Genomic DNA, 130,331 nt, shown 5'->3' with positions numbered 1-130,331 from the left:
TCGTTGGGGTCCCAAGGTGCAAATATGGCAGGGAGCCGCTGGACTCAAGCGGCACAAAATAGACAAAAGCCCTATGTCCAGCAGTGGACGTCTATCGGTTGATATGATCATGATGATGAAATATAAAGAAAAAACTGTACCACATTATTCATCATCATCCTATATATATAACCGGTAGAGTCCACTGTTGAACATAGATCACATATAAGTAATATCTAGTAGTAGTAGTAGTATTACTTAGTACTGTTACTATACTATTTACGAATATATTTACTAAACTATTTGTTCACAACGATATAAAATGGCACATAGCAATTACTACCTCTCAAAGTCGAAAATCTTTGCTGGATATTTTCAATCAGGCATTCTATTTTCTTTTAAATAATCGGTATACTACGTACTTTGTGCTTTGACTTTTAGCGTCATGCATTTCATACATAGTTTAATACATAATATATATCTATCTTTAAAAGGCTATGATTTATTTTACAACAATATTGGGACTACTTTTAAAACGGTACTTGTGAATCGTTTTCATACAACCACGGACATTGGTAAAAATAATTGTTGGGTCTCAGCATCCTACATATATTGTATGATATAGGATGCTTAGAACCAGCAATAAATGCGGCGGGAGAATCAATTCAAATAATTGCAGTCGTTTCATGCAGCAAAAATAAATATTCGAATTTGGTACTTTATTTGTTTAGCTGATTTTCTAAATTATTCTAGAAAATTTCTAAATACAGACATTCATATTTTATCTTCTCTCACTGATGTAGAAAATTGAAATATTTTATATATTTAATAAAATATTGCGTGTAGACCGCAAAGAAAAGGGGCTGGCAATATTTTTCTATCATTAAGATAGAAAAATGATTGTGTTTACCAAAAAAAATACATAAGGTTCACAAACAAAAGCTCTTCTATCTCTTCCATTTTAATATTTTTTTTAGGTATACTAAAGTAGTTTATTTTTAATTTGTACTTCTTTCACGCGGCAACGGAGCATCGAATTGACAATACGTGATATTTTAAACAGTATGGTTATACCTATACTACATAGTGTAAGAGCCGGAGAGAAATGAGCTTTGCCGCAATATAATTGCTAAAAAGTTCATAGGTACAAAAAAAACTTATTTAATAAATAAGATAACAAGAAAACAACTTAAACAATAAAATTTATTAACTTATCAGTCCATGACGATTGGCGAGTGGTCATGCTTTGGGTATACAACCTTTTTTTCTATATTTTCAGGTCTCTTTTTTAGTGGTCCATGTTTCCAGTTAGCCGGGTAGCCATACTTGTCCACGTCATCCCACCATTGCTGTTTGCCAGAGCCCCATATTAAATAGATTATATTCGTGCCTATTAATACACCGAACATAGTCCAAAATGCATTCCGCCATTGCTTGAGGGTTTGCTGAAAAGAATAATTATGTAACAACTTCAATTTTTCAAACTTGGCGCAGGGTAAGCATTATGTTTTTTGAAATTGGAGAGCATGGTCGTTGACCCTGGTCTGGTCTTATGGGAAGCTTGTGTCGTGGCTAGTTACCACCCAGTTGCCAAGCGATTCAGCGTTCTGGTAGAAATGCCGCGTAGAATGCAAGTCGATTGAGGGTATGAATCGGGAAATGAAGGTAACGACTAATAATTGGGGTGTATCTTTGCGTCTTTCGAGTCCATACGGGACTGAAATGTATCGAAAATGCACCCGTCTTTATATCAAAATACCCACCCACACATATAATTTTAAGTATTCAATGGAAACTATTTATTGATTTAAAAAAAATATCAGCATATTTGTTAAAATGCTAATAAATTTAATAAAATATCTGGCATAAATCAAATTGTAGTTTTAATATTAACCTACTTTGTAAAATTACTGTAACAATTATTATGCTAAGCATTATGGAGAAGTAAAATTTTAATCTCATGTGTCCAGAGTCAATCAACCATCACTTCCCAAATTTCGTTTACGTTTTTAAACGAAATTACCATTACCACGAATATAATTGTTAGCTTCTATCGAAAACTGTCTAGTATATCTACTTCTGCCGAACTAAAAGACTCAAGCAAGTAATTATCGAAGTTAAAAAAATAGCTAATCAAACCCATCAGTTCATTACACGTTGTGATAAAAAATCTTTTTTTCTCTACATCTGTAGGAAATTGAATTAATTTTACGCTTGACTTGTCTTATTTTCACCATTAACCAAACGAGGTTCATTCAACCGTTAAGTCTCGGGTTTCCTAACTTATTAGAAAAAGCATAGTAGGTAGGTATTTTCCCATTATATCTCCGGAAGTTGCGATACACGAAGCACAAAAGGAATATGATATAAGAAGCCTTTGAAACAACAGTGTTTTGTCCCGCTCTGACATTTGAAAAGTGCTCTCAGTTGAAGTGTGACAAAACGTGTATGTAATTTAAAAGACCACAGACATCTCTGACATTTCGATTAGACCTGCTTCCATGAATACTTAACAGTGTTTTATTACTTTATATATGTAATGTTAGCTATCTCCGAAGGGTATATAACAGTTTTAACCTATTTTCCTTACTCGTTCAGAATTTCAAAATCCGCAATGGATAATTTAATTTAGGGTCCCAATTACTTAAACATTCATGGTATTCAAAAAAACCTTCACAACGTTCAGAAATTGAACTGAATGGGTTTCCATTAAGAATGCAAAAAGATCTGAATGGAACGGAATTCGTTTTTAAAATTCAAATAGTCGTGCGGCTTTAGTCGTACACAATTCAATAAAAGTTTCTGTTAAACGTCAATTTAATATCAATGAATTAGTGTAAAAATGAAAATTAGTGACATACTTATTTGGATTCATCGGATATAATGAACAAATTTTAATGTACCTAGTAGGTATATTTAAATAGGTGCTATATTTACTGCATAACCACATGTTTTTGAATTAAAACGAATCTATAGGTAATTATAAATTACAGCTGCAGCATTAATACAACGAAATGGGTGTATCCCACCATACCGATATAAATTGAAATTTGGATTGACAAAATTATAGAACATAACATTTTTAACGGTTTATAAAAAAGTTGTTGGGTATGAAAGTTCATTTCTTAGAGGAACAGTGCAGCTGAACGAGTTGACGAGGTAGGTCAGATTATATTGTGTAGGATAACGGAATTAAGTTAGTATGGAGCTTAGCAGAAATTACGTTTGGAGGAAATATGTTTTTTTTAATAATTAAATGCATCTTAAATGGCCTGAGGGCTTTAGTTAAAATATATAATTTTGAAATGAAATGGGTCATTAGCTGTTTTTCAAAGTGTCTCATTGTAATATGGACCTTTGAAAAGTAGGCCTAAACTGCAAATGAATCCATTACCGGCCCACTAAAGAGCACGGGTTTGAAGTACGGACGGCGCCGTTACGGCTACGACTCCGGCCTCCCAGAGTGAGAAGGGTTTTAGGCCGTAGTCCACCATGCTTGCCAAATGTTGATTGGTGGACTGGATAACATCAGTGGTATGAGATTGACAAAGCACTCAAGCCGCGATTGCGAGAGGCATGCAGGTTTAAATTTAGAAGGTTGCAAAATGTTTAAATGCGTTTTAAAATGTTAGTATGATGTATCGTGCGTTTAACATCAGAAGCTGTATGCGGACAAACTCGCGGAGGTCTGCTAGTGTCTACTCAAGAAATACTTACACCTGGTGTCAAAAGTCCGACCATATACGGCGTAATCATCCCTGATACAGCTGCTAATCCATTAACAAACGCAGAACATGTTCCTGCGTAGTTAGGGGCAATGTCCATAGCATTGATCTTCACACTGCTGTAGAACCCAGCCATGAAGGTCATTGATGCAATGAAATATCCTACAGCCTTCGCGCGATCGCAGCCAGAATATGAAGCCAGAATAATAAATATTGCGGGTATTGTTGATGCTGAGGAAACAAATTCTTCCGTGAGCGTGATAAAATCAAATGCATATTTTGTAAGACATAAAATGGAGTACATTTTTTAAAATGAATGTATAGCTATACTTACATACAGTAGTATAGATTTTTCTTCCTGTTGTAATACTGTGCCACTTTCTTCTTATGCATAGGTCGCATAAGCCAGCAAAGATAAATGAAAATATATACATAGAAATGTATGGAAGGGCTGACATTAATCCAGTTTCCTTAATATTAAACTTGAGAACATCGGAGAAATATTTGGGAAGATCAGTTATCATCGTAAAGTACCCCCAGTCATGACCTACCTGTAAAGAGAAATGAAAACAATCAAGGATGAATTGAATCACTCATGTCGCTTGTACAGGATTCAGCAACGAATAAAATAGAAGCAAAATTTAATTTATACTAAAATAAATGATGTTACATTTGCATTTTATATAGGTATGGTTCTCTCCTCGAGTATCTTCTAAAATAAAAAATTAGGGCAGCTCTCCCTAAAAAGCTTAAAAACGTGAAATTGGTAGCTATGGAGGATATCACCTCTAACTTTTCAGTTGTAACCATGCTAATTCTTTATTGTATCTATTTCTTACTATCATAAGAGTCACGAAAATGTATTTACTTCTCAACAAAAGAAAGATAAAAGGTTGATTTGGTGTCTATGGAAACTCTACGGTCACCCATAAAATAACGGGACGAACACTCATGGTTCTGGGCATAATCACAAGCCTTAAGCCTCCGACGTCAGAACTTGGCAATTCATACTTACAGCAGCTATAACAAGTACCCACAGTTGTGGTGAACGTAGCATTGCTTTAAATGGCACAGGATCTAATTTCTTATGCAAGCCCGAGGCAGTTATATTAGCATTCAAGTAATCTCGCTCTTCATCAGATATAAAAGGATGAGAGTTCGGTGTACTGTAGCAGAGAAGTGTCTGAAATTATAATTAAATACACGGTAGTTCTTCTTTACAGTAGATCATTTACATTATTATTTAATATTAGCTGTCTATTACAATTAGCTATTCTTTTCTTAGACTGTTAGGAAATGTTGCTTACCGTTAACAATCCCCGTACCTCGGAGAGATCTTTTAGTAGTCGATTTATTAATTACTATTATTATTATAAATAAAAATTTATTTTTCCTAACATGTAATAATAATCGGTAAAGCCCATCAACCTGCATTGGAGCAGTATGCTTTAAGGCGCTCTCTCCAGAGAGCGAGTGGGTGAGAAAATACACTGTAGCTACTATTTGAGACAGTGTATAAAAATAACTAGTACCTTGGTAACGCTTTTAATTATACTAATTTATAATGTAAATAATTTAACTGGTTGGTTTAAATACTTACAAAAAACAGAAACCATAGCACCCCGAGGCTTCCAAATACATAAAATACGTTGGCCCAGTCACCGCCGTTCGCTAAGAGCACTCCCGAAATATATGGACCAGCAATATTGCCTATTTGCGCCCCTCCGAATATCATAGCCCCAAAACGAGACCGTTCTGCCGGTGGAACCCATCGAGCCATTAGTAAAACAAATGCTGGTGTGACTGGTCCCTGAAACAATTCAAATGTTATGAAATTAAGCTTAATTTGCTATACTCCACGAACAAACTCAATATTGGATAGAAGCAGGCGTTACTTTGCGGAAATCCATGATATTCAATATATTCCATTCCATTATATCCAAACTCAATGTAAAAAAATATCTAAATTCTTTATTATTTTCTAATTGAGACGAAGAGTTTTGAAAAAAAAATTGCAGCACACAGCTGCCCGTCTGTCTGTCTGTCTGGCTATCATTATTTATTATAATGGTAGATTATAAGAATTTAAGCGATGGTGTGTTCATTGTACAAACATACTCGTGGATAACGCAAGACAGGTTTTTTGGCTTCTTTTTGCCCAGATCCTACGTTATATCGTGAGGTCGGTACAACATGTCATCTACAAACTCATAGACAAACTTTTTGATGTGGTTTGGTATGTTTTTTTATGAAATATATACTTGGAATGCATGTGTATTGCCAAGAAATTCACATTTCCACTATTAATGCGATAAAAGATGTTACAATCTATATCAGAAAGACTAACAATACTAAGATTAATAATTTAGTTATATTAACGTGATAAAATTATAGCGTACCCTCAGCAACAATTTAAGTTTATCGTAATATTGTTGAAATTACAATAAACGTGATGACAATAGGCGACCCATACAATAGTAGCTTGGGGTTTTAGGGAAATAGTTTTGAATAAACACAAACTTAGTCAATTTCACAGTTCAGAAGATTTATATAAGGACCCCTTGTCCTGTACAAAAGCTTTCGAAGAAATGTAAAATTAAATTTTAGACGCGACGTAGGTATAATAAATAAATAGCAAAATATATTTGAAACTATGCTTCAGAATTTTTGTTTGCATAAACTTAAATTAGTGAACAACCTGGTAAACATGCAGTATAATATGATAAACTACATCGAGGGAACTTTTTAATAAACCTACTGAAGTAGGAACTATTTTACTAGTAGTAAGTAACTATACATTTTTATTTAATTCGCTTACCTCGCCAAGACCACAAATTACCCTCATAATGAAAAGCCCCACAGCACCCCCGATTCCAACTGCAAATGGTGTCAGAGCTGTAGAAACAGAAGTGCAGAGTAAGCTCAGACCAAGCGTCCATTTTCCTCCGAACTTTTCAGCCAGTAGTCCACCAGGTAGATGCGTGACCACATATCCGTAGTAAAACGCACTGAGTAGTAAACCTTGAGTGCTTTCGTCCCAGTCGTATTTTTCATGACCCTGTAAAAAATAAGCTCTAGTATCTGTCGATAGACCATCCTGTCAATAATCGTCGTGAAGTAGTTGGAGATAAAGTAAAAAAAAAAGACTTTCAGTTTAGATCAGAGTTTGAAGGCATTTTAATGCAACGCATACAAACAGAAATTTATCACAAGTATTGAAAAATCAAAGCGAAAAATTCCACACAGTGAAAATTAACATAGTGATAAATGAACCTTCGAAACTTTAAGATCTATGAATCCTGCCCTAAATCCTAAGTGCTAGTTTCTAGCTTCATGCTCGAGGTGGTGTTAAGTATCCATATAAACCCATAACTCCATTTCTACGGAAAACTGTTGGTGCCACTTCTTATGTTCCGAAATTTTGCGTGAATACTTCTTCGCGCAAATTTGGCCGGTCCATAATAATTATATTATGAGACTGTTGTAAAAATTTTTATAAGTGTTAGTAAACCTAATAGGTAAAATAAAATATATTAAGTAATTAAACAGTCTTGATTACCTGTGGACTGTTTTTTATCGGTCATATACATAGAATGTTTATGATTTTAATCCATAGAGCGTCGCATTATCCATACTTCAGATAATACTGGTTACAGTCAGATATATTTTGCAGGCTGATTGGCGCAGTGAACCGCAACGCTGCTTTCTGAGTCCAAGGCCGTTGGTTCGATTCCCACTACTGGTTAATGTTCGGTGTTTATATTTATTTTATAAGTATTTATGTATATTATTCATAAAAATATTCATGAGTCATAATAATACTCATAACACATGCTACGCTTAATTCGGGGATAGATAGCGATGTGTGTATTGTGGTAGTATATTTATTTATTTATATTTCTTTGGGATAAAGATAGCCCGCGATTTATTTCTTAAGCTACCTTCTGTTGTGCCTTCAGACAATTAAACCCATAGTATATCAGAGGTATATAAATAGGATTACTGGAAGTTGTACTCGTTTTATTAAAAAATACCCGTAGAAGAATAAATATTTACTAATACTATGTATGTTTAGTATAAGAGCTTTTCGCTCGCAATCATAGAGTCGTTTTCGAGTATCGAAACACTCACGTCACAGCAAAGTGGACATGGTAGATTCTGTAATCCAAATTTTTATTTTACAACCATAGAATTAAGAACATCGAGAAAACTTATACACTACTAATATTGAAGCATCAAAAACCACTCCACTTTAGCAGTATTTCTTAAACAGGCGTTAGTTACTCAATTCATTTAGAGTTGACTGTAATTATTTTACATCTAATGTTCTAAAAGTTTACCATAAAATGGGAAAAATGGGAAAGTTTATAAGCTAGCAACATTCCGCAGGTGTGAAGTAAGACGTGCTCGGGGCGTTTTCTCTGTTTTTGGACACAATGCATTGCATGTAATAATGGCTGAATGAGAATTCTGCACGTTCGTAATTCTGTGATTACAACAGCACTTGCTTTAGTATTGTGGACAAATTTAATATTAAAATCAAGATGTATCTCTATAATTATCTATCGAAATATTCGACGTGCAAGATTTTCTATAGGCGAAACCTACCTTTGGATCATACACATCCTATTCTAATACGGTAGGTACGGATCTTTGAAGGGCTGTACCCTGTACTGTTTTATAATAATTAATGTACCGTAGTTTTTAGCGTCTTGCGATATCTCCCAATCAATGATGGTTGATTATTTAGATCGTGGCAACTTGTAGCGACAGTATCTTACCTCAAAAATTACAGAAGAATTAGAAGTAGAAGAAGTGCTTGCGTCAGAAGGGCATGTTTCACCAACTATGTGTGCCTCAGAAGTTACTTTCTTCACCATTGTTACGATTGTCACGCTTAGACATACGCGCATCGTAAATGAGTTTGCCAACGCAAACAGTCCAAGCAAGCCGAAAACATAGCGCTGTGGTATGAATATCACTAAAAGTAAGAATGGAAACCATTAAAACATTTATGATAAAATATTCCAAACTTCATCACTATTCTTAGTCGATCTCCCTGGTGCATTAGTAAGCGCTGTGCCATTTCTGAGTTTTCTCTGATCTCTTCTAAAGGATTAGACTTCGGCCGTGGCCAGTTACCGACAAAGACATGCCGGATTTAACGTTCCAGTACGATTTCGCGTAGAAACCAAATAGTGACAAATAATATTGCAATTTTCAATAATATTGAAAATTTAATTGACTGTACTAAAGGTTAGGCTTAGGCGTAATAAATAACCGGTTAATTTATTTAATTAACGAATTACTTTTTCTTATCCTACTTTTCGACTATCATTATAAAAATAGTTGAATTTTTGGTTTATTTTTATCGCTTTACAACATAAGCATTCAAAACATTAGTCGGGAGTTGGTGTTCAGAACACGAGAATAGTCCACGTGGCCGAAATGGCGGGAAGAGCTTTCTTAAAAAAAATCAAAAATATTTATTTCGTTTCGTACAGTTAAACAATACTACATCGAAATTTGGGCCAGTTTACTAATTTGCTAGTATTACTACAAGCATTTGTGGCAGGTGGCCCCTATACCTACATTATATTCATTGAATTCTAAACAAACAATATAAATAAAGGTAAATAATTTTTATTAGCGGTGAAAGCTATAACTTTTCTAAGTTGTGGGCCTTTTAAGTAATTAAATATTACTAGCTTCAACGCTTAGCTGAGAGTTCTACATAATGTTCTTAAAGTTGTATGGACTTCACCAATCCCCACTGTGCCAGCGTGGTGGACTACGACCTTAACGCTCTTTCATTGTGAGAGGGTAACCGCACCCTGTAGTGGGCCGATAATGGGTTGGTATGATGATGAGGGTGATATTCATAGTGAAAAGTGAATCTTACCTCTGTTTAGTATTCGACGCCATCCGGTTAGTGACATTATTTATTCTAAGTACGTAATTTTAACTTTAACAATAATTATTTCGCATCATCAAAAATTTAACACATTAGAAAACACTCGTCAATTAAATACCACCGCAAACTCAACAGTTACCTACTACTCAAAATACTCGATACGTTACATTAAAACTGTTTTATCAATTTTATGTTCAACCCACTTTCCAACTGTCGTTCTTTTGTCTAAAACCCATTGAGTGTATTGAAGTGCGCTGAAACAATAAACGAGCCAGAGATGACATTATCAGTGATACGGAGAACAATCTCACGTTCATTCCGACAAAACACTGAATCTGATAACAACACTTTTGGTTTTAACAACAAAAAATAAGAAAAAAATAATAATGTGACCACTCATTTATTGGTAACTCCGCGGAAAACATTACTCTTCAAAATCAAAACATTACTTTTCAATATTGTTACAAAACGTTGTACGAATACTTTTAAATTATAGAGTACCTAATTCTGTACTTATAATAAACAATTATTTTGGCGTATACAAATAAAGTGTATAAATAAATAGAATAAACAACAATTAAATCAGGTGGAAACTGGCTGTCCTTTGTAGGAATTTCCAAATTAAATAAATAAATATATTACTACAATACACACATCGCCATCTAGCCCCAAAGTAAACGTAGCTTGTGTTGTGGGTACTAAGATGACTGATGAATATTTTTATGAATAATATACATAAATACTTATAATATTCAGATTAACACCCTGAAAAACACTATTGTATGTTCATCATACAAACATTTTCCAGTTGCGGGAATCGAACTCAGAAAGCAGGGTCGCCGCCACTGCGTCAGTCTGCCGTCAAAATTACCTAGCCTTGTTTTGCTTGTGTCCAGTGGCTTTATGCTCGGTTGATGTTATCTGCCCACCATGGTGAACTAAGGCAATTATTACCCACGCTGCTTTTCGCGGTACGGTGTAGCCATTCCAGCACTTTTGAGCCCCAACATTTAGTAACCCCTAGTCATTTGCCCCACACCGTTAATTGCTACAACTATTCCGTTTATCTATGTATCTCTCGTTTACATACGGATCTTCTCATTTCATATTTGACCACGTAGAGATATCCCAAACATAAACAGCCCAGTGACTTGGAGCATTTTATACGTCTGCTAGATAGCAACAAAATTTAGGAGCAATCATAAGTCATCTTTGGCATTATGCACTGTTCAACATTTTGCTCAAGCACTGCAGGATATGAAAGTTATCACGACGTTGCAACGTTCTCATATTAATGCTTGGGTCCAGCTATTGAAACGGCCAGCAGAGGTCATTATTTATTGTATTTAGGTCTCAATTATAAAGACTGCATCATCGACAAATCGTAGTTGGCTGATATACTGGCTGTTGCCAAATCAGTTCTAATCCGGAAGCTTAAAGAAAACGGTAAAAAGTATTGAGGCATATAAATAAATAAATAAATATACTACGAGAATACACACATCGCCACCTAGCCCCAAAGTAAGCGTAGCTTGTGTTATGGGTACTAAGATGACTGATGAATATTTTTATGAATTATATATACATAAATACTTAGAAAATACATATAAACACCCAGACACTGAAAAACACTTAATGCTCATCACACAAACATTTTCCAGTTGTGGGAATCGAACCCACGGCCTTGGACTCAGAAAGCAGGGTCGCTGCCCACTGCGCCAGTCGGCCGTCATATAAAAAACTCATATCGCAATCACAGTACGATAAAAATATAATAGCAATGATTAAAGTCAGAAATCATTGCCAATAACTTTTAATAAGGCACTTTTAAGTATTTTGTAACGACTCACTCTAATGTGCACAGTGTACTAATAAAATCTATTAACTACACAATCACCATTAAAAACAGTATAACCCGTTAAATCAATGATTAAAAGTAGCTAATCTTAAGTACCTACTGAACGGATTGCTTTAAAGTATTCTCTAGAAAATAGAACGTCTCGTCATTATAATTTTATTGTTTATTCAAATTCCTATAAATGATTTATTTTTCCCTCAAAACTTTTTTTTACATCTTCAAGCACTGTCTTCAAGTAATGGTTTTCACAAAAGTTTATTCTTGTGGAAGTTGCAGCTCATAAAGTTATTTTTAACGAATGTCTTTTGTACGCTCTGAGGGTTTTGTACCTATCATTTCATGTTTGCAGTTTGTCGTCGTTATAGTCAGTCAGACATTGAGGCGCTTTGAATCCACCGCATACATACGGGTACGCCCCACCAGGTACATTAGACTCAAACATAATCCTGTGATCGTCGACCAAATACTCAAACAAAATACTACTACCTATTACTAATCTAAAATGCAAAATGAAAAAGTAGTTAAAAATAAACAAATGAAGAACCCAAACATACAGTACAAAATAGATATTTAGAACAAAACAAACAAACGAAAGAAAGAGCTAAAATAAAAGAAATGGATAGAGGATAAAGAAAAAGTTTGAAATTGCTCTTTGGTTGCTAAACAAGCTCTATTGAATCTACAACTCCATTTCTTCTATATTCTTAAAAAACATGTACTAGAAAAGTAGAAATGCAGTATGATCTACAAGAAAGCATAAATAGAGTAGGTACCTGCAGGGCTAACACAGGCAGAAGACAAAAATGTTATCCCCCGATAATATCAGAATATAATCGGAGGGGATATCATTTTTGTCTCCTGGCTGTGCTAGACCTGCTGCCCATGCTAGCCGAGCAGGGAGTTTAAGCAAAAAAAATATTCTATTCATAATCAAAACTCAAATCAAATAGATGTCATTCAATATTAAAAGATAAACTAAATCAATTCCAACAAAAAAGCAATTATTAATTAGTTATCAAATCATTAATTTTCAATAATATTTGGCAAATTGTCTGGTTTAGGGTAGTGATCCGCCAACATGTTTCCAGTTCTGGGTAAGCATACCTGTCTTTGTTATCCCACCACTGCTTTGATGTTCGTCAGATTCCCCCAATCCCGATATTAAATTATTTAAGTTGTGCTTACTAATTACACTACGAAAATTGACAAAATTGCTTTAATAGTTTGCTAAGAAAACTATTATATCACTGTTATTAAAATTCTAAACACTAATTAACTGGCTCGCCCTGTCTAATACCATCACCATCATAATAATCATATCAGACTAGTTTAATCCCACTAATATATAGGCTTCTTTGTTCATAGAAGACCAGATAATATAGAGACCTGTTCCATTATGCTACTGCAGGTTGCTGGGCTTAGGCTTTCTATTTGACACTTAGGTAATGACTGATTTGCAGTTGTTCAAATTATTGATGTAGTATTAAAAAAATAAACTGTTACGAATGTAACTAAGTTATCAGTTTTTATTTTTATTCCCGTTGGATTAATGTTACGCATGGCTTATTTTTCTTCCACCTTTGACCAAACGTCGCCAATTCAACCGAGGCGCTTTGACTTAATTATCGAAAGTATAAGAAAAAACCTAGTACAAGAATTTGCCCACTTTTTACACTGGACCTGCGTAACACGAATCACTAGAGGCACATAATATATATCAATACTTTCGTAGTATAAGTATAGATCAATCGCGGTAAAATGGTAAATTGGGTTGTAGGCTAGTTTAATAAAATAATAGATTAGTAAAGCAAATATCTATCTATCTATTTAATTTTTTTAATTTAGTTATATTTATTTTAATTTGTCACTTCATATATTTTGTCGCATTACCTTTATTTGTTTGTCATTCAGATTATCTAGAAGAAAGCAAGGGTATTAAAATAGTAGGTATAACACGTACGTAGTTATTGTACTCACGTGAATCCTATTACAAAATACCTTATTAAATTTTTGCATTCTGGAAATATTAAAAAAATAATCACAGTTATGTTCTATTATAATCTTTTTTTGCATACGTTTGTAAGTCGCTCTTGTATCTGAGCAAAAGAAAGCGACGAAGCGAAGAAGATCGACGTACATGAAGTGTAAACTTTAATATTTTGCAACTTTAATATTTGCGAAGAGAACTATGTTATTCTAGTACTATTTGTGTATTTTCGTGAAAGATGAATAGCAATCGAGCCCAATCTTATACATATTGTCGCGTAATGCTAATTCTAAAGCGAATCGTGTCGGCCAATCCATAAAATCTGGAATACATACTGATCGTTTCCGTTTTTTGTATGTTTTCTGGCACCAGAATATTTATTTACGACAATACACACATCGCCTACTAGCCCCAAAGTAAGCGTAGCTTTTGTTACACTAAGATGACTGATGAATATTTTTATGAATAAAATAAATAAATACTTATAATACACAGATACGCGTACGCATACCGTGTTTCGTAGGCATACCGACGGGATAGAATGCCTGATAACCAAGAAGCGGCCGTATCATCATGATCAGGTTACGTCGGCGCAGCAAATTCCGGAGACTAGCTTTGCATCGTGATGCGATACCTTTTTTACCACTCTTCCTATGGGAAAAATCGTGCCAAAAATCGGCCAAAATATTTAATAAGTTTAGTTTTAATATTATAATAATTATTAATGTAATTCTTAGACTAATAAATGCCCCCCCCCCCCCCCCCCCAACTGCGACCCCAAATATAAGTCACTGTTACAAGTGTATGTTGATCACACAAACATTTTCCAGCTGTAAATAAGGTACGCACCGCGTTGGACTCAGAAAAGGGTCGCTGCCCACTGCGCCAATCGGCCACCTATATGGAAAAAAGATATCTTAATATTAGACACTTTCAAGTACAAAATAATAAAAATAATGACTAACAAACTGAGATAATGGCGCTTTCTTTTTTTCTTCAGAAGTTAAAAGTCTAACCATATAAGGCGATATCATACCTGACACAGCGGCTAATCCATTCACAAACACGGCACTTATCCCTAGTTATATCTGCATACCGTCTGTGAAAGGTCCAGAAATCCTTTGTGGGGTTAAGTATACGCTTTTATAACATTATTCCGAAAGTAATCCTGGAACTACATACGTTTTAACAATGTTTTAATACGCATTGACTACAGCGAGGTTACGATACAATGCATTTCTTAATGAAAGGGTTGATGGATAACGAAGCTCTGCTCTCATCTGTCACAAGATGGAAATTGATTGATGTTCGAAAAGAGCAACTGCTATATTTCTTGCCGGCTTTCTGTGAGTAAAATCTGCTTTCGAAACTGGTGGTAAATTCACTAGAAACATACATACCTACTTGACGTTTCTAAAGTGCTCATAAGGTAGTCTATAAATGAATTTTGAGTTATGAATTTCATTGATCTTGATACTACTAATGAAGCCGGCCATAAAGGCCATCGTTGCTATGAAAAATCCTACAGCCTTAATGCGGTCACAGCCAGAGTATGAAGCCGGAATAATAAAGATGGCGGGTATTGTAGATGCTAAGGAAAAAAATCTTCCGTGAGCGTGATTAAATCAAGGTTATTCATACTACCATACTAATTTTGTAAATGCTGATTGCATGCTGCTGCATGCTTATTTCTTTGCTTATTTGTTCAGCTTTACTTCTGCATCTATCTTGATGAAATTTCGCACATAAACACATAGATACATTTGGCACTCTGGAAAGATTGCCATAAAGGACAAATAAATCTTTTAATTTAGTGAATAGTCGTAGAGGGTAGGTAGGGTGCTGCCGTAAACAGCACTAAGTTACAATATTCATTGCTAAAAATTCTATGGATACCTAACTGTTAATTTATATAGCTTTAATAATCAATATCGAGAGAGTATTCTCGAGGCATTTTTATTTTATTGTTTGAATCTTAGTAAACATGACTCACAATAGGCTTCCTTCACAAATGGCGGGCTTGTTCATTTTCAGGGTGAGTGTTTTGATTAAGACAATTGTGCAGCTCTGAGGTTTTACATCGACCCTTGTCCTGAACAAAAGTTTTAAAAGGAATGTAAAAAAAAACGAAAAGTCTATTTTAGACAACACAGACAAAGACAATTTCCTGACCCAAGAAAATAATAATATTCGCATTTATATAAATACGAGGTGACCTAGTAATGCTCAATATTATTATATTATGTAGTTTTCTTTAATTCTGAAAACGATAATGATGCTCACTTCGGAGGTGCTATAGTTTTACGAGCAATTTCAGGGTATATGTCCCTAAATACAAGTTTAGTTGCATATTCGCGTGCATATGATACAGAGCTAACAGGATGGGAGATTTTATTTTGAATACCTCTTCAAGACCGCAAATGATTAAAAGTCCCACAGCACTCCAAATTCGTACTACGAATGGTGTTTGTTAGAGCTGCAAAAACAGAAAACCAGAGTAAACGCAGACCTAGTGTCCATGTTCCGCCAAAATATCCAGATAGAAGCCCTTCTGGCAAAAGCGTAATCGCATAAAAAGCACTGAGCAATAAACCTTAATATTATTCTCCACTATTTTTTTAACTAATGCTTTGCTACTTTTGATAATACCTACTGCAGGTTCTATTGACAAACCCACTTGCTAAATGCGTAACATAGTTATCGATACAGAGTCACATTATCCATACTTAAGATAATGCTATTTACATTGTTAGACTGACGCAGGGATTAAGATAACCAGCCATATTATGATATTTGTATTTCTCTCCGCTAATGCCTTGAATCGATTTAAGCTATGAGTGTCAGGTTTAAGCAAAAAAGCTTACTGGAAGCTTCTAACTCGCTTCAAGTTTAAGCGTTTGAATAATGGGAAGCGCTATGTTCACTTTCATCATCATCATCATATCAACCTACTAGCGGACCCTCGCGACTTCGTCCGCGTATGAGTCAATCGAGAAGCTAGAATAGATCTGATGCTGACATCATAATCATCGTGCCTAGCTTTGTACCTACTGTTATTGTACGATGTATACTGAGTTAGTAAGTTGTCATTATTTTAGTTGATATATATATATATACATAAATCCATCCATACACCCCATCCTCACAAACTTTCGCAATTTTTTATATTAGTAGGATGGTACGCATAGACATTGTTGTCTCATATGCCTTGCGACTTGCTGTTATTTGTGAAGAGTTATGCCCTTTATCTCCAACAATATTTATCAGATCTTCATTAAAATAAGACAAAATATGTTTGATAGTATACACTTTTAAATAAAAAAAGAATTTTTAAAATCGGTTCAAATGTAACAGAGCTATGAAGTAAATTTGATAAAAACTTTCATGCCATTTCCCGCAGGAACCTTATTGTTTATCTGGATAAAAAGTATTCTATATGTTGACCCGGAATATCAGCTACCATTATAACAAATTTTATTTAAATCCTTTCAGTACTTTTCACGTGATGCGCGGACAGACAGACAGACGGACAGACAGACAGACAGACAGACAGACAGACAGACAGACAGAGAGACATACAAAAATAAAACAAAAATCTGTTTTCGACTCAGTATCGATTATAAAGCATCCCCCGGTCAAAATTTTCAAAATATATTAAATATAGAAATATTCCACTTACAGTTTTTTTATAAGTATAGTTTACAGGCCTATGCAATAGCCATTTTGTGATACATACAAGAAAAATTCTACCTTTGTTTAGTAATAAACGTTATCCAGTGAAACACGCCATTATTAACCCCGAGTATGTATTTGCTGTCCTTTTTTCCATATTCAAAATTGGAACACGAGTCATGTAATAAGCGCTTGTCAATTATGTCACCACAAACCCAGCTCTTATCTTCTACTCTAAATAAATATATATACAAAATAGATCAAATAATGTTTTCGTAGTATTGGTTTTAGCCCACTTTCCGACTGTCGTTAATTTATCTAAAAGGCATTGAGAGAATTGAAGTGTGCTGAAATATTGAATTGGAATGAGATGACATTATCAGTGATAAGGGGAATAATCTCACGTGGCGATATGACAAAAGGCTACAATGATAACATTTTCTGTTTTCTCGGTAATTTTGAACAAATTCGAGGGGACACTAAAGTCACAGAAAAGATTTTCTGTCTTTGTTCGGCTGATCCTCAAGCCAATTTCCCAGCCTGCCAATCTCCTATCTCCTTAGTATTCTCTTTTTCAAGAATAATGTTATACTTGAATAAAATAATCCTCACAACATGTAACATCCTCTTGTAGATTCGATGTAAGAGCATCCTATATCAAAAGGAACAAGAAGATTTCTGGTGCAAGCCCACTTTTGAACTGAACTTAGTCAGTAACGCCTCTGTTCTACTATTATAGAGATACGTAGAATTATCTACTTATCTCTATAACAAATCTTACATACTTTCCAGAAGTGGAAAACATAATATACACCATATTACCATTCACATGTAAGCACAATTTTTGCATTAGATGTATTTAAAACGGGTGAATTGATTCTTCTCATTTGACACATTCGTTGAGTTTCTTTTTTGAGTTCCAGTACTATAGTTGCACCATCGTCATTAAGTAACAAGACGTCACAAAAATGAATTCACCAACATGTCAAGGAAAAATTGAGCGATCTATTGCAAACCCAAAATCAATATTTACGTACGACGAACAAGTTTTGTATCTATTGTTTGAAAAATGAATCACAAGAAAAAGAAATAGTCCGATAAAAAGCAGCCTATCCCAAGTTAGAACACGACGCGGCAAGATTTCTAAATAATAGGTTTTGTGCCATCTGCTTCATAAGAAACTTCAAAACTTCTTTGATACTTTAGTTTTTATGACGAGTTGACAAGTTCAATAAATAAAATTTAAATTTGTGTTTTCATATTTAAGATGTAAAAGAAGCAACGAGTATCCACTAAAATTACTATTACAAAAATAAATGATGATCTTGACAAAAATAAAACGAAATGTAAAAAAAAAATATTTTTTTCTTTTATACAATAAATTATAAACTTAAAGCTAATTTTACTCGTAATAATAGTAGTTAGTTAGGTCATTGTTTTTCTTTCCTTTGTTCACTTTCAGCCTTTTCAGAGTCATTTGTTCGTAATGGCAACGGCCCGTGTTTCCAAGACACCGGGTAGCCATGTCTTTTCACATCGTCCCACCACAGCTGTTCACCCTTAGCAAAGATGAGGTATACGATGTTTGTGAAAACCAGAACTGCAAGACACACCCAAAATGCTACTCGCCACTCTTTTAAGGTCGACTGCAAAAAAAAAGTAACGTCAATATCATATAGGTATTGTTTTCGGTACATCTGATAAATAAATATTTATTTCAATTATTCTAGTGGAACAGATCTAACGCGTCATTTACTATAATGTGCGCGGAACTAAGGCGGATCTATATCAAATAAAAAAAAAAAGAAAACGATGCTCTTAATTGCAGATATCCCGTAGTTTTGATATTATAACACTCTCGATTATTATCGGCTTAGTTGTCCAATCACAATCTCAATCATCTGCATATTTAGGGGCTACTAAAACGTTGTGTAGTTATTTCTTTTTAATGTGACATACGTAAGAAATAGACAAAACATTGCGTAACAATGCAACCGCTTTACAACGTTTATTATTGAGAGGGTTATTGTAGCAGTTAATTAACTATAATGTTTTTGAATTATTCTAAGGAGTTGCTTTAGGTACGAGTTACCTACTGTCGTAGGTAAGAAAAATGTATAAAACTAGAGATATATAGGTACGAACATACTTTCTAACAAAAATAATTTAGCTAAATTTCCGACTGAAAGATAAGATCAAAATTTATCAAACTGTTTAAATAATAAGATTGAAAAGCTGTCGGGGACTTATTTCGATGATAGTTTATCAGCCACTACGATGAAATAAAGCAATCGCAAGGGATCAAAAAAACAATGATAACAATGATATGACATAAGTACTTTAAAAAGGAGTGATTCGGTTAGACCCCCCGAAGGATTATTGCGTAATATGTTCCGAAGAAGTATTACAAAATTGAAGGTTAAATTGTAGAAAAAAAATTGTAATAAAATTTTTCGGTAACTAAATTCAAGCCTCTGTTTTAATTAAACTATAAGCTCTCACTCACTAACCCAATATGAGTTTTAATACTTACGTTTGGAGTAAGTAGACCAATCAAATAAGGCGTAATAATCCCAGAAATTGCAGCAATACCATTCACCATTGCAGTGGTAGTTCCAGCATAATTAGGTGTTATGTCAAGAGCATTGATCTTCATGCCACTGTAGTACGCCCCCATGAGAGTCATAGCAGCAATAAACCAAAATACTGCTAATGTTGTGTCACATCCCGAATACGAAGCAAGGATAATACAGATGCCTGGACCAGTTGCAGCTATAATTTTAAACATTAATATTAATAAATATTTAATTTGGGGAAAATGTACTGTAAACGAATAAAGATATAGCATATATTATACCTATACTAGTATAAATCTTCCTTGCATTTTGAATACTGTGATAATTTCTCTTGATACAGAAATCGCAAACAAGTCCAAAGAAGAATGAAGCAATCCACATAGCAACGTAAGGAATGGCCGAGAGTAACCCTGCAGACTTAATGTTGAATTTCAACACATCGGTCATGTATTTAGGTAAATCTGTCACCATTGTAAAGTAGCCCCAATCGTGGCCAATCTGAAAAGTAAAGCATAGAGGTTGCTTACTTTATTTGATTTCAAAAAGTTATTTGGAAATTTTATACCATACCAAATTTCACTGATAATCTCCGTTTTGAAACGTAGATGTTAATAATTAAAAAGATAATGTACTTACGCCAGCAATAATCAGGCACCAAAGAGGAACAGATCTCAGCAAGGCTTTCCATGGTACTGGATCTAACTTTTGTGCCTCGCTATGTATTAATGCCTGAACATTTTCATTCAGGAACCTTTTTTCATTATCCGATATATAAGGATGCGTGTTGGGTGTACTGTAGCAAAGAACACACTGAAAAAAAACCAAACCTTCCTAAAAATGCTTAGGATAAAATAAATACAAATGACCTAATAGGAATTACTGCTTTACTTCAAAAAGTTTTAATTATAACACCTTAATTCCAAACTAGAGTTAACTATGACCAAAAACGAATTGATTGCCTAGGTTAAATAACATGCAACAAAATTAAACAAAGTTTGTAAACGTACGAGCAATTCATAGTTTTCATCTCTAAGAATATTTATGTTAAAGAACAATTTGAGGATTGCTTGTATTGATAGCTTTAAACACGCGTAACGTATTATGTTATTTTTAGAACGTTAATGTAGTAACATTAACATTTTTAAATTAACATTTGTAACGCGTGTTGACTTGTACGTTGTAATTTTGCGTTGTATTAAAGTGACAGATTTTTCGAAGGCCTCTAAAGACGTCATATTTGAATACAATTCATAGTATTTATTTGCATCAAGGGGTCAATTACTCAATTGATCCATCATCTATTAGATCAATGGCGAATGAAGCGTAAACTATTATTTCCGTGTTGCAAATATTTCAAATAGCAATGGTATTTGATAATTTCGACAATATTCCAAAGCATGTATTTAATCAAGATTAATTTAGTGCAAACATCTCTACACGTACTACATTTAATACGTAGATTTTATACATGTTCCACATTGTAAAAATAATTGGAATAATTTTGGACCCCATTTGTGGTTAATGCAATTTCCATCAATTTGTACCAACCTTTGTTATTATGGATAACAAAATAAGCAAATGTAAAACTCTCAACTTTATAAACGAAATCAATTTATGCGCAATTTAATGTTTTAACCACCTACGGGAAAATTTAGATAATTATTTTCTATGTAGATTTAAAAAGGATAAAATAATATCATAAAAAACAGGCAATTACCCAAAATGCAAACCATGCAAGACCGAAACCACCGAACATGTAAAATACGTTTTCCCATGTGCCCGCATGCATAATAAGGCCTGAGAAATACGACCCAGCAATATTACCAATCTGGGCACCGCCAAAAACAATGGCTCCCATACGTGCCCTTTCAGACCTTGGTGCCCATTTGGACACCATTGCCATTAATGCCGGCATAGTTGGACCCTGGAACAAAAAAATGGAATGCATCTAAAACTTTGCTTTTTTTTTTTAATAAAAATATTTTTTCGTGTTCAATTATACTGTTTCCCTGATTCGCTGATGATATTAATTTGCATGGGCAAATCTACTAATTCACAATCCATTGGGATAAAAGTATTTTATGTGCTCATAACCTTAAAAAAAGTATAGACGAAAGATAGTACGGTTGTCTATTATGTCGTTAACAAAAAAAGTACTTAGTAATTTTCTACATTTTATTTGGCACCGATTTGGAATAGAATCGATTTTAATGAAAATATCTGTACGTTATAATTACCTCACCAAATCCTTCAATGACACGTAGAATAAATAACGCAGTCGCACCACCATTTTTGACAGCATACGGGGTGATGAAAGTACAAACAGCTGTTGACAACAAACCACCTCCAAGCACCCATTTCCCTCCGTACCGCTCAGCTAGCATGCCCCCAGGAATGTGTGTTATGACGTAGCCGTAGTAAAACGAACTTAAAATAAGACCTTGAGTTGCTTCACTCCATTGAAAAAGAACGGGCTGCAAAAAATATTAACAGATTAACTACGTCGACTTTTTTCTTTAATTTTAATTAAACTTTTATCTTTTGACAGATACGAGTTTCGCTTGAGTAGGTAGGGTTTTTTCTAAAGAAAATAATCTAATGACACGAAACGCACAAATCTAATCGTGATATACAATTTGTATAGACTTCACAAGTAGCATCTGGATAAGAGTTAAAAACTTATTATACATGTATAAAGACGCAAATGTCACGTTTACTACAAAATAAATTTAGAGCTATAGCATAAGGCTTTTAAAGCTTTTTAACTATTATATTACTCTTAACTTATTAAAAAGAGAAGAGATAAAGAGTAATTATCATCATTATCATTCTAATCTAAATCTAGTTTTGGGACATGCCTATATCGTAGTCCTTACAAGTCTTAGCTAATACCACGATATAAAGTCCAGAACGAAAGAGCCACAAGCTGATAAATTAATCATTAATAAATAAACGAAAACTAAAAGTGTTTATATATTAATAACTTACCTATAATGTTAATAACAAAGGATTTTACTTTCACTATAGGTATAACAAGTTGGAATTATTATAAAACTTATAGAAACAGGATAAAAATATGAACTGAACCTATTTTAAATTGTACGTAGAATATTGGTTTAATTTCATCACCGCCATAAAAAGGTCATTTGAGGTCAAAATTGCCCTATTAATTTTTTTAACTTAATTTAAAGAATATTAACCTATTATAAAAAAATAATGGACTAACCCTCAACTTAAGATATTATCCTGAATCAAAGCGTTCTGATCCATTGATTAAACTACTACAGTGACCAAAAAGTGCACATTTTTTGTTGTAGTTTTTCTCCATAATTGGCAACTTTTGTAAATATTTTTATTTCATAATTTCTATTAAAAGATTTCAATAAATGTATGCCCCGACTATTTATAAGGTAATTGAAAGGAAGATACGGCATGCAACCTATCTGAAAACACTTCTCCTTTTTATAGATATACTTGACATAGATGTATAGGTTTATATTGACTCGATTCCATACCGTAATACAGGATGCTAGTTTTAATGGCACTATAAACAGAGATTAAGATAAAATAGATAGTAGTAATATTTACCAATGAAATTTCCTACTGCGTGGAAAGTATTTATTCAAAACATTAAATGCTTCAAACACATCGCCATATTTGCTTAATCTTTAGATATCAGTGTATATAATTACTGTTCTTTATACTATGAAAATTAAGCTTAATTAGCTGATCTTTGGCAATGTACTCTCTACACACGTTTCGGTCCAACAACGGAGCATCCTCAGAAAATGTTGTACAATTACTCTTAAAAATTGCTATTATTCATTGTAAAGTCAACATCAAGTTTTGTATAATCGTACAAATATAACATAGTTTTATGTTTTGTTTTTTATTTCGGCATCGGCAGAATGAGAGCCGTAGCTTAGTGGTAACATTGCCAGAGTGTCTCTGGTTCAAATCATGTCGGTTCCAAAATTTCTACATGCACTTTAAAACAAATAATAAAGTTGATATTTCCTCCGAGTATAGGTTAAAACACTTACACTAACAATAAACATTATCAATTTATACTAAATCTATTTGTTTTCATTGATATTGTATGGAGTAACATAATTGATTTGATTGAAATGTTTTAGCATTTCTTCCTTGTTTTCTATTCAAATATGTCAATTTAAAAATACAAGATCCTATTAAGAGCTCCTAACAAAACTCGAAATGAGGTTAAATTATATTATCTTTTGACAAGGATAACAAAATATTATTCTTATATTAAACTGGTGCTATATTATCTCCTCAAGGCGTAAGGAAGATATTAAGATTTATTTTGTTTTATCATAGTACATTCGTCTTAGTTAAAGGTCAATTTATCACTACACTGTAGGTCGCATAATATAAGGTTAAAACAAGGCAAATAATACAAAATAATGTAATTTTTAACGCTCTGTCAACTTACAACACGTAACAACAAATTAACACGTCATTAACACGTACAATTTAAAAACTACCACAAAATATCCAAGTATATGCTCCGTCTATGCAAAGCCCATAGGAAGCCGCTAGACACCTCTGGTATAATATTGTAGCCCTATGGAAATCTATACAAAAGATCTATGATCTGCAGTGAAGAATGAAACTCAGTGTATCAGTTGAGATGATTACAATGAGTACCCTCGGCTTTTTGCAGATGGTAACGATAATGAAGATCACTCAATTATAGATTCTTCGTGTTTGCAAAATACCTACACCGTAAAATGCATTCATTCCCCGCCTATCATTTAACAGTGATATTTCAAAATAAAGAAGGCATAACATAGATATAATTCTAATCAAAATTAAAAATGAAAACGGTGACATAGATTTTAGTAGATATGAGGATTTACTTACGCCAGTTTGCCTCAAAAAATAATCCGACAGTTTCATAGTCCCGTTAGTTACAATGCTGGGATCTGGACATGCATCGGGATCCCAGTTCGCGTCGCCCTCAACTGCAGCCGTCTTCTTCACCATTTGCGTGATTGCCAAGTTGAGGCATACACGCATCGTATACGCATTGGCAACTGCCAACAGCGCCATTATCGCGAACACATACCTTTGTGGTATTATGAATACTGTAGAAGAAAAGGGAAATTGGAAATCAAACTGTTAGGATGACATTTTATAAGCATACTAGCGGACCCCAGCGCCATCTGTCGGGCTGATTTGTGAATCTAAACCATCCAGGGTGCCACCCAAACGCATACCAAAAAAATCATTCATATCGGTCCACCCGTTTAGGAGGAGTTTAGTGACATACACACGCACACAAGAAATATATATATAAAGATGTTAAATTTCCTTTTCAAGTAATAATATATCACTTGCTTTAACGGTGAAGGAAAACATCGTAAAGAAACCTGCATGCTTGAGAGTTATACATAATGTTCTCAAGGGTGTGTGGAGTCCACCAATCTGCACTGGGCCTGCTTGGTGCCTTAACCCCTTCTCATTGTGGGTGGAGACCCGTACCCTGAAGTAGGCTGGTAATGGGTTCATATGATGATGATGTTGATGACGATGATGATGATTTTTAATCGGGAAATAAGGGAAAATTTATGGTATACAAAACTCTATTTAATGTATCTACTCAATAAGCATCATAGTCATGTCGAACCATTGCATTCAAGGTCATAGTTAAAGCGGAATAATAAAAAGGGGTTATATTGTATACATATATAATATAATCAAAAATATCATATCAATATTATGATATAGCAGTACTTTCGGAGTCTATTCGGTGCAAACAAACAAACAAAAAAAATCTCTCCTCTTTCTATTTTAGTATATATAACAAACAAAGGGTTATATCGCCTCAGAAAACAACAAAAAAAAACTATCTATGAACCTAGTGAAATAAAGCGCCATGATTAACAAAAAATTGTGAATTTACTGAAGTAACCTTTACCAAAATAATTGTATGTACCTTATTATTTCGGATAGCTATTATATTTGGCCTAGGTTTGCGGTATCCTTCGATTGCATCGTCAAATATGAGATCAAAAGCTTGTCATTTAAAAAAATATATATGGTCTGTACCTACATACAATAGTGAAGGTAAGCCAATATTCATAAGGAAAATGATAATAAAATAGCGACCTTACTACTACACCAAAAGAAAAATAAAGATACTTAATAACAAAAGTGTAAGTAAAAATTTAAATAATGTAAAAAACTCAAACATTTGTTTACCTTGTCTCTATATATTTAGGTACGGCATTATTATAAGGATATATACATGCTAATATTAAAAAAATATTAAAAATATGAAATTGTGTGTGTTTGTTTGTTAATTGATTTATTTCTTATGTCCGTAACAAACGATGCATAATCATTATGAAATTTGGTACAAAAAATAGTACGCATCCTGTAGATGAACATAGGAAATTTTCTCAACCCGTGAATCAACCAGAAATTGTAAGCGTTTAAAAAACACCTTTTTTACCTATTCACCGATTTACGGTTATGTACAAAAATTAATAACAATTTCCATCTAAATTTCGTTTTCGTGGTATCGTTAGCTTTACATTTAAGTAAATGAATGCAACGTTTTCATTTACTATAAATTTTATCTTAAGAAATTTGTACATTATTCAGTAGATTTTCGGTGGAGATTTGGACGGAAATGATTATTTTATTACCGTTATTTTTATACTTTTTAAATTTGGTATCACTTAAATGTATTACTTACGTTTTGATAAAGCGAGCCGCCATCCTGACAACATTTCGTATCTGCCCCTAGAACCAGCAAACCCAACGTTAACACCAATCACCATACCGAATGTTGATATAACAAAAATATTATGAGTACAAATAACGAGCACTACGCTCAGTTTCTTTGGCACGACTATTTGACAGTCAAGCTAATCAGGAAAAGGTACTCCAAATGGTACGACAACTCGCAAATTATACATCCGAAAAAATAAATTGGATACGCTACTAAGGCGATTGAAGCTTTGTAAACAATGATGGTAAAGTAAGCAGATAATTAGATATGCCACATTATGCCATATAATTTCATTACCTCTGACTGAAAGGTCAGTTAAAGAAATTTATTTTGTAAGGAGATTATTTTTCCTAAAACCTTTTTTGCAAACTTATAGAATTAGATCCCTTTTTAACAATATTTTCTTTTCCATTAGTTTTGGAATAAAACAGGGAATTCGAAACATGCAGCAACATCAATAATAATATAATTAATTTATCAATGAAGTAAAGAGGACTGCATCCCTATTGATATTTTTTTAATAATTCACTTTACTAAGTGAAGAAAAATAATATCAAAATTGTGTTAATAATAATGTACTCATATGTATACCATACAAAACAAAGTAATTAGTAACGGTTGTTTCATCTAATACAAAGATTTTCGAATTCTTTTATTCAACTTTCTTAATGGTTCTTATTCGGTACAAAATATGATAGACTCAAAAAGCAATTCTGAAAGTCACATAAATATCTATCTTAAGTCGCACTTCGTCGGATTTTACATACCAAGATTTGACACTGGTTTTAAATTTTAAAGGTGATGTCTCAACATGACCTGTATAAATATATTTTAATCGCAGATGCAATAAATAATAAGTGCTTAAACTATGAGAAAAACTCCCGTATTTAATATGCACGAGTCAAATATAAAAAAATCTAGGTATCGAAGATCTAGGTAACGAAACTACATAGTAGGTAACAAAAGTGGTTTATCTTCAGATATGAACACAATGTTACATAAAGTTAAGTTTACTATTTTCAAAAAATACGTCATAACATGTTATGACGCGCTGATGAGATAGTATTAAGTTCATTCTATCTTGTTATAATCTTGCTTCAAAACTTATCTCGTGAGTTATGACAAAACTTATCAATACCTAAACAATACATATGGATCTAGAGGATTTCGTTTTCTTTTTTATTTGTTTCAATCGTAATGACTTTGTTGGTTAAGTACAGCCTACAATATAGAATATGTAAAGTTTCATAGATATAAATCAGAAATTACTTGAGATAAAATGTATATCAAATGAAACCTTTTCATATTAACTTACGAAGTAACTACTGCCTGAAATATTGAACATGTAAAGATTCATTACAGAACACCTTGGTCTAAGCTCTATACTTCATCACCTATGATGATATTGATGTGTTTTAAACTAAAACTAATTGATGTTATGGAAAAATGTTTCGGTGTTTCAATAATAATTTGTAGACACATCACGTTGCGTAATGTATGGAATAGTAAATATTTAACTGAACTAATCGTTAATATCTTATCATTATTATTTGTATAACAAAGGCGCATTTAGTTTTAACACGCGATAAATTAGATATTTTAAAGTAACTAGGTTTTTTACTTGAACTTGAACCAAATTTATTGCGAAAGCTACTAAACTAGTTATTGCTCCATGAAAAAACACATTCTTCTGAAATAGATGTCCATTGTCCACATAAAAAGTCTATTCAAATCAAAATGGTTACGAAATATTTGAATAAGGCAACGATGAAACTGAAAACCGGCTTCTTGTATTATGGAATAACTGCAAAATTATGCTAAGTTGCATAATTCTACAATTACGAAGCCTTTATTGTTATACTAATTTAGAAGGCTGTGGCTATGAAAATACTCTCTTGCCCAATGTACCAAAATATCATAATCTTCAATTTGTATTTTATTCTGTTTAAGATACTGTGTTATACTCGTAGTTATTCATTTTATTTAAATCTGCTATTATATTTATAACTAATCTATACTTTAAATAAAAACTCTGTACATTGAAGATATTTAATTTTTTTTTTAAATATCTTCAATGTACAGAGGGATTCTATAACCTATTGTATTCTATATAAGAAGCGGTGATAGCCCAGTGGGTAGGACTAGTACTTCGACTTCACTTTCGAGGGGGTAAGTTCGAATCCCAGCCCGCACCTCTGACTTTTCTAAGTTATATGCATTTTTAGCAATTAAAATATCACTTGCTTCTACGGTGAAGGAAAACATCGTGAGAAAACCTGCATGCCTGAGAGTTCTCCATATTGTTCTCAAAGGTGTGTGGAGTCCACCAATCCACACTGGGCCAGCGTGGTAGACTGTGGCCTTAACCCCTTTTTATTGCGAGAGGAGACCCGTACCCTCTAGTGGGCCGGCAATATGATGATGATTCTATAACCGATAACGAACTGTAATTTTTTCATTCATGTCTGTCTGTCTGTCTGTCTGAGAGGGGATGAAAGGTTTTCACGATTTTACTCCTACACCATCTATCTACATGTATCTTTATTAAAACCTAATTATTATTAGCCGGCCTTAACATAATAGTAATTGGAATTTAAATAATTAGATTATGTTTAAACATGTCACAATTCACTAAAACATTTGGACTAATAATATTTTTTAAAAAAAACCTCATTAATAAACATTTATTATACCTTCTGATAAAATTTTGTATATTTTAATTCGAAAGTATTGAATTTTACTTACTATTTATTGATATTTTTTTTTTATTATTTTTTTGAAATTAATAATTTAGGTGATGTCTAAAGAATTGCAAGCCGACACTATACTGATGGTAGAATAAGATGTTTCGCACCATTTCTATGATTCATATCGTTGCTTTACTACTTCTACTTTTATTATGATTGACGTTATCAACAACATTGGGATCCTTGGTAAACCGACGATCGTTTCTCTCATTCCTTTCAAACACCTACTCAGAAAAATTACTTGTTCCGGTTCCGTATCACAAGTCAACAGCATTTTCTCACTAAGCAAGATATAGATACTAACCGGGACGAATTCCCTGGAGCTCTTTGGTTTTAAGTTGGAGGTTCCGGGTCCAGCAGAAGCAATGTGTGTTTTTAATTTCTTTATTTTCTTTGGTCTTATCTGGGAGGCTTTGGCCGTGGCTAGTTACCACCCTACTGGCGAAGACGATTAACTAGCGCTAAGCTATTTAGGATTGCGGTTCGATGTAGCTTAAAAACCAATTAGAAGTATACTACGTATCAGGTTATCCTGCTACCTTATTAGACTGCATCAAGTGCAGTCAAGGTCGAACTGGTAGTAGAAAAAAACTAAAGAATCATACATCAATAGGTTTCATAAGAAAGGTTTTAGTAAATTACGAGCGGAAATCAAGCACAATAAATTGATGAACACTAACTGAGCTACTTCTAGCAGTAGTAGTTGAGCTTTTTGTGACAGAGCTTGTCCGGGGAACTACTACCGCCATACTTATTTCTGCTGCTAAACTGCATTTTTGCGATGCTGTGTTCCGGTCGGAACGGCGAGGTTTCCAGGCACCTGAGGCTCATCAGCTATGCCTCAAGTTGATGGACACAGGGCGGCATGTTGCAGAGCGAGTTCCGTGCATGCCCTGCTTAGTGTTACCTTGTTTATAGGCCAGCTTAGTGCGTCAACTACCACAAAAAAATCCCATGACGAGACCCGTCGAAAAATAATACTTAGTTACGTAGCGCAGGTGAGTTGCAAAGCTGGAGTTACTGTTGGTGGAATAGATAGCTCAGAGGTCCGCTTACGTTGGTGTGCTGAAGTGGAAACTCTCTCTCTGTCCTTAGTCGTTAACTCTTGACAGAGTGGTCTTGGTTGACGATGGTAAATTTTTTTTGGCTACAGCAGCCCCGCGATGCGCCTCCACTTGTACGATCTTCAGCGTTTCTGGAACATTGGACTATGGAATTGGAAGTGGAAACTGTACAACGCAAAAAGCAGCATTTATTATTTGTTAAACCGCTGGCAAGGTGGGCAAACGAATCGCAGGGAGTCACTTTACAATACAAATGGCATAACGTTGCGTAAGGAATTTATCCCACCTAAAAACCATGCCCATATGTTGGTTTGTACCAGTTGAGAAGAGTCACAAAACATCGAGTAAATAAAAATAATTTTGTCGCTCCTGATGAACTACTGAATAACTTATAGTAATTTATAGTTCCACCCACTATTTCTACTGCCGTCCATTTAATTTTTCATCAATTCATCCCCTTCTCTTTAGATCTTCTACAGTTCTTTTTTTGGTTCATATTAAAGCTCCCTAAAATTTAAAGAGGCTCTTAAAATAATTAATCTCGAATCTCTTTTAAAAATGAACTAAACTTAAATAATTTTACCTATCCATATAATACCAATACGAATGGTGGTATGCGGTGGTTTCGAGGACGTTTTTATTTAGTTTTAAATAGTTTATTTCAGGTTATATTTATAAAACAATTATTATAAATCTGGTAAATATGAATTTATAGTTATCAAAAGTTTAATCATTTACCCACTTTATAAAATTACTGTAATACGAATTGGGATAAATATAAATATACTACGACAATACACACATCGCCAAAGCAAGCGTAGCTTGTGTTATGGGTACTAAGATAGCTGATGAATATTTTTATGAATATAATACACATAAATATACAGATAAACACCCAGACACTGAAAAACATCCATGTTCATCACACAAGCATTTTCCAGTTGTGGGAATCAAACCCACGGCCTTGGACTCAGAAAGCAGGGTCGCTGCCCACTGCGCCAATCGGCTGTCTAAAGGTATTGAATTAAGAAGCTCATCTTTTTTTAAGCCAGCTAAAAATCTGACTAAATACTTTCTAAACGTAAGGTAAAAACTTCCTGTATTTAAACAGGAGGATTACTTACAAAGCTCGAATTTTTTTTTTTAAATTATTTATGTATATGACATACGTACCCTCATGTCCCTCAAACAAGGATTATAATAATATTCTTAAACAAGACGTGAAAGATATTAAAATAAGTCTCCTGGCACGGAATAAAAACAGAAGGACAATGCAACGAGCGAAAACAGGCGCTTGACATGTGGTGATCTTGGTGAAACTCGATAAAATGACAATCTTGAGTGGCACGTTACATGCAATCAACTGTTTTGTCTTTGTTAAATTAAATTTACATAGATACATATTTTAAATGAATAAACGTGTTTAGTAAAATTGTTGCGTATTTAGTTGTTTAAATAGGTAGGTTGAAATCAAAATTATTAGAATTTTTTGAGCTACCGGATTATCTATTACGATTTTTATTACGTACTCTATTGTAAGTATTTAACGGAACGTTAATACAGCAATATTTCTAGCCCTAGGAGTTGAGTGTAGGGAATTTAAATCAAGGTCAGTCAAGGCTGGCCTTCTGTTAGTATTCTATGCCCATGGCCTACAACAGACAATTGTGGGGTAATTAATCGTGATGCAACAGTATAGCAGTGCACTGAAGAATGAACTCAAAGACAAAATGTGGAATGGTCTAGATTGTAAACTCGTGCATCCTAAAACAAGATCACCTCCCTGGCGCAGTGGTGAGCGCTGAGGATTAATGAGTGAATGTCTCGGGTTTGATACCCGGCAGGGACAATTTGGGAATTTATAATTACTGAATTTTTGTTTGAATGGCTAGAACAGGCAGGCGACAAAAATTATATCCCCCGATTATATCCCCTGACAGGGGACTTAATTAACGTGTGGAATAGAAGAAGTTTACCTCCGTTTTATTATTACACATATATTATTTGGATATCATTTCCTTGCGCGTCAGTCTAACTCTCAGAGGAGTTGATGAAGCTGTGGTAGAAGATTTGTTTTATCCTTTCCTCGGGGAATGAAAACCAAATGCAGTAAATTTCATCCTATAGGTGGGATTGCAGTCAAGGGCTTGAAGAGAAATAAAAAATGGCCAACCTATAGCATGAAATTTACCTACATCGGCGATACTCTAACTTGTTCTCACTGAACTCATTGTTTCAGTGCAATGATAACACTATCTTCCAAATTACATGCACTTACACATGAAATTACGGCACACGAGAGAAGCGTATCTTATATTATAATATATAAAGCTGAAAAGTTTGTTTGTTTGTTTACTTGAAGGCGATGATCTCAGGAACTACTGATCCAATTTGAAAAATTATTAGTGTTGGGTATCCCATTTATAGAGGAAAGCTATTGGATATTACGCTAAGACGAATAGAAGCATGGCACCAACGAAGGAATTTTTCCTTTTGAGATCTTCCGCTGCATGGGCTGCGTGAACGGTTAAAGTTTCGCAAAAATTGTAGTTGACAAAGTTGTTCCCCTTTAAACATATGACTATTTATTAAGGTTTAAACATATACCGCCGTAATAGCTGAATTCGTCACGAAAATTACTCTACTACTCTACTCTATTTGTTTCCCTAGGCTTAAAAGTGTTTAAAGTGTTCTCTACTTTCTCGGAAATCGATTTACGTATTGCTTTCCGGTTCAAGATTATTTTCATCATGAGGATACCTGCGTGCCTGAGTCACAATGTTCTCAAAGGCGTGTCTATCAATCCACACTTTGCCAGCAAGGCGGACTACGCTCTAACCCCTTCTCATTCTGAGAGAAGACCCGTGCCCTGTATTGGGTTGAAAATTATGAAATCTTTTGGGCATTATGGTTCGTTCAGTGTGCTTTGCGGGAAACCGCGTTTTTATTGTTTTTCAAATTGAATACTTGGATGAGCCTCTATTGCATACTAAACAGCGTCACAACTGACGAAGTCTTTGTAAGCCACGACAGTAGTCGTACTGTATGTAAATCAAACGTATCATATGCTATGATACAATGTAAAGATTAAGGAATCCCTGTTGGGTATACTCACAAAAATTACTACATTATTTGTAGTTGTAAGGGAGTTTTTAGTTTTTTTGTGTCTCACAGTTTTTAGTTTTATTGAGTTCATAAACTAAATTATTTATGCTAGTCGGGCGTTATATGATGTACATGATTGTATTAAAAGATTTTCTGGCACATTTCAAATGTCTTTGTCTAGACAATAGTTATGCGTGCACCACTTTAATACGGAAATCCTTATACACGTTAATGTGATAAAATGAGTATATGTACACTGGAAGCTCCAATTTGCAGAAATGAGTTCATATAACGCGCTACACCTATTTCTCTGACTTCTTGAATAAACCATTTTATTATTATAAGTGCGATAGTATGTCATTTGTTATATACTTATATTCGGTTCAACCTTTGATGATTGTAATGTCACTAGATAAAATATTTAATTCTTAATTCTCATTATTAACAATGTTACAATATACTTATTGCTGACGTGTCTTATTTACACAGCAATACTACTGCATTGATATTGATGGCATATATATATATCTTAATATATATAAATCTCCTGTCACGATGTTTGTCCGCGATGGACTCCTAAACTACTTAACCGATTTAAAATTAAATTGGTACACCGTGAGCAGTCTGGTCCAACTTAAGAGATAGGATAGCTTAGATCTTTAATTATAGTCACAATTTTATTTTATTTCAAATTATTTGTCTATAATTAATTGGCAGTCACATGTTATATATATATACTACTATACTCATTTAAAGCTTAGCGATACTGAATACTTTAAAAACAAAATCAAACGCAGACGAAGTCGCGGGCAACAGCTAGTATATATATATATATATATATATATATATATACCTATATATAGCTGTAGCTTGTATCCTGGAGATTAACGTAGGATACTTTTACACCGGAAAAGCATCCGGGAAATATTCTCAGGTAACCTAGAAAAAATACCCTTCATTACCTATGCATGGTAATTCATAACAGCTTAACAACTCTTTGCGAAAATTTTCATAAAGATAACTTGCTTCCCAGAGCATAAAATATTTTGTTTCATTTTAGGAAAAGGAAAAGTTCCTCCAGATAAAAAAAAAACAGAATAAACACGCGCAAAATCGAGACACGGAAAAAGTATGATATAATGTTTGGTCTCACAGCAGAGCTCTTGAGTGAATTTGGACGTTAGAGCTTCAATTTTAAATGACTGGTTAATGGTTTATGACAGTGGCAATGATTTAATATTTATTTGTTTATTTAATATGTTACGTATTGTTCACATGACAAGTTTTGATACGAACTGTAGGGAAATAACCATTAGCCGTTGGTTCCAGTTATCATCACTCATAGACTGAGATAAATAAAGACAAGTGTAGTGGGTCTATTTTTTATTTATTTATACTTTTTATTTGTGCTCTATCAAGTTAAGAGAAAAAACAGACACTTTAAGTAGGTTGTGTTCTATGCTCTAAAACCTCCTCCTTTGAGAAATGAGGCCGCTGACCAGCAATGGGAAGTTAATAGACTAAAAGTCATTATTTTAAACTTACTTTAATTTCAATAAATGATGAACATAAATTTTGTATAACATATTACATTTTCATCTCAGTTGATTTTGTTGAAATTGCTGTGATATTTGTCTAAGGCGCTTCAGATTCGTTATGTGATTGCTCTGGTTTTCCACATAGGTTCATTACCCGGCGAAGGTCGATTTTGGCTTAATTTTATTCAAGTTTTGCCTGGTGGGAGTTTTTCCACGGGTTGTAACTCTACTAGCAAAGGTATCCTGCATTTAATTGTTACGGTAAGATGCTGTGTCCTGCACACCACCGCCGCGCTGGTGAGATTACGAGATGCATCTAATAACCCGGTCATGTCCCTTCCAAGCTTGCCCATTTCTTTTATAAACTGCGTCATCGCATACAAGCAGGTTATATACCTGCGTAGGTATCACAGTCAAGCACCGACTGGACGACAAATTAATTGAAACTATAAAAAAAAAATACAGCAAAAAAATATTATATTATCTTAAGGGTTTTGCTGTCAATTTACCGATATCTAATAAACGGAGATTTTTATTACGATCAAAATAATATGTACCTATCAACATCACGATAGATACGAAATAACTTGAGCCCGTTGCGAATAAGGCCAGAAACAGAACGAAACGGACTAAGTATTATTATAAACACTTCAAAGTAAGCTGGAATTCTTAACTTTGTTATAATATATTACTCGATATCATAATTCGTTGTTTTCATCAGATTTTAGTCAATCACCGTCAAGCGATATAGAGTTTTTGATTATCCGCCCATTCAATCCTAAAACATTCATTCACTTTGGCTTTGTTTCATTCACTCGCTTGGTCGATGATACAACCATAACTAAATAAATAATAAATAAAATAAATATACTTCAATAATACACACATCACCATCTAGCCCCAAAGTAAGCGTAGCTTGTGTTATGGGTACTAAGATGGCTGATGAATATTTATATGAATAATATACGTAAATACTTAGAACATACATATAAACACCCAGACACTGAAAAACATACATGCTCATCACACAACCCTTTTCCAGTGGTGGCCTTTGACTCAGAAAGCAGGGTCGCTGCAATCTGCGCCAATCTGTCTTCAAATAACTGACTGCTAAGTCTGCTTTCCGAAGAACGAGGATGGAGGTTTCAAGTCAAATTTCTAACTCGGCGAAAACTCCATAAAAAATCCTAATTACTTTTCAAGTTAAGATCTTTTGATCACTACTCTAACTTAACCAATGAGGCAGTTTGGTTTTCTAGTTCCTAATGTGGCTGATAATGTCAATCATAATAAGAGTTGAAGTATCAAAGCAACGATAATAATTTGATGTTTAATAGAAATCACGGGGCTGAGATAACGCCAGTTTCCTATCTCCATGTTGCTACTGCGAATTTCTTGACAATAAAACTCAATATACAGACCTAGGAGAGAGGCTAATAAGAAACCATCCTTAAAAAGTATCACAAATCCTCGATTTAAGTAATCAATTAAAAGTCTGCTGCAGGAGTCTTTTTAAGGATGGTTTCTTATTAACCTCTCTCCTAGCTTTGTATATTGATTGCAGATAATGGTAGTAGTAGCAAAGAGGACGCTGTTGCCCGTTCTTCACTATATTTCCTTAGTCGCCTCGTACGACACTATTGGGAAAAGAGGTGGGATAGTGACAACTGTTCTGAATTGCCGTCACCACGCAGCGATTGGTCGATTTACGTAACTATAATTTCAATTAACCTTTGAAAACGCCTATCTTAAGAAAAAAATTGCCAACCCTAGCTAATTATCATAACTTGCAATCGCATTTACATGCGTGTTTGTGAATTATTTTTTAATATTATCTAAGAAAATATCCTCTTTGCTGTTGCCATAGCAATCCGTGGAGGAAAACATCGTGAGGAACCCTGCCCGTCTAAGAGTTCTCTATAATATTCTCAAAGGCGTTTAAAGTCTATTAATCCGCACTGGGCCAGCGTGGTGCACTAGGGCCTTAACCCCTTCTTATTGTTAGAGGAGACCCGCGCCCTGTAGTGGGCCGGGTAATGGCTTTATATGATGATGATGAATATAACAACTATTCGTCCTTAGTGGTATCGTTTTACCATCATAATAACCTGATTATATAAATATTTAAAACCTTATCAACTCGAAACAGTGTAAGTTTCAAAAATTAGTCCGAAGAATTTATTTTTCAGTCATACTAACTCACGACCACTATGCCAAAAGTGAACGAGAAGGAAGACGTAGAAAATTCATTTCATGCTAGTGAAAAACAGTAACTCTTTTTACATAAATAATATTTTTAATCTACATTTTGAAAAAAAGAAGCGTTGAAGCTCTGGGAAAGTAAAATATTCGTATAAATAAAACACAAACATGTTATGATAATAAGGTTTCTTGTTCGATTAATGCTAGTTTACAATAAGATTACTTTACCATTTCCTTATTTATTAGAATATCAATTACTTGTATGTTCACAATGTACAATATGTATGTTTAAGTATGGCATTTCACATCTCGCGAACAAGACAAGGGACTTAGATAAACAACTAACAAAAGTTAGCTGTAGTAAAATAATGTTGAAAAGAAGTAAAACAAGATGTGTTACACTACCAGGCTATTTATTATAAATAAACCGCCTGTTACGTACATATACGTCTCATTTCTCAGTCGTAAGATGCCGAATGCCACTAATGTTCGTCTTAAAGTTAAATTCTGAAAACAGTCCGCCGGGCCGCCGACCGCAAGGGCACTTTGAGATAACATCGCTGAAATTATAAAAGTAATCATAAAAAAATCAACGAACCAATCTCGTTTTGATATAACACACACATCACGCGAACACGACACATTTTGTTTCATTAACTTTTTAATCTTTAGTACAAAAATACGCACATTTGCTACATTATTTTTTGAAACCGCAACAATTTGAATTTGTGTTACATGGGAATTGTAACCAACGCAGATACTTCTAATCGCACGAATGTTAATGTTTTTACAAATTAATTGATTTATAATTGGTAATCATAATTATATGAGTGGAATTACTAACATTTATTATGGAATAATCACAAAATATTTTATGTATTTTAAATGTGCAACTGGGTTAAATAAATTTACAATTGTTATTTTTGTTCTTAAAGGTAAGAGACTTTTGAGACGCGCATTGCTCGTGATTAACTTTGCATTAGTAGCTAGTAAAGCTTGTAATAATGTAAAATACAAGACAGTTTCTGCCTTCGTCCGCTTTTATTTCATATTGATTGGGATACGAACTGCCCCTTATGAGTTCAAAGCAATATAAACAGTAATTTTACGTCTAGAACTTTTGTTATGGACTTTAACGACAAGAGTCTCAGTTTGATTAATAAGGCGTAAGAAGATATAAATGCGTAACACACACTTTTGGAACGATTTTTACGCGGCCTGATGCTATTGGATTTCCAAATATAAGGTTATTTAATGGTTGTTTTGTGTAATGCAACGAGATTCCATAAATGTTATACGCCATTAAATTGAGATAGAAGTAGGATAATTATTCAAATTAAATAAAGTACAAAATTTCTACATGGTTACCTTAAATTATCACGTACATACACCAATAACAATATCAACTTTCTCATGATCGATTCTAAATGGGGCTTTAACAAAGTCTATACGAAATATTTTCCTATAACTGCATGCACACTTTACAAGTTATAATATATAGAACATAATAATTTAAAAGCAATTGGATATTGTTTATTGGTTATTTTTAATAATCGCGTAATATTTATCTATAACAACTGGATTAGAAATTATTACCTTTGGGTAAGATATCGTTTCAACTTTAGTTTTGTTTTTTATTCTGTTATTACATTTGAGCTATATTTTGTCCTTTATTTGAAACTTTATTCGTCATTATTTTGTGCGCTAAAAGTACAAAAATATTATTAATTTGAAAAACAATTTCAATTCGATTCTAGTGAGAAAAAAAACTACATAACTTCAAAGACTGATAAATAACTATCCCAAGTAAAATAAATTAATTAAAATCACATTATTTTAAACAGTGTAATTGTCACAATACCCGTTTATCTATGAAAATATTTAATATCGAAAGCTTAAGTCAATAAGAATCATAAGATTCACGCTATACCATGAACGACCGTGCGCTGGACAGGGCTATGCCAATAGTTTTGAGCCTGGACATAGCAGGAACCCAGCCCAGTCTAGCACATAAACTATAATGAAGAGAAGTTCACTAGAAAAAGGCCGTGATCTCGCGGGTCCATATTGGAGGAGAACGTAGACATGTTCTTCTGAATTTAATTTAAAATTGAATTTGTTTCGATGATCTAATAAAATAAATGCTATTTACGTTCTTCTCTGTCATGGGGTCGCGCAGGCATCGAACGGGTGAATGACGTGGGATAGTGTTCACACAAGTCAGTGGCCGTGTACAGCGTAGTCTGAAACCACCTTTAGGCTAAGCATATAAATGCAAGCTACGCAACGCAGCAGCACGAGCATTTTCTGTGACGCAAGTAAATTTTATTGCGTCAAAGAATACGCAAGTGTCGACGTACACAGATACATGAAGCGTGACTCAACACCGCATAGATATTCCAACGTTAAGCCACGTTTATTTATAAAGCCATTAGCGTTGTATATAATACCACTGAACAATATCACACTCACGATACAGGCGCAAAGTAATTTATTTCGGAAACAGCCATTAGGAGAGCGCAAATTTAAATTATAGAAAAATACGTTCCAATCCAATTTCGAAGAATCAAATAAAATTTTGAGTTCCCTTGTTAAACTTTTGTAATATTTACAAAACAGATAATTATCAGCACACTGTTTCAGCATAACAGAAAAGTTTTTAGTACATACTTATGCTTCAATCAAATTTCGTACGATACAAATTATTTCAGCGAAACTATATCTAATTAAAAACAAAAGTGCTTGACTAGTTTAGTAATAAATTCGGTATAAATCATTCCAAATCTATACAAGACTTACTTGACACTTGCAACCATCTTAACTTTTTCGATCATTCATGTATTATGTCATATATACCTTTATACATTTATACATTGATTTAAGCTAAATAAATTTATTACTATCCCAAAAATCTCACTCTGAGTGTTTTAAAAGGCACTTGCCAGTGAGATTTTTGAGAAGAAATCTTACAGAAACTGCCCTAACCGTAGTCGATTGCAACATTTCTTAAATACATCTTGATCTTTTCAACGTAATAAAATGTGGGAATATCGCACGCCGAGACTGCTGCTGGTATAACTTACACACCTATGCACAACTGTCCAAAGAAGGAGTGTAAAGTTATCGGGGTTTATATATATAGATGAGTTTTTTTATTACAACATAAATTTTAAGGTTTTGATGTATGGAGTATTGTTGGAAGCCTCACGTTATCCCGACGGTCACTTGCTTTTAGTCAGTCTATCTGTTAAGCTGCGGCTTCATACGCGGTTTTTTGGTTTTCCATGAATCCTGCTGAAACAGTACATTTCCCCATATAAAAAAATGGAAAGCAGCCTATGTGTTAATCCAGGGTATAATCATTCCAAAAATCCTTCTAAAGAGCGGTTCACTCACATTGCTTTCAATACTCGTAAGCAGTGTGTTCACTGACATTGTGTACGTAGACACAGACATCATTTCATGCACACGCATTTCATTTTATTTTAATCAGTATTCAAATGCACAAAATGATAAAATGATTCTTACGATTATCCAGTATGTGTTACACAGAGATAACTAGATAGAAAGGTTCTCATAAATCATTTAATTAGGAATATACAGAATCCTCATTCAAACATTATTATATGCAGAGCATTGTGTCCAAAAACAGTGGAAACAGCACGTCTCATTTTACACCCGCGGAATGTTGCTAGATAATATTTTTTTTCCACACTTTCCCATTTCACGGTGAACGCATAGAACATTAGAGGTAAAATAATTACTGTCAACTGCTAAATGGTATGAAGTAACGAACCGTTTGTTATAGAAACCAATCTAAAGTGAAGTAGTTTTTGATGCTTCAATATTAGTCGTGTACACGGATTCTGTATATTCTTATTTCTTTGGTATATTAGTTGCATCATTATAACTAATATACCAAAGAAATAAGAATATACAGAATCCGTGTACACGACTAATATTAGTTGCATCATTATAACCTTTGGTTAGGGATGCATTTCTGATTTATAGGGTCTATAAAAATAAATAAAATAAAATAAATAAATATACTACGACAATACACACACCGCCATCTAGCCCCAAAGTAAGCGTAGCTTGTGTTATGGGTACTTAGACGACTGATGAAAATTTTTATGAATAATATACATAAACACTAAGAATATACATATAAACACCACACTGACAAACATTCATGCTCATCACACAAACATTTTCCAGTTGTGGGAATCAAACCCACGGCCTTGGACGCAGAAAGCAGGGTTGCTGCAAAATGCGCCAATCGGCCGTCAAACATTATAGAAACAATTATATTCTCCTGGACCTGAAGAGTAGATAAAACAAAGCAACCATATTTTACTACTTTTGTGATAAATAAAATTCATGATTTGAACCTTTGGCTTCAAATCATGAATTTTATTTATATTTTATATGAAATTGACAGCTTGGGAAAAGGCAATCCGATAGAAAGTACTAGAACAAACGATATAAAACTAAAAATAAGAATTTAATAATTATAAATACTCTCCGTCCGATTAAGTTTATACTGTTACTGTATTTAGATTCCCAGAGGTCACATGTCGGAATTCGTGTAATTATAGCGTATAAGTGTTTTAGTTAACAAATATCAGTATCGTAAGTCTGATTTATAGGAACATAAAAAGCGTGGATTTAACAATTTCATCCAAATTTAGCAGATTAACGTTACTCTACCGTCATGTTTAATTTACAAAACTACACAAGGCGTTCTGAGGTTATATGCGACGAAATACATGAATGACTTCATTGTAAAACAAATCTGCCCTAATGATAAATAGTTAGAAATATACTAGCATACATTACAAATAAACCATTAAATCTACGCAGACTTCATCATATAACTATATAAATTGACGTAACTAAAATTCATATGTGAGACTTAAAGATTAGACTGGAATAATTTGTCAATGAATATAAATAATAGCGAATACATTTTACCAAATATTCGTTTACGCTATTTACATTATTTAGTAATATACTAAATTTTTATGTTAAGCCTTATTACGGGAAACGCCACAGCCAAAATTTATTGTGTTTACACAGAACATTGAATACAGATATTCGTTCTTTATTTTGGTGCCAACGTGAGTTCTGATAGAACTAGGTTATATTTCGAATAAAAGAATCAAACACCACCTTCAAAACGCGTTTACCAAGGCCTCAGATACTTTTGTTTTTTGTCAGTTAAATGAAAAAAACGGGCTCATCTATGGTATACCTTGCATAAGCGATGGCGTGATTGGAATCCGACCAATTACAGGATTTAGTTAAATCACAGCGTCTTTTTATTGGTTGCAAGGATGAGAAAGGTCTTCACACCACTGCTGCACGCTAGCATGGGCAGTAGACAATTAACTCGACGGGGAAAGGATAAAAATGTATCTTCTTCCAATTGGAAATAATATGCAAATAATATATGAGTTCCCGTAATTTAGCAGATGGACGCGTTAATGATAGGGGATATGTTTTGTCTCCTGCTTATGCTAGCCCTGGCCCTGCGGATGTAGTTTGGGTGAAGGAGATCAGACCTCACATATAATTATGATACTCCTATGGGATATTATCTAGCCAAGTAATAAACTAATAATTAATCATAGCTTCATTATAAATTGTCTTTTAATTAATTGAAATAATGGCAAAAATTCCCGTAGAAGGCAGGCAGAAGTAACGCAATTTTGTATATAAATACATTCTTACTTGGGATTCTCGCTAAAGTATACTTTACATATTATGTACAAATATCAATACGCATCAAAGTACGGAGTTTTCATGAATCCGTGTGTATTTTATCACATTTTAAGGGTTGGTTATACATGGCATCCAATTAAAAGCACTAAGAGATTTTTATTAAATATTAGTGATTTTAACTGAAATATTTCAACCACATAAGTTTACTAAGAATTGTACTATAAAATAGATAACGCAATTAATACATGTATGCACTAGATTAACTTTCATCTCGAGAATGGTGATATATCTTCAAATTATTGCAGCCGAACAAAATTGTTTGAGCATCAATCGCGAACTGAGCTTAATAATCAGTGATCGGAATAGGTAGAAATCTATCGCAATTTTGTGTGGAAATTCATAATGTTACCTTAATATAGATATGCCATTATATTCACAAAAATTTGAAATTGTATATTTGAAATGTAGAGGAATTGATAATGATTGTGGAAATAATTATCAACGAATAGTTAAAATCAAAAAGACGTAACAATAATAAACACAATGATTTACTTTATTTATAGACTTGCCTAACTTGAATAAAAAAAACATTAACATTGCCATAAAATTTAAGCTAGTAGGTAAAGACAGTCAAATAGTAATAAAAGATACGTGCAAGAGAGTGAGGTATAATATATAATATTTTGAGCCGCGCAAGTCTTATCTTTTAATATAATGTTTGTTGTCACTAAACCCAAATTATACCTTTTCCGATCACTACTAATACAGTGAGGTCACAAGATGACAACAATGGCAGTGAAAATATCAAGACGCATTCACCAATCAGTTTTGCACTCACTTTAAAATACGCTTTTCGTTACCCATCGCATATTAAACCAACTAATTTTGACACACAATTTACAATTTCAAAATTGTCAATTTCAAAGATAACAGTCGAAGTAAATTTGTACTTAAAATTATTATAATACGACGAGAGCTCAGTGCTTGCCGTTTTGAAGACAAAACATCATATGCGGCTTAAGGCTTCGGCGCGTCAAAAGCGGGTGCTAGTCGTAGGCAGGCCTCACAATTTGTAATACAAGGAACGTTGAGTATGACAATGGCAGGGCGTGAACGATATGAGGTGGGCTCGTTGAGATGTGTCGTGTTTATATTGGTCTAAGCTGAACAATAAACAGGCAGACGATCTAGAATTTTAAATTTTTTCCCCATTTTAATACAGTTAAAAATTAGACAATGCACCACGTAAAACTACCGTTCCGTACCTATTGTATCACAAAATAGGTTTTGAACCCCTTTAAAGTCTTTATATTTATGACAGAGCTCAGAGACACAGAGCTGGACATTTTCCAATCTCCAAGCTAGTAATGAACATTTCTAGACAGATTAACCTCAATTTATACCCTAAAAATATGTTCTTTTTTTAAGTTTACGCACCAGAATAATAAAGATCATTCCATTGGCATGTTTGGAATACTCTTTGGTTAAACAGATTGCAAATTAAGAAAATAATCACATTTTCATATTTGACAACTCGTATTAGTGTAGGAACTATACATCCTATATCACCATCCCGCCTTAAAGCATGCCCAGGACACACTAACTAGCATGCCACTGCTAGTTAAATACCCTTAGTCCCTTGGTTTGCAAATCACGCCGGCTTGCTAGCGACCAGCATAGTTACCGACCCGCATTTTACGTGGTGACTTTATTCTTGTGCTACGCGGCGGCAGGCCTGAAATTGCGAGGGGCGCTCGAAGTGCGCGGGGTGAGGGGGCGGCGGCGGCGGGGGCGCCCGGGCCGCGCGCCGTCATACGCCATCCAACTGCCTCACCCGCACATCCTGAGACGCGCACATATCCGGCGCGAACGGCAAACACGTAAAGTACGCGCACGCCGTACACTCGTACGCCGGCGCCGCATAGAACAACGCAATCAACCCGCACAACATCGCCGCGGCCGACACCAAACACATCCACACAAGTACAATCTTCCTCCGCCTCTCGTATGTACCGAAAGTTATGAACGGCAGCAACGCGTAAGAGAGCAGGAATCCAAATATGAATCCGAACACATGGGCGAAATTGTCGATCCAAGGCAAAAGGCCTAGCAAGAAAAGCGCTATCGCAATTCCTATGAGTTTTAAAAGGGCTCGTCGCGGATGCCTCAACAGTGGCCACGCACCAATAACTTCTACTATTAAACACGCGAGTAAGCCAAAGTGAGAACCTGCTGGTCCAACCTGAAAATGAAATTGAGCTTAGTGAATCATACAAACTATATTTCTACGAACGATAAAACTGCAAGGTGTTACAAATAAACGTAAAAGAAAGTCGGAACAGTTATTTAGTTTTTTATCACGCACTGACATTAGAAAGGTGCTCTCAGTTGACATAACACGTTGAAATTCTTCCGACGTATTGTCACACTTTAACCACTTCCGTCCGACATTTAACCAAATTTATATGTAAGACTGGAAGAGCTTTTTTTATTTATTTTTTATTTAATCTCTGGGACTGCTATAAACTTAAGTAAAAAAATGTATATATAAAACATTTGAATGCTAACTCTTTAGAAAGCCACTAGGCTTTTTTTTAATTCTTACACATAAATAAGGGATGAAAGTTTGTTGAAAGTCCGTAATTTAATTAAATCCGTAATTTTCAAGTGATGTCGATAAAAATAGTTAAAATATATGTTTAAGAATTAATAAAAATTGCACCCTCAAATGGGTTAAATAAGGGATGTGAGTTTATTTGTTATTAGGCGCGTAACTCCGTAGATATCAGTCCGATTTAGAAAATCGGACTCGAGGTAGGCAGGCAGATGAGTCGACGCTGTAAGGGTTTATTTTTTAGAATAGCCGAAAAAAACTTTTGCTTCTGAAAAGTTTTACATTTTCCTTTAATTCAATTAATACTATCTGTTTGTAGCCTTGCTGTGTAAACTGCACTACATATATTGTGACAGTCTATTTTCTTTTTACATAATATGGTTTGTATATTATTCATAAGTCTGATAAGGAATGTTTGCTAGCCCAATCAAATGTGTGTTTGATAATATAAAAAGAATGAAAATATTTTTTATATTTAATGTTTTTTTCACGTAAAACGTGATATATCGTTATTTATCTATATATTAAAACGTAAAGCAAAAACTTTATACCCTTTTTACGAAATTTGCGCGGACAAATGAGTATGACATTTCCGACACTTATAGAGCAGGAGTTCATTTGTGTAGTGTGAGTGCATTTTTTTTTAATTCTTTATATATAAAATTCAAAGTCCTGACTGACTGATAATCAACGTACAGCCTTTTACACAAACGGCACAGAGTACAGACACAGCCAGCACGTGCTTGTGTGTAGATACACAAGCACGCTTATTCGATAAAGACATTACTAACTTATAATGCACCCTTGACGAAATCTGTGATTATAGAAGTATAATCTTTGACAACGGAGCCTTAAAAGTTTTCAAACTTATAATTTAAATTAATTCTATTAGAATTTTGACCACTAGGCGACCACGTGTTATTATAATTACCTCAGCTCTATACGGTTCGAAGAGCGAAGAAGCCATATTACCAGCGACGCCGCTACCAAGATATATCGACGCTATTCTCACTGGGCCCGCCATCTTCTCTAGATCTCTCATGAAGAGCCACTGGAGTGCTAATGTTGCTGCTAGATGCAAAAGGCCTGCGTGCACGAACAATGATGTCCAGGCTCGATAAAGTTGGTCGGGACGACGACGGCGCATAAACGGTAACATTCCGCAGACGTCATCTAGACAAGACACCTGTAACGAAGGTATTAGTATATATAAGTCCAAACAAATATTATAAATGTCAAAGTGTCTGTGTTTGATAGGCAATCAAGTTTGCTCTTTGGAGATGGACATAGGATCCTTTTTTATTCCGGAAAAGAACTGTGGTATAACCGATTTTATTTTGCATAAAAATAGCTTGCATCTTGGATATGGACATTTTATACCGGTAATACTGAATTTAACTTATTCTGCTCATTCTCTAATACTCAGGTTTATTGTACAAATGTTAAATTTTTGTTTTTGTATGGGATAATAAAAGCGTTACATCTGTGAAAAAGTTTCTATGCTAGGTAGTACTTTTAAAGTGGATATGCATTTTCTAAATGTGTAACCTTGAAATAATTCCAATTATGATGCAGCTTGCAGGAAAAACGAACGGCAAAAAGTTCGGTTCGTTTAGGGGCCGTGGAAAAGTGAGTCGATTAAAATTTATAGTTTCAAACTATATAATACCTGTAGTTAACGCAAATAATATGCCAAATGAAAGTAGAAAAATAGTAGGAAAAGTATAAAAATTTTAAACCAGCTATACTCACTTGTGAACATAACGAAGCTTCTTCGTGAAAATAACCCTTAACAAAATCGCAGTGCTCCCTCGTAGTGATGACGCACTGTCCATGGACCCCTATACAACACGGATGACCGATGACTTCACACGCCATATGCTCTGCAGCGTGACCAGCTCGGCCGGCAGCCGCTGAACCGTCTATAACTGACTTGCGACAGATCGGCCATTTTGTAATATCATCTGGCCATTCGTGAGGTGCTATCGACCGCGGCGCTTCGCAAAATCTGCAATTTAAAACATTGTTTTAAACATTTTTTTGTTCCTATCATTTGAAAGCAACTAAAATAAGGTAAATTCTAGCCAAAAAACCTACACTTTTATATACATTATACCACTCTTTTGTTAAGTCTCAGACGAGCCAGAAAACTGATATCACATAAAACAAAACGGCGTTTTTCAATTATAGTTTCGAGTATTTTTGGATCAGCTGGTGCTCGTTCTATTGCTACTGGACTAAGAATTGACGGCTGGGCTATTCAAAAGCATCGCTCCTTTAATTCCAACTTGGAATATTTAGGTAATTATTAGCAACTAATTATCATTTTTATTTACAACATTTTGATATGGTAACAATCAACATCGATAATTCTTAAGATCCAATCTATATCGTAAAACCCTATGATTTCTGACAATCCTAATATTATTCCGCACAAAAATATTTAATGTGTAAAAAAGATAAGCTTATGGTATGAATTACGACGGTATAATGTTATATTGTAACTCACTTAGGATCCAATCCACAGACTGAACCCGATATTCGACCACCTGGACCAGATTCGCCAGAAGACCACTTCTTCCACGTAGATATTGTGTTCTGAAATACGTAGAATAGAAATGTAACATAATATGTAGTGTAATAAATACGAGTAAGCAATATTAACTTAATATATGTTAACATTCAGGTTTTATAATTTTCCCACAAACGGTTTAATAAATTAACGGCTTACCTTTGATACTAATCCTCTAATCTGTTGTTTGCATGTAAAGGATTTAAAATGTTAATATACGGAATTTTTGTTACCTACTACTAACTAGAAATTAAAATATTTTATCCTGAAACTTTTCGTTTTAAAGTTCGTTTTACATTTTCTGGTGAATAATTTCGTAAACATTTTTGTAATTCTAAATTGAGGACACGGTAGGGTTCAAATCTACTATTTCCTAAGGGCTAGAACCATGAGGTTTTCTACGAAGGAATAAATTCTAAAACGTTTTATAAAAACATATACCTACTAAAAACAATAAGAGTATTTTGTAGGTACAATCTAGGTAAGATGGATCCTTTTAAAATGTAAAATATAAAAAGAGAAATCGTTGGAAGAGCAACTGCTGCGTTTTTTCGCGGTAGAATCTAGTTTCAGAACCGGCAGAGTCACTATAAATATAGTAAGCCTACTTGAAATTAATGAATTTAGAATTTTACAGTAACGCTATATTGCTCGGTAGCTTGTGTAGTTAGTAACTAGCTACGAGAGGAGCCTCCCACACGACCAGGCCAGAAATAAATCTGAAATTTAAAATTCCCAAACTGGCCCTGCCGGCGATTAAACCCCGGACCTACCACTTATAAGACCAAATCAGTATTTGCATTAGGATGGTTAAATAACATCTACGACCCCCTAAGTGAGCGTGACATAAAACTGTTATCTCTTTAGACATTGAAATACTTAACGACCATCCGGTAACTTATAAAAGTAAAAAGAATTTTTAACAGTTTACCGAACAGTCAGCCTTTGAAGACTGCACACAGCCCGAATCATCGTTCCGTATGCAGCACGCCGTGTCTCTCTCCCTTCTTGCTGAAGCAGCTATCGCTCTTGCTATCCTCGCGTCCTTCCGCATGCATGGTGCAAACTTAGCTCCTAAATGTATAAGATCGGCTGCCCTGGGTCCCAGCCAAAACGACGCTGGTTCTTCCCACTCAACCTGTGAAAACATTACGCAAATTGGTTTTAATCATCATTATCATCATGTTGGCAGCCCTTTCAGGCATAACCAAGCTCAAGGATCAGAGCGTTGATTATTTTGCCCATTATTATATATATTTTGGTATTGTGGGTTCATCCTATCGCCACAGAAATGTGAACCACTTTACCAAATATTCTTACCTAATAGTTTTAATTTAAAACATTAATAAAGAATTGGTAAGGATACTGAAGGTACATGCAGGCTAAGCCGCGAGGACTAACAGACTGATATTCTAAATCAAAGCTCTCAATTCGATTACAACTCTAAAAGTGTACACTAATTTCTTTGAGCTCTCGAGCGTAGTTTTCGTGATAATTAGAACTCGAATGGGCCGATACAAAGTTCACTATTATCATTTTCTTAATCAGGCTCAACAATATTGTCATTATTTTTGATTCCTATTTTAGAATATTACAATTTACTGAGTTGTTTCTTACCGATACCTTACCGATTTAAAAATACGAGATTAAACCATAACTATGCTATGTACTTCTTTACTAATATTTCAAACAAGGTTTAGGAAAATAAGTTTTGATACTTACGGCAAGAGCTTATAAAAGTATAGTTTGATAAAAAATGTTTTCAGTTTAAACTAGGAACAAACTAATGTTGCATATTTAGTTTATGAAACATCCAGTCGCCTTCCCAGGTGTTCTCACATTAAATGTTGTAATGTGCCTCGCCTAAAAGCTTTACGTTGTCATCGTGCGCCATTTAAAACTGTACTAAGAAAGGAGTTCTGAGTTGCGGTATTACTACTCCCGCGGGCTGCATACAAGTAACGTAGCTCTATACCTTTGTACTATAAAACTAAAATGTTAAGTTTCCTTAATGTTATACTTAGCCACAGAAGAAAGACTATCCTTACTTAACAATTTACATTATCTTCGACCTAACTATCTTGAACCGAGTTTTGAACAATACTTTACTTTTCCCATGCACATTTATAATAAAAGTTCATTTAAAAGAGTGTTTCGAGGTAGCAGCGTTCAGTGCTTTTTGCAGGCTAAACATAATAACAGGTTGCACGTTCCTGCCAGTCGTTCGATGGCGTATGGTAACTTATCTAAGGTAATATTAGTAAATCACTGGAATGAATTTCCCAGAGATAAGATAGCCACAGACAGTAAACATTTTTAAAAATAGCTTAAAATAATTTTATTTATCTAATATGATATGTGTTTATAAATATAATAATCTTTTTAATAGTGTTTTTTATTTTTGAGAATAAAAAGAAGCATTGTTAAGAATTTAAGAATTAAAAATGAAAAAGAATAAATGATAGAAATTATCTTTATTTCAGGCCTAGTCTATAGTTATCTATACTAGGCCTAGTTATCTATACTACATTTAAAAATTATATAATAAGAGAAAAAAAAATAGCAATATACAATATGAAACTAAAGTTATATGTGTTATTTATACTACGTGTAAATGAAAACCGAAATAATACTTCAAAGGCTTCAGAGGTACATTATGTACTGTCTCTGAGACTAATCTGTGAAACCGAAAACCTAATAGGTTTCAGTTAACCACTGCCATAGTTTTAACTGAAATAAATCAGATGCAGCCCTAACATCACATGTAAAATTAAAATCATGACTCCCGTCACTTTATTAGACGTATTGGTTTTTTATCTTCAATAGGGTTGTCATAAGTAAACACATAAAATGTTTCGAATTCATTTGTATGGAAAAGTAAATATGCTTCTTTTTATTAATTATTTTTACAGGGTGATTCTTTATGAAATATACTTATGCTTCTTTCAATATTATTTCTTAATTCTGTTTCACGTTGAATATATATATACTAGCGGACCCCAGCGCCATCTGTCGGCCTGATTTGTGAATCTAAACCATCCAGGGTGCCACCCAAACGCATACCGAAAAATTCATTTAAATCGGTCCGGCCGTTTAGGAGGAGTTCAGTGACATACACACGCACACAAGAAATATATATATAAAGATATATATATATTAATATGTTATTAGGAAGATATTTTTTACATAGCAAACACATAGGTATTTAATAGGTGTGTAATTGTAAAACAATCCCATTGTTCATTGTCTACTGAAATAGTGTTTAAGTATGTTATAGCATGCAAGTATGTTTATAGTGGTGCTATGTACATGTAGACACGAATAGGTCCATTGAAAATAATACCTGCTGTAAACTAAGGCTCTTCACCAGCACCTGTCCGGAATGCGTATGCCTTCCAAAGCCGACTGGTCCGAAGCCGTAGCACAGCAGAGACAAGAGAAGCACCAGCGTTTGCACCGTGCTGACCCACCACGTGAAGTATGGCCTGTAGTCTGTGAGCTCGTCCAACTGTTGAGCTACTTCTTCTTGATGTGTGACTGATTTACGAAGGGATCGCCTGTAAAACAGAAACGTAATAAATTGTTACTGATTTCTTGACTATATTTTTTAGGGCAACAATCAACGGATGTAAGGGGATTTGTAGAGAGCATATTATACCAATAATGGACACTGACCTCCTCTCTTAGAGAGACGGATTTGGAGCTAAGAGCTCCACGATGTTCAACGCCAGTTGGAGAGCATCGCTTCTAATATTACAAATGTACAACATATTCGACTTAATCACTGCATAGATCGTGACAAAATTTCGATCAGATATATATCGGAGACGTTGTATAATAAATAAACTTCTGTGTACTTCGGTCATGACATTATTTAACATGTAAATAGCGTGCGTCCTAGAGACATACAAGATACATTTTAGCCCAGGAAACAGTTCCCACGGGATTTAAAAAATACCGTGAAAACACGGACGAAGTCACGGGCAACAGCTATTTCGTTCTCAATAAAAGTAAAATTATTGTAAACCAGCAATCAAAGGTTTCTTTTTCCCAGGCTGTTAAATGACCTTCCTGCTGAGTTTGGGAACACAAATGGTTTGCATTTGTGTCCTTAACTCAGTAGACAGTAACTCTTTAAAAAGAGGCATATAAAAGAGGCTTAGAGATGTTTTTGTGAGAGACTTGTTAATGCTAGTTAAATACCCATATGCAACTCCTTCATAAAACATTCATAAAACCCCACTTGTTTAGTAGGTAGGATATATACTACCTTCATATCCTACCTACTAAAACTTATAAGTCGAAATAGTTCCAATAGGATTTAATTTTTAACTACGTCATACTATTTTGCTTACAGAAAAAATATTTTATAAGGGATTTCTTAAAAGATAAAAAAGATTGGGTGTAAATTGCTCATAGTTTAATAGTAAATACTGTAAGATGGTGATAACATAAAAAGTTACGCGGCTAAGTGGGCTTTGTTGTGTTGTGTTGTTTTCGTGTTGTGGGTTCATCTTAGAAAAGGGTGCTTTTGGAACACTCGTAGCTTAAGGTTTAAGTTGGCAAACGAAGTTATCACCATTCCCTTACAATTATGTAAACATATTTGATTACTGAACTCACAAAGGTTGCTCTGTGGTACATTTGTTACATTGATAATGTTTAGTATGAAGGTTAGTAAAATATAGTTTATAATGTATGTTGATAGGTGCATCAGAATCTACGCTAGTGCATTAGGAAAAGGCCTGTGATACTAGTTGTAAGTCTAAAAATAAATAAATATTTGTATGAAAGCTTCATAAGTGCATGATAAGCCTACATGAATAAATAATTTTTGAATTTGAATTAATAAGAGAGCTGATCCCGTCAACAAACTGTTCTACAGTTCGACGGAATGTTTGTAATCTTACTATAGTTGTTGTTGTAAAATCAATAAAATAAAATAATAAATAAATAAGCGAAATAACTGTAAATAAATAAAAGTCACAGAGGGAAAATCGCAAACGTCTCATAAATAACACCCAATGCCATGTCCACGAGGTATTAATTTAAAAACCCATTACAGCAAGTTAAAATTGGAATTTCTGGTAAGCAGGGTAATAAATTGAGACAGGTGAATTATGTGCGGTTCAAAGTTCTTTTATTATTTAATTATTATTGCATACAACTAACTGCCTCGTTAGTCTAGTGGTGCGCGTGTTTCACTATGGATAACGGGGTCCAGCATTCGATAACTTAGTCTAAGAGAGTCTTCTCATTAATTTTAACCAGTATGATACGTTACACTTAGATAAAGGTGTAATGGGATATAAATAGGCCGAGAATGATGGTGATTATAGAGCATCATCATAAATAATATTAATAATATAGAGCATCTCATAAATAATAATATATTTATGAGATGCTCTATGATGATGCAATAATTGGATATATCTTTTGATATAAGATGAAAACAGAAGAGTTTAGTAGTACCTACCAGTTTTATTTTGATATTGTTGAAAGTTTATTTCAGAATGGTTTTAAAATTTATTTTTAGGATGTCAATGTATGTATATAAATTGTCATTTAAAATAAATTGGTGCTGCTTTAAGCACTGAACTCGGAATAGGTACTATCTAAATTCATTAGCGTTGTAAGAATATGACAACTAACTTAGTACTCTGAAGTACAGTGCAATTCGTTTCATAGCAAATATGGAGTATTGGATCCACCTTTTTGGCATAGTCACTCTTAACATACCTGTTCAAACAATTTTTCCGTTAAGGTAGGTCCTTAACGGAAAAAGTGTAAGTTATTCGAAAATTTTATAATTTCTAAAATTCGCAAACAACAAACCAAAAGTTATTCCCGTTTAAAGAATACATAATATCTTTCCACGCGCGGCAGAATATTGAACAAGCTATAAAATTTAAAACAGATTAACCCACACGAGTATTTTTTTCTTTTAAGAAACAACAGTAACTTTTATCTCATATCCGCATCGAACCCAAATCGTCCCACTGATGACCAAAAACCTAAATCGATGAATAAATAAATGAAGCCTATTCAGTCCAAATTAATATTACCATAATATAAAATGTTGTTCAAAATTTCTTCTTAATGTTCAAAGTATCGAAAATTTTATAAGCCTACTTTTTATTTCAAATTCAGTTTCCTTTATTTTTTCAACACAAAATATTTACCTTACAGTAACGTGTGAACCTGTTAGGGGTATGGCAGTTGTGTTGAAACCATAAAATATGACAAAACATACTTTTATTTAAAATGGATTCTGAACAGGTGAATTGATAGAGGGTTATCGGCCATTATGTTAACACCCTTACAATTTTACAACTGAATATTATAATTTAGCTATGACCCCGCGTCTACTTTGGGCCTTATTGCAATGTTCTATGCAGCCTAATACATTTCTCTATATACGGAATCATATAGGTGAATTATCAGTCTGGTTATATTTGATAAATTGAAACCTTCAATGTCATAAACTTAATAAGTCGCAAGTGACCGTCTCGGGGATCAATTAGGTACACACCTTAAAACATTAACGGATACTAATGAATAATAAATAAAAAAACTAAAAATACGGTAAAAAAATCATAACAATGGCCCAGTTAATCCGTTCCATTTCTACTATTCATTGGTATTTTTTTAAAGAAAGTTAAATGACTACTTTTGAGTTTTAAGCGGCACGGTACGGCGGCGGTATCAATCAAATCACAAACTTTTTGGTGGGTTCTATGCACCAAAAAAAACTAATAAACGAATAGATACTTCGTCTGATCTACTTCCTATCTAATGTAGAAAATATTTTTTTAAATTTTTATAAAACACCAGATGTTTTAAAACACAATTATTTTGAATATTGCCTATGTCCATTTTCTATATTCAATCTACCAGCAATCCATAGATTTATTACTTGGCAATGTTGTTATTGTCAAAAAATATCCATACAATTTAAAAAAAATAACTTTGCTTAGCCAATTATCAACAGATTACACATAGAATTTAAACATTGAAAATAGAAAACTGTAGATCTTAAAATTACTGTAGATCGGATAGATTACAGGAACTGTCGATGCACGATGTTAATAAAGTCACTGTATATACTTGAATGTTCCCAAATGAAATTTGATTGCTGTCGTGTAAATATGAATGCCAGATACAGGTAAGATTTCTAAAGACGGCTTAGGAGAGATTTGAGGTCGCTCTTTTATAATTATAGTGCGGATCGATAGCCAGAGTCGACGTCCAACGAGTAATCCTGAAAATGATTCTCCCACCGCAGACAGTACACTTTTTACTCTTTTTAAAGGTAGTTTCAGAGGAACAATATAGTCTGGTTTTTATTTACGATGAGAATTTCAATTTGAATGAGCGAACGAATGTGAAAACAGAGGGCAGCTAGTACTATACCTAATGTACTTTTCATATTAAAGTTGTTTATCTCTGTTTCTTGTCCACTGTTGGATATGGCATCGCCTTTGTTAGAGAATTCTGAATAGCAGGATATGTTGCCGCTTTCCATTGACCATTTTGATGTCATCTGTCCACCCATTCGGGGGTCTACCTTTTACCAGGTGCGAGGTCGCCATTCCAGTACCTTGGGATCCTACTAAACTATTAAGGTAAGGTATTCTTGATAGAATCCGCCTTCCGAACCGGTGGTGGAGTCAGTACAAACAGACATACTTGACGTTTCAAAAGTGCTTATATAAGTTACACCTGAAATAAATGAATTTGGAATTTTAGAATTTTTTGTTAACATTGATAAAAACAAAACCCCAAATTTCATCTACTTTGAACCTTTTAATAGTGCAAAAAGTGGATATTATTGCTTACTGCACACGTGAATAACGGTGCTAGTTTTTAAATCGGGTGTCCCAAAGAACCCGTTATCGATCACCCGACTTGAAAATACTTTAACTGACGAGTCAATCTTAGTAGATTGACTCGTAGTCATATAAAACTTATTTCTCCAAATTGTTGCTTCTTCCTTACTTGGTCGATAGTATGTACCACGAAAGTGTATTAATTTATTTATTTGTTATTACCGGCAAATAAAGCGAGTTAAAAACGTACCACGTCTTTTAAGCCTTTGCATTTATAGCATAATAAAGGAAGTAGAGATGCAGCACGTGTGAGCGAAACCATGGGCTAACCTAGACTTATGGTAGATAAAAATGAATGAATAAGGAAAAAAGTTTTTTTAAATAAAATAATAAAAAATACTTTTTATGGGAATTGCCAAATAGATTGCGTTCTTTGGCCGGCAAGAAGTTCATACGGTCATCCAGTAGATAATTTATAAATAAGTCCTACAAGGCCGCCGCCACCGCCGCAGACAATCTAACGCGAGCTCTACTCGAAGGGTTTGACAAGGGTGAAAATGTAATTGCCACTTTACGAGTGTTTTTTTTATTTCCATTACTAGTAAGCTCTTAGCCAAAATCCCACCTACGCGATGATGAACTCTAAGATCGCCTGTTGGCACCTGTATGATAGTTTTATTAAGCCCATACTCCAAATCTGTCAAAGGTTTCTATGCAGCATTGTACCGGAACGTTTTAGCTTAGAGGCACGTCTTTTGGGTAATAACTAGCCATGGCCGAAGCCTCCCACCAAAATAGAATATAGAAAATCCAGAAATTGTAAATCACTAGGTGCTTGGTAATTTAAAGTCGCACTTTGAGATGATGATAACAAGAAGTCTAACAGGGTAAGTACGTTCTGCATTTCTTAGACCAAAGCGTGTTTGGAACTATGAAAATATTAAGCTTACAGATGTAATTTTAAGCTTAAAAATGTAGTTATTATAATTATTTCATGATCGCTCCATTAGAGCTTTAGGTATCAGGAAAGATTGAATTTAAAATAATTAATTCTTAATTAATATTTATTATTCTTACGGCCGATTTCACCAACCCCCATGTTTGTTACGTCAGCGACCCGTGAGCATTGTTTACAAGTGTTCAGATAATAACTTACTTATTCTAACATTTATATTGAAATAACATTAATAGTTTAAAAACACGCTTTCCTGAAAATCCTAATTAAAAAGAAGGATAATGGGCAAGCTAATTAAATTATTACATTTTTGAAACGTTTTGACGAGTGAAAAACACATTCAAAGATTACGTTACTAATACTTATACAAGGTTAATAAAACATTCAATAATAATCCTATTTTTTGGCTATTAAGAATTCATATTTGTCTTTACCTAAAAACAGTTTGCTTTCGTATGTATGTGTCCACAAAGTTAAAGAAGTAGTTACTCGAGAGATTCAATTAAAATTAATACATTACGTTTTATTTTTATAAAAATAAGTTCTTTTAATACTTTTTATCCCTAAGTTTGAATGGTACCGGGAATGCTATAAGTATATAACGGTAGAAGTTTTAGCTATTATTTGTATGCTACTAAGGATCCATTAATTTGCCTCAATACACCATGCGACCATTGATTGCATAATTGAGTTTTCGCTAATTACGTAAACGTGTAGCGTGTTAAGTAGCGTGCAACTAAGTAGACTCAATAATGACAGCTACGCCTGCTTGCATAATAATATCAATTAATCACCAAAATCAATTTTTTAAAAAGAACAACTTGATTTTAAAGCATTATAATATAAATGACGATGTATACTGGGACTTATTAGACACTCGCATTTTTTTAAAAATTACGCACGAACGAATAGTTTTTCCGCGATGTCCATCTCCATGAATGGAAACTATATGTGAGATAAATATTTATCAAGTATATAATATGCTGTAAAGTTCGCATAACGCTCATAACTCCATAAAATAGTTTTGTAAATACAGTTTTATAGATATTGTAATCTTGCTGTTCCCTATAAGTTTAACTATTACTAGGGTCGCAACAAAATGTTATGTTGAAGCATATTATGTTCCGAGCCATAGTTACAGGCGTAAACTCCCCTCCCACCAAGTAGCGATAGTCGATAGCGATGGTCTTTTAAGCTCACACATAATATGCTACAATGGGCAATTATTTTCTGGCAAAGAAAAACCAAATTATGCCCAATTGGAATACCCTTTTAATTTCAAACTATTTTGGACATAAATTATGTTATTGTGACATAATTCAAGTAATAGATTCGAACAGTGGCCAGTGATGACTTACGGATCTGAAACGTTGTCACTTACGGGCCTCGTATAAAGGCTCGGAGTCACTCAGCGGGCGATGGAGAGAGCTATGCTAGAAGGATCTCTACGTGATAAAATCAAGAATGAGGATATCCGTAGAAGAACTAGAGTTACCGACTTAGCTCAGCGAGTTGCGAAGCAGAAGTGGCAATGGGCGGAACACATAGCTCGGAGAACCGTTGGACGATGGGGTGGAAAGGAATGGCGACCCCACACCGTTAAACGCAATGTTGGTCAGTCCCCCATCATGGTGAACAGACTACACCAAACGTGTGGTAGCCGCTGGAAACATGCGGCCCAGGACCGTGGGTCCTAAGTGACGATGATAATGATGATGCTGAGTGTGGCTTAGTTAGACATAACTTCTTAATGTCTCTATTAACGTTGTGAGATCCACCAAAGACCAAATTTTTTTATCAGACCAACCATCGCACGCGAATGAAACAGCGCGTTTGGCTGAAAGTGTAGCTTTATAAAGGTGGAAGAATTTTTAAATCCGTTTAGTACTTTTTTAATTTATTCATTAAATCTTCTTCGCAGATGCTTCATCTGGACAGACTTGTCGTCACTAAGATTTTGTGACTTACATAGTTACACCAACACAATATACATAATACAAAAAATCTTAGCTTTGTTTGTTTGATGGTATTTGACATTCTATTCAGAAAAAAAATATTTTAAATTCGAAAATATGAGATACTTTAGGAACTAAAGGAAACTTTTATGTGAATATTATAAGTACCAAGAACGCAAAGTTAACATTATGTATTTTCATAACGCATAGTTTATTCCAATTCCGAAAGACGTTTACCATAATAATTACTTAGAAAAATTCGTAAAAGTATGCCTGCTTTTACGAGGAAGTAGCATGAAACAAATTAGTTATAAGAATGATTTTTTTGTACACAATAAATAGTTCTTGAGTTATAATAAAGTTTGTCGATTTATTCATTTTTGCTCGTTAAAATCACTGAGTTCGATTTCCGATACACACGTCTTTCTTTTTGGAATTACGTTTTTAATTTAAGGTTTTAGGTTTCCTCACGTCGGTTTTAGGTTCACGTTATGTATATGACTGTCTATTTTATCGAAAGTTAACAAGGTTACAGGCGGACCAACCAATGGGCACAGACAGTATTAGATTAGCATTAGCATAGAGTTACGTATGCATTACGTTATTGTTATTATAACCACGAATTAAATGACTCTTTAATTCTACTTACCTTAGTTGAAGTCTAACGGCCTTAATAAACTTGACAAAACGTTGCAATAATCATGCAGTCTTTTGTTACACTTCAACTGACAGCACTTTTCAAATGTCAAAGCGTAAACAAATTCTGTAAAAAGCTATTCCAACGCTATGTTTATAAGTACTATAGGTATGAAGATATTATAAAACTTGTTTATACCCATCTTTTAAACGAACTACGTATGTTCCGAACTTTTCATTATATAAAATTCACAAATAACAGCAAAAGTTTTCCATGCTCCAGGAATATATTACAATAACTTCCGCGCCGTAAAGAAAATGAACCGAGTTATGAAATTTAAAACAGATTATTCTTATTTTAATAATTCTTTTAGGTATCGCTGAATACTTTCGAAGAATAAAATTTAAAAAGAATACAAAAATTACTGGTAGAACTTATTAATTTTTATGTTTTTATTCCTGGTAGATTTATATTGGGACTTTTAGTACAGCTTTTATATATATATTTTTTGTATTATTTTTTAGCTACATCAAAACATCGTATTAAATTTAAAAGCCCAATAGTATAACCGTGGAAGTTCGGTTATGTATTATTTACAGTAACAAAAGGAATGACGTCACACGATGTTTTAGTTTTCCAGTACAGTATAGGCAAATGGATTTCAGCACGACATTATAATCCCACTGAGCTAAATGCAAACTTTAGTTACCTATTGATAAATGCAATAATGGGTTGTCGAGAGAGTGGTAATTAAATTAGTTTTTAGTAAATAAAAAAACAAACAAGGTATTAATATAACTGGTTTACGTTATAAATCAGTAATGTAACTGTTTTACAGTATTATGTTTCAAGATTCTCATAATCATCCACCTTTGCATTCATAACATGGGTTGAAGTGATTTCAACCATTTTGTACAGTTTATACAGTTATAACCAAACGTTGGTAATAGTAAGAAAGAAACAGTTCTTTAGTACACGAATACATGCTCCCGAGGGTTGCAATCTCTAGTTAGAGTTAGAAAATTGTTGCTCACCCCTGAGAATTTCTTGTTAAAAACCTAGGACTCGTAATCTATGACCTCGTGTTCCGTAGTCAAAAGTGCTAACCACTAGACAGGGAGAACGTCACGTAATTTTCAAGATGGCTCCCTGCAGTTACGTCATGGGCACAATGATTGCATAATTAACATGCACTTTAGATACGTGATCATTGCAGTCGCTTAACAAGTCTGCGACTAAGTAGGTAGAATACAAATACCTGGCAGCATGCATGTTCGCATAAAAAAATCAATACTTGTTACTATTTTTATTCGTGTTACTGCGGAAATAGGTATAACGAGCCGTTATCGCCCATGTAATGGCGCATTTTTATGCTTTTCAGTTCTCGAGGATATTCCTATAATTTTAGGATTAAAAGAATAGGATTTAAAAAATACAGAAACATAATTACAATACGCCACGTCACGTTCTTGAAAATCCGGCTGAACTTGATATGCTATTTTTCTCACACTAGCGTGCATTTGGAAACCTTGTCGCTTTCGTTTTAAGTTAACAAATTAAATTTCGAACACTAAATGGTTTAATATCTTGTTGGTTTGCACGGATAGACTAACCATCGAGGCGTCATCAGAAAGTGCAAACGAACGACTAACGAGCACGAAGCCAGGAGTTTAGCACCAGCGTTCGACCACTCCTGGAGGAATCGAGACGTCGACTTAGGGTATCAGATTTTTAGGACTAGAGTCTAGTACTACTGTGATAAGTCCCACGTCTGGCGTCAGAATTAGAGGACCTGGTCTTCGCAAACAGAGACGCTGGAAAGAATTTCAATGCGCTTAGAGATCTTATCGGACTATATTTGATCGCCTTGTCTTTAAGGTTGTGTTTAAGGCGTTTCCTAACCGGAGGTGCGCTGACTTTACTCAGCTCAATAAAAACGAGACAGATTTATATTGGACTCGTAAGCCCCATTTTAACTGTTTCTCAATTCTTAGCACTTTATAGATCTAATCCTGAGGCGTTTGAGATTGATAGCATAGATGTGATGTTGATAACATTACAATAGGTATGCATTGTGATTTTGGGCTTAGAATAATTAATTAGACTTAACTGGAGTGGCATGAAATCGATATATATGTTTGTTGCAATGTATGATTGCAATGTAGTCCTCTCACGTCTGAACAATGCGTAAGAGGTCATGAGTTCTATTTCCGGTTTTGACCCAAAATTGTTAGGTATTGGTGTGTCAGCAAAGAAATTAATAGTACCATACTAGTGTTAGAAAATCGTTATTCCCCACCGCCATGGCTCAAAGAGCACGTTACGGTATCAATCCGGAATTCTATCATTCACATGTGATAATAAATAATTAAACAATAAACACGCATTAGAGCATCGCTGTGTCTAAGCTCCAAATTATAAGAGAGGAGGCCTAGCATGGGTAGGAGACATTGTGTCCACGGAGAAAGAACAACACCCCACATTTTTATTCACTCTCCGAGCGCGCGTGTGTGAATGAACTAATATACGCGTTATATTGAACGCGACTTTACTTCTCCTTTTCCCTGCTGCCCTACTGAGGATGGTAAAAAACTAATTTTTCTAGGGGTCCCGTACGCAATCATATACCCCGCATGCCCCAAATGCCCCGCATGGTGACCCACGGGTAACCCCGTTGGGACTTTAGTCCAGCGGTGTACTGTTATAGGCAACTGACGAACCATGATAGCTTCATAGACTATATCAATATGAATAATCAATTTAAATAAATATAAATGAATTATCAATGAATATAATCAGGGGAAATTACATTGTTAGCTGCAGCTGCCGTGCAGAAGTGGCAAAATATTAGGCTGAGTTTGATGGTGTCTTATGTAATCGTTTGATAGTTCTTTTACCTGAAAAATCTTCCAACAACGCCCATTCCGAACTGCCTCCTATTTGAATTGTCTGCTAGAGGTTCGAGCATAGGAGTATGGATGCGGATTCCTCCAGCTCCCCACGACACGCTCCTGTCTGGTCTTCTATACTCCACATTCGAAGACCCGATAGGCGACCGAGCTCTGTAAAAAGATAAATGGAGTCAAATGTTGTTTTACTAATAGAAAAGTATAAATCCTAAACTAAAATCATTTGTATCTTCAGTTACGCTCAAATTGTTTAATACTTTTTTTAGTGCATTTAACAATCCAAAATAGGCACACTCGTTTCTTCTCTTAATCACCACAAATCAATAAACATGTTATCATCATTCATATATCAGCCAAAGGAAGTCCAAAGCTGGACTGAGGGCTGATGTAGAGATTTCAAATCGCTGCGATTTTATGCAGCTTGTATCCAGCGACTTCCTGCGACTGGGTTTATGTCTTCTGTCCACCTTGCATGGGTCTACAAAAATTGCGCTTTCCAGTGTGCTTAAGCCACTCCAACACGCCAGTGTGTGCTACATACAAATAAATATCAATAACACATTATTAGATAGCGTGATGAACTTCGTTCAATGTAAATTGATGTGATTGTAACTAGTGATTAATTAATTATAACGTTAATTAATATACGATTAATTTAATCCGAATGGCATCTACGAAGAGTAATCCGAAGTGCCATTGACATACAAAATTATTAATTTAATTTTTATCGATTTTCGATTGTTTCCGGTTTTCCTAAATTAATTTTTTTCTAAACTATCCCAGTCATGAGGTTCAAGTTTTTGCGGTTAAACGCACAGCAATTGTAATAATAATATATACATGCGCAAAGGCGGCCTTATCGCTTAAAGCGATCTCCGCCAGACAATCATACCGGAATTAATTAAAAACGATGCATCTGCGTGTCAGTGTTAAAGTACATTGACCATACACGGGCCATGGTTGTGTCAGGCAAAAATATACCTATTTAATAATTTAAATTAAATTTTTCTGCTTGGTATGTGCCCTATAGTTTAAATTACTGTCATTTTTGCGTACTTACTTGAATTTATTTCAGTCATTCTCATCTATACAATGACTAGATACTTAATTATATTTCCGCCGCAAAGCTAAAACTACCGCAGTGTTGTGTTTTGGAGCCCAGTAACTCTCATTATAGCGAACCTTACATATTAAAATAGTTTTTCTCTGAATATGGGGTTCCAATCAAAAACATATTTTTGTGAATGAAAAAAGAATAATCAAGCTTTATATTATGATACCATTTCTCGAGTTTCATACTGTGCTGGTCATTCTCCTTTTGCAATAAGATATCAGTTAACATTTAATAGATAAAATCTTAAGAGCACCCAGCGCGGCTAGCATGGGCCAGAGACTTTTTTCTCGACGGAGAAAGGACAATTTTGTCTGCTCCCACAGTTTTATTAAATCCCCGAGCATTGGCGCACGTATGGAAATAATATTAAAATAATATAAGATTAATAATAAACGGGTGTAAACTTCTCCTATTCTCTGTTGCCGTGCTTCGGCAGGTGGACACGTAAATTATATCCCTTGTCAGAGGATATAATCGGGGAGGAGAAAAATTTATCTCCTGTCTCGTAGCCTATGCAGTCTGGGCGTAGCATTTTTTTTATTTATTATTATTATGATAAAATATAGCTATACTAGAGATTATTTTTGGAATGTTTTGTGGTGTTCAATATCAACATTTATTTACCGTGTAAAAAAATCCCAATATCTCTTAATATAATTATTTATCTTTTTCTATATTTTGTGTATTAACTATCATTGACCATGCGTTTGCAATCTGCGTTGTGCTCGTTTTGATAAATAATTATGTGACCATTGTTTTCGTTATTTGTTTTTGTATTTTAGTATCGATATATTTTCCAAATAATAAGTTTTTATTTCACAAGAGAGAAAAGATTATCTTACCACCATTTTGTTAAAGTCAAAGGATGTACCTCTCTAAGTACCTAGCTCATACTCGGGTCTTAAAAGTATGTAGTGCCACGTCTGTTTTAATTTATATAAGAGAGTTCTTTCGGTGTATTTTTTGTGTACGTTGTAAAAAAATCTTGCAACAAACTACGAGTATGTTTGATTAAACAACCAACGAAGTATTTTGCTTTTATGAACGGAGACAATTTTTTCGACAGTATTGACCTATTTTATCTGCTCAATGTCTACTATTCATTGGTGAAAAATAAATAAAATAAGATATAAGAAGCATGATTTAATCAAATACGGGCATCTTATGTGATAGAAAAAACATATTCGAATAGGTTTGATTGGTTGCTTCCTTCTTTAAATGCAGTAATTATTGTTTTAATTTGTTATAACTAGATTTCAATTATTTTGAATATTGTTGAGAGTTACAGAAGATCGGATAGGCTTGCTATGATCGACGTTAAAAAAATCACGGCATATAAAAGTGTATATGTGTGTGTGTGGGTGCGTGTAATGTGTATGTGTGTGTTATTATCACTAGCACTATCGAGTAAGTATATTATAACAGAGTTCTTGGACTGCTGTCAATAGCTGAAACTCGTTCATGAATACCGGTCCATAGTATACAATCTGTTCTCTGGTTACGTTTCCTTTGGACCCAACAAAGCAATCCAATACTATTCACACTAAACATAGGCTTTTGTATACAGACACTTGTCTTAATGCTAAGGCGTACAGAAATACTCGTAGATGCCTCACAAAATTTACCTAGAACTCTGAAATAGATATTTGTAGTTTAGGATAGATAATACGGGTATATAAAGCAAGCACATAACAATAAAAAACTAAACCATCTTTAATATATTGTATTAGGCACCTTTCTTCCGAAATTGAAGTAGAGTCAATAAAGGCATAGAGACCTGGGGTTTCATAATATATTGTGTCCATTTATTTATAATAACCATAGTATTGTTTATTTGTGTAATCTGATTTATTTTATACATGAAATATAAAATTTCAAATTGATATACGTATGCATGTAATAAATATACAGCAACTTTATTTTGTTTTCTTCATATTTCCTTATCCTAAGGTTGGCAGCAGGTATCGATTCTAATATTAATTTTCTTCTTTATTGTGGTGTGCAAATTAAGTGAACTGATAGGTATATGTACTCTTTGTTTGCTTATCCCAAATTACTAGCTCAGGGCTAGGCACAGGCAGGCGAAAAAGATTATATCATCTGATTATATCCCATTACAAGGGATATAATTAACGTGTCCACCTACTAAAGCACGGGAACATAGAATAGGAGAAGTTTGCCCTCGTTTATTATCACACATATTTTGATATTATTTTCACTTGTGCGTCAATGCTCTGAGAGATGATAAAGCTGTGGGAGGAGATACGTTTTTATCCTTTCCCCGGGAAGATAATTGTCTCCTGCCCTTGCTAGACGCGCAACACTGGCCTGTGGTATAAACGTGGGAGGTTATGCATAAATAGCACGCAAAACTAATGTAATATAGGCTACTAATATAATTTAGGTTGGCTCCATTAAATTTTATAAATATTAATTATAGCATTTGTGACGGGGGGAAATACTCCGCCATGATTGTTTACTGCCACTAAGCTACATTGCTGTGTTTCAGTCACAAGGCTATGATTCACAGAGCATTATAGGCATATAAAGCTTAACACACTGCTTAGTCGGTCAAATTTAACTATAGAACAAGATGGCGGACTGGGACGATCGAAAACCACTTTTATATTATTAAAATAAAAATAAATATAAAAAATAAAATCCTTCATCCAATGAATGAATGAATGAATACACTTTTATTGTACACTAAAGAAAAAAAGTAGTTATAGAGATATCAATACATATCAAGAGAGTACAATTTGGTGGCCTTATCGCTACATAGCGATTTCTTCCAGGGAACCAATGCTTTATTTTCAATCTCTCAATCTTTACTTTTAATCCTTCATCCAATGCTTGATCTCATAAAAGATCAACATTTTTATAGTGCATAATATTTCGATGTACAGTGGCGTGCACTGGGCGTCCTACCAGGGTACCTGCATACAGTAGGAAAATTGCATAAAACAACAAAAATCCTCCTCCCATACGAGTTGTATATAAATATTAGGGTAGGCAGTGCTTTTGTGCATGTATGAAGTGCACGCCACTGACGATGTACCATTTAGTCAGCGTACATGGATGGATAAAGCAGCTCAATGGTGGTTCTTCTTCAAGCGTACTACACAAATACTATTATTTCAGATTCAAATCTTATGATTGCTGAAATTAAATAAAAAATTGCTTTCTAATTATTATTAAAATTGTTTAAGCAGCTTCGGAGTTTACTGATTACACACAAAAAAATCTTTCCTCTATCTCTGTTTCAAGAAATAATTTGAGTAAAGATAGATTTCAAGTAACCAAAGAAAAATAAACAATGGTTATAGCTAGGTTTCAAAGACCAGTAATTTCTGACGTAATGCATACGTTAGATGGTCCGATTTAATCTACCATTCACAGACCCTTGTCACAGAGATTTGGGTAAACTGATATATATCTGTCAGACATGGTACGACTTGATTGAGACTTAAATTAAAGATAGCGTCGAATTGCTTCATGCCGAGTTTAACTACACCACTGTCATGTTTAAATCTTATATTTAATTGCTCCTTAAAGTTAAAAAGTATAAAACTATTATAATTTTCAGGGGGTACAAAAGTATCCTAGGTCCACCAATCTTTCTACAGGTTGTTTTTTATGATCGGAAGGTGTAGGTAGTGTTATACTAGCGAGAAGTTCTACTGACCAGTTTTGAATATTTATTGCACCAAAAATCCAATAGAAATATTACAACTTAATAATTATCACATGTCGAATGTGATAAAACATCTTGAAAATGTTTTATTGTAGCCATATACAATATGACTGCAAATAAGCGAAATATGTGTGTGGCTTAGTAGCTTCTTCTCAGTCGGTTCGCTCTTCTCAGAGCGGTCGTGGTAAGACACTTAAGTGGCATTGGCACGGCACGGCACTGGCACGGCAATGGCACGCTACTCCTCTCTGACAACTGCTTTTCTTGCACACTCATGTAGGGGGAAAGCCACTGTAGCCTTTATTTGGTAGCTCATCTCATGGGCGATCTTACGTGTGATATGGTGCCCTCGATTCTTCCTTGGACATCTAGACGTTTAATGGAGTCTTTTTCTCTTCTTGATACGTGACCAAAGAAAGTGAAAATACGAGCCTGTAGTACTTCAAGAATGGACTTGTTGATCTGGAATGTATTCAAGGGTACTCTTAACATTCTTCTCCAGCACCACATCTCAAGAACGTCTATCTTGTTCTTCTCACTCTGCCGCAGAGTCCACGTTAGTAGCAGCAACGTTGAACAAAGGTGGTAAGCGGATGGGTGACCAACTTTGGAATTCTGAAGGAGTTTTTTTAATCTTACTTGGTTACACCTAAACTAGTTGCCTAGAGATATGAAATAATACTAAATGTTTGTTTTAAATATCTGAATGTTTGCGCTTGGTTTTGGAGCAATGTTGTGCTAAATAATTATAACCAAATCGTTTCGCAGTTAATCGTATATTTTGACGTCACTCCCAACTCGTCACTCGCTGTAAAACTCAATTTTTGATTATTTTTTTTATCTCGTATAACATTCGAACAGCTTAAAACTGTTGTAAAACGTTGTTTTATTTGTGTATGGAAGCATCATAAAATTTTAAATGGCATAATAAAAGATAATTGAACATTAAAATTATACCTAGTATAGGTATCTTTAATATAATGAATACGTAGTTCAACAACCTTAAGTGAGAAAATGAATGTGGATGTGAGTGTGAAACATTAACTATCTTCCCTTATATTACAAGTAAATAACAATTGTTTAGTTTAATAAACAAAAATGATACAAAATTGCGTCTCAAGTGAATTTATCACACAGTATTTATTACACCACAGTACACAGTAAAGCTAAAGAAATGTCAAAAAAAAACATATTCATATAAAAAATAACAATTCGGTATATTGAGAAACACCCCACAGCAACTGCGAGAGACGCGGTGAGGCGGTTTTTCCATTGCCCACTATCCCAGGCATTCAGAAAGATGTCTGGTTAATAAACTAAATTGACAACACATTCTTTGAACGTAATTCTTTTCACGACATACTTTGAATCTTATTATTATTTACCGAGTACCCTACTCGATAAGATTAGTAGCTACACCTACCCCGTATTATAAGTTACGAGTAAATGCATCTAATAGTACTTACTCATCGAGTTAGCTAAACATTATGCTATGCGACGCCTGCATGAAACCGGGTCGCAATTATTGACTTTGCTTCAACTTCAACCAGATTTCGAAATAATTCACTTGAAAGTTTACCGAATAATAAAGTACCTGCCTTCTTATGCCTATATGTATGCTTGTATTGAGGAAGCCATTGCCAGATAATGATAAAAAAAACAGAATGCATGGTTCCATTCTCGTTTTTTTTATTCCACTACAATTTAGCCCTTCACTGCAATCTCACCTGGTGATGATGCAGTCTAAGGTGGTAGCGGACAAGTCAAACAATAGGAATCTACGCGACATCGTACCGCAACGCTGAACACTTAGCGGCACGTTTTTGTCGGTAGGGTAGTAAATAGTCACGGCCAGTCTTTCGCCAGACAAGACTGTATTGGATATGTATCTAAATATATAAAAGAAAAAACACGTTTATCAACGTTGTTGTGCACGGCTTAACAACAGCTATTCCGATGATAAAATGTATAGATATAGCTTGCATCCTTAAGACTGATATAGGTTACACTTTAGGTCAGGAGGAAAGTCCCCGCATTTTAATTAATTGAATTTTAGTGTTTTTTTTCAGTACATTAGCCAAATAATTATTCTAATGCTTTGAAACAACCATAGACCTTCTACCTACCTGTGTAAATTCAGAGCATAGTTCGCTTTATTAAAATTAAACATTTCGATTCTGCATGAATTAAAGCCATTCGACGAATAAGATATTCATGGAAGGATTTTTCATGAACATTTCAGAATTAAGGAGCACGACAATTTGATTGTTTTTCTCGAAGTAATTGAATCTGAAGAAATGTTACCGAACAGCCTCCTTGAATCATATATTTTTGTCCGTTTATCAAGGTCCTTTGTCTCAGAAACGACTACAGTTACAATTCCTCGAATCTCTACAACTCTTCTGTAACTATATCTAGCAAGATTTTCCCCGCGACTTCATCTGTCTTCGTTTCCGTTTCCGTTTTGGAACCTTTCATTTTTCGGCATCCGTCTGTCTCCTGGGTACGCTTTTCAATATTCTACATTTAATTTGTCATATTGCTGTTTAGGCTGAGATTGATAAGTAAACCAGCTATATTTTGAAACCCGCGAGAGCACCGTGATATCGTTACCTTATCATACCTTTATAATTTAATTTTCTAATAATGTGCAATGACATGAATGGGAGGAATCATCAGCTCAGCAACGAGAAGATGAAACTATTGAAAATGTAGCGCAATGAGTTAAGAGTAGAATTCATCATTATCATATCATTAAAGGCCCACTACAAAGCACAGGTCTTCTCCCACAGTGAGAAGGGGTTAAGGCCGTATTCCACCACGCTGGCCCAGTGCGGATTGATAGACAGCCAACAACTCAAGAAATAATTCTAACGTTTGTAAAAATCTATAAAACTTTAGTGAAATTCCATAAAATGCTGTCTCTTTCTTAATTTTTTATAATCTTTAAGAACCTGATACATACAAATTAGTGATAAACAGTGTCCTTGAAAGGTAAGAAACACGTGACTGTTAAACCAGTCATTTAGAATTTTATACCCTGAAGGTAAAACGCTAACAAATTCAGATCTGTCTGCGCTTTTTATGACCGAGCAATAAGACTTCAATATTGTCAAATTGAATTCAAAAGAAATAAATTCAATATTGAAACAAGATCTCTCTTGACAAACGCTACAGTCTTACAATCATTATTAGATCTACATTAACAAGATAATGTTGCTGATTCTTGAAATATAAACTTACGAATCGTTTTTATTTTCGTTCAATGGACATCTTATCGGATCTCTTGTTGGGATTTCTATTCGCCATTTTCTTGTGTCAATTTTATTAGTGTCTTCAGACAAAAAAATGGTTTCCTGATATCCAACCATTACCCAAATGAATCAAGTACTATATTGTTTTGTTTGTTATTGTTATTGTGTTTGCTTTTGCCCTCGAATTTGTCCACATTTTAGTATAAAAAAAATAATTACAAACACAAATTTCATATTAATAAATAAAAAACATACTGGCATAGAAGAAACATAGTTAAAATTGCAGCATGTACAGGCGATTTTATCGCTAAATCGATCTCTTTCGAACAAACTTTCGCAAAACATTATTGAGGAACTGCGAACTGTTGGTGCTGCAATTTAATTTTGCTGATTTTCGCCGATACCCAAAACAGGTTATACATGTGTTAAATTTCAGCCGTTCCAATTCAACCATGCATAAGTAAGTAATAAACTAATATATAAACCTCATTATTAGCAGATATAGATTTTTAAAGAATAATTTAAGGTTTTTACGTTTTATTATTTTTTTTTTTAATTAAAGGGCATCTTACTTATTGCACCATTTTAACAAAGACAAAAATAAACAAACCGCCAGAAATAAATCTCTATATTCTCGGAGATGAAAAACTTTAACTTTACAAAGGTTTATAAGTTCAAGATTGAAGATTTTTAATTAAAAATACTGCGGAGAAGTCCCCTCAAGACTTTTATAACACTGAGCTCGGTTTGGTTCGAATAACTTGGTTTTTTACTGATGAGTTACAAAATTTGCATTAAATTATGTTTGCAAAATCTATGTTTTAATGTTTTGATATTTGCAGGCTATGGTTAATGAAACCTGGGTTAAACTGGTAAATGTTCTCACAATGCTCCCTGTAAAATGAATATATATATGATGCATATATTCGGTATCCTTTTTTGCAGGGAATACTGTAAGAACACATACAAAATACAATGCTTCCTATAAAAAAGGATACGAAAAAAAAGGTTAATTACACTAAACTAAATTGACCGGTCAAAAATAGCACGGTCCCTACTTTTTGACCATTCAATTTAGTTTAGAGATTTTTGTACAAATAATCGTCTCCAATATACATTAACCTTAGTTTAGAATGTAGAACAGCTGTTAATACCAGACTTGTCTGCCGTTAACTTTTGTATGTAGATGAAAGTATCGTGTTGGTATGGATCGCCCGGATCATCATTTTTGATGACAAAAATATTTTTTCATCGTTAATAAGATTTGCAAAACCAAACAACTCGTATGTAAGCGATTTATTAATAAGACCGTGATAACTACCAAATAACTCAATCTCAAGTGAACTATTTATATTCCAAAGCTCTCTATTATGTCAACGTATAACAAAAATCTTTTAAGAGGATGCTCGATACTAATCACATCTAGTAAACCTACTTACCTATAATTCGTCCATGATAAGGGAGAAAATTGTAATAAAATTTACCGTCCAAGCCTCGGCAAAGTACAATCTGAAGATGACTTTAAGCTTGACCAATAACTTTGTCACATTGTATTATTTTATTACTGATTGTAGGCTGGGTCATTGAACAAAAAAAGGCACCGATTCATTGTTGCTATACGTTAAAAGAGGCGGAGAGTACGTGAAGCGAGGTAAATACTGACTTAACAACAGCTTTCAAATGAACAAGCAACCCCACTCCTGTCAGTAAATATATTCGTAAATAGTCTTGCTGACAATGTTATTTAACTGACTTAAATTATATAAATACGACGTAGTTGTATCGAGGCTGGTTTAGTTGTGTGCAAATCAGTGTAAAAAAAATTTACTTTGGGATTCATACATTGTGCCGTATGCTGATGGAAGATCAAAGTACGGTTGGCATCACTCCACTCCCCGCGGATGTCGTACGAGGAAACTAAGGGCATATAATGAAAAACGGGTCTGCCCAGCGTTGTGATAATAGGCTAACCCCACCCGTTGTAAGCAGCCTAGTCCAGCATTGGACTGTTTTAAGCTACTAATCATAATTCATTTATATTGATGCATTAGGCAACAATTTTTACACCAGTTTAATTTATGACATATTATATTATTTTGTTGGCTAGCTATTAATAAAATAACTATTATTTACTAACCCTTTGGTTCCATCAACGGTATCACCATCGTCATGGTGCTGCTGGTTTAGGGGTGACGTCAACGCCTGCGGCGCGAAGAAAACGTCGTCGACATCGACGACATCGTGCGAACTGCTTGCCGCGGTGCGAAACGAACGCGACCACTGCGCTGACGTCGATTGACGCGATCGTCTCGTAACGGCCTGGTAAAAAAAACATAAATCCCTGTTGACTAGATAACTAAAGTATTTTAATCAAAACATTTCCGCGCTGGACAGCCAAGCAAGCCACAAAACATAAACCAACCGTTCTATTACTAGATGAGGCTATTATTCTATTACTATTAATTTTATATTTTCAAATACAGTAGTAAGATAATCATAATAAATTAATTAAAAATGAAATGATTTCGTTTCAATCAACTATCCTTAGTGAACAGAAAATGATCCAACCCAATGTTAACAATTGGACGCTAACGAGAAGTTAGCGTCCCATTGTAAACGGGTTATAGGTCCTTCCAGTTCAAGAGAAATCAGTTGCCAAGCTCCAAGCTGGTCTAACTTGGTGGCTTCAATGGGATGAAACCAAAAGCGCTGATACAATGAGATTTAACTTTCAAGTCTATGAGCTCGGCTATAGCCCCGCACACTGAGCCGTAAGATTTAACGTCCTTTGTTACTTAGAAATCTTATTCTATTTTAGCCACATTAGCAGTTAGCTACCAACAAATAGCTGTACTTTATTTATAATATATACTAATATTGTTTACTATATGTATAAAATTAAATGTTCGTTTATGAGACTCGCAAAAATTCGAAAATGGATGGACTGGTTTTATTTTTTGTATAGTTTGCCTCAATACCAGGCGTTGTTTGTTTTTGTACTAATCATTTAAAGTATTATTAATAGTGCAATTTTTAAAGTTATTGTTTTATAATCTTTTTATTGTATAGTCAGTTAGTTTTCGAACTATTAATAGCTCAAGTCAAGTATCTGATTGTAACATGGTTTTAAAACAGGAAAATTAATTTCTCATATAAGACGTTTAAAATGAGATCACGCTTAAATCGATAACACTAGCTAACATTACATAAAGAAACGCTCAAGCGAAATAGATTCTTCCAGAAGTTCGTGAGGAAGGAGTCCAATGCTCTTACAAAAGACAATACCTCAATTTTGATTTCAACATTCACAGTATTATCAGAACATTGTGCAAAAAATCGAATATAAGCTCAAATGTGTAAACTACATACCTTGTGTTTATCTAACTCTAATATCAAATAAGTGAGAGGCTTTAAAAAATAAAAAGGTGGTGATTTTCAGACTACCATATCATTGTTATAGTTCAGGTTTTCTTCTGGGGGTTTCTGTTCTGTTGCCCAAAATATCATCCTAAAAAAACTCATGCCAACGTTCCGCTAGTAACATAATAGTATTGTTTGTATATATTATTTTAGTGCATATAAATTTACATTACACTCCATGGCGAAACATTCCCGCACGAGCATAAAAGCCGTAAATTAATATAAGCATTTTAGTAGGTACTCCCCGTAAATCCATTTTTAAGGCTTACTGCTCTTAAGAAAAGGGGCTGTATTTCGTACAGTTCCTTTCTGGGATATTGCCACGACCACGGACTATGTTATTTACGATGCCATAACGCTCGACTCGATCCCTAAAGACATCGCTTTTATAATTTATTGCATGGAAATATGGTAGCCTAATTCATCTGTCGCATATTTTGGAGACCACTAAAATGAGAAATTATTAGCTGTATTCAAGAAATAACGTATGCGCTTCTCCCCTTTTGTTTTACTAATATTTATGCAACATGGTGCAAATACTACGAACGCTGGAATTTCTGTGAACCGTGAAAGCTTGAATGTAACGTTAAAAAGCTTTTAAGTAATGCGAAAGTGAAATGAAATACGTAATTTTTAAAGTGAGATTGCAAGAAAAAAAGGGGTGGCAAGAGAAAGCAATCCTGGCTATAAAATTTACGGAAGTTGACTGGAATCAAGACGTTAAGAGAAACGACTCCAAAAAACAGACAATGAAGAAGTTACTAAAATAATAAACAATAATTCTTTGGTTACTATCTAGTCTTTCCATTAGATTGCGTTATTATCTTAACATCTAAATATTAAATATCGATTTGTGAAAACTTTGCGACTTTAACTTTAATATTTTTGGAGGTACATAAACGTTAAATTTTATTTGATAGTCAGTTACTTTTCGAACTATCAATAACGCAAGTCACGTATCCTGTTGTAACATGGTTTTAAAACGGGAAAAATCTTTTCTCATATAAGACGTTTAAAACGAGATCACGCTTAAATCGATAACACTAGGTAACATTACATAAAGAAACTCTCAAGCGGAATGGATTCCTCCAGTAGTTCGTAAGGAAGGAGTTCAATGCTCTTACAAAAGACATTACCTCAATTTGGATTCCGAAAGTATTATCATAACATTGTTCAAGAAATCGAATACAAACTCAAACGTCTAAACTACACACCTTGTGTTTATCTTACTCTAATCTAATAACAGGGGGGCTATAAAAAATATAATACCTACCTACCGTATCATTGCTACCGTTTATTTTCAATTCTATTATAATATCCTTCTGATTATGGTCTATTTTACACAGTTCACTTTAAATAACTACGTGAGTATTGAATAATAAAAAATAATATTCTCACTCTATTTAGATACCCCACCCCAATAATATTTAGACTTAAAAAATTACATAACTTTAAGTGCATTTTTCAAATTTATTCCTATTAGTAAATGCATGTTGCAAAGGCGTGTGAAGTCCACCAATCTGCACTGGGTCAGCGTGGTGGTCTACGGACGAAACCTTTCTCATTTGACTGCCGATTGGGCAGAGACCATGCTTTCTGAGTCCAGGGTCGTGGATTCGCACGCATCTCTTACTTTTCTGAGTTATGTGTGTTTTTAATTTAAAACAATTAAAATATCACTTGCTTTAACGGTTAAGAAAAACATCGTAAGGAAACCTGCATGCCTCAGAATTCATAGTAATGTTCTCAATGGCGTGTGAAGTCTGCCTACCCACACTGAGCCAATGTGGTTGACTACGACCTTAACTCTTCTCACTCTTTGAGAAGACCCGTGCCATGTAGTTGGCCGGTAATTTTTATAACTACATAATGATAGTTCAATGCTTATTTCCTTTGTATTGAGCACTTATGTTATACTATTATTATAACTTAACAAAGCTCAGGAAATACAGGCCTTTTCTAAAATAGAAAATAGCATATATCTATCTTTTAAGATTTATACGCGGATGAAGTCGGGACTGCTAGTCTATAAAGCCAAACTAAAAATTATTGTAAGTAAAAAAAAAATTATTTACTTGCATTAAATAAGTACCTCAATAACTCTAGGACGTTCGGTCAACTGTTTATGTAAAACCTCTAGAAGTAGGTTAAGAGCTTAATTAGGCACCTGTAGCCACAGCAATTGCGGGTTTATTTTACCACATTGAAACAATTTATGGACTATGTTGGAGTTACTAACGTTGGCCTACAATAATACACCATTTTGCCAGAATCTTAACTAAGACAGACAGGAAGGAATATAATATTGAACAATTTAAGTAATATTGAGATATCACCATGGTGTATTTTATATATCAAAGTAGCTTTTATGTCGATTTTGTAATTTAATTTTTTTTTTCGACCAACTTAGAGTAAAACAACTACAATAAGCTAACTCACTTCGTCTCAAACCACACAGGTTTTATGTGTCGAGGCATGAAGATATATATTTTTTTACGTTGTAATAACCAACAAACAAACCTACCAGCAGTCGACAGACAGAATGGCCAGTTTATGATTACAACTTATACATAGATGAATTACCAGATCATTACCCCATGTAACATTCTCACTATTAAAGCTATTATATATTGGCCTTACATATTTAATATTAATATTGTTTTTATCTTATAAAACAAATTAGCTTATAGTTATTTTTTCATCCCTGCGGAAAGTACTTTTTCTGCTTATGAAAGGTATTTGTTTTCTTATTTATTCCGCTACAAGTCAGCCCTTAATTGCAATCTCACCTGATGCTAAGTGATTATGCAGTCTAAAATGGTAATGGGCTAGCTTTTAAGGGTATGGCAATTCAATGCAACCCATACGCCTAATAGGTTTCTACGTGGACCGGAACGTTAAATTGCTTAGCAGCACGTCTTTCTTCGTATATTGATAACTAGCCACGGCCGAAGTCTCCAATCAGAGCATAGAGGGAATTATAAATTCCCAATTTGCCCCTATCGAGGATGGATTACCCGTGATGATCCGGGACCTTCCATTTAAATCCACAGCGCTCGAAGGTACGCCAGGAAGGTCGTCAAAACCCCGTGACCCTTTCTGTATCCCTGACAATGTGTATGCAAAGGTTCATGATAATCAGAGTACTCAGATGTAAAAGCGTTACATACAGAAAATTGTAAGCAACGGACAATTATTCATACGTAATTATTGTAAAATGCTTAATTGGTAAAAAAGGTAAAATGAATTATGGTTATTTTTTGGCTACCGGTACCGGGAATTAAATACGAATGAAATAAGTAAAAATTAATAATTTTGTTTTCCAAATGCTTTAATGAGAACTCGATATTCTGTTCGCTAACCGTGAGCACATAATATAAGTTTACTTTTTAATGATTCAAAACATTTTAATAACGATATAATTATAGAAAATATAATTTTGACTTGCTGTTTTTCTTCTTGCATCTTTTGCTACTTTGATACATTTGCGGTATTTTGAAACGTTTAAGTAGCGAGGTTAGTGCAATTTTTTTCTATTGTAGTTGACCAATTAACTTTAAGGTGGTAGAAGGTTTACCTGTTAAGGTTAGACTGTTGAACATTACACAAGGGAAAGTCCGGTTAGTGTGTGTCTTACGAACTGGCAAGGAGAAATAGACGCAAGAGCTTCCAGCGATAGTAGCACATTGTTTGTTAGCATTGCATTAAAACTAAGCACAGGTTACTCACAGATACAACATAAGAGAGTCCGGTTAGTGTGGATTCGAAATGTTATTAGCTGTGAACCTTATGGGTTTCAACAGCGTCACCGGTGGGTCGGGGCGAGCGCGAAGCGTCGCCTGTTAAAAGGGTTTTGAGCCCCAGGGCTTGAGGAATATCTGGGTGACGTCTACCTAGGGGCGTCTTCAGCAAGACTCGGACCTCGGCTTAGGCGGACGTCGGACATTCGTGGACTGATGGGAAGGTGATTAGTCCGTACGTCCCCGTGGCCGTGGATTGAGCCCACGTCCTCAACGGGACCTCATCTTCGCCGGTGAAGACGCTGTGTTGTAGTTATAATTTCGTCAGTGTGTAGCCCTATGGCCCTAACATAAGGAGCGTTGTCCGTCGTTATGTCGTCGTCGGGGTCGTCAAGGACGTGTCTGGGCCGTCTCTTACTGATGTTTGGATCTGGCATGTACGAACACGCCTTCACCACTAACGGGTTGGGATGAAACTCGGCTCTCTTAAAATAACTTTTAGAGAGCCGTTTGAAGTGATTTGCTTATAGTAGGGAGGTCTAGGTCCCTATGAAGGTCAGAGTTGCGCACGAACTACGGACAGTTGGTGGCCATGCGCATCAATCTGTGCGGGAAATGTGCAAACACGGGACTCGCGTAGGACATTATAGGGCGAATAAACTCCGGTGAGTGCGAGCCTTGCGACACTGTCCATCCCGGGGCGGGGAGACACAGACGCAAGAGCTTTCAGCGGTAATAGCACGTCGGACCGCTCCCTTATTTGTTGCATTGCATTAAAACCAAGCACAGGTTACTCACAGTAACAACATAAGAGAATCCGGTGAGTTTGAGCCTTACGAGACTGCCCTTTCCGGGGCAGGGAGGCACAGGCGAAAGAGGTTCTTGCGATAGTATCACGTCGGACCGTTCTCTCGTTCATTTACTTTGAAAATAAGCACAGGCTACTTACAGTAACAACATAAGAGAGTCCGGTGAGAGTGAGCCTTGCGACACTGTCCTTCCCGGGGCGGGGAGGTACAGGCGCAGGAGGCTCGAGCGGCGCCGGCGCTGGTAGCACGTCGGGCCGCTCCCTCGTTTGCCCCCGCGCCTCTCTTGGCGCCGCACCCGATGCTCCGTACATACTGGAAAAAATATATATTTTACTCATCTTCATTCTCATATAAGCTAGCGTACATCTAGTCTGGTCTTTCTTAGAGATTTCAAAATTCCACGGTATTGTGCCACTTGCGACCAATGACTCGTTCCAAATCTGTTAGTTTCTGATCACCTAGGGAAGGTCTACAAACGCTACGTATTTCCGAGTGAATGCTCAATGAATTATGCTGAGTTTTACAAAAGGCCAGAGTAGAAGCAAATATGAGCAAAGCGATAATAACCTCAAATTCTCATGTTCCGCTCCACTAAGAACTGAGACACTAATGAGAACTCACCACTTGCATCATAATCAAGACGGTCAATTATTCATTGTTACAAAAATACTTATTGTGGTATGCATCGATAAACAGTTCTTTGCAACTTTTATTTTTCCTGTTCCTAATGCTCAACAACGTTAATCACAGTTAATATTTTTTAACAGTGCCCCATGATTTAGCTAGGTGTCCCCTTATAATTAAACGACGGTCGATTGGCGCAGTAGGCAGCGATACTGCTCTCTGAGTTGAAAACTATGGGTTCGATCGATTCCCACAGCTAGAAAATGTTTGTCTGATGAACATGAATGTTTTTTCAGTGTATGGGTTTTTATCTGTATATTATATAGTATTTATGTTTATTATTCATAAAACTATTCATCAGTCATCTTAAGGTACTAAGATCACTGATGAATATTTTTAACACAAGCTTACTTAGGGCTAGATGGTGATGTGTGTAGTATCGTAGTATATTTATTATTTATTTATATAGTATAATATTAAAATCCTTGTCAAATTGCTTGTGTACATTTCTCCCCCATTCGTTAAAAATTCTCCCCATAAAAATATCAATCTTACCGAAAAGCAGAAACTTCATTGATTGTGATATAGTAAAAAAAAATCGCTGTATTACTTAGTTAAAAGTGTTTGACTGGAACAAAGATGTACTGAGAGGATGAAGAAACATGAATAAAAATAGAAAACAGATACGGTCTCGAAAAAGTTTTTCTGAGCGACATGAAAGAACATTGGAGTTCTAAAACACTGCGATAAAGAATTCAGTGGGAATTATCGATCTTAACGATAAGAAGAATTGCCATTAACTGTGATTATCTAAAAAAATCGCCATTTTACTTTGTGAAAAGTGTCTCACTGGAACAAAGACGTACGGGAGCATGAAGAAATATGAATAAAAATAGAAAACACATACTGTCTTGAAAAAGTTTCTGAGGGAAACATGAAAGAATATTGGAGTTCTACAACACTGCGATGAAGAATTCACTAAGAATTACCGATCTTAACGAAAATAAGACTTGCCATTAATTGTGATAATCGTAAAAAATCGACATTTAATTTAGTTAAAAGAGTCTCACTAAAACAAAGACGTACGGGAGCATGAAGAAATAGGAATAAAAATAGAAAACAGATACTGTCTCGAAAAAGTTTCTGAGGGAAACATGAAAGAATATTGGAGTTCTACAACACTGCGATAAAGAATTTACTAGGAATCTCGAGTATGCAGAATTTCCTTATGTGGCAAGCGTAACTGAAACGCTATACAGAAATGCTTCAAATTTTAGCCGGATAGTGACACAAAGATATTGTTCAGATAAGAAAAGCCAATGAAGTTGAAACTTATAGTGTGTAAAACTTAGTGACTTTTATAAAGATTTTTTACTTTGTTTTTATTCCATCACTGCATTTACAGCCTGGGTATATAATAATATAGTTGACGTACGTTGGTAGCGGGTTAAGATAGGCCGTTTTATAAAGCGATTAACATCTTTCCAGGAGGCCAGCTATCTCTGTGCCTTTTGTCCATGTTGGTGCAGTGTCTCCGGCCAGCTTAAGTTACAAACGAACGAACACACCTTCCACTATTATACAAGTATGGATTCTTTAACTATATAAAATAAAAAACAATTGCTGAGCGTTTATATTCGTTGTTCAAAAACTCAAAATACCTTATTACAATTTAATGCTTATTTTTGTTTCGTAACTTTCAATACAATTGGTTGGCTGGCGATTTAAAAAAAACAGGCAAAATCTATAGAAACGGCCAAAAAATGGGAAAAATCGAAATTGCTTGCCACGGTCTTGTCTGTGACCAAGTTCATCGGGTAGGGCAAAACTCGGATAGAAAAAAAAATGTCATACAGAAAGCAGCTTAAACAAAAATGTTATAGTATATTTTGTTACTTTTACACTTATTCGAGGCTTTCCATAGCGTTAATTTACCTAGAACGTGAGTTTGGTCATATACTCATAACTCAGCTTGATTTTGACCCAATTTCGACCGAATATTAATTTAAAAATTATTTTTGCTACATAAACGTTCTGAACTTTTTAATGTTACGATTAGATCTAGATTTTTATATTGGAGTTTATTCTACTTTATACTTAAATGCTTCATATCCTGAGCTCTTTAATGTCCGACTGGACTCCTTTCTTATAGAGGATAGATATCAATAGCACAGTGATTGAGAGAGTCCCGATTATTGTCCAGTCAGTGACCGACATTTTAACGTGCTCTCCAAGATACGGGGGTGGACAAATGAAATTTCTTAACTCTAAACTGACACTTATTGGTGTTGACATATAGAAACCCGCAGTTTACCGTGCTAACAAAAAGCCTCTTAGTTTTAGTTTCAAGTTTAACGAATATAGTTATGACCATCACTTTAGAATAATGTTAAGATAAATGTATGAACTCTTCATAAGTGACTCTGATAGGTCTTTTATGATAAAAAAAATTTCAATTTAAATTTGACTAACGAAGCAGTTAGGAGATTATCTGAAACTCTACAAAAATATAAAAGATTTTAAGGATTTTTAAATTAAAGTGCCACATTTTTTACTTTAATACCTATTATACATGTTCTTTAATAGGCGCGGCCTCATTTCGATCGTCTAAAATGCAGGTCAGGTTGGTATTAAATATTAATCTCGCATTTGCAAAGCTATGTACTGCTTTTAATACAGTCACGTTTAGAGAAAAGTTACGAACATTCTCTCTCTCTCAACATTAACACATAATTTTATGCTATATGCTATATACAAGCTTCTACCGGCGAATTTGTCTACGTGGATTTCGTAATTCATTTTTTTTACTATTGACTGAAAAAGCAGATGACCACCGTGGTGCTAACTGGAAAATAATAATCTATGGACAGAGCAACACTTCGCAGAGTACGTAACACGTCCTACAATGTAAAGCCCCATATCCATAAACCTGAGGCGTAGGTATTGAGGCTCATGTGCCTGTAAATACACCGGCAAACACGCCTTCAGACTTACGCCACGATCTACGATATATCAACGCTACTTGGCGGCAGAAATAAGTATAGGCAGTACTTGCCGGACATTCTAATATATCACCGTGCGTGCAATGTCTTTAAATAAACACTATAAAGTGACAGAAAATTCAACTGCAATAGCAATTTTTCGTTATTTCGATTTACGATTAGAAGTCCCTAACTTAAAGTAATTTTAATAAATTGCCAGTTTTGTGTGCTTTTATTTTGAACAGGGAAAATTGCGAAACATATTATTTTTAGACCCACCCACATGTTTTATGCAGCTCACTTTATGTTATATATACGAAGCAATTTTTTTATTTTATTTATATATAAATGCATAATATTAATAAATTCATCAAAACATTAATTTATAAATGAATGCTATAGTGGTGATATAACAATTATAATATAACAAATAATTAATTAATGCTTTAGAACTAAATTTTATAAAACAAGTATTTTATATTTTTATATTATTAAGGCTGTAACGTAAACTTTACTTTATTTTAATTTTTTAATTATTAATCAGTGTAGTTTTTTTTTTACATTAATATTTCTAAAACAAAAAATGTATGACGTTTTTAAGTGCTTTAACTATAGCCTAAATTGAATAAAGATTTGATTGATTGATAATCTAGGCTGCAACTCCATAGAAGAGCGAATGTATCGTAACTATTTCATACAAGAACTTGCCGACTTGCCTATAATTGAGAAATTGTAATACTCCAAACAAAATGCAAAGATGGATCAAATTATAATGTGACTTAAAAATCCAGGAAACAAAAGCTTTTTTTGGTATCGAAAAGACGAACAAAAGGCATCATGTTACCTATTTGGAAAATTGATAAGCGAATTTGAAAAAACAAATGGAGGCTGTTATGCGATGAAAATAATTCCTGAGCTTATTACTTCATGTTATTTGATCTCCTTGCGAGCTCATAAAAGAGAAAACAATTTATATTTACAAATACTTCGTTGCTAAATAAGAAGTTTTATTTTATAGCTGTAGACGTGAACGCACTTATCTTTTAGAATTTATTAAGTTAACTTGAAAGTTATTAAGATTCAAGGTAAAGTAGTTGAAAATGTAATATTATAAAATGATTTTCTTTTCTCTTCGGGTTATTATGTTAAGTATATAACTGAATAATTTACAGCTTAGTTCCTTATAGCCTTAATGTTTCCTCTATATAGAGAGACATTTTGCTCAGTTTGTTTGCGTTTTTCAACATCGTACATTTTAAATTCAATTCTTCGTACCACGAATAGAATAGCTTCAATATAATTGTAATAATGCTAGAACGCAATTAGCCAACAAATCAATATTGTTATTATTATTTGAGTAACAAATGGACAATAATAATGAAAAATAAAAAAAGTAAAGTATCTAAATACTTGGACTTTGCTCACGAGATTACGCCATGTGGGGTGTTGAGTCGACCGTTATTGTTCCGATGGTCGTTTAGTCAATGGTCTTCTCGCGAAAAGCTTCGACCAACACCTTAAGAAGTTTCCGCTTGGTTGTTGGATCAATTGTGAGGAGGTTCCTCACTCTGGGGCCCTGACCGCAAGTTGCTTGGGTACTCAAGAGCCCCGCAAGCGGAGGAGTGGTTTTTTTTATCAATTTTAAATGGTGTTTATAATTTCACTGATGAAAATTTAAAAAAAAAGTATTTAAATAAAAGATAGATATAAAGAGTGATAAAATAAAATAAAAATCTTAGCGCGATGTTCCACATTTGAAAATAACCGTATTATAGCCGCCGTAGGGTTCTTTTTTAAACCTTCGCTACTCTTCAAATGAGTGCAGGCATTAAGATATATGTTTGCGTCACCTTCATTTCAGTTATTGCAAAATTCTCGACGGGCAGATGTAACGGTGTTTCCGCAGTCCTGCTCATCTTTTAGCTTACCTTATGTTTTATTCTTAGTAGTAGTAGATTATTCTTATTATGATTTCATAACACTTAGATATTGAAAAGTAGCTTTAAATGGTCTAAATTGATCCCACCATGGTCGTAAACGAAGTTCTTTACTTTTTCGTTTTTAATGCGCACTGCAAAGATTTGGAATACTTATCTAGCTTTCTGTCTGTTAGCAGTAATGTGAAAACCTTCAAATAAAGAGTGAATCGGCATTTTACAGGCAAGCGTGCGCCATCTTAGCCTACATAATCACATACATCACTTTGTTGTCAAACCCTAGCCTTTATAAATGTAAATTAAGAACTGGACATTTTGGTAACGCAATTCCAAGTAGACCAACAAATTGGTGGGCACCAACCTCTCTTATAGGAAAGAAAGACTTAGAGCTATGAGACTCCGCGTTGCTCCGATGACAAACAAGACAAACGTATGAAGATGTTTTTATAACCTAAATATAATGTGGAATTCTACAAACTGCTCACCTAATATCGTCATCATCAGGATGGTGATCGGGCGGCAGATCAGGCCTAAGGTCACCGAGCGCCCGCGCCGCATGCCTTCTCCGCCTCTCGAACCACAGCCTCCTTTGTTCCCGCTCATTATCTCTCTGAACTCCAAAAAATGTTTGCGTCTCCCTTTTCAAATAATCCCTAACAGCGACCGTATGCGCCCTTCGTAATCTCACACCGTCTTCTTGAGCTGGTGGTGGTATTGATTCGGGAGGTGGTTGAGGTTGAGACGGTGCTGATACTATTCTTGGGGGTGATGCAGGTGGGGGGATAGATGGCGCCGACGCTACTGGACCCGGAGAGCTCTGGCAGGTGAGCTGTGGAGCCAGTAGGCCCGCACTCGAACGCCTGTAACAATGAAAAAGTTAATATTAATTACATATTAGTATTTTTTTTGTCTACGACAACTAAGACTTCAATATCATCAAGTGGTAAGCTACGATACAGTCGAAGACGGAAGCGGGCTAGTATATGAAACCGATACCCCTATTTGGTCGGCACGTATCAGTAGAGTGGCAACTAGCGCTAGCCGAATACTGCCATCTCACCATTTTTACGTGAACGTTTAGGTAGCACCAGGAATGCCAGTATTTCGTTTTCATAGCTCATATGATCCTTCTTTTAAAGATTATGTGGGGGCATTTGACCAAGACTAGACGCTAGAATTTATCAAATCTCTGGAATAAATGCCAAATCCAGGTCTATTTACAGATCTATTTGTTTATTTAAACTTATTGATTTGCTGAAGATTAAACTTCAGCAAATCAATAAGTTGAAATGAACAAATAAATCCGGTGGGAGCAATACAGTTGCGAGCGATGGACCCTGTCATTTTGTTATGTGTATTTGGGTTATAGGATGAGATGGAAGCCCTTTTTTATTACAACGGAAGTGTACGCGACTATCGTACAAGTAATTTATTTTATTTATCCGACTTACGGATGTAGTTGGACTAATAAACCGCAGTAATACTTCAAATTGTATTATTTTACCCATAGTTTTTAAGCGTCGCTCTGACAGTGCCTACCGTCCAAACATCACGTCTGGCTTCACGGAAGATCAGCGCTGTGTCTTAACAGGCACTGCAAACATGCTGAGTGAAGACCATTTTGGGATCACACCGTTCCTATAATTGTTGAGTAGTAGTATTAAGTTGTATTTTAATTCTAGTGTGTGTATATCCAAATTAAGTTTTCTTTCTTTCTTTCTTTCTAAATATAGGTTGAGGTTATTTATGAGCACTCACTGTAACGAGATAAAATTAAAGAGATATTTATTTATTTTATTTATTTATACACTTTATTTGTACACCACAAATAGTAAAATAAACAATGGACACAACAAAAATAAACTTAAAAAGTAGGATACGAAGGGCGGCCTTATCGCTTAGTAGCGATCTCTTCCAGGCAACCTTAGGATTAGGAAAACCAAGGGAAACCGATTGTTGGGGTGTATTATTATTATATACATACTTACGAACAATTACACACTAATACTTATCAAGATTACACACATAAAATACTAATAATAATAAATATAAAAAATAATAAACTAATATATACTAAAACATACTTAAATATGAGTAAGAGTAATATGCGAACCACATTCAAGACGCAAACAACACCCTTGATTACACAAGATATTCACAACTTGACTGAATTGAACTAACCACCGAGAAACAATAAAAGAAAAGAAAGTGGCAATTTAAAATAGGTTTAGGTTTAATTATCCATGAATAATATATTAATTGAGATGATTATCGGAAGTCAGACCAGAGAAACTGCCTAACAGTACTGTTATGATACTTTTAAGTTATTACCACATATTTCTGTTTAATTCTCTTCCGGATTGTCAAGCTGAAACTAGTTCCAGTAATAACGATAAAGTAAGCGCCTCAACATTTCGAGCACGAATCTGTAGCATGCTTCAAAACTGGGAAAGAACATGCAATTGGTCCATTAGGAGGTTTTATATTGGCTATAAATACTAAGGGGGCATTCCCACCCTTAAATCTTATACCTTTATATCAATAATTAGGAAATCCTGTTACCATTTTCCTGATTAACCTAAAAAATTATGAAAATTAAGCTCAATCTGCTATACTCCGCGAAAAGCAGGAGAATCTGTATAGTATACGAGTAATTGTAAACAGATCTTCGGCAATGTACCCTCTACGCACGTTTCGCTCCGACACCGGAGCATCCTCAGGAGATTTTGACTTTACAATGAATCGTCGTTTGACTTAACAATTATTCATTGCAAAGTTACGCCTTTTTATATCCTTTATTTAACCTAAAAACTAAATAAACTAGAAGTAGTTTAGAGACACAAAAGGATGCTGTAAAATGTTTGTTTCATTGAAAGAAGAATCTTTTTTACTAATTCATAGATTCTAAAAAAAGTCAAACCTGTGAGTGCTCGGAGATACAGAAAGTAGCATTACCATTTTCACACAGTTTATTTATTTATTTAAAAAAATAAAGCACTATTTTAGATATGTTCATTTGTTTAGTTAAGAGATTTTTATACAACAGTATTGACATCTAAATTGGCACCAATACCTAAGTATAATACGAGTAATACAATGGCAGTATTTATAACCTGTCGAAATTGAATATGGAAGTATTTTCATCCTCACCACGAAACAAATTGTGGCAGCCATCTTGGATTTAAAATAAACATTTGTCAAGTACTATGTGGCGGCGGCCATTTTGGACCGATTTTCATCAAACTTAGCTAAGAACATACCCGATGAATTCACCTTTGAAACAAAAACAACAAAATTAAAATCTGCTCATCAGTTCGGAAACCACGATGCCAAAGACAGCCGCAAACACAGACACGTCAAACTCATAGCACCCATTTGTTTTTGCATCGAGCGTTAATAAAACTACACTAATTTTGGACTTGTCGTTTGCCTTAGAGATTGACAACGTATAATGGAAAACACCATGTAGTGAAAATAATCATCATCATTGCTGCATGGGCTACCTGTCAGAATGCAAAGGACCACAGTTCACTACGCTGGCCAAGCGCGGATGGGCTAACCTCACACGCCTTTCATAACTTTATAGAAAATTCTCAGGTGTGCAGTTTCCTACACCGTTGAACCAAGTGATATTTCATTGTTTTAATTAACTGACTTTGACTTTGCTTGGAGACTGATAGAACAGGGATAGAACTCGGTCCTCGCGAAAGGGAAGCCTAAACCAATACCACTAGTCACCATACGTAAATACGTAAACACTATGTGTAAATACTGTACCATGATGACAAAAAGAATCAGTTGTCTGGTCCAATATATGCCTATAAGTAGTCCAATTTATGCCGAGCTCGTTATTCCGGCCGGAGCGTCATCGTTAAATTGTCCGGATTGATTTGGTATTTCCGACTGCAATTCCGTCGCCAAATCAATTTGCTATAATTGGAAGTCAATAATTGGATCTAATCGTACTTCTAAGGATCCGTACACAATGAACAACGCCTGGATAGCTAGTTGTTATTACAAAAGGTAATGGATCGCTGATCTTATTACTCTTTGCAGACCAAAATGGTCTGCGATGGGAGATTGAATAATTGTTCTCTACTGTGAATTAAAGCGCAATTACTATGACTCTTAGTCAAACCTAGATACAAATACTTTGCCTTAGAACTGGTGAATATTTTGTTGTCTTACAACGACTTAGCCACTCCATTGGCTTAGTCGTTATGCATGTTTACGTACTCAGTTATACTTTAGCAAATATTTATTAAAAAACACAATAAAACGAGTTCAAGCGGCACAGCGCGGCGCGGATGCGGATAACGCTCATTGTACTCCAGTCATTAACTCAATCGAAAAAAAGAAATCGGTTCCGATGTAGTATAGATAACTAAACAAATACATACAACGATATTGTCACATCTAGAAGGTAATAATATATCCAGCGAATGAAAACATATGCGTACATTAACTAATGTGGGGATAAGAGGTGTATTAACCTACTATTCGAGACGCAGGTGCTTCTAGTAAACTGGCAATAATTCGCACGCAGCACCAAACGATCCACGTAAATCAAGATATAACTAGCTAGGTAAGCATTTCCTTTGATAAATATTCCTTATTATTGTGCCGTAAAAGAGGCGCTCTGCCTGAATAATGGATTAAGGCTTGCCGCATAAATACCTCCATATATGCAAATGTGCGAGTTACTTAGGGAAGACTTAAAATCAAATTTCACGTTGTTTAAGATCGGTTAAATCTTCTTCCACTTACCATTTTCCTGAAGTATGGAAAGGATTATTAAATTTAACACTAGCTTTATTAAACGATTGCTGTCAGTCGGTCTTGTGGAGTACAGATTGGCAATAATTGTATACATTTGAGGTTTTCTTAACATCTTTTAAATAGTGGGTTTAATCGACGCAAGCCAACGTTCTTTTATTTTATTCATATCCAATAACTTTTCCATCTTCTTTTGCTTTTGTTTTATGTTAGCGCAGGACTGCCATTTAAACCACCACTTTTTTGGCAAATGCCAACAGGTGATAAATATCTCTCGATACCAAATTTTATCATAACTATATTTACGCTACATCACTTGGCCGTACAGCTACGTCGGAGTCGTGCCACCTAACCACAACTGAACTTCCCAAAACTCAGATCAAATACAATAAAGTAATTATATACTTGGATTATCTTCTATGAAAATTTATAAACATAACGGCTTAATTTGCTATACAAGAATTTCAAAGCTTATTCGTTCATTATATATCGCGGACTGGTGCAAAGTAAAGCTTTCAGTGTTCCTTTGTGTGGAACCGAATGGTTATAATGTTTGAGCAAATCACTGCTAAAATAGTTTAAGCAATAATATACGTACTTTAGATATGTGAAATTCTATTATATAGAAGTATAAATCAAATATACTTTGGTATATAGAAGTTCTATATCACTAAAGTATATTTGAAATCGGTAATTTAAAGTACTCGTAAATCAGTAATTTAAGATATGCGATTTACGAGTACAGAACGGATTTTATAGAAGCTTTCACCGATATAATCGGTCTCTTGAGGTTTACGTATGTCTATCGACTAAACCAAATTAAATTGTGTTGTTTATTTACAAACAATCATTTACAATATATAGATAAGTTTGTTGAAGTTAACAATTACAATGATAGTACACTGTCGACTTCGGAACTTTCTCCTGTAGTAAGGGGAGTTACCCAAGAATCCATTCTGGGGCCATTGATATTTGCGATTAACACAGCTGACATCGCGAAATGTATCATACACTGTTTATATCATCTGTATGCTCATGACACACAGTTGTACAACTATTTTAATCCTCTATATACAGCAAAAGCTCAATTTAAATTCAATACTGATCTGGAGCAAATCAATTTATGAAAAAAATTCTTGTTTAGTGCTAAATTCAAGCCCGTCTAAATGTATGATTTTAGGATCTAAATCCGTAGTTAATAAAATATATATGATCAATTCTACAACTTATATTGACAAAGATGAAATTAAAATGGCCCAAGAAGCTCGGAAATTAGGGATAATTCGCCTGCGCGAGGTTTTGCTTTAACATCCCATCACGCTCACATGTGACCCCCTATATCAACGAAGACAACATGTTGAGGATGGAATAAGGCTGCACTTAGCAACGTTACTATTGGGCATTATTAAAAGAAGGGTACCAGAATACGTGCTTAATAAATGAATGTGGTTAGGGAATAAATCTGCTTGCGTCTCTCGGTATGTGCTTACTCCTCCTGCTTTCCACTTCCAGACAGCAGTTTTTAAGGGAAGTTTAAATTTGCAGCTACGAAGTGTTGGAACGATTTGCCTCCACCGTTGAGATCGTTTCAATCTGCTGGAGCATTTAAATCTAGCTTGAGAATATACCTTTTAGGAGAATAAAATTTAACTAAAAACTGAAGAAAAATATAATTAAATAAAATTCTAAAGAATATTAATATTGTTGTACCTTAAACTATTGGTAATCAAATCAATTACCGTTCCAGCACTTGTTACTATTGTGTGCTGAAATTGGTTTTATTCCTGTGCGATGTCCCTAGTATGTATTTATTTTATTTGTAAGATAATAGGTACTTATAATTTATATTAAAATAGGTATTTATATTAATTTATATTAGGGTAGTAGTAAGGTAGTAGTACCTACCTACTGTCTCATCTCTCAGTCAATTTGTATAGTTAACTAGCGTACCCAACCCGCTTCGCCGGGCTAGATTTGCTTTATTTTATATAAACTATAAACTTACATCATTACATTTTTAATTTAAGTCTCATAATATATTAAATCTTTTATTTCTCTCCGTATTCATTCTCTTCTATTCTCTCCTCGAGCGGGTGAAGATCATTATCTACAAAAGGATATCATCATAGTAAATAAAAGCTATATTTGACAGTTTGACAGTTCAAAAATAGGAGTGCTCCGATCATCACCAAACTTTACAGGATTACTCGCCAGGGCGATCCGGAGATTCCCTGAAAGTTTCATTGAAATCGGTCCAGCCGTTTCGGAGCCTATACGGAACATACCCACACACTTTCTCTTTTATATATATAGATAGATAACTATAACGTTACATCCGTGATCTTAGCCATTATCAGGCGCTTTAGGCCACATTCGTAGCACTATCATACCGTAGGATGTTCTTAATTATTTATTTACTTACGTAAAAAGATTAGTTCACGGAACTTAGTTTTAAATTGCTAAGATATTATTTAGACTCTTAACAGCATACCTAGGATAAACTTCTAAAATATACGAACAGTTTTGATCTGAAAGTATTTCAAGTAAATTATTAAAGTCTTGTCTTAGATAACGTCTCAAATTCTGCCCGAGGTCTCGTTAATTCTTTTGAAAAGCGAACCTAGCGATTTTCCCTCCATGAGATGGAACAGTGTAAGCCTTGACCTGGCTTTTTTCTTTGTGCTTTATGTATCTACAGCTCGCTAGGTGTATGGATTTTGAGCTCGGTTTCCATTTAAAACGTTGCGGCATTGGTCTTTTTTAATGCAAAAATTGTTTTGTTTTATAAAGTTCACGTTTGTTTTAAGTCATTTCTGAATGCTACTTAACTCATGTAAAAGTGAAATGATGGCGATAATTATATTCGTAAACTTAAAACTACTACGAGGTTTCCAAACGCGTCCTGTAGAAGAAGCCCACAACAATTTTAGCCGGGTGATCTTTTTTGTCATCACCTTCGACGGTGAAGTAAAGCATCTGAGGAAAGTCTAAAAAAATGTTCAGTTCAGTCAAAAATTATATATTATTTACTATTATTTATATTTGAATGAGAATGAAAAATAGCAATTATTTTGAATAGTTTTCAGAATGAGACAGACGGGTGTGGTAGGGTAAAATCTCCAATTTAAAGTTCCCTTATAAAAAAAAAACAATTTTTTTTTTTTTTTTTCTAAGCATCTTCCAGCAACAAATTAGCAACAAATTGACCCTTATTTGCTTGATTGATCAGTCGACATTCAGTGTTTCCCACGCTATCTTAATGTAAAGTTAGCGTTATTGCCGATTTTATGCGATCGGTTACAGCAAAAAAATTAATTTTTTAGCAACTAATTAGCAACAAAAAAGCAACAAATTTCGGTGTTTTTTTTTTCAATTTCGCTAATTTTACGTCGCCATTTTTTTAGACTTCGCTATCTAAATGTAAAGTTAGCGTTATAGCCGATTTTATGCGATCGGTTAGAGCAACAAAATTAATTTTTTAGCAACTAATTAGCAACAAAAAAGCAACAAATTTCGGTGTTTTTTTTTTTCAATTTCGCTAATTTTACGTCGCCATTTTTTTAGACGTATCTGAGGAAACCTGCATGCCTGAGAGTTTTCCATAATGTTCTTAAAGGTGTGTGTTTCAAGTTATATGAAATGTGCTGCCGGTATGGCTGTAAAAATATATAATAAACTACCAACCGATTTCGAAAACATGAATCTTAATATGTTTAAGAATAAATTAAGTAAAATGCTTCTCGAAAAATGTTATTATGATGTAAAAGAATATTTATTATAAATTAAATAATTTTTAGTATAAATTATGGATCATTTATTCCGTGTTGGCTATTTATTTTTTTACTGTCATTTTTAATTTTATCATGTGTTTGTAGTGTTTACTTTAATTTAATTTGACATTTAATTAAGGTTGATCTTTTTAATATCCTTGAATCAAATTTGCACACTATTAATTTAGTAGAATGTTATGCTCTCTAAACTAACTATATTGTTTACCAACATCTTGATATTGTACAAACGTTCTTGCAAATAAATGATTATTATTATTATTAAGATAGGCATTGTTTTAGTGCACGCAGCTGGTTAACAAACTGCAGAGGATGCTGATGATGTTGATGACATAAACCTCTAGCCCTGGGGCGCTACTAAAAAAAATCAAGAATAGTATTTTTTTCGGTATTCGTGCAGTTTATTATTTATTATGGACTTATTATTATTTTTTGCGCCCATCTGCCTAAATAGCATGTACCTATGTATTTTTACTAAGGTGACAAATTTCTTAACTTGTTAGTGCGCCGCTGGTTTAAAAGGTTGGGAACCCCTGCACTAGACCAACGAGCCACAATAGGGTACTATAACTACTAATAGAACGCTCAGCTAGATCCGTCCTGACAGTCAATGGTTATTAAGTAATTGGCTAGATTGACCGTCAATGGACCCGTCGAGCGCGCCTTGGCATAAACCTCTTCTTTAATAGAAGAGCAGTATTTACTGCTTTTACCTATCAGGCTGCCCCAACAGAGCTTAACGGTTATTGTCACTGCATAATTTATTTAATCGTATGGCATGCTTTAAAAATAAGCTATTTTAAACCCACAACTTGATTAATAAAAATAGCTTTACAAATTGCTATGCTACGGTCAGGTACTGAGAATTTCTTTCGACTTCTACCCATTGATTTAAAATATACTACCTCTAACAATGGACTCGAAAATAGTATACTTATAACGTTGGTACATAACAATCATCAGCCTCAACCCAATAGAACCTCGACATCTATAGTAGAACTTGCTAACCATTAGACTCAACGAGGTAGATACGAAAAACAAGATTTTATTTTTATTTTGTCCTTTTTTTCTCATGCGGCTGATGTAACATTGAAGAATGTAAATCCCTAGAAATAAGCCGAATGCTCTTTAAAATTGCCTCCAAGGAAGCATATAACCGTTATAAATTCACGGTAGACGGTCACGGTAATACAAAATTCAGTGGGTACATTTGTCTCAATGTGAATCTTCCACTGACGTATTGTTGTCTATATAAAATAGTCGCGATATTTGCAAAAAGCGGTGATAGCCTAGTGTTCAGAGCTTCGGCTTCCTTTCGAGGGAACCGAATTCGATCCCCGGCACTGACCCTAAAATTTTTGGAATTATGTGTGTTTTAATTGAAGCAATTTAAATATCACTTGCTTTAACGGTGGAGGAACACATCATGATGAAACCTGTATGCCTGAAAGTCTACCAATCCGCACTTGGCCATATCGTTTACTACGGTCCAAGCCCTTCTCATTCCGAGAGGAGACCCTGTAGTGGGCCGGTAACGGGTTGATAATGACGATGTTATAAACTCTCCTGTAGCTGCCTGGTTTGTCAAGTGGTAAGACTTTCTTATTACGGATCACAAGATCCTATGGTCTGAACCCCGTTCGGGCCAAGAACTCCAGTTAGAAATACTCGATACTAGCCCGGAGCTACGTGTTTAATTATCACCAACATGTGATCATAGTCGCAAATCCCACCAACTCACATCGGAGCAGCGTGGTCAATTTATGCCCTAAAACCTTATCTCCTATGAAAGGAAGCCTGTGACAACAATAGGGCCTTTAAAGACTGTTTAAATAACTTTTGGGACTTCAAAGCGAAGGAGTAGCTTACAACACATCATTTAATAAAACCCAATTAAAGCTTTGAAAAATCCCCATAAACACAGGTAAAGATTGTATCATTATTCAAATTAGGATACAAATCAGTCTTAAGACCATGGCATATCCATACTACTTGACCACTGATTTTGAAGTGTACATAGCTTGAATCCTATAGACCGATTTAAGAATACTTTTAACCCCAAGAACTTATTCTGCGGTATTTTAGCTTTTGTTGTCTGTGCCTTAATAGACATATTAAGAATTGAACCGATGTAGATTAAAAATTATCATATGATAGCTCGCATCCTGGAGGCGGATAGGATACTATTGGAATAAATCGGGGGCAACGGTACATAAAATAGGGTTTGTTATACCGAAGAAGTCCCAGGCGCATTCTCGTAACGTAATAAAGCTACATAACCGTCAACTGCCTATTTCATTAGGAGATAATTAATTAGATAAGACGAGGCCTGATGTTGCGTATATCGCTCTGTGTACGGTAAATTGTATATCTAAATCCATTCACTAATAATAAACCTTATGGGTTGGTCTGTTTATGTACGAGTATGAACATTGTATAATTTTATCACTGGGAAAATGTGTCTGTTTGTTTTTTTGTTACCTAAGTTCGGTTCAAAAACTAGACCAATTTTGATAAAAATTGACCCTTTTATCCTGGAACAGCATCAAGGTATCAAGATAATGTTCCCGAAGGAATGAGTCAATTCCTAGGTAGTACTGGAATAAAAAAATAATCATCATTTTAATACCTACTCATCGAATTTTTGTCGAGCGTCAGTTAATACCGTAACGCGGAAGATTCATCATCGTCAACTTTATGAATCCATTTCCTACAGGGCACGGGTCTTGGTAGAATGGTTAATGCCGTATAACACACCATGCTGGCCAAGTGCGGGTTGTTAGACTTCACACGCCTATGAGAACATTATGCAGCTTTCTTCGCGATGTTTTATTGTACCGCTAAAGCAAGTGATATTTAATTGTTAGAAAACGCACATTTCTTTATTTTTATTTATTCCACTACAAGTCAGCCGTTGACTGCAATCTCACCTGGTGGTAAATGATGTTGTAGTCTAAGATCATAGCGGGCTCACCTGTTAGGGAGTAAGGTAGTAACACCCGTAATTGGTTTCCACCTGGAAAGGTTGGGTATGGTGGTAACTAGCTACAGCCAAAGCTTCACAGTAAAACTCAGAAATTATAATTTACAGTTCGATGGGTTCTTGTTTCAGATGAGTGGCAATTTATGCCACACAAATCGAACACGCGACCTCCTACTTAAATTCATAGCGCTCTCATTTGCGCCAGGGGGGTCGTTGCCTACCTTACTCCGGAAATTAAGAACTGCGTGCTGGGACCGAATTTGGTAACATCCCCGTAAGGGAAGATCAATCCGTAACCACGGCTATCACATCACTCGGAAGAGTCTTGCAAAATAAAAACTAATTCTCTAAACGCATTTATAGATATTTATTAAGAACAAAGACCCGCACGTTAGAATGTTGGCAAATAGATCGATTGGATTATAACGTTGATTCCCAATTTGCTCACGTCAATCGCAAGAGAGGGTGAACAGGGCGTAGTGGAATACAAATACTGTAAGAAAAATATTGGATTATCAATACCGGTTTTTCTTAAGCCTCCTTTTTTATCAGACCACACAGGGAGGAAAACGCTTATTCGGATGTTGCTATGTATCAACGAATAAAATAAAGAAAAATAGTTTATTTGGGTAAATAAAATTATTGTATACGTTAACGGCTTGAGCCGTCTTTTAACTGTGTCAGAAAATACCGCTCTTCCAAAACAAGAAATAAACATAAAACAGCCAGTCAGTCAGTCAGTCAGTTCGTCAGTCAGTCCATCAATCAGTCAATCAGTGAGTTAGTTAGTAAGTCAGTCAGTGAAAGAGTGAGTGAGTGTGTAAGTGTGTGAGTGAGTTAGGCAGTAAGTGAGTTAGTCAATGATTGAATGAGTGAGTAAGGCAGTGAGGCAATCAGTCAGTCAGTGAGTCAGTCAGTCAGTCAGTGAGTCAGTCAGAGTCAGTGAGTGAGTAAGGCAGTCGGTCAGTCAGTCAGTCAGCCACTCAGTCAGTCCGTCAGTCAGTCAGACAGTCAGTCAGTCCGTCAGTCAGTCAGTCCGCCAGTCCGTCAGTCAGTCAGTCAGTTAGTCAGTCAGTCACTCAGTCGGTCAGAAAGTCAGACAGTCAGTCAGTCAGTGAGCGAGTCAGCTAGTCAGTCAGTGAGTCATTGAGTGAGTGAGTGGGTGAGGCAGTCAGTCAGTCACATAGTCAGTCAGGTGAGCCAGCCAGCCAACCAGCCGCCAGCCAGCCAGCCAGCGTCCCTCCGTTCGTATGTCTGTCTGTCTACAATAACTTTTTTTTAACAACGTAGTAAATAGGATAGAACTATTTTGGATTTTAGTTTAGAGATTTGTATAGTACAGAATCGGAACCAATGTTAACCAAAACCAGTTCAAAAGAATGACTAGAAAACATTACATAACATTTAAAACCAACCACATTTTATACATTAAATTACAAAGCAATGTTACAATAATACACAGCATTTTAATATAATGTCCCAGTTTGGTAGCTTATTTGATAAAGCGAGACTTGTAGGAAATATCAATAACAGAAGCGCCATATGGCACAACATTCGTAAATAGATCGATTAGATTAGAATGTTGATTCTCAGTTTGCTCACGTCTCACGTAGCAAGTGGGAATGGAGCGTTGTAGAGTAAAAATACTGTTGTTGTTCTTTTCGTGACACAGTTAATATTAATAGAACAATGATGAAAAATGCATTTTTAACTTAAAAACAATACCGTGATTGATGAATTGTTAGAGTGACGAACAAGCTTAAATCGCTTAAGACAAAAACATTCACATAGAATGTTCGTCAATAGATCTAATATATTAGAATGTTTCGCAGTTTTAACACGTCTGAACAGTTGAAATAGAGTATGCTAGAGTAAGTTCAAATACTGTTGATATTCTATTCGTGCTGCTTCTACAGATGATATGAATGGAAGCCTTTCTTACCTATAAAATAATACTACATACTGACTGACAAACTGACAATGAACAACCCTGACCGGTAAGGACAGAAAGATGATATTCGGACGTCTAGGTCCTGCTATTTTTGCACTAAAAATAATGAGATTGTTTTACTCAACAAATGAAAATATCTTTTGCGTCGATATTGACACTAATCTGACATCGAGTAGCATACTAGGTAAGATATATTTTTTTTGTGTCACTATAAATCAATCTATAAAACTTAAACGGCTATTTATTTATTATTAAAGTAAATTAAATCGCTTTATTTGTCAGGCATATATGTCTCTTAAAACGAATGGACCATTGTATTTTTTTTAGATTTTTCGCTATAGTAAGAATAAGAAGTAGTGAATAAAGCTATTACAGATAGAAAAAAAAGAAAAACGCTTTGCTCTTTGCAATTTTTGAATGAACTTAAAAAGAGTCCGTAGTTACTTATCCCAAATTGAACAGGACATAGACTGTTTAAAAAGGCGACGTCAACGTCGGGAAAGCTAGTATTTATCTTGTATATATACTGTCCCTGTGATCGCAAGTTCATGTGAACTTCCATTTAACCTTAGCTTCCAGTGATACAATTTTCGTAAACAGATCGATTAGATAACTACGTTGATTCGTATTGCGCTCACGTCTTAGTTAAGAAAATTGAACTGAGTATAGTGGTAGAGCTAAAGGTGTACTCTAGCTAAAGGTGTTGTATTATGTGAGTTAGATTGGGTATTTTATAATATACTTCCCCAAATAATAAAATCATGAAAAACTATCAAAAATATTGGAAATAACGATATACTTTCACTACATCCTAACAATCTTATTGACGTAGGCGTAGGCCCTTTTGCATCTAATATAAAAGTAGGAGTATTTATACAAAAGTGTGTCTGTTGGTTACTTCTCCTTTCACGCAGCAACACAAACATGAGCTTTTTCACATTAAAGTCCGGAGAGTGGCATAAGTTAATTTGTATCCCGGAATACATCAAAAACTCAATTCTGTTACAGCCTGTCGTTGTTTTAATTTGGTATTATTGTATATTAGGGCTGGGAAAATTTATGCGCTGGATTAGACTTATATACCCGATAACCTACTAATATATTAATCATTATCATCATTATCAACCCGCGGACGCGGCTTTCCTCTCAGTTGTGTGAAGGGTAATGGGTCTTCAATCGTAAAACAGTCAAAATGCATTCTTGTGTTTTGTTCTTGCAGCAAAATTTCTCATTTCATGACACTGTTATGGAAATAAAGAAATAGTAGGTGCCTTCATATGAAAAGTACACGTAGACGAAGTCGCGGTAGCTAGTTATACCGTAAATGCTTCAATTTATCCACACTCTAACAAAGCAACACAATAATTTGATAAATTGGGGCTTGTAGGAAATACCAATAACAGACGCGACATACGTTACTACTTTCGCAAATAGATCGATTCGATTACTACGTTGATTCGTAGGTTGATCACGACCTAAAAGAAAGGAAAAAATAGGACCTATATTGAATAAAATTCAAGTTGCATAATTTAATAAATGGTTTATGAAAATTGTGTCATTTTCTTTAAGAAACTTTTAAGCGTTTAGGGTTTAAAATAGAAACCTTTCAACTTTAGTTGAATACTAAAATGGTGCACAAAAGATAATAACAACTCAAAGGTAACAAAAGTTGTAAGCTACAGATAAGTAATGTAAATTCACTTAAGTTATTGAATGTTTAAAATAAGCAAATCGCTGTTGCTTTATTAAAATTTTGCTTTCAAATCGGTATTTAGGTTTTCTATTAAAATAAGCATCACTGACTTTACAAACCTTTTCTCTCGTAGGTACATTTTGTTTTTTTAACCATAAATGGCAAGAACAAGTTAGAAGCTTTACGAAGTATGAAAATCCCGAAGCAAAGAATTATGGCCTAAGTATTTTACATAGTAGGCACTTTAACATATTTCTTCGAAAGCTCTTTGAAATTCCACTCGCGGGCTGCGTGATAGGCAGCAATATAACAGAGGGTATCGCTTATCGGGCCGTCGCTTCCGAAGCGGAAAACGATACAGCTATTGTCTCACTAACAGAAAATAACTGAAATCGTTGAAACTTTTTGAAACACTCACATTTTTAGACAGATTTATCTAACATTTAGTATTCGACTCAGATATAGTTTCATATTTTCCTGCAACTTTATTTATATTTACTTTTTTCTTTAAATTTATTAATTTAAACTTATTAATATTTAATTACTAAGAAAGTTTTTCCTAAACTGTACACAATATTATTCTTTTTACCGCAGCTCTCCCTGGTACTATTATATAAGTTTGGCCCATGGTTACGTCATAAAGTCGATTGAGTTCATTGCTCTGTTGCTGCATGAAACTAAAAACAATACTTTGGCATTTATAACAATACTGTTGCCCTTGACCTTGTTTGTTTCATATATTCCCATTTTATAGTGTCCCCGGCATAAAATTTATACTATATCTATCTCCAGGATGAAAGCTATTATAATATGTGCCAAACTTTTAACCAACCAAAATAACCAAATTTGAACTAACACAATTTCATATTTGTACTTTTCGTAAGTTTACTAGAGATATAATGTTATTTAGACAAAAAGCTAATGTACCCTGGTACACTATGCGAAGCTTTTAACGCGCTCTAGGAATAAATGTCGGACTATACAGATGGTCTTGCTGAAGGTTGGGAAACCATAATTTACAAGCAGAGTAATACTTCACAGGGCATGCAAGGAACGCGTCCTACAATGGTCAACCTGAGACGTGGGTTTTAAGCCACATGTGCCTATAACTTCATCAGCAACCACGACCTTTATAACAGCACTGCTAAAATAATTATAGCGCATCTACTTCCAAGAATTCAATTGGCAGCCTCCTCTCTCTCGAAACAGGGACAGCGTTATCATACCATACTGATCTTGTGTGTGGTTTAAAGATTGTTATCATACACGTTATTGTATATAGCAACCGGACAGCTACATTTTGCTATGAGATTTGATTACGGACATCTTTGACATCGCAATAAGCTTCATTGGCTAGGCCGTTTGTTACTGTAACTCACTGTAGCGAGAATAATGCTGTGTTGATTAAGCCCCTCTAAAAAGCCCTTAACGACGTTAAGATGCTACAAAGTTTAACAGATAATAAATAATATTCAAAGCGAATCTGGACCATTTTGCCAATGCCAACTAAATCACTCGATTTTTGTGTGATAGACAACAGTGAAAATAATTTCTACAACATTTTTAAATCAGTGCCAAGTTAAATGACAAAATGCTAAGAAAAGATTTACTTTGTATACAGTACCCTTTTAAAACTGTTTTTTTTTTTAGGTTCACAGGTATCTTCTCTGAGTAAACCATGCTTATTTGTACCGCAATACTTGTTTCTGCCGCCATTACTTCCCCGGACGAACTCTGCCTAAAAAAGCTCTACTACAGCTTATTGAAATCCAAATATATTCCAAATTAATAATTTATTGTTATTCTCATTATTCACAAAAACAAAAAACGGTTTGCAAATGACGGTCTTATCGCTTAGTAGCGTTCTCTGCCAGGCAACCTTAGGATTAATATCGGTTGGCCTTTAATTGACTAAACTATCAGCTGGTTTGAGGCAACCGGAAACCGGAATTATCTACGATTAAAAACATTGAATACTATATCATATTGTGTAACCTACAAAAATAACTATACAGGCTACAAAGCAATAAAATATGAAACAATATAAATATAAGTTATTTCCATTGCTTTACCCAACATCGAATACAATAAAGAAATTTATCAGCATCATTGCCATTAAATTGTTTAAAATGGAATTTTACTTCCCCCACGAATATCGTCTCTAAGACAATTCATAGTTCTTCTATTTACTATGTAAACAATCAAGTACTGAACAATATTTGTAAGTGTATTTTCAGCAATATTTCACATAGTATTGAAACTTTTAAAATGTTTTTTATAACATACGTAGTTATTTAATTCTTACTTCACTTTTCCTTTTCGTGAAAAAAAAATTTGTTCTTACTTCTTTTTCTGTTTTGGTTGTTTTGGTCCAAGCGTGCGTTTTATTTAACATTCTTTAATTTAGTGTACACGGGTTTATATTAATTTATTTGTAAAGTCATGGAAACCTATTAACAGCCCTAAGGATTGGTCCTAATGATCCCTGTCTCAATATTCTTAGAAATAGTTTCTTAAACTTCCATGTGACTATATACTACTCCATACTCGTATAGTTGAACGTTTATGGTTTAAACATGCGGATGACGTGAAACATTTACTTCTCAAAGTATATAAATAATTCAGCAAAAGTAGCAAGCCCTGTATGCGCGCCCAATGCAAGCATTTGATTCTACTATTCCTGTGGAAAATAGCACACGATATTAGATAAATGTATTAGCCTCGTGTAATAGCAAAAATATAAAAAATACATGAGTGCTTTCATAATTTATGTTCTGCATCACAAAAAGCCTGGTAAGCATCCTATACTTGCCGAAAAGTCTACACTTCTTTTCACCCGAGATAGGTACACATTTAGCTCAAAATGCTCAAACTTTTAAGCAATCTTGCTAGATTGCTTAAAATAATAATTGTTTTTAACTTGTGAGTTCATTAAAATATTTGTTAATATAATATGCAGGTTATAAGTAATGTTGTTCACATGTGAAATATTTAGTATTTATTGTGACTTTCCAAAGGAAAAAGGAAAGTAAAGGATTATACAATTATAAAAAAAAACATATTGTGATAATAGGATATTTAACAATTATTAACAATATGAAATCGAGCTCCAATGCGCTATCGCCGCTCTTAGTATCAGTAAATGGTTTTAAATACAACAACTTACAACAGACAAAAACTGACTTCGTACCTCTTTATAATATGTGCCACGCCTTCCCGCGACATTTTAATTCTGGTATAAGAATACAAGCCCCTGTGCTGTGAAATTGTGTAAGAATATGTTATTTATTTCATAGCTTAAAGTGTTGTTCCATGAGAGTTTATGTATACTTTACGATTTCGATCGTTAACTAAAACGATCATTTATCTCACGTTCAGTGAAGTTGTTTTTTAAGAAAAAAATTAATCAGCTGGGTAAAATTTTTTCGTTCAGCTTGCTTTAATAATACCATTATATAAGGTCTCTGAAATCTTTTTTTTAACCACCGACGCATAAACGAGGGGGTGTTATAAGTTAGAAGAGAGTGTGTGTGTATGTCTCTGGCATCGTTTCCGAACGGATGAACTGATTTCGATTTAGTTTTTTTTGTGTTTGAAAGGTGAATTAGTCGGTAAGTGTTCTTTGCTATGTTTATTACAAATCGGTCCAAGATGGCCGCCGCCATAAAATGGCGGATTACATATTTTTCCACAACTCTTTCAACATCAACGACAACGGGTATCAAATAAAAAGGCTTACATTTTTAATTTACATATTAATGAGAAATTAAACATTTAGTTAAAATTTAAAATATAATAACAATTAAACGTTATATTTAGTTATACTTCTGGTTAAAACAGTTTCCTATTACTAAACAAAATATAGCTCTACATATAACTCAATATGTTACATCAACTGCAACTATGTTGCCTGTCAACTTTTACCCGATCGAAGGGAAAATATAACTTTTACTCAAGTTACTAGTATGAATGTAGCTTAGAAAAGACATGAAATACAGACTCGAGTAACGTTCCCTTGGCGTATAAGAAGACGCAATATTCGTATGCCAACGGTATCTAGTAGGCGAATGGCAATCATTGATTTGAGAAAGGAAATATTTTTAGTTAGAAACAATCGTTCTCTGAGCAATCCTTAATATTTATTTATCGCATATAATATGTGACATCGTAAGTGGCAACATAACTTAATTCAATATTTTGGGAAAGTCGTGTTCTAAATAACAACGAAGCTACGGCAGTTTAAATTTCAGATAGCTGTTAATAACACGGTCAGCACCAACTTAGTCCGCAGGGAAATTAGAAATTAACAAACTTATTTTGATGAAGCCCCACTTATATCGTATAATAAGTTTCTGAAATGCTTATCTACAACGTTATGTCGTTAACTAAACGGCTACGTAAGTACACTTCAACACTATACCGGCTTTTTTTTCATGGAGACCGTGTTCGAGCCCTGGCACGCACCACAGACATTTCGGAGCTATGCGTGTTTTAATTTTAGGCACTCTAAATAGCACTTGCTTTAAACGGTGAAGGAAAACATCGTGAGGAAACACCTGCAAGCCTGAGAGTTCTCTATAATGTTCTCAACGGCGTGTGAAGTCTACCAATCCGCAAGTTACTACTTAGAAAGCGTGGTAGACTACGGCCTAAAACCATTTTCATTCCGAGAGGAGACCCTGTAGTGCGCCGGAAATCGGTTGATGATGAATTAAATTTTATATTAAAGTATATACCTAAGCTGCGCGGATACCATACTCATAGACATAAACTCCTCTCCCAACGACGTGATCGTGAGGTACTCATTTTACGTTATCTTCCAAGCTTTATTTCCAAATAACATGCTATAAAAAGCAAGGTTCAATCATCATATTCTCGTCACCGAAATAACGTTTTTTGTAAGGTTTATTAATCTACGCTTTATAATGGCCAGCGGACAAATGCTACGCGGACGTAGCCCAAGACGTTAGACGGACCAGGTGGAGAAAGCACTTGAAAAGCCCTTAAACATCGCTTATCATACGGCAGAGGATTGGAAGAGATGTAGACATCTAGTGAAGCTGGCTAAACCGATAAGAAGCCACGATTCTAAGACATGAGGGAGCGAATCAAGAAGAAAGACCAATATTTATGTTATGAATAGTTTAAACGTAAAACGGACTAGTGACAAATGACAAGCACTTTTTCTTCTGGCTTGATCTATAAATACCTCTAAAAAAACTGTCAGAATTTATATTACACTAGCTGACCCTACAACTTCGTCTGCACCAAATCAGTTATTACCGGAAAACACGAACAAAATGACATTTTCTAAAAATGATTCCTAGCTAGATTGATTGATCGCCCCCGAAACCCTGTGTACTAAATAACATGAAAATCGTTGGAGCCGATTCCGAGAATCCAGTTATATATATATACAAGAATTGCTCTTACTAAGATATAAGATATAAGATAAGATATAAAACCAAAATGACCAAAAATGCTTTCCAAATTTACAAACATTTAGTGAATTCATTTAATTACCTTATTATCATCTTTTAAATTTACAAATTGCACTACTTGAACTTATTTCTCCATAGATTGGAACAGAGTTTTCTAATCTTAGCTGGAAAAAAACGCTCACCAATAAAATTTTACCATCTGACTTTAAACCAATTACAATACCTTTTGAATACACATAAGTATAAGAGACACGTCACCAAACCAGGACCATGGCTGATACAAATAATGTCAAAGTAAGTATAACAAGAGTAGCTATATGTACCACGAAAACGATTTGAATGTTGATACTTTCAATCAATGTCATGAAACGTACGAACTATGGAACTGATGTACTTATAGGGGCACAGAGATATGCTATGAGTATACAAATGTTTCTGGTTGATTATAGGTTTACTATAAAGACAATAATTTGCAACTATTTAGATAAAATACTGAATCGAGCGGCTTGTTGTAGGTATTTATGACTTTGATTATATTTGCTATTTATATACTTTTTTAAACTATTTTAAGTAAGTTTACACGCTTTCGTATGCTTTCAATCTTCAGTTACAAATCTTGTTGGTAAGTAAAAGTTGTTGATAATACGGAACTACACGTGACATCCAAGAACTGAAAACTTCAAGAAATTTTAACAAAACCAAAACAAACTTTCATAGTTTTGTAAAGTTTATACCTAAACTTCTCAATAAGAAAATTTATACCAAGTCAAAATATACTGTCCATAAACGTACTTAATATTTGGCAATTTTAGTAGCCATGGCTCAGAATGCTCCAACTTCGACATAAGTGACAGTTCTGAGTTAAAATCTTATTTACCGAATCTTAAAGCATATTTATTTAACACAACAACAACAATCTAAATATAACGACGAAAACGGTTTGTATTTCCGGGCTACAAGCATCCTACATTCGTTTCCACGATGCAAACTAACTCAGAGCCAGAAAATTGGATATAAATAAACAAACTAACCGAAACACTTTCCCATTTATAAAAGGAGATGCAGAAGGAAACCTCTGTGTCTGTTAAATTCTTATTCTTCTACAATTACTTACGTTAGTGAAATTTCAAATTAATTTAAACAAAGACATAGTATCAACAGTGAAAATTTCCAACAAATAAGCGTCAATTACTGTAAAATTAACGAGTATTGTTCCACATACAAAATAGCATACCTACACTGCAGCTGCCGGCTCTAATTAGATCAGCGGTCCAAATACGCAATCCAACACTGTTGTGAACATCGGACGCAAGGGTTTGCAATTATTTTAAGCTCTATGTTTTAACAATAAAGTCTAATATCGAACGCACGATGGATTGGTTAAGTTTATAAACAAACGTGTTAGACTTATCGATTCATATTGGGGAAAATGGAAATTATTTTACTTGCGCACAATGTTCGAAATAATAAAAAGCCAATTTCCTCATCGAAACAATAACTATAACTATATGTATCTAAAATATAAAAAAATCTACAATCCAAGAAGGATTGCAGATTTAGCTACTTAACAATAGTTTCCCTGGCAGATTTCGGCCACGGCCGTTGTCTCCATAGAAATTTTCCAACTACACTGACACTGATGCACTCTCTATGCCCTCAGTCTGATCGTCCAATGGGATAGCAGATCAGACTCAAGCAGGCGCAGAACCTACAGCTTAGCGTTCTCTCCAAGGCAAAGAGTGAATCACAGCCAAACTCCGAGCTGTTGCCTACTAAGAATAAATTGACAGAAACGTGGTCGCTTATTATCGGTCTCATAAGATGTCTCTCAGCGCGATGGAGAAAGCTATGTTAAGAGTATCTCTACGTGATCACATCAGAAATGAGGAGATCTGTAGAAGAACTAGAGTTACCGACATAGCTCAACGAGTCGCAAATCTGAAGTGGCAGAGAGCGGGTCGCATAACAGGGAGAAATAAGTAGGGCCGCTAAGGTGCTGGAATGGCGACCCTGCACTGGTAAACGCAGCGTTGGTCGTCTCCTAACGCGGTGGACAGAAGACACCAAATGAGTCGCTACGAGCCAAGTGAAGCTCCGTACAAACTACCTCTCAAAAATTATTTATGCTTCTTTTCCTATCACAAGCACCTATGATGCCAGCATATAGATTCTTTCCCTTTCACCATCACCTATAATTGGCAAAAACTTAAGCAACGAGGATTACGAATTTAGTCAGGTTTTTTACCATTTAACAGAGTTAATTAAAAATAAATTAGCTATGAAGTTAGAGGATATTATATATATTTTTAAGGTACATGTAATTCTATTATAGCTTGTAGTTCAAGGAAAGCACAAGCGGAGAAGAGCACGCAAAAGGTCACAGATGCGATGGATGGACCAAATAAGGGCTGCTCTTCGAATCGAACTACCTCTAGAAAGAGTGAGAGAGAAGGATTTTCAACCGATCCACAAAACCTAATTGTCGACCATGACGAGTGTGTCAAGACTGAAGCGATGTATATATATAAATTTTTTTTTTTTTTTGAGCTATATTTGAAAGTATTGATGTATTAAATGATGAAGTAAATAAAGCCTGCTTTTAGTACTGGCCTACATAACTACAACCAGAGTTGGGCTTTGACTTTGACTGTGGCCCATCGCTTATTTAACCAACTGAACCGCAACCGCAACGTTCAATTTAATATGCTGTCGACTATTGTTATTGAGAATGCTTATAGATCATCATACAATGGAATATTTATTATATTAATTAAATATAATGAGAAACTGTACAGTCAACAAAAAGCCAATCTTCCTTTTCTTTTTCTAACCCTAACCAGTTATCACGTTCGGAATCGGAAAAACATGTCTTGTTCAAATTGATTTGATTGTTCAATTGTCTCACTAGTTATTTTTGGTGTTGGAATAGTTTTTACGATCTGCCATCAGCAAACATCTTTTAATTCTCATTTAACAGAAGTTTGTAGGCCATAGTCGACTATACTAGCTAAGTGGGTATTGATAGACTTTACGCGCCCTTAAGAACATAGTGCGGAACTCTCCGGCATTTAAGTTAACTTGTCATGTTCTTGACCATTTAATTAACTGATAATTAAGTGCTTCAATACGAAAGAACACTCCGAAAAGCAAGAGGTAGAGGGATTTAAATCTCAAAAACCAAAACCTCCGAAAGAGAGGTCGAAGTGTTAACCTCTAGCCTAAAACCATTCTATGAATTTTACCTCTATTTGCATGAAACCATATAGCATCTTCCATTTGGTATAAAAAAACAAATAAGAGTTATGGAGCGTGCGTACGTCAGGAAATGCAATGGAAAACTGCACATGCTTCTGATACGGACAAGCGAAAAAAACTCACTTTTTTATTATCTGATATGTCTGAATGGACCATAATAACATTTTCACTCCGTAAAACTTTTATCTTGGTTTTCATAAATCGAATTTCATGCCAAAAATAATATATAAGACGAAAACCATTATTAAATCCTTGCCCAGTCAGCTCTATAAAGTTAAACCCATATGAAATTGAACGATTCTATCTTCAGTCTGAAAATTCTTCTGCTTTTAAGTCTTATTTTTTATACCCTCTAACTATTTATGAGTGCATATTGGATGGAAGCAAGCGTCAATTTGTGGAATTCCATGATATAGAATGAACTTTATAATTAATTATGAACGGTGCAATTTATAATATCTTCAATATATGTACTCTACACAAAACATATATTTCGAAATGTAATACTCGCTACGCACGTTTTGCTTTAACTTAGCAGATGTTAAGTGTAAAATTAATTGCGACGCACGAATTCTCCTTGGTTCCTATCGAATTTTAGCAAATGAAACTAAACGTTTTTTGCATAATATATCAATGCATTTATCAAAACACACCTCCATTTGTGGAAATCTTTTAAAATAAATGTATTGACACACAATTTAGTCATCAACATTTCCTTCAGTCTATGGGTTCATAGCTGAGCACAGCCCTCTCATCTCATTTCCTATGACAGAGGGATAATGCGGTTAGATTCTACACAATACTCAAATGTTTGCTGGCGGGCTAGGACGAATTTTATCAAATTACGTGTTAGTGAATTACCTCACAAGGGGATGGATACTAAAAAAAGCCAATTCTAACTTTTAACCTGAGTCGGCTATCGATCATTGAACCTCGTGATTCTTATAAAGCATACATGCTAACCACTTGACAGAAAATGTAGTTTAATATAAAGTAAGATGATGTGAAAATAAAGAGTACCTTAAATATGCTATTAATTTCATAGATTCAAGATTTTTTTCGAGGACTCTTACAAGAGTAATTAAAAAGGGAGCCCTGTAAGACATAAATCACTTCCCAGCAAAAAAGTAATTATTTTTTGGCCAAATAATTTCTTATCTACTCAACTCAGGCACAAGCAATTTATATAAAACAAAGGGTTAACAGCAAGCATTTGATAAGTCCAAAACTATCCAATTCCAATGATGGGCGGAGATATCATTTGAATGTCCAAAGGGGAATCCGTCGGGAACTTTCAAGTTGTATCACTTGAAATTGGAATGTTTCGGCTCAGGGAATACCTGTCAGAGTGTAATCCTTTACTATGTTGTTAATGCGAAAGTGTGTTTGTTAGTTCGTTTGTCTTTCTCGTAGCAACAGAAGACTTTGAGTGGACTGACGTGATTTTTGGCATGTAAGTGTATGCTCCGGAGAGTGAGAGCCTGTGGCTATTTTTATAATCCTGAAGAATGCACGGTTCTGTTGTGTCCTCGTGCGAAGGGATATATCGCACAGTGCGACCAATAAGGATACAGGTTTCTTCGCTGCGCCTGCTAAGCTATATGAGTTTTAAGCAATTCACCATAGCACTTGCTTTAACGGTGAAGGAAAACATCGTGAGAAAACCTGCGTGCCTGAAATATCTCCATGTTCTCTAAGGCGTGTGAAGTCCATCAATCCGCTCTTGGCCGGCGTTGTGGACTACGGCCTTAACCCTTCTCACTGTAGGAGGAGATCTGTACCCTGTAGTGAGCAGGAAATGATGATGATGATGATGATGAATATGAGATTTAATATATTATGCATTATGACTGCTACAATATAAATAAGTATATTAAACGTCGTAGAGGGTCTAGGTTCTAATCAGTCTCTCTAATAAAGAAGAGAAAACATATTATGGCCCGCAGTGGGACTTAAACAGAATGTATAGTGCATTTGTTGCTTTGCATTAAACAATAGTTAAGCTCTCGTATACATTATATTCAAATTTAATTTACTTAGGTTGAGTAGCATATGACAGGCTCCAATATAACACACAATAATGGATACACGACCGTAAATAGCAAATGTTTTGTCTAACACTAAAGAAGCCTCAAAAGTATTTGTTAATATGTTTTTGAAAAGGCCTTGTACGTTATTTTGATGAGATATTTCTGAGATTATTGCTTAACATTATTATATAGCACACATTAATTATTCCAGTAGCTTAAGTTAAAAATGAATTTCTCAAGGCCGATGCTTAAAGAAATTTTAATTAAATATCTTCAAAATTGTATATTGTTATTTAATTTAATTAATAAATAATCAGCTATTTTCAGTCTATCTTGAATTATGACTTTATCCATTGAGTTGACAAACTTTTTCCAATAGCTTAGAAGGTTAACTGATAGGAAGTGTTAGCGCAGCCTAAAATGGCGCACTTATTTATAAGATTTTACTCTATGGAGATAGTGGGGAAAACCGAAGCCGGAAGGACACACACAAATCTTTGCGGTGCCTAAAAGAACCTGGAAGCAAAAAGCTTCGTTTGTATCTATGAGATATTAACTATAAATAAGAGCTTGTAATTTACTTTTCAGTAGTAGTAGAGCTTTTTGTAACAGAGCTCGTCCGGAAAGTACTACCGTCATGGTTTTTTTTTTTTTATATAGAAATAATTGACGGGCCCCGCAGATGGTCCAGATTGCAAAAACGCTGCTTTGTGGCAGAGTTCACCTGGAAAGTACTATAGCCATGCTTATTTCTGCCGTTAAGCAGCATTGGTGCAATGCTGTGTTCCGGTCTGAAGGGCGTGATTGCCGGTGTAATTGACACAGTGCACATGAGGTTTAACACCTACGCTTTGAATTTATGGATACAGGGTGGCATGTTGCAGGACGAGTTCTTTGCATGGTCAAGTAGGCCATCTGCTTTGTCCCTCTACTATGACTATAAAATAAAATGAATTGAAATATTTACTGTGGAAAGATTAGCATAAAATATAGTGTTCGTCCGGGCAATATGCAAAATAGACAATAACGAAACGATATTATTTGAATGTTCAAAAGAGAATCCTCTGAAATGTTCAAGTTGAATCATTTGGAACTGGGACACTCAAGCTCAGGGAATACCTGCTAGAATTTTATAACAGCGGCAATTTATGTTGAAAAACTTCGTCAAGTATCCGTGAGTTGTTCGTTGAACGGGGAATATTTGAAAACTAGGTGTGCTGGGCCTTTTCATTTCATTCATGGTATAATTTTCATTGTGCAATTGAAATCAATTGAAAAAATATAGAAATTTACTTTTCAAACCAAAAACCTTTTTTAACTTTATTTTCACTAGCCTTTCCTTCTTTATTAAAGGAAGAACGGCAAGCTAGATTTATATAGCGTGATAAGAATTGTTTAACTAGAAGCCGACATACCTACGACTTAAACGGAGGGTGAAAACTTATCACATAATATGCGTGTACTCGTGTATGCAAAGATTATTGATGAATCGTCTATTGGCGCGACTTGATAGTAAAATGAAAACATATGCTGTCACGGAAGTGGCCTAACGCTCCCTTATGCCGTCACTTCCACGCGTTCAGCTCCCTTGTATATGAATAACGAAGAAAAATATATTGTTTTTTAACGATACTTTGTCTTTTATTCCATAAAATATTTTTTATAGATTTTTAAGATTCCAAACCCATATAATATGCTAAAACGGGATCCTAAGACTCCACGGTCAGTTCTTCTGCCTGTTTGTTTTTTGTCCATCTAACACCAGGCTGTATCTTTTGAACCATGATCGTTAGACAATTGAATTTTTCACAGATGATTTATTTATGTTGCCGCTATAACAACAAATTCTATAAAACAGAATAAAATAGGTATTTAATCCCATTCAACATACGTGATTTTTTTGCGTTTTTCTCGATATATTCGCGCGCTTGAAATATTCACAGAGTATTATTCTCTTTAAAAATAAATAAGAACTAAAAATGAATCATATATTTAATGTCCTGTGTTTTAAAACATGTCTGTTGTATGGAGGGCTTCCATAGGTTTTTTTGCCGTTTTTATAGATAACAGTACGGAGCCTTTCGTGCGGGAATCTTGCGTCTCGTGCTTGGCCGGTTTTGATTAATTATAAACTCTTTTTTGTCAATCTGTCAATTTTTTCATTATTTCTAAAGAAATTGAGACTACAATTTTATATATCAGTATGACGTGATGATGTTCATAATTCACAATTAATTGCGCTACATCAGATGTATACGACAAGTTATGGGATGGTGTTATGATGTAATTAATGTGTTATAGTGTCGTTACTTAAGAGTTTACGAGGATCTTGCGAATTGGGTCACTAGGTATATTATCATGGTGTACCGTGTAATTCTAATAATAAATGAGTAATTATTATAACCTAAATAAGATTTATTTATTTAATTACATAATATAAAGTAAAGTCAGTCCGCTGACTTTTAACTTATCGCTATTTACTCTACGTCTCGTCTCTCTTCTTCTTCTTCGGATATAATAATTTTTCGACGGAAGATGGATTGCTTTGAAACTTCAGCGAGGCGTAGTTGGATTAGCTACAGCTATATAATTCTTCTTAATAAAATTTTCTACCATCTTCGACTAACTTCATCACCAGAGTGCCAGTGTGAGATTTTATACCTACGTTTACTTATAAGATCGCGTGAAAGTTAAATACAATTAGGAATCGAAAGAGAGACATCACGTTACAGTACGGTTTAACAGTAGTGTAACCAGAATGGGGTTTCTTCGTTTGTAGCCAAAGGTAGGTAAGGTAAGAAGAAATTGGAAGAAAATATTAAACTTGGCACTCTGGTGAGATTGCAGTTAAGGACTTATGTGGATATTTTGGCGAAACAACGAAGACTCTTCAACAATTATTATCAAACTTTTTAGTGGAACAATTTGGCAAAAAATTTATCGGTATATAGTTCTTAGCAATAAAAGGAGAAATGATAGGCTGGAATATTATCTGTTGTTCTATAGAACAAATGGTACCCCGATCCCCTCCCTTCTATTTTAGTACCGACACAGTACACAATACAAGTGCAATGTCACTGTTTAATGTTGAAATACAGACCGACGCCCAAATTTGTAAATATATCTAATCCAAAAGTTACTAGAGATTGCATTTATTAGGTATAAGTTTTATTGACCTCTCTAGTGCAGCGGTCAGCACTGTGGTTTTATAAGTGGGAGCTCCCTGGTTCGATACCAGACAGGTACTTACAATACGACAGTTATATTTTCTGAATTGTCTCTGGTCTGCTTTAGTGAGAAACTTCTGCAAAAGCTAGTTACCACCGTGGTCGTTAACTATGGGCCTCATAAGAAGGCTTAGAGTCACTCAGCGGGCGATGGAGAGAGCTATGCTCGGAGTATCTCTACGCGATCAAATCAGAAATGTGGAGATTCGTAGAAGAACCAAAGTTACCGACATAGCTCAACGAGTCGCGAAGCTTAAGTGGCAATGGGCCGGGCACATAGTTCGGAGAAAGGATGGACGTTGGGGTCCCAAGGTGCTGGAATGGCAGCCCCGTACTGGTAAGCGCAGCGTTGGTCGACCCCCAACGAGGTGGACAGACGACATTAAGCGCGTCGCAGGTAGCCGTTGGTTCCAAGCGGCTCAGAATCGAGGAACTTGGAACTCCCTACAAAAGACCTATGTCCAGCAGTGGACGTCTATCGGTTGATCTGATGAGTTACCACCATAACTACAAAGAGGTGCCACTAAGCGATATAGCGTTCCGGTACGATGCCGCCTGGAAACCGTCGGGCTTAATACAAGGCTGCTATAAGTCTAACAGGTTAGCCCTCTATCATCTGAGACTGCATAATTGACTGAAAAAAAAATACTCCTACCCTTTCCCTACTTAGAAAAGAATAGCACTACAAAATTCAATTGGCCATCTGAAGAGGTTGGATCTAACGATCTACGTTACGTTAGCCAACATGGCAATCGCTAACACAATGGAAAGAATCAATTTGTACCTACGATAGTTTAAATCAATGTTTGTAATGACTAATTAATTGACATAAATATAAAGATCTAGTTAGACTCTTATTAACTTACTAACTTACTCTAACTACTCTAACTTACTCTAGTAGTAGTAGTTTGCAGAAAGTAAAACGAAAAAAATATTTCATCATAACTCGACATCCTGCGCTTGTTAAAAATCCGTATATTTTTCCGGACTTTCCTCTTGTTTCCAGGATTCAAGCTATCACTACGCCGCGCATAGCTACAAAGCTATTTTTTTTTGTTTAATTAGTGGGATCGGTCCGCCTTCAAAATGCAAGTTGAGCCGAAACTAGATAAAAAATAAACACACTTTCATATCTTTACTGATACTATAAAAGAAAAGATGTTATTGTTTGTTTGTACCCAATAAGCTCCAAAAGTGGAGCCTTTTTAACCATTTCTTCACAAAAAGAAAGTTTAACTATCACGAAGTAAAGTAGACTATAATTAATTTAAAAAAAAATTGAGAGAATATAGAAAATTGCAATAAATTGTAACCCTAAGTAGCAAAATTTGGACTATAAAATTTATAACTTGATGATAAAACTTTTGTTAATACATAAAAGATTTTATTACTGCAAAGAAGTCTACTAGGAAGTATATCTAACCAACAGAGTTAAGTCGCAATACTAGCTTTTATATTCTAAAATTGAGTGCATCTCTCAAATAATTTGTCCCCACGGTATGCTTTAAAAACGTAAACAAACGCGGACGAAGTCGCGGCCAGCAGCAAGTTTATAATATAAGTATATGCAATGATAAAGAAGCGATGAGTACCGCAATTTTCCAACTTTAATGGCTGAACATAACAGGAATGCCTTTGTTTCACGTTATTATAGTCTGTTGCGGTTTGTCGTGGAGCACAGTAACGTGTATACTTAACGTGTTTGCTTTTATTTTTAATGCGACGTTTTTACATGCATGCATGAACTTGTATGCAAGTACATCATCAGGGTTGTTATTAAATAATTATGACATCTAAAATTTTAACACCCTCGCAGTCTGATGTAGTGAGTATATACAGTTCGTCTTTTATTCAGGTATCGGGACTACGACATTCCCAATACTCGGCATAGGCCACCTCTCATAGAAGTGAGAGCATTGATCCACGAATGTGTCAGCCCGCCATCTTTATCGATCACGGTACAGTTGTCCCCATCCCTACCTTTCCCGCGGGCGTCGTAAGAGGCAACCAAGAGAATATAACGGAGAACGAGCGGTAGTGTAAAAAAAAAAGTGTCCTCAGTGTCAACCAGTCAACGTGGTGATGATGGGTAAACTATGTCTTTGTGAGAGGCCTTCAGTCCAGCAGTGGAGTGTTATACATATAACTTTATGACTAAGGCACTGGGTTTAACTACGCTAATTTCTGAACTCAGGGCTTCACACATTACACTAGACCAACGAGTTTTTATTTAAAAAGGTATAAAAATTTATTGTAACAAAACGGTTGCGTGCAGTTTTCAATGTCATATAGAATTAGGTCAACAAGTTACCTACTCCGGCCATATTAACCTGTGAATATTTTATTTCGTTTAAATTATATGAAATCGATCGTCCTGTATGCAGACGCAGTGACAAATGTTTCCAGTGGCTTCCACTTACTTCTGTTATGCTAACCTACAACACTTCCATTATCCTAACCTACAATGAACACAACGTTTACTTAGCTGTATAATTAATATTATTTCAAGTTAGCCCTTGAATGCCAGATTTCCTGATTCCAAGTGATAAAGCAGTCTCGATAACGCTATTATCTTAGCTGGCTAACCTGTTAAAGTTATGGCAGCCTTGTATAAAACCTTAACATTTCTAAGCGGTATCATAACGGAACGCTAAAGCGCTTAGTGACACTTTTTTGCCGTGAACTAAAGCAATCCAGAGCCTAATCAGAAAATATAGCTGCTCAAATTGTCTCTGCCCGGGAAGGAACCAGGGCGCTCCCACTTATAATTACAGTGCTGACTTCTGCACTAGGCTGGTCAAAATAAATGTAATACCTAATAAATAAAAGATAAATCGCTTGGTGGCACGGCATTGTCGATAAGGTAGTAACTAGCCACGTCCAAAGTCTCCCACCATTCTATAATTATAAATCCAAATTGCCCCCGGCGGGTATCGAACTCGGGAATTCCTAAAATATAGGACCAAAGCGCACACCAATGTTTCATGAAATAACTTCGTGTTTTCAAAGTTATGTACATATCAACCCATTGCCGGACCACTACAGGATACGGGTCCTACAGTGAGAAGGTTTGTGCCGTAGTCAACCACACTAGCGCAATACGAATTGGTGGGTTTGACCTTTGAAAACATTGCGTCTCTCAGGCTTGCAAGTCCCCTTACGATGTTTTCCTACGCCGTTGAAGCCGATGATATTTTAATTGCTTAAAACGCACGTAACTTATAAAAGTTAAAGGTTGGGATTAGAACTCGCCCCCCCGAAACTGAAGTCGAAGTCCTACCCACTGGGCTATCACCGCTTCTATCTCAAATTGTTGCGAAACTATTTATAAAACATAATAAAATCCAATATAAAAATGAGAATTTATCGAATATGCGTACTTAATGTAAACGGATGTCATGGTAAGAGGTAGCTTTTTCAACCAATGCCAATCCATTTGAACGCTTAAACGGTTATTTTCCATAATTACGTCATTAATTATCGCTAATGGCCGATTGGTATTTTCCAATAATTTTTACAGCCAATTTTGTTTCGTGGACACGTTATTTATAAACTTATAAATGTTCACTTTTAATAATATTTATTAATCTATGGCACCTATAAAATAAAGAATATTGCCTACAAATAAATTATTTGCCACCCAGATTTTAATAGGTCGACTACGACGAATACCTACATTTTTAATGTTAATAAGTTTTAAGTTTTTAAAGTTACATAAAGCTGAGCTGGCGGGAAACTTGTGCCGTAGCTTGTAACCATCCTATACCGAAAAAGATTTGCCGTTTTGCGATTTACCGATCTGATACAAGCTGCGTGGAAACAAAAATTAGCAGTAGTGCTTTACTATAACTGTCATACCGCATACGGGTTAAACCGCTAGCATCCTAAACTACGCATGAGGCCTACGCCTCAGGACACAGGGCGGCATGTTGCAGGACGAGTTCCTTGCATGCTTAGTATTGGCGTGTTCATAGACGATGGTTTTCCACTAAACATCAGGTGAGCCATCTGCTTGGTCTGTCATTTACCACTATAAAAAAAGTGTGTGTATGTGGTTTCGAAACTACCTTCATTCTGTTACAATCGTGTAACCCATGTGCGCACGCATTTCCACAAAAAAATTGTATAAATTAAATAATCATATTTAAAGCTTAACAAGAGAGTTATTTCGAAAACAATTTTATTTATTTGCATATAAATTTCATTAACATTCATGTGCCCGTTTTCGATTCGCATAAATCATATATTTGATACAATGTCGCTACTTCTCATTATATCGACAAATTACATTAGCATTGGCCCTCACTAATTTATGCTGAATAACCAGTACGTATGGTAATATTAGTACATGCAAATTGGAATAATAGCCTTGGAGTTTGTCACGAAGCTCTATTGATAGTGACACACTGTGAGCTGGATTAAATAGAAGCGTTATCGACGATTAGCCGGTAATGATCAAATGTCGAATAGTTTCAGCAATCAGGGATTTGACGATTGCTGGCCTATCGCACACCCAAATATGCTTTTGTATCGATATTTATTGTTCATGATAGTGTGTTATCAGCTATTAGTCCTCACCAACGATCGATAAAACCTGCATGACCAGATTTGGAAGGAATGATTAAGTCAAAAACTGATTGTGAACGTAGTTGTACAAAAGTGTAAAGGCACATAAGAAGTTCTGCTTATTTACGTTGAGTATCGAGTACGTTTGCTAATATTGTTACATGCAAATTGGAATTGCAGCTATGTAGATTGTCGCGAAGCTCTAGTGACACACTGTGGGCTGGATTAAATAGAAGCGTTATCTAAGATTAGCCAGTAATGATCAAACGTCTAATGAAGTTTAGCAATGTGGGATTGGAGTTGAATTGATTGTGACCGATAGTCATACACCAAAACGTGCTTAGTTTCTATACCGCTTGGTTTATTTTTTAATCTTTTTTTTTTTTTTTGTGTTTTTTTTTTTTTCAGCGTTATGTTATCAATAACAGTGAATTTGCGTTACTAGTTTTACAGATAAGCGATCCGACCCTGTTGGGAAGAATAACATAAATAAATACATGTGAATAGAACTAACGTAAAACGTAATTAATTATTTGTTTACTCAATAGTCGGTGCCAAATTAAATGTTAAATTACTAAGTATCGATTAACTTCGTATACAATTCCCTTTTTGAAAGTACCTTTGTTAACGTACCAAACCAAGAAAGAATCATTAAAATCGGTTTATAATTGTATATTGTTTGTGTTATAGAGTACCAAATTAATATTTAAAAAAACATCTTTATTCTAAACTTCTAATTGTTCTACGTAAAAGTTCTACTTATGTTTTCACATATCCACTTGGATTGGATGGATATTTTTAATAAGGGTATTCCCTTATTTACATTATCTGTCAATAATATGTGTTTTATACATATTCTAAAGTTTCATAATTATGTTATAAGTTTGCTGTCAATTTTAATGTATTTCGTTAGATTAGCGGCTACTTAATTGGTATATGTGTTATTTTCTTTGTACTAATTTTAAGTATTAAGAATACTGTTTGGGCCTTAATAAAAAAAATAAAATAAAAAAATAAAATAAAATAAAATAAAAAATAAAATACCAAGCATTCGAATTGACAAACTCTTCTTGTTTTTCAGTCGGTTGAAAATAGTTAGATGTCACTAGCGAACCCGGCAAACGGGATTAATCCTTTCTGTCCCCTGCTATGATAGGAATAAAAAGTGCGACATGTACCCATGCTTCCGACGAGGGTACAGTCAAACTAATTATTTCTACTCCACCGCTGTTTTCTTACACATAGAAGTCTGATCGGTCCCCTCGTATAGAGCAGAGAGACAGATCGAACTCGTCCTGTCCAGAGCAGCGACATCAAATATGATGTTTTAATAAAATAGTGGTGCCTGATTGAGAGAATTTAATGACATATAACAGTACCTATTTAAAGATTTAAATAGATGACAAGCACCAGGCATTGAAACAATAACCTCCAAAGTTGCATTTCATGATTTTCTTTAACTTTCCTTTCTTTGACTAGCAATCGTTTTAATGCGAGCTTTAATGCGATCCCACGTTTATCCAGTGCTTAATCATGATGCAGACAAAATAGAAGGAAATAAACCTTGACCAGGTATAGCAGTACAAAAAGTTTATATCTATAAACTGCTTTGCTTAGCTTTTATATGGCTTGGTGTCGAAACGCTAGCCGTGGCTCTTTGAAGTAAACTTTGCATTTGAGCCAGCAGAGAAGTATTTGGTTACTGTGCAAACTAAATCTACTAAAAAGCTCAGCCCTTAGTAAATTTGTTAAGTTCCAAAATTTAGCCCAATCGGAAATCGAACCTAAATTCTATCAACTATCTTCCACTAAGCCTCAAAGTACGCCAGTGACGCTTTTTCTCGATATTGTGCGACGTACATCATATGCAGACCACTGGTATGCGAAATACCTATATTAACAATGTATACTCGTACATGGTACAACAAATGACGATAATATATTCGTATTCTACCATGTTTTATTGATATAATTGATGGTATTATCTGCTCACTGTTATCAAATGACAAATGGTTTTAGCGATCAGCGGTATGAGAACGATCGGTTGCAGATCATTGTCCTAGATCAAAGTTTAATTAAGTTTTATAGGAAAATTTCTTCTCATCTCCTTAATGCTGTAGTTTTAGTTTTAATAAGCAAAGTCCATTAAAGGTTTACTCATTCAAAGCGTCTATAACTTCACACTACCAACGTTTCAGGATTTTCCATTATTAAAATACCAATAACAAAGTTTCATGATCGGTTTGATATTCGATATTATTGCTCCTAGAGTTTCAATCATAGACCAGTGGTATTTTGAAAATATTATAAAACAATAATAAAAACAAATATGAAACCGACTTTAACGGACTTCTAGTTGTATAAAATGTTACTGTTTGTTGAACTATTACATTGTATGCTTACTGCTATCGCCTTTTTCCATTTTTTTGTTGTTCTGGTTTCAGATTTATATTATATGCTAAGAAAGTTCCAATACAAGTTAGCTTATGCAATATCAATTGGTTATAAATGATTATTATTCCTAGATGATGACTTACCAGGTGAGCCCGCTACCATCTACGAACTAGTACAGTGTACGGAAATGCTTAATCACTTAGCGACTGGTTTAGCCAAAGCCTCTCACCAGACCAGACTTTAGAAAATTTACACATTATAAATATCCATACTGCCCCTGCCGGGAACAAACCCGGGAACTCGCACTTATACACAGCAGCCCTGTCCCAGCAACACACTAAAGGTTTAACAATATAGTATTTGTAAGACAACATATTAGTCTTTATAAACAAAAAGTGGATATAAACAGTCGACTTACAAGAAATGGTCATAAATTAGTGACATCTGCATATCGTTTGCGAAAGGTTTAGAAGTCATTTGTGGGACTGAGTATATTTATAATATGATTCCTAAGGTAACTTTGGACCTCCCAATGCATAAGTTTAAAGAATGTGTTAAAACACATTTATTACAGTAAGGTTATTATGCAATTGATAAATTTCTTAATGACAAGGTTGCTTCGAAGCATCCGGCTCCGCTTTCATCTCTCACAAGATAGAAAAATGAATTTTAAAATGTAAAATGTAAATTGCTGATATTGGAAAAGAGTAACTGCTGAGTTTCTTGCCGGCTTCTTCTCGGTAGAATCTGCCTTCCGAACCGGTGGTAGAGTCACTACACATAGACAGACTTGACGTTTCAAAAGTGCATATATTAGTGTTAAAAAATTGCGATTCTTGCCAAAGAAGTTTTTTTTAAATATAAATACCAGCGCTTAATAGTAAGGTGATGATGAATCCTAACGTGCCTTCCTTGCCTGGATGTATTCACATAAGAATATACTCGTGAAGAACTCAAAAGTTCCAGTGAAAATAAGTGAAGTCAGTCGTTATGGTGGCGGTAAAGTAAGATTATTTATTCTTTAAAATTGTAACCCGTGATGTGACTTTGCAATCATTGTATTGTGCACAGTCATTATCTCAGAAGTAAGTCCCCCAGTAAGAGAGGAACGTGCGTAGTGTTTTGAGTGTGTCCTAGAAAAATAAGAATATTTTAAATAGTATAAAGATAAGCCAGACGGTTGTTTAAGTTAATAAAATTAAAGCTATTCTAACACCCAAAGGTTTTTCTAGAAAACACTAGTTTATGAGTACATATTATTATAATATCAAAACTTTAAAATAACCTAGAATTTGAGTGTTGGAAAAACGCACAGGTTTCTTTGTTGGATTCTTGTGGATTGGTTTCTTAAGAATTACGGTGAAATATAGAGCCAAGTTTTCAAAATGTATCCGTACCTAATATTTTGTTTTCGTTTCGTTAATACCTCAGAATTAAGTGTAAGCAGTATCTGTCGAAACAGAAAAAAATATAATGTTCTCAAATATGTGTGGAATCCGCACTGGGCCAGCGTGGTGGACTACTTGTGGGAGGAGACCCGTGCTCTGTGGTCTCTGTAGTGAGCTGGTAATGGGTTGATGTGATATATCAAAGGTTAATATCATTCATGAAAAGGGAATAAAAATAATTGGAAAAGTATCAAGAATCATGTTGGGGTGACACTTGGACGCTATGAGTCTTAAGGTATTCAAAATTGCGTAGATTACATTAATTACACAACAGACGGTACGGGAAAGCTAAAAGAACTTGTCCAAGGCGGTTTAACTTCACATCATTCATTAACACTTGGTCGCTTGCCTGAACTTCATAAGTAGCTGAATGCGGCTAAACAACTATGTTTATTCCCACCAACATATTACCTCGAAGTTATATCTCTTTTCACCCGAGGCATTACGCACATGATAAGATCCAAACGATCCAAAATGTCGAGCGCTTCCGCGACTTACCGATTTGATTACTCAGCAAGGAAATAGAGATATTTGATTCTATGTAAGGTTCTTTTGTCTATTTGTTTCGACACGGTTTCGTAACCGCTTATATCGCAGTTTCACAGCCAGTTACGTTATTATATAGACGAGTAATCAAGAATCATCCGAATAATCAAGAATTTTTTATTTTTTATAAGTCAAGATTGGGAAGTAGGTACTTGGAAATTCATTCACGGGCAGTCAGAAGCTGATCGCAGACAAAGTGTCGGCAACTACTTGTGTAATAAATTATTTTGTGTGTTTGAATGATATTAAAAGCGAGCTTTAGCGAAAATATTGTCATAATATTAACGTCGAATATATAACATATTTTTTACAAAGTCTGAGGAAATACTTAATTGGCAATTTCCTCGAGAGCTATTTAATTTAAATGACTTCGTTCCAACACCCAAAGTAGACGCACTTAATCGGACGCTTACGACACAAATAAATATACTTTAAAGGATGTTGGTTTTGCCCAGTACCTATATTAAAGCGTTGTAGACACCATCGGTGCTTCGACGGCTTTGTTTTGATAAAAATCGGTATCTGGATGGTGTGACTTTAGCTGGTCAATTTGACCTACTTCCGTGCCTAGAAACACTCGACAACACTAAAACATGTGGATTACTAGGTTCTAGGTTCGATTTCAATCTGAGCTTCATTAAGGTGTCGTTAAATTCCTATCCCGTGCCTCGAAGAACATACTAAGCCGTCGTCGTGGTTCCTAATCTTTGGCTCTAACGTGATGGTTACGTTCTCTTAAACCATGTCTTCTGCGAGAGTAGAGTTCTGCGACCAGCCATCATCATCATTATCAACCCATTGCAAGACACGGGTATCCTCGTAGAATGCGAAGGATTTTAGCCGTAATTCACCACGCTGGCCAAGTGCAGATTGGTAGAATTAACACGCCCTTCAGAAATTTATGGAGAATTTCAGGCATGCAGATTTTGCTCACAATGTTTTCCGTAATAGTTAAAGCAAGTGATAAAATAAAGGTCCTTTTTTATACCTCTACAAGTAAGTCCTTAACTAAAATTTAAGAAACCGCCTGGTAGCAATTGATGATGCAGTCTAAGATGGTAGCGGGCTTACGGAGTATGGTAGTGATACCCCTAATCAGTATCTACGCGACATCGCACCGGAACGCTAAATCGCTTGGCGGCACGTCTTTGTCGGTAGGGTGGTAACTAGCCACGGCCGATGCCTCCCGCCAGACCAGAGAATTCAGAAATTATGCCCCTGCCCAAAATGCCCCTGCCGGAAATCGAACCCGGTGAGCGCTGTGAATTTAAACAGGACGTCCTGTTTAAATTCACAGCGCTCACCATTGTTCCTGGTAGGTCGTCAAAAACGCGTGCCGGAATTCGAACTCAGTCCCCCCAAAACTGAAGCCCTAAAGCTATCACTGCTTTTTACCACACGACCCGTGGTGTGAAGTGAATATTTAATGAGGGTGATGAAAAGCCGGCCTTTGACACCAAACACCCAGATACAGATAGAAGTGGAATATTGAATAGGGTGATGAAACATGTCACAAACAGCCTAAATACCATAGAGCAGTCCCGGTATTTTATATGATAGTTCTTCTGCTACCTCCGGCCCCTCAGCCCCACCCCGTGGATTTACGCTTTAAAGTCCATTTGTCATTAAATTATATTTAAAAGCATTTTGCGGACCCGTGACTGCAAAATTACGTACCGAAATGGGCAATTTTGATTTCCATTCCACGTCATCGTTTCCGTAATACCTCCATCTAAATTTTTATCAGAAGCAATTACCGATCAGTCTGGATTTATTGCGGATGGTTGCGAAATTTTCGATTTTTATAAAAGATATGAATGCTTTTTTGCAGAACAGCTAGTGTCTTTAACGAGCTTTTAAGGCTTATAAATATAATGACTTTGTGCGAAATGTATTTATTTTTTTAGTACTTACAAGCTTACCCAGCCCGCTTCGCCGAGCTAGATTTTGCTTTATTTTATTTAAACAATTAACTTACATCATTAAATTTTTAATTTAAGTCTCATAATATATTAAATCATTTATTTCTCTCCGTATTCATTCTCTTCTATTCTCATCTCGAGCGGGTGAAGATCATTATCTACACCCATGTACACGCAACAATAGAATATCATCATAGTAAATAAACGCTGTATTTGACAGTTTGACAGTTCGAAAAATAGGATTGCTCCGATCGTCTCCAAACTTTACAGGATTACTCGCCAGGTCAATCCGGAGATTCCCTGAAAGTTTCATTGAAATAGGTCCAGGCGTTTCGGAGCCTAATCGGAACATACCCACACACTTTCTCTTTTATATATATAGATTGGCAAAACCAAGACACAGAGTAACGTTTGATGCATGGGCAGGGCATGAACACGTCCTTTAACGTGCCGCCCTGTGTCCATCAACCTGAGGCGTAGGTAAAAAGCATCTTGTGCCTTTAATTCCACTGTCAACCACGCCCTCAGGCTGGAACACAGCATTCCAACAATGCTCCTTGGCAGCAAAGATCTACTTAAAAAAAGTATTTTTTATTTTTTTATTCCACTAGAAGTTAGTCCTGGACTGCAATCTCACCTTGTGGTAAGTTATTATACAGTCTAAGATGGTAGCGGGCTAATCTGTTAGGGAGTACGGTAGCTTATCTGTTAGGGAGTACGGTAGCCATATCCCTAATCGGTTTCCACGCGACATCGCACTGAAACGCTAAATCGCTTAGCGGCACGTCTTTGTCAGTTGGGTGGTAACTAGCCACGGCCAAAGCCTCCCACCAGACCAGATCAGAGAAAACTCAAAAAATATTACAAATTCCCAAAATACCCCTGCTGGGAATCGAATCCGGGATCTCCAACTTTAATTCACATCGCTTACCGTTGCGCCAGGGAGGTCGTCAAAGTATAATTACTTCCCCAGGAGAGCTCTGCTATCTATCTATTTATTTTACAGAGAACTAGACATCGAGTTACGAAAAAAAATTAAAACGGTTAAGCATACGTAAATGTTAAAAGACGCTTAAAGAAAGGAGCACCAGTTTCTGCTGTTATTTATATGGGTACCCCGAGTCGGTATCTACGTGACGTACCGGAACGCTTAATCGCTTGGCAGTCGTAATTAATCAGGACCGAATCCTCTCGTTAGCACAGATCTGAGAAAATTCAGTAATTATAAATTTATCGAACCTCAGCGTTCCCCGCTGCGCCAGAGCGGACGACTCAGTACATTCGTATATATACACTGATTGACATAGAGATTCGTTTTTACTCACGATATTACCATCTTCACAATTACTGCTTAAGGTATGGGATACAACAGCAATGAGCGAGCTTTTTATTGTGATGTTATTGTAGAGTCCCTTTGTATTTCTTGGAAAACGCTATCGCTTATTCCTTTAAAGTGAGAGTTTCCGAGCATACTTGGAATTTCTCATCTATTCCGTATAAATGGCACATTAGATAGATTTCTCAAAAGACAACAGTGAACTATATAGTACAACGACGTAGTAACAAGTCACAGAGTATAACTTTCAATTATTTATTTCGAAATGTCCCCTAGGTTTTCAAAAAAAAAATGTATCCCATCTTTGCATTCAAAAGATTTTTGAAAAATTATTGAGAGTCATACTTGCACACGCAAGGCATTACATAGCAATTGGATAAAAATCTATTAAATATATCGGCATCGGGCACCCACCTGTATATTTTCGGAGCTATGTCCGCTTTAAGCAATTTAAAATCGTATAGATTTGATGTAGCTAGAATGTGATCCAAATATTTTAAAATAATGTGTTGCCAACAAATATACTTGCTTTATTTAATGTATTAACAAATATCCAACAAAAAATCACAATCGTAGCGTATAGGGTGAACAACATGATGTTTAAGTCAGCTCAATACAATATAGATTAAAATAGATTAAAATAGGTAACCACAAGTTCAATTCAAGTTTATTTTAAAACGGACTTAGCAGTCCATTTCGCAAATGAAGCTTGAATAAAGGGAGAACAATAAATACTATTTCCGAATACTCTCGCCGGGAGTTCAGTTAAAATTTTTAAACCAGAAATAAAACGTTAGCCGGGAAGTTGAGAGTTGGCGTACAAATTATAAATTAATTAACAGTGAGGGGCTCGGCTCGAACAATTACTTTAAGATTGCGAGAGTACGATTTTGCCTCGGCTCTATGCCAAGAGCCTAGGAGAACGCCCATTTTAATAATTATGACTTTTTCATTCATTTCATTAAACCCCATACATAAGGTGCCGCTGACTCCACTAAATTTAATGCAGTTAGTTCAGTATATTACCCAGTTTGCTATTCAAAATTTGTTTATGCTGAGCCACCGGAATAATTTCTATCGTAGTAAATAGAAACATTTTCTGAATATAAATTATGGCCGGTGCCTGAGTATTGTTTTTGAATATGACAGTTGAATGTTACAACACTTTAGTTTTGTACATGGTATCTTTTGTTACTATAATTGCTAATATATTAGCCATGAGTAGCCCCGGTCTTGCATAAGTGACTTTAACCATTTTAACTTAACGAGTATATCTACCTATATACTCGTTAAAACAATTTGTATGGTTTACTCACTGATTCATGTAGGTACGCCAAGGCCGAACCTGTGAGATAGGGCTTGGATAGATAATAAAGAAGAGTTATATTTTTGCTTTAAAGCTGGCTTATTTAGCCTATGCCTATGCAGTCTATGAAAGTCTTACTGTTCGGCACAGGCCTCCTCATTTATAAGAGAGAGGGTTTTAAAACTTATATTTCAAGGGCTTTTAGACAATCTTGAGGCATAGGGTAAAAGTCTTGCTCCGTACTGACTGGATATATCTGTCTATGTGATATTTTAAGCAATTGAAGTTACAGGAATGAAAGCAATTTAACATTAATTTTAACATTCCCCACGCTACCAACTCAAATTAAGTCTAGAATCGACATGAGCTTAGACGCGCCCCCATCCTATTTTAGGCACATTAGGTTAGGGACATTTTTATAAGGATATTTTTGTATAAACAACTATATTTCTTCATAGTACCTGATGGTCGGAAGATTATTTTCTTAATTTGTAAGATTTCTGCGTATACAATGTACACGGAGAAATCTCACTCCTTTATTACATGAGATTTACAAGAAATAACGTTGGAGTGAAGTGAAGAAGACAATGAAAGTAGGTAATTGGGCTTCCGTATAGGAAGGATCCAACGACAAAAGACTGCTTTAAGTGAGCGCAGTAATTGTTTTACACGTTTGTAAGTGTATAAATATAAAGTCCACTGTCAAGTTTGTACAAGTGCGTTGTGCTTTCTGAGTCCAAGGCCGTGCGTTCGATTTAAACTACTGGAAAATGTTTATGTGTTGAACATGAAAGTTTTTCAGTGTCTTATCTCTATATTATAAGTTTTATGTATATTATTTATTAAAAAATATTCATTTGTCATCTTAATACCCATTACACTTACTTTGAGATTAGATGGCGTTGTATGTATTGTAGGAATATATTCATTTAAAAAAAACAAAAATAAATAAATTGTAGAACTTCTTGAAAACTTTATCATAGCAAAATATTCTGAATTACTTAAATGCTACTTGTTTTTATTCTACGAAATTTATATTCATTCAGCTGTCTTATGTAGCTGTTGAACTAAAAAAAATGAGATTAATTATTTACATAGAATAGGCCACAGCGAAACATGAAATGGCATAAACTAGTGCAAAAGTAAAATAACTTACCTAACATCTCTAAATGCAATTTTATATATAAAACCAAACAAGAAGAAGATGAAAAGTAATCTGCCAATAAATAAGAAATAAACATTATAAAGAAGGAACGCCGTAATTAACGAGAGCCAAGCATAATTTCATATTTTACGGCGGAGGTACAAATTTCTTTGTTCCAGAATAAGTTAATGAGAAATAAATTCCTGTAATGAAGTCGTCAGGTCAACTTAATTATTAAATACTTAACGACATTGCTCTATTCGTTATGTAACTATACAATATACTTCGCTATTTGGTACTTACTTTGCCTGTACGCGATGCGAAAAGAGTGTGTTTCTTTTCTTTTTCAATGCTGTTTTTATTAAAAAGTTATACACACAATGAATCGTCATCATCATTTTTGACCCATGACAGACTTACTATAAAGCAGTAAAGTCTCTCTTCAGGATGAGACGGGTTAAGGACGCGTTCACTATGCTGACGATATGAGGATCTGTAGATTACACGCGCCTGTGAGAACATTACGTGTTAATTGTAGGCATATGGGTTTTCTTCACCTAAATGGGTTCAACTGTGTTAAATTGCTTAAAATTCGAACTATGTTTTCACGAAAGGGAACCCGAAGTCTTAGGTCCTGGACCTATCACTAAAAATACTAAATATACTACCACAATACACTTAAACACATCGCCATCTAACCTAAAGTAAGCGTAGCTTGTGTTATGTTTACTGAGATAACTGATGAATATTTTAATGAATAATATACATAAATACTTAAAAATACAGATAAAGACCCAGACACTGAAAAACATTCATGTTCATCACAAAAAAAATTCCAGTTGTGGGAATCGAACCCAAGGCCTTGAACTCAGAAAGCCGGGTCACTGTCCACTGCGCCAATAGGTTCAAAATCACTGCTTTTCAAATGAATATTAAGCTTTAATTTGCTATAATCCGCGACAACCACACGAATTTATATGCTGTATTTTATGAAAAAATTACACACGGCCACTAAACCTCCAAATTACCACTGCGCGGCACCCGCTCCAGTACTGCAACATTCTTAGGACATGAAGACTTCACCAAGTACAATAGTAAAGAACTTCAAACTAATAAGTGTATTTTGAGAGATACCGATCGAATGTTGCCAGCATTATCTGTCTAACATATTTGGCCATTCTCTCTGCCATTAAAAATGTAATCATTGTCTAAACACCTAAAATAATTCAAGCATTTCAAAGGAAAACAATCGTTAAGAAGTTTTTTTACAAGTGCATAATAATATAAAAGGGAAAAAGATGATAAAATCAAGTATTGGTACATAGCTATCTGCCAAAAGAAAATTCTTTCGTTAAAAATACAATCGGTAAAAATAGCTGGTGTACGGTGGTCTAAATGAACAGAATGGTTATTCAAACAAGTATTTCTATTGTGGCAACAACAGTACTTAAAACAAGTGTTTCGCTCGTGGCTGGCTCCTCATTTGTTATTCCCAGCTGCAGAACTAACGAACCCCTTCGATGAAATGATGTAAGTACATGAAATAATTTACCTTGTCATGAGATAACAATACTAACCTACAAGTATTAGTAACTATTTAGTAGGTACTCGTTGAAAATATTATTGTTAAAAAGAGGATATGGGAAAAAAAAATTCAATGTATTGAAGACACCTTATGTTAGACGTACGTAAGAAAGTAAATAAGTAAAAATAAAATAATGGTACATATTTAAAAAGATCTAAGAAAATGCTATAACGATCTGTTTAATTGTTGTGAATATTGGTCTATTGACCATAATATCGATCTAAAAAAGTCATTAGAGCCACATACCTATCCCTATCCCTATCCCTACTAATATTATAAATGTCAATGTGAGTTTGTTTGGTACTCTTTCACGCAAAAACTACAGAACCGATCATCATGAAACTTTGGTAACATATTCTTGGAGGTAATAGAAGTAATATAGGATACTTTTTATTCCGAAATTATGCTCAGTTCCTTTGGGAGAGGTGATGAAAAGGTTTGAAGATTCTACACAAGGACTATATAAAAACTGATAGAAATGTTCTTTGTTAACCTTAAGCATAAAAATCAACTAACAATGCGATTTCGATTCGTCCTATAACGAATACTATTTTTTGTAAGTGATAGGTGGAGCTGAGACTAGTCAGACAGTTCTTTTCAGATATTGTTTATGCGAATAGATTTTTTTTTATATAAGAATACACAACTTAATAATAAACGCAGACGAAGTCGCGGGCAACAGCTAGTATATTATAAATACACCGCTGCAATTTATGTCAAAAAAAATTGACGAATTAAAAGGATTCAAATAAATTTCAGTGTGCGGTTGTTAAACTGAGCGATTATAAAATTACGTTACGACTCTTTGTTGACAGCTATTATAAATATAACACAAACTGCCTAGCTTTTGGTAGCGCCTCCACACGTTCCGGTTGGTTCGTCGAGGCACCGAGACGTTGAGCTACAAATCTCTACGGTTTTGTATACCACAGGGATTGTTCAGGTTTCCATGTTCATATTACTATGATACTTGCATAGTAATAAGGGCTAGTATGTAAATAAAATGTATTTGTTTAACACTTCAGATCGGCTCTACTCATTCTGG

The 130,331-nt window shown here is 34.9% G+C and overlaps 3 protein-coding genes across 5 annotated transcripts; all 3 read right to left on the bottom strand.

Moving 5' to 3' along the window:
- Positions 1-1,193: 1,193 nt before the first annotated feature.
- Positions 1,194-9,643, bottom strand: LOC120629375 (putative inorganic phosphate cotransporter). Its single transcript, XM_039898306.1, has 8 exons — positions 9,607-9,643; positions 8,486-8,685; positions 6,523-6,762; positions 5,305-5,514; positions 4,720-4,887; positions 4,039-4,255; positions 3,697-3,935; positions 1,194-1,424 (listed from the first exon to the last, which is right to left on the bottom strand). The coding sequence occupies exons 1-8, from the start codon at positions 9,641-9,643 to the stop codon at positions 1,194-1,196; spliced, it is 1,542 nt and encodes a 513-aa protein (XP_039754240.1).
- An 8,870-nt stretch (positions 9,644-18,513) lies between these two features.
- On the bottom strand, positions 18,514-31,573 carry LOC120629239 (putative inorganic phosphate cotransporter). Of its 3 annotated transcripts, XM_039898110.1 has the most exons (9): positions 29,217-29,232; positions 26,436-26,482; positions 24,596-24,819; positions 21,949-22,185; positions 21,429-21,635; positions 20,348-20,521; positions 19,993-20,209; positions 19,669-19,907; positions 18,514-18,781 (listed from the first exon to the last, which is right to left on the bottom strand). In XM_039898110.1, the coding sequence occupies exons 2-9, from the start codon at positions 26,467-26,469 to the stop codon at positions 18,566-18,568; spliced, it is 1,548 nt and encodes a 515-aa protein (XP_039754044.1). In that variant the 5' UTR covers positions 26,470-26,482; positions 29,217-29,232; the 3' UTR covers positions 18,514-18,565. The 3 variants fall into 3 exon arrangements, with proteins under 3 accessions (XP_039754044.1, XP_039754043.1, XP_039754045.1); XM_039898109.1 differs by lacking the exon at positions 29,217-29,232 and having other exon boundaries at positions 26,436-26,591; XM_039898111.1 differs by lacking the exons at positions 26,436-26,482; positions 29,217-29,232 and adding an exon at positions 31,456-31,573 and having other exon boundaries at positions 18,515-18,781.
- Positions 31,574-43,531: 11,958 nt separating this feature from the next.
- On the bottom strand, positions 43,532-84,748 carry LOC120629617 (inactive rhomboid protein 1). The gene is made up of 11 exons (XM_039898606.1): positions 84,381-84,748; positions 78,494-78,665; positions 72,522-72,703; positions 62,311-62,475; positions 51,381-51,594; positions 48,969-49,175; positions 48,197-48,217; positions 47,975-48,063; positions 47,218-47,473; positions 46,397-46,651; positions 43,532-45,093 (listed from the first exon to the last, which is right to left on the bottom strand). Exons 2-11 carry the CDS (start codon positions 78,662-78,664, stop codon positions 44,662-44,664), a joined length of 1,992 nt encoding a protein of 663 aa, XP_039754540.1. The 5' UTR covers position 78,665; positions 84,381-84,748; the 3' UTR covers positions 43,532-44,661.
- Positions 84,749-130,331: the final 45,583 nt, after the last annotated feature.

Source organism: Pararge aegeria, chromosome 14, assembly GCF_905163445.1.
Source record: "Pararge aegeria chromosome 14, ilParAegt1.1, whole genome shotgun sequence".
Classification (NCBI taxonomy): Eukaryota; Metazoa; Arthropoda; class Insecta; order Lepidoptera; family Nymphalidae; genus Pararge; species Pararge aegeria.
Note: the sequence above shows the minus strand (reverse complement) of the source record. Positions and strands in the feature narration are given on the sequence as shown.

Bases quoted from the DNA above. Each gene is read 5' to 3' on its own strand.
- LOC120629375 (XM_039898306.1), bottom strand. From the start codon at position 9,643: ATGTCACTAACCGGATGGCGTCGAATACTAAACAGAG. The intron at 4,888-5,304 runs GTAAGTATTTAA...TTATAATTTCAG, and splicing joins TGCTATGGTTTCTGTTTTTT to ACACTTCTCTGCTACAGTAC. The intron at 4,256-4,719 runs GTAAGTATGAAT...TTCTCTTTACAG, and splicing joins GGGTACTTGTTATAGCTGCT to GTAGGTCATGACTGGGGGTA.
- LOC120629239 (XM_039898109.1), bottom strand. From the start codon at position 26,520: ATGGTGATTGGTGTTAACGTTGGGTTTGCTGGTTCTAGGGGCAGATAC. The intron at 24,820-26,435 runs GTAAGTAATACA...TTTCTTCTACAG, and splicing joins GCGGCTCGCTTTATCAAAAC to TATTCATAATACCACAAAGG. The intron at 18,782-19,668 runs GTAAGTATTAAA...TTTTTTTTGCAG, and splicing joins TTGGTCTACTTACTCCAAAC to TCGACCTTAAAAGAGTGGCG.
- LOC120629617 (XM_039898606.1), bottom strand. From the start codon at position 78,664: ATGTACGGAGCATCGGGTGCGGCGCCAAGAGAGGCGCGGGGGCAAACG. The intron at 62,476-72,521 runs GTTAGTAAATAA...ATCTTTTTACAG, and splicing joins ACCGTTGATGGAACCAAAGG to AGCTCGGTCGCCTATCGGGT. The intron at 51,595-62,310 runs GTAAAAGAACTA...TCTGTTTTACAG, and splicing joins GTTGTTGGAAGATTTTTCAG to GCGATCCCTTCGTAAATCAG.